This window comes from Chiloscyllium plagiosum, unplaced genomic scaffold, assembly GCF_037043375.1.
Source record: "Chiloscyllium plagiosum isolate Xiang-an unplaced genomic scaffold, Cpla_swu_hap1 HiC_scaffold_50, whole genome shotgun sequence".
Lineage (NCBI taxonomy): Eukaryota > Metazoa > Chordata > Chondrichthyes > Orectolobiformes > Hemiscylliidae > Chiloscyllium > Chiloscyllium plagiosum.
The window spans coordinates 46,711,974-46,855,794 of NW_028270188.1; the positions used below are offsets into that span (position 1 = coordinate 46,711,974).

General features: G+C 56.1%; 1 protein-coding gene across 2 annotated transcripts; it reads left to right on the top strand.

Annotated features, from left to right (window-relative positions):
- Window positions 1–3,371: 3,371 nt before the first annotated feature.
- Window positions 3,372–116,393, top strand: LOC122544730 (pleckstrin homology domain-containing family O member 1-like). 2 transcript variants are annotated; one of them, XM_087985001.1, is made up of 6 exons: window positions 3,372–3,785; window positions 63,777–63,923; window positions 99,250–99,390; window positions 101,617–101,721; window positions 106,851–106,952; window positions 113,599–116,393. In XM_087985001.1, the coding sequence occupies exons 1-6, from the start codon at window positions 3,759–3,761 to the stop codon at window positions 114,322–114,324; spliced, it is 1,248 nt and encodes a 415-aa protein (XP_087841127.1). In that variant the 5' UTR covers window positions 3,372–3,758; the 3' UTR covers window positions 114,325–116,393. The 2 variants fall into 2 exon arrangements, with proteins under 2 accessions (XP_087841127.1, XP_043539967.2); XM_043684032.2 differs by lacking the exons at window positions 3,372–3,785; window positions 63,777–63,923 and adding an exon at window positions 98,709–99,155.
- Window positions 116,394–143,821: the final 27,428 nt, after the last annotated feature.

The following is a 143,821-nucleotide window of genomic DNA, read 5'->3' on the forward strand; positions in this document are numbered from 1 at the left end:
GGAGGGAAGGTCATTGATGAAGCAGCTGAAGATGGTTGGGGCGAGGACACTCCCCTGAGGGACTCCTGCAGAGATGTCCTGGAGCTGAGATGACCAACCTCCAACAACCACAACCATCTTTCTGGGTGCCAGATATGAGTCCAACCAGTGTAGGCTGTGCCGCGATTGCTCGGCTCCTGTCACCTTCAATGGTCTGTGCAGACATACACATGGGTCCTTCTGCTCCTGCACTTGTAATTGTACCTACTGTTTTGTTCAGGTATCCCCTGCTTTTCAAATGTTCACCTTACATAATTCCGCGTTTATGGAAGACCTACTTTAGTACCTGTTTTCATGAATCCGAAGAGGATTTTCGCTTTTATGAAAAATGGTTAAAGTTTTTTCCATATAAATCACGCACCTGCGCTTTACACCATTCTCGACTTCCGAAAGGTTTCCTGGGAATGTTCCACTTTCGGATAGCGAGGGCTACCTATATTGCCTTTCAATGTTCCTCCAATCAAAGTGCATCATCTCACGCTGCTCCACATTGAGCCTGACCTGCCCCCTATCACCCACTTCACCAACTTGTCAATGTCCTTTTGATGTTCCACACTGAGCTCCTCCTCACAGTTTGCAATTTCTCCAAGTTTACTTCCAAGTAAAAATACTGGCCCAGCCAGTAACGACCACATCCCCTGATTGATTAAAAAGAAAGCTCAAGTCCCATCACATCCTCCCAGGGCAAGTACAGCCTGGATACAGAGTAAAGCTCCCTCTATGCTGCCTTGACTATATATCATACAAACAATAACTTTTGTTTACACTGTATCTCTAAGATCTTCACAAATGAAAACAGAAACGGACACAGTGATGGCAGACGAAAATAGGTTTAAGATTGATCTTAAAGGAGGGAGTAGTGGAGAGATTTTGAAATATGAAACAATGATTCTAATAATGTGCCATAGACAGGGCACACACACACACACACAGAGAACAGATCAAGGTCAGTAATCTGTAGAGATTCCAGTAAAACTCCTCAGACTGCACCTTGAAGTAGGAGACAGGAAGTCTATTTCCCACGGCAGATAAAAATGAATTTCTGCTGCATTTTTGGTCTTAGCCAGAGAACCTCTTGAAATGGTTTCAGCTCCATTCCTAGGTTAAAAACAATGACTGCAGATGCTGGACACCAGATTCTGGATTAGAGTGATTCATCCTGATGAAGGGCTTTTGCCCGAAACGTCGATTTTCCTGCTCCTCGGATGCTGCCTGAACTGCTGTGCTTTTCCAGCACCACTCTAATCCAGAATCTCAGCTCCATTCCTGCCCAGTTACCTTTGGTATTCCTCAAGGATTGTTGTATGAATCCCTCTATTTTTCTTTTAGAACCTGCCCCTTAGCGATGTCGTTTTAAAACACCACAGGTTCCACACGTACTCTGATGACAACCAGTGCTACCTCCCCATCAGTATTTCATTGCCCCACTTTCTTTGGACTAAGCACATAAGAAGCAGCAGCAGGTATGAGCCCTTCGGCCCTTCAAGCCAGTCCACCACTCAATACAATCACGGCTTATCTTTGACTATCTCTATAATAGCCAAAGTAGCAGACAAAAATTGATTAACCTTTGATTTGTGCACAATCAATACATCTAGATTGGTGACAAAGACAAAAATTGCTGGAAAAGCTCAGCGGGTCTGGCAGCATCTGTGGAGAGAAATCAGAATTAACGCTTTGGGCCGACTGACCTTTCCTCACTGGACCTGTAACATTAACTCTGATTTCTCTCCACAGATGCTGCCAGACCCGCTGAGCTTTTCCAGCAATTTCTGTTTCTGGTTCACAGCATCCCCAGTTCTTTCAGTTTCACATTGAGATTGGTGTTGGGGAGGAGAGGGCTCACTGATGGTGACAGGCCGCGTACGTCGGGTCTGTATTCTCTGAGGCTTCAAAGAATAAGCAGTGATCGCAATGAAAGCTATCAGGAGACAGCGAGACAGCAAGACCTCAGGGTAGACAGTGTCCCCTATCTGGGGAGTCTAGATTAGATTCCCTCCAGTGTGGAAACCATAGACCCTACCCCAGACCCAGACCAAGACCCAGACCCTATCCCCAGATCCAGACCCTAGCCCCAGACCCAGACCCCAGACCCAGACCCTATCCCCAGACTCCAGACCCCAGACCCAGACCCTAGCCCCAGACCCAGACTCTAGCCCCCAGACCCTAGCCCCAGACCCAGACCCTATCCCCAGACCCAGACCCCAGACCCAGACCCTAGCCCCAGACCCAGACTGTAGCCCCAGACCCAGACCGTAGCCCCAGACCCAGACCCCAGACTCCAGACCCCAGACCCAGACCCTAGCCCCAGACCCAGACTCTAGCCCCCAGACCCCAGACCCAGACCCTAGCCCCAGACCCCAGACCCAGACCCTAGCCCCAGACCCTAGCCCCAGACCCAGACTCTAGCCCCAGACCCAGACCCCCAGACCCTACCCCCGGACCTTAGACCCAGACCCTAGCCCCAGACCCTATCCCCAGACCCAGACTCTAGCCCCAGACCCTAGCCCCAGACCCAGACCGTAGCCCCAGACCCAGACCCTACCCCAGACCCTACCCCCAGACCCAGACCCTCGCCCCAGACTCTAGCCCCAGACCCAGACCCTAGCCCCAGATCCAGACCCCAGACCCAGACCCTATCCCCAGACCCAGACCCCAGACCCAGACCCTATCCCCAGACCCAGACCCTAGCCCCAGATCCAGACCCCAGACCCAGACCCTAGCCCCAGACCCAGACATCCATGACTGTCTGTCTTAGAATCCTGACCCCTATGATTGAAAAACATTGCTCATCCCCAGCTTGAATTGACAGGCACCTTACTCAGAGACTGGGTCTCTGCATTTGCCACGTTGCTTGTCCAACACTGAAGACCAGTGAGCTGAAATTTTATTCAGGTAGGTGCAGGACAGAAGGACCTCTTATCTTTAGTCTCACTGCGCATTCAGTTTCCCAAATACTGACACCAAACCTCTCCCTGGCCACTGTGAGCATCGAAGAGACTGTTCCGAATGATAGTATCCTGTTGGACCCCCTGCTAAGTTTTCAATCCTGTATCCTTTCCATCATCTGGATGGCCTTCTTACAGCTTTGTAGCATTGCGTCTGCCTCAAACTAGCTGCTGCTGAAGCCTATAGCCTGTTATTCCCAGACCCCCTACCCCTTGTTCAGCTGGTCTCCATTCTCTAAGTTTTGCTTAACGTTGGTCATGCAATGGTCAACAAACCAGAAAACAGGTTCAGCCTGAGGCAGGCTCTGACTTCACAGCACTCAATGGGTTAATGTCAACTTCCTCTCTAAGCAACAAAACTCCACCCCCACACACTGGCTTGTACAGGGTGAGTTAGAGACAAGGAACACAGCCGCTCAGCCATTCAGACTGACACCGTGAATGGGACGAAGCAAGAAATGTAATACAACGGGTGTGACCCACTCAGAGCGATAGACACCATCAGTGAGATACAGACAGAATAAAGAGACAGGCAGAGATGGATCGAGAGAAGTAGGATTCAGGAAAGGGACAGCGACTCGGGGAGAGAGAGAGAGAGAGAGAGATAAAGGAGTAAGATCAGCGGAACGCAGTGAGGTGTCTACAGACAGAGAAACACTGACAGACTGAGAAAGCAGCAGAACACCCCCCAACCCCCCCACCCCCGCCGCCCCCAGCCACCCCCAGCCATCTGAGCCGGAGCAGGGAGCCAGCGCTGGGATCTGTTAGAGGATGAAGAAGACACTGCCGAATAAGAGGGTGAGTGGTGCTCAAGGGCCGGGGTCCCTCTCAGAGCTGGACCCAATCTGGAGGGGGGGGGGGGGGAGTGGTGTGGAGGTTGCTGGCTCAGAGTCTGGGTCTGGGAGAATAAGGGGGAAGAGGTGGAGGAGACGCCTGGTTCTGAGAGCCTGGCTTTGGAGCTGGGGATAGGGCTGGGGTCTGGGATCTGGGATCTGGGTCTGGGGTCTGGGATCTGGGGCTGAGGTCTGTGTCTGTGGTCTGGGGTCTGGGTCTGGGTCTGGGGCTGGGATCTGGGACCTGGGGTTTGGGGTCTGGGGGCTGGGATCTGGGGCTGGGTCTGGGGTCTGGGTCTGGGATCTGGGGTCTGGGTCCGGGGTCTGGGATCTGGGGCTGGGTTCTGGGGCTAGGGTCTGGGGTCTGGGTCTGGGGATAGGGTCTGGGGCTGGGATCTGGGGCTGGGTCTGGGTCTGGGGTCTGTGATCTGGGGTCTGGGGTCTGTGTCTGGGGTCTGGGGGCTAGGTTCTGCGGTCTGGGATCTGGGTCTGGGGTCTCGGGACTGGGGTCTGGGGTCTGGGCTAGGGTCTGAGGCTAGGGTCTGGGGCTGGGATCTGGGTCTGGGATCTAGGATATGGGATCTGGGTCTGGGGTCTGGGATCTGGGGTCTTGGGTCTGAGGTCTTGGATCTGGGGTCTGGGATCTGGGGTCTGGGGGCTGTGGTTTGGGATCTGGGTCTAGGCCTGTGATCTGGGGTCTGGGGTCTGGGATCTGGAATCTGGGGTCTGGGATCTGGGTCTGTGGTCTGGGATCTGGGTCTGAGGTCTTGGATCTGGGGTCTGGGGCCTGGGGTCTGGGATCTAGGGTCTGGGATCTGTGTCTGGGGTCTGGGGTCTGGGGCTATGGTCTGGGGCTGAGTCTGGGTCTGGGTCTGGAATCTGGGTCTGGGGTCTGGGCTAGGGTCTGGGGCTAGGGTCTGGGTCTGGGATCTGGGTCTGGGATCTAGGATATGGGATCTGGGTCTGGGGTCTGGGATCTGTGGTCTTGGGTCTGAGGTCTTGGATCTGGGGGCTGGGGTCTGGGATCTGGGGTCTGGGGACTGTGGTTTGGGATCTGGGTCTGGGCGTGTGGTCTGGGGTCTGGGATCTGGGTCTGGGGTCTGGGGGCTGAGGCTGGGGTCTGGGGCCTGGGGTCTGGGATCTAGGGTCTGGGATCTGTGTCTGGGGTCTGGGGCTGAGATCTGGGTCTGGGATCTGGCATCTGGGGTCTGGGGCTGGGTCTGGGTCTGGGTCTGGAATCTGGGTCTGGTGTCTGGGATCTGGGTTCTTGGTCTGGGATCTGGGGTCTGGGATCTGGGTCTGGGGTTTGGGATCTGGGTCTGGGATCTGGGTCTGGGGTCTGGGGTTGGGGATCTGGGTCTGGGATCTGGATGCTGGGGTCTGGGATCTAGGGTCTGGGGTCTGTGATCTCGGGTCTGGGGCTAGGGTCTGGGATCTGGGATCTGATGTATTGGGTCTGGATCTGGGTCTGGGATCCTGGATCTGGGTCTGGATTCTGGGGTCTGGGATCTGGGTCTGGGAATGTGGGTCTGGGGTCTGGGATCTGGGGCTGGGGTCTGGGGTCTGGGATCTGGGGCTGGGGTCTGGGATCTGGGGTTTGAGGTCTGGGATCTGGGTTCTAGGTCTGGGGCTGCGATCTGGGGCTGGGTCTGGGGTCTGGGATCTGGGGTCTTGTGTCTGAGGTCTGGGGTCTGGGGTCTGGGATCTGGGGTTTGGGGGCTGTGGTTTGGGATCTGGGTCTGGGCCTGTGATCTGGGGTCTGGGGTCTGGGATCTGGGGTCTGGGCCTGGGATTTGGGGTCTGGGCCTGGAATCTGGGGTCTGGGATCTGGGATCTGGGTCTGGGATCTGGGGTCTTGGGTCTGAGGTCTTGGATCTGGGGTCTGGGGCCTGGTATCTGGGGTCTGGGGGCTGTGGTTTGGGATCTGGGTCTGGGCCTGTGATCTGGGGTCTGGGGTCTGGGATCTGGAGTCTGGGGTCTGGGATTGGGGTCTGGGGCTGAGGCTGGTATCTGGGGTCTGGGGCCTGGAGTCTGGGATCTAGGGTCTGGGATCTGTGTCTGGGGTCTGGGGCTAGGGTCTGGAGTCTAGAATCTGGGACCTGGGATCTGGGGTCTGGGACCTGGGATCTGGGGTCTGGGATCTGGGGTCTGGGATCTGGGGTCTGGGGTGAGGAACTGGGGTCTGGAGCCTGGGGTCTGGGGTCTGGGTCTGGGATCTGGGGTCTGGGGTTAGGGTCTGGGGTCTGGGTTCTGGGGTTTGGGGTCTGGGGTTTGGGATCTGGGATCTGGGATCTGGGGCCTGGGATCTGGGGCCTGGGATCTGGGATCTGGGTCTGGGATCTGGGTCTGGGATCTGTCTCTGGCGTCTGGGATCTGGGGCTGGGATCTGGGGTCTGGGATCTGGGATCTGGGGCTGGGGTCTGAGATCTGGGATCTGGGGCTGGGGTCAGGGTCTGGGGCCTGGGATCTGGGTCTGGGATCTGAGTCTGGGCCTGGGTTCTGGGTCTGGGATCTGGGGTCTGGGATCTGGGTCTGGGATCTGTGGTCTGGGATCTGGGATCTAGGGTCTGGGATCTGGGGTCTGGGTCGGGGGTTGGGATTTGGGATCTGGGATCTGGGTCTGGTATCTGGGTCTGAGGCTGGCGTCTGGGGCTAGGGTCTGGGGCCTGGGGTCTGGGGTCTGGTGTCTGGGATCTGGGTTCTTGGTCTGGGATCTGGGGTCTGGGATCTGGGATCTGGGTCTGGGGTCTGGGGTTTGGGATCTGGGTCTGGGATCTGGGATCTGGGTCTGGGGTCTGGGGTTTGGGATCTGGGTCTGGGATCTGGATGCTGGGGTCTGGGATCTAGGGTCTGGGGTCTGGGATCTGGGGTCTGGGGCTAGGGTCTGGAGCCTGGGGTCTGGGGTCTGGGTCTGGGATCTGGGATCTGGGGTATTGGGTCTGGATCTGGGTCTGGGATCCTGGATCTGGGTCTGGGTTCTGGGGTCTGGGATCTGGGTCTGGGAATGTGGGTCTGGGGTCTGGGATCTGGGGCTGGGGTCTGGGGTCTGGGATCTGGGGCTGGGGTCTGGGATCTGGGGTTTGAGGTCTGGGATCTGGGGTCTAGGTCTGGGGCTGCGATCTGGGGCTGGGTCTGGGGTCTAGGATCTGGGGTCTTGTGTCTGAGGTCTTGGATCTGGGGTCGGGGGTCTGGGGTCTGGGATCTGGGGTTTGGGGGCTGTGGTTTGGGATCTGGGTCTGGGCCTGTGATCTGGGGTCTGGGGTCTGGGATCTGGGGTCTGGGCCTGGGATTTGGGGTCTGGGCCTGGAATCTGGGGTCTGGGATCTGGGATCTGGGTCTGGGGTCTGGGATCTGGGGTCTTGGGTCTGAGGTCTTGGATCTGGGGTCTGGGGCCTGGGATCTGGGGTCTGGGGGCTGTGGTTTGGGATCTGGGTCTGGGCCTGTGATCTGGGGTCTGGGGTCTGGGATCTGGAGTCTGGGGTCTGTGATTGGGGTCTGGGGCTGAGGCTGGGATCTGGGGTCTGGGGCCTGGAGTCTGGGATCTAGGGTCTGGGATCTGTGTCTGGGGTCTGGGGCTATGGTCTGGGATCTGGGGTCTGGGTCTGGGTTCTGGAGTCTAGGATCTGGGGTCTGGGATCTGGGGTCTGGGACCTGGGGTCTGGGACCTGGGATCTGGGGTCTGGGATCTGGGGTCTGGAGCCTGGGATCTGGGGTCTGGGGCTAGGGTCTGGAGCCTGGGGTCTGGGGTCTGGGTCTGGGATCTGGGATCTGGGGTATTGGGTCTGGATCTGGGTCTGGGATCCTGGATCTGGGTCTGGGTTCTGGGGTCTGGGATCTGGGTCTGGGAATGTGGGTCTGGGGTCTAGGATCTGGGGCTGGGGTCTGGGGTCTGGGATCTGGGGCTGGGGTCTGGGATCTGGGGTTTGAGGTCTGGGATCTGGGGTCTAGGTCTGGGGCTGCGATCTGGGGCTGGGTCTGGGGTCTAGGATCTGGGATCTTGTGTCTGAGGTCTTGGATCTGAGGTCGGGGGTCTGGGGTCTGGGATCTGGGGTTTGGGGGCTGTGGTTTGGGATCTGGGTCTGGGCCTGTGATCTGGGGTCTGGGGTCTGGGGTCTGGGCCTGGGATTTGGGGTCTGGGCCTGGAATCTGGGGTCTGGGATCTGGGATCTGGGTCTGGGGTCTGGGATCTGGGGTCTTGTGTCTGAGGTCTTGGATCTGGGGTCTGGAGTCTGGGGTTTGGGGGCTGTGGTTTGGGATCTGGGTCTGGGCCTGTGATCTGGGGTCTGGGGTCTGGGATCTGGGGTCTGGGCCTGGAATCTGGGGTCTGGGATCTGGGATCTGGGTCTGGGGTCTGGGATCTGGGGTCTTGGGTCTGAGGTCTTGGATCTGGGGTCTGGGGCCTGGGATCTGGGGTCTGGGGGCTGTGGTTTGGGATCTGGGTCTGGGCCTGTGATCTGGGGTCTGGGATCTGGAGTCTGGGGTCTGGGATTGGGGTCTGGGGCTGAGGCTGGGATCTGGGGTCTGGGGCCTGGAGTCTAGGATCTAGGGTCTGGGATCTGTGTCTGGGGTCTGGGGCTATGGTCTGGGATCTGGGGTCTGGGTCTGGGTTCTGGAGTCTAGGATCTGGGGTCTGGGATCTGGGGTCTGGGACCTGGGATCTGGGGTCTGGGATCTGGGGTCTGGGGTGTGGGATCTGGGGTCTGGAGCCTGGGATCTGGGGTCTGGGGCTAGGGTCTGGGGTCTGGGTTCTGGGGTTTGGGATCTGGGGCCTGGGATCTGGGGTCTGGGATCTGGGGTCTGGGATCTGGGGCCTGGGATCTGGGGCCTGGGATCTGGGATCTGGGATCTGGGTCTGGGATCTGGGTCTGGGATCTGTCTCTGGCGTCTGGAGTCTGGGATCTGGGGCTGGGGTCTGGGATCTGGAATCTGGGGCTGGGGTCTGAGATCTGGGATCTGGGATCTGGGGCTGGGATCAGAGTCTGGGGCCTGGGATCTGGGTCTGGGATCTGTGATCTGGGGTCTGGGGTCTGGGATCTGGAGTCTGGGGTCTGGGATTGGGGTCTGGGGCTGAGGCTGGGATCTGGGGTCTGGGGCCTGGAGTCTGGGATCTAGGGTCTGGGATCTGTGTCTGGGGTCTGGGGCTATGGTCTGGGATCTGGGGTCTGGGTCTGGGTTCTGGAGTCTAGGATCTGGGGTCTGGGATCTGGGGTCTGGGACCTGGGATCTGGGGTCTGGGATCTGGGGTCTGGGGTGGGGATCTGGGGTCTGGAGCCTGGGATCTGGGGTCTGGGGCTAGGGTCTGGAGCCTGGGGTCTGGGGTCTGGGTCTGGGATCTGGGATCTGGGGTATTGGGTCTGGATCTGGGTCTGGGATCCTGGATCTGGGTCTGGGTTCTGGGGTCTGGGATCTGGGTCTGGGAATGTGGGTCTGGGGTCTAGGATCTGGGGCTGGGGTCTGGGGTCTGGGATCTGGGGCTGGGGTCTGGGATCTGGGGTTTGAGGTCTGGGATCTGGGGTCTAGGTCTGGGGCTGCGATCTGGGGCTGGGTCTGGGGTCTAGGATCTGGGATCTTGTGTCTGAGGTCTTGGATCTGAGGTCGGGGGTCTGGGGTCTGGGATCTGGGGTTTGGGGGCTGTGGTTTGGGATCTGGGTCTGGGCCTGTGATCTGGGGTCTGGGGTCTGGGGTCTGGGCCTGGGATTTGGGGTCTGGGCCTGGAATCTGGGGTCTGGGATCTGGGATCTGGGTCTGGGGTCTGGGATCTGGGGTCTTGTGTCTGAGGTCTTGGATCTGGGGTCTGGAGTCTGGGGTTTGGGGGCTGTGGTTTGGGATCTGGGTCTGGGCCTGTGATCTGGGGTCTGGGGTCTGGGATCTGGGGTCTGGGCCTGGAATCTGGGGTCTGGGATCTGGGATCTGGGTCTGGGGTCTGGGATCTGGGGTCTTGGGTCTGAGGTCTTGGATCTGGGGTCTGGGGCCTGGGATCTGGGGTCTGGGGGCTGTGGTTTGGGATCTGGGTCTGGGCCTGTGATCTGGGGTCTGGGGTCTGGGATCTGGAGTCTGGGGTCTGGGATTGGGGTCTGGGGCTGAGGCTGGGATCTGGGGTCTGGGGCCTGGAGTCTAGGATCTAGGGTCTGGGATCTGTGTCTGGGGTCTGGGGCTATGGTCTGGGATCTGGGGTCTGGGTCTGGGTTCTGGAGTCTAGGATCTGGGGTCTGGGATCTGGGGTCTGGGACCTGGGATCTGGGGTCTGGGATCTGGGGTCTGGGGTGTGGGATCTGGGGTCTGGAGCCTGGGATCTGGGGTCTGGGGCTAGGGTCTGGGGTCTGGGTTCTGGGGTTTGGGATCTGGGGCCTGGGATCTGGGGTCTGGGATCTGGGGTCTGGGATCTGGGGCCTGGGATCTGGGGCCTGGGATCTGGGATCTGGGATCTGGGTCTGGGATCTGGGTCTGGGATCTGTCTCTGGCGTCTGGAGTCTGGGATCTGGGGCTGGGGTCTGGGATCTGGAATCTGGGGCTGGGGTCTGAGATCTGGGATCTGGGATCTGGGGCTGGGATCAGAGTCTGGGGCCTGGGATCTGGGTCTGGGATCTGGGATCTGGGATCTGGGGTCGGGGGTTGGGATTTGGGATCTGGGATCTGCATCTGGTATCTGGGGCTAGGGTCTGGGGTCTGGGGCCTGGGATCTGGGGCCTGGGGTCTGGGGCTGGGGTCTGGGGTAGGGAGTGGGTCTGGGGTCTGGGATCTGGGGCCTGGGATCCGGGGCCTGGGATCTGGGATCTGGGTCTGGGATCTGGGGTCTGGGGCCTGGGATCTGGGGCCTGGGATCTGGGGCTGGGGTCTGAGTCTGGGATCTGGGATCTGGGGTCTGGGGCTGGGGTCTGGGATCTGGGGTCTGGGATCTGGGGACTGGGTCTGGGGCTGGGGCCTGGGGTCTTGTGTCTGGGGTCTGGGGTCTGGGGCTGGGGTCTGGGGCTAGGGAGTGGGTCTGGGGTCTGGGATCTGGGGCCTGGGATCCGGGGCCTGGGATCTGGGATCTGGGTCTGGGATCTGGGGTCTGGGGTCTGGGATCTGGGGTCTGGGGTCTGGGTCTGGGGTCTGGGGTCTGGGATCTGGGTCTGGGATCTGGGTCAGGGATCTGGGGTCTGGAATCTGGAGTCTGGAATCTGGAATCTGGGATCTGGAGACTGGGATCTGGGTCTGGGGTCTGGGATGTGGGGTCTGGGATCTGGGATCTGAGTCTGGGATCTGGGATCTGGGGTCTGGGATCTGGGATCTGAGTCTGGGATCTGGGATCTGGGGTGTGGGATCTGGGGTGTGGGATCTGGGTCTGGGGCTGGGGTCTGAGTCTGGGATCTGGGATCTGGGGTCTGGGATCTGGGGTCTGGGGTCTGAGATCTGGGTCGGGGGTTGGGATTTGGGATCTGGGTCTGGTATCTGGGGTCTGGGGCTGTAGTCAGGGTCTGGGGCCTGGGATCTGGGTCTGGGATCTGGGTCTGCGCCTGGGATCTGGGTCAGGGATCTGGTGTCTGGATCTGGGGCTTGGATCTGGGATCTAGGGTCGGGGATCTGTGGTCTGGACCTGGGATCTGGTGCCTGAGGTCAGGGGTCTGGGATCTGGGGTCTGGGATCTGGGGCTTGGATCTGGGACCTGGAGTCTGGGATCTGGGGTCTGGGATCTGGGATCTAGGGTCTGGGGTTTGGGGCTGGGGTCTGAGGTCTGGGTCTGGGGTCTGGGATCTGGATCTGGTCTGGGATTATGGGGTCTGGGATCTGGGATCTGGGATCTGGGGTCTGGGATCTGGAATCTGGGATCTGGAGTCTGGGATCTGGGGTCTTGGGTCTGGGATCTGAGGCTGGGGCTGGGGTCTGAGATCTAGGGGCTGGGGCCTGGGATCTGGGTCTGGGCCTGGGTTCTGGGTCTGGGATCTGGGATCTGGGTCAGGGATCTGGGGTCTGGCATCTGGGGTCTAGAGTTGGGTCTGGGGTCTGGAATCTGGAGTCTGGGATCTGGGATCTGGGATCTGGGGTCTGGGATCTGGGGTCTGGGGTCTGGGTCTGGGGTCTGGGATCTGGGATCTGGGTCAGGGATCTGGGGTCTGGCATCTGGGGTCTAGAGTTGGGTCTGGGGTCTGGGTCTGGAGTCTGGAATCTGGAGTCTGGGATCTGGGGTCTGGGATCTGGGTCTGGGGTCTGGGATGTGGGGTCTGGAATCTGGAGTCTGGGATCTGGAGTCTGGGATCTGGAGTCTGGGATCTGGGATCTGGGTCTGGGATGTGGGGTCTGGGGTCTGGGATCTGGGGTCTGGGATCTGGAATCTGAGTCTGGGATCTGGGGTCTGGGATCTGGGGTCGGGGATCTGGGATCTGGGATCTGGGGTCTGGGATCTGGGTCTGGGGTCTGGAATCTGGAGTCTGGGATCTGGAGTCTGGGATCTGGAGTCTGGGATCTGGGATCTGGGTCTGGGATGTGGGGTCTGGGATCTGGGATCTGGGGTCTGGGGTCGGGGATCTGGGGTGTGGGATCTGGGGTCGGGGATCTGGGATCTGGGATCTGGGGTCTGGGATCTGGGATCTGAGTCTGGGATCTGGGATCTGGGGTCTGAGATCTGGGGTCTGGGATCTGGGGCTGTAGTCAGGGTCTGGGGCCTGGGATCTGGGTCTGGGATCTGGGTCTGCACCTGGGATCTGGGTCAGGGATCTGGTGTCTGGATCTGGGATCTAGGATCTGGGATCTAGGGTCGGGGATCTGTGGTCTGGGCCTGGGATCAGGGATTAGGGGTCTGGGATCTGGGATCTGGGTCTGGGGCTTGGATCTGGGACCTGGGGTCTGGGATCTGGGGTCTGGGATCTGGGATCTGGGTCTGGGGTTTGGGGCTGGGGTCTGAGGTCTGGGTCTGGGGTCTGGGATCTGGATCTGGGTCTGGGATATGGGGTCCGGGGTCTGGGATCTAGGATCTGGGGTCTGGGCCTGGAATCTGGGGTCTGGGATCTGGGATCTGGGGTCTGGGGTCTGGGATCTGGGGTCTTGGGTCTGAGGTCTTGGATCTGGGGTCTGGGGCCTGGGATCTGGGGTCTGGGGGCTGTGGTTTGGGATCTGGGTCTGGGCCTGTGATCTGGGGTCTGGGGTCTGGGATCTGGAGTCTGGGGTCTGTGATTGGGGTCTGGGGCTGAGGCTGGGATCTGGGGTCTGGGGCCTGGAGTCTAGGATCTAGGGTCTGGGATCTGTGTCTGGGGTCTGGGGCTATGGTCTGGGATCTGGGGTCTGGGTCTGGGTTCTGGAGTCTAGGATCTGGGGTCTGGGATCTGGGGTCTGGGACCTGGGATCTGGAGCCTGGGATCTGGGGTCTGGGGCTAGGGTCTGGGATCTGGGGCCTGGGATCTGGGGCCTGGGATCTGGGATCTGGGTCTGGGATCTGGGTCTGGGATCTGCCTCTGGCGTCTGGAGTCTGGGATCTGGGGCTGGGGCTGGGGTCTGGGATCTGGGATCTGGGGCTGGGGTCTGAGATCTGGGATCTGGGATCTGGGGCTGGGATCAGGGTCTGGGGCCTGGGATCTGGGTCTGGGATCTGGGATCTGGGATCTGGGGTCGGGGGTTGGGATTTGGGATCTGGGATCTGCATCTGGTATCTGGGGCTAGGGTCTGGGGTCTGGGGCCTGGGATCTGGGGTCTGGGGTCTGGGGCTGGGGTCTGGGGCCTGGGATCTGGGGCTGGGGTCTGAGTCTGGGGTCTGGGATCTGGGATCTGTGGCTGGCGTCTGGGGCTAGGGTCTGGGGCCTGGGGTCTGGGTCTGGGGCTGGGGCCTGGGGTCTTGTGTCTGGGGTCTGGGGTCTGGGGCTGGGGTCTGGGGCTAGGGAGTGGGTCTGGGGTCTGGGATCTGGGGCCTGGGATCCGGGGCCTGGGATCTGGGATCTGGGTCTGGGATCTGGGGTCTGGGGTCTGGGATCTGGGGTCTGGGGTCTGGGTCTGGGCTCTGGGGTCTGGGATCTGGGTCTGGGATCTGGGTCAGGGATCTGGGGTCTGGAATCTGGAGTCTGGAATCTGGAATCTGGGATCTGGAGACTGGGATCTGGGTCTGGGGTCTGGGATGTGGGGTCTGGGGTCTCGGATCTGGGATCTGGGATCTGAGTCTGGGATCTGGGATCTGGGGTCTGGGATCTGGGATCTGAGTCTGGGATCTGGGATCTGGGGTGTGGGATCTGGGGTGTGGGATCTGGGATCTGGGGTCTGAGTCTGGGATCTGGGATCTGGGGTCTGGGATCTGGGGTCTGGGGTCTGAGATCTGGGTCGGGGGTTGGGATTTGGGATCTGGGTCTGGTATCTGGGGTCTGGGGCTGTAGTCAGGGCCTGGGGCCTGGGATCTGGGTCTGGGATCTGGGTCTGCGCCTGGGATCTGGGTCAGGGATCTGGTGTCTGGATCTGGGATCTAGGATCTGGGATCTAGGGTCGGGGATCTGTGGTCTGGGCCTGGGATCTGGTGCCTGAGGTCAGGGATCTGGGGTCTGGGGTCTGGGTCTGGGACCTGGGATCTGGGATCTGGGTCTGGGATCTGGGATCTGGGGTCTGGGATCTGGGGTCTGGGGTCTGGGGTCTGGGTCAGGGATCTGGGGTCTGGCATCTGGGGTCTAGAGTTGGGTCTAGAGTCTGGAATCTGGAGTCTGGAATCTGGAGTCTGGAATCTGGAGTCTGGAATCTGGAGTCTGGGATCTGGGGTCTGGGATCTGGGTCTGGGGTCTGGGATCTGGGGTCTGGAATCTGGAGTCTGGGATCTGGAGTCTTGGATCTGGAGTCTGGGATCTGGAGTCTGGGATCTGGGATCTGGGATGTGGGGTCTGGGGTCTGGGATCTGGGATCTGGGAACTGGGGTCTGGGATCTGGGATCTGAGTCTGGGATCTGGGATCTGGGGTCTGGGGTCGGGGATCTGGGGTGTGGGATCTGGGGTCGGGGATCTGGGATCTGGGATCTGGGGTCTGGGATCTGGGATCTGAGTCTGGGATCTGGGATCTGGGGTCTGAGTCTGGGATCTGGGGTCTGGGGTCTGAGATCTGGGGCTGTAGTCAGGGTCTGGGGCCTGGGTTCTGGGTCTGGGATCTGGGTCTGCGCCTGGGATCTGGGTCAGGGATCTGGTGTCTGGATCTGGGATCTAGGATCTGGGATCTAGGGTCGGGGATCTGTGGTCTGGGCCTGGGATCTGGTGCCTGAGGTCAGGGGTCTGGGGTCTGGGGTCTGGGGTCTGGGTCAGCGATCTGGGGCCTGGCATCTGGGGTCTAGAGTTGGGTCTGGAGTCTGGAATCTGGAGTCTGGAATCTGGAGTCTGGGATCTGGGGTCTGGGGTCTGGGATCTGGGGTCTGGAATCTGGAGTCTGGGATCTGGAGTCTGGGATCTGGAGTCTGGGATCTGGGATCTGGGATGTGGGGTCTGGGGTTTGGGATCTGGGATCTGGGAACTGGGGTCTGGGATCTGGGATCTGAGTCTGGGATCTGGGATCTGGGGTCTGGGGTCGGGGATCTGGGGTGTGGGATCTGGGGTCGGGGATCTGGGATCTGGGGTCTGGGATCTGGGATCTGAGTCTGGGATCTGGGGTCTGAGTCTGGGATCTGGGGTCTGGGGTCTGAGATCTGGGGCTGTAGTCAGGGTCTGGGGCCTGGGATCTGGGTCTGGGATCTGGGTCTGCGCCTGGGATCTGGGTCAGGGATCTGGTGTCTGGATCTGGGATCTAGGATCTGGGATCTAGGGTCGGGGATCTGTGGTCTGGGCCTGGGATCTGGTGCCTGAGGTCAGGGATCTGGGGTCTGGGGTCTGGGTCTGGGATCTGGGGTCTGGGATCTGGGATCTGGGTCTGGGTCTGGGGTCTGGGGCTTGGATCTGGGACTTGGGGTCTGGGATATGGGATCTGGGATCTGGGGTCTGGGATCTGGAATCTGGGATCTGGAGTCTGGGATCTGGGGTCTGGGGTCTGGGATCTGAGGCTGGGGCTGGGGTCTGAGATCTAGGGGCTGGGGCCTGGGATTTGGGTCTGGGCCTGGGTTCTGGGTCTGGGATCTAGGATCTGAGATCTGGGGCCTGGGATCTAGGGTCTGGGATCAGGGGTCTGGGATCTGGGATCTGGGATCTAGGGTCTGGGATCAGGGGTCTGGGATCAGGGGTCTGGGTCCGGGGTCTGGGTCCGAGGTCCGGGGTCTGGTGTCTGGGATCTGGGATCTGGGTCTGGTATCTGGGGTCTGAAGCTGGCGTCTAGGGCTAGGGTCTGGGTCTGGGGTCTGGGGCCTGGGGCCTGGGATCTGGGTCTGGGTCTGGGTCTGGGGCTGGGGCTGGGGTCTGGGGTCAGGGTCTGGGGCTAGGGTCTGGGGTCTGGGGCCTGGGATCTGGGGCCTGGGATCTGGGGTCTAGGTCTGGGATCTGGGGTCTGGGATCTGGGGTCTGGGATCTGGGGTCTATGATCTGGGTCTGGGGTCTGGGATGTGGGGTCTGGGGTCTGAAATCTGGGGTCTGGCTCTGGGGTCTGGGGCCTGGGATCTGGGGCCTGGGATCTGGGATCTGGGTCTGGGAATGTGGGTCTGGGGTCTGGGATCTGGGGCTGGTGTCTGGGGTCTGGGATCTGGGGCTGTAGTCAGGGTCTGGGATCTGGGGTTTGAGGTCTGGGATCTGGGGTCTAGGTCTGGGGCTGGGATCTGGGGCTGGGTCTGGGGTCTGATATCTGGGGTCTTGTATCTGAGGTCTTGGATCTGGGGTCTGGGGTCTGGGGTCTGGGATCTGGGGTTTGGGGGCTGTGGTTTGGGATCTGGGTCTGGGCCTGTGATCTGGGGCCTGGGATCTGGGGTCTGGGATCTGGGTCTGGGGTCTGGGATGTGGGGTCTGGGGTCTGGGGTCTGGGATCTGGGGTCTGGCTCTGGGGTCTGGGGCCTGGGATCTGGGGTCTGGGATCTGGGTCTGGGGTCTGGGATGTGGGGTCTGGGATCTGGGGTCTGGCTCTGGGGTCTGGGGCCTGGGACCTGGGGCCTGGGATCTGGGATCTGGGTCTGGGAATGTGGGTCTGGGGTCTGGGATCTGGGGCTGGGGTCTGGGGTCTGGGATCTGGGGCTGTAGTCAGGGTCTGGGATCTGGGGTTTGAGTTCTGGGATCTGGGGTCTAGGTCTGGGGCTGGGATCTGGGGCTGGGTCTGGGGTCTGGGATCTGGGGTCTTGGGTCTGAGGTCTTGGATCTGGGGTCTGGGATCTGGGGTCTGGGGGCTGTGGTTTGGGATCTGGGTCTGGGCCTGTGATCTGGGGTCTGGGGTCTGGGATCTGGAGTCTGGGGTCTGGGATTGGGGTCTGGGGCTGAGGCTGGGATCTGGGGTCTGGGGCCTGGAGTCTAGGATCTAGGGTCTGGGATCTGTGTCTGGGGTCTGGGGCTATGGTCTGGGATCTGGGGTCTGGGTCTGGGTTCTGGAGTCTAGGATCTGGGGTCTGGGATCTGGGGTCTGGGACCTGGGATCTGGAGCCTGGGATCTGGGGTCTGGGGCTAGGGTCTGGGGTCTGGGTTCTGGGGTTTGGGATCTGGGGCCTGGGATCTGGGGTCTGGGATCTGGGGTCTGGGATCTGGGGCCTGGGATCTGGGGCCTGGGATCTGGGGTCTGGGGTCGGGGATCTGGGATCTGGGATCTGGGGTCTGGGATCTGGGATCTGAGTCTGGGATCTGGGATCTGGGGTCTGAGTCTGGGATCTGGGGTCTGGGGTCTGAGATCTGGGGCTGTAGTCAGGGTCTGGGGCCTGGGATCTGGGTCTGGGATCTGGGTCTGCGCCTGGGATCTGGGTCAGGGATCTGGTGTCTGGATCTGGGATCTAGGATCTGGGATCTAGGGTCGGGGATCTGTGGTCTGGGCCTGGGATCTGGTGCCTGAGGTCAGGGATCTGGGGTCTGGGGTCTGGGTCTGGGATCTGGGGTCTGGGATCTGGGATCTGGGTCTGGGTCTGGGGTCTGGGGCTTGGATCTGGGACTTGGGGTCTGGGATATGGGATCTGGGATCTGGGGTCTGGGATCTGGAATCTGGGATCTGGAGTCTGGGATCTGGGGTCTGGGATCTGAGGCTGGGGCTGGGGTCTGAGATCTAGGGGCTGGGGCCTGGGATTTGGGTCTGGGCCTGGGTTCTGGGTCTGGGATCTAGGATCTGAGATCTAGGGCCTGGGATCTAGGGTCTGGGATCAGGGGTCTGGGTCCGGGGTCTGGGTCCGAGGTCCGGGGTCTGGTGTCTGGGATCTGGGATCTGGGTCTGGTATCTGGGGTCTGAAGCTGGCGTCTAGGGCTAGGGTCTGGGTCTGGGGTCTGGGGCCTGGGGCCTGGGATCTGGGTCTGGGTCTGGGTCTGGGGCTGGGGCTGGGGTCTGGGGTCAGGGTCTGGGGCTAGGGTCTGGGGTCTGGGGCCTGGGATCTGGGGCCTGGGATCTGGGGTCTATGTCTGGGATCTGGGGTCTGGGATCTGGGGTCTGGGATCTGGGGTCTGGGATCTGGGTCTGGGGTCTGGGGTCTGAAATCTGGGGTCTGGCTCTGGGGTCTGGGGCCTGGGATCTGGGATCTGGGATCTGGGTCTGGGAATGTGGGTCTGGGGTCTGGGATCTGGGGCTGGTGTCTGGGGTCTGGGATCTGGGGCTGTAGTCAGGGTCTGGGATCTGGGGTTTGAGGTCTGGGATCTGGGGTCTAGGTCTGGGGCTGGGACCTGGGGCTGGGTCTGGGGTCTGATATCTGGGGTCTTGTGTCTGAGGTCTTGGATCTGGGGTCTGGGGTCTGGGGTCTGGGATCTGGGGTTTGGGGGCTGTGGTTTGGGATCTGGGTCTGGGCCTGTGATCTGGGGCCTGGGATCTGGGGTCTGGGATCTGGGATCTGAGTCTGGGATCTGGGATCTGGGGTCTGGGGTCGGGGATCTGGGGTGTGGGATCTGGGATCTGGGATCTGGGGTCTGGGATCTGGGATCTGGGATCTGAGTCTGGGATCTGGGGTCTGAGTCTGGGATCTGGGGTCTGGGGTCTGAGATCTGGGGCTGTAGTCAGGGTCTGGGGCCTGGGATCTGGGTCTGGGATCTGGGTCTGCGCCTGGGATCTGGGTCAGGGATCTGGTGTCTGGGTCTGGGATCTCGGATCTGGGATCTAGGGTCGGGGATCTGTGGTCTGGGCCTGGGATCTGGTGCCTGAGGTCAGGGATCTGGGGTCTGGGGTCTGGGTCTGGGATCTGGGGTCTGGGATCTGGGATCTGGGTCTGGGTCTGGGGTCTGGGGCTTGGATCTGGGACTTGGGGTCTGGGATATGGGATCTGGGATCTGGGGTCTGGGATCTGGAATCTGGGATCTGGAGTCTGGGATCTGGGGTCTGGGGTCTGGGATCTGAGGCTGGGGCTGGGGTCTGAGATCTAGGGGCTGGGGCCTGGGATTTGGGTCTGGGCCTGGGTTCTGGGTCTGGGATCTAGGATCTGAGATCTGGGGCCTGGGATCTAGGGTCTGTGATCAGGGGTCTGGGATCTGGGATCTGGGATCTAGGGTCTGGGATCAGGGGTCTGGGATCAGGGGTCTGGGTCCGGGGTCTGGGTCCGAGGTCCGGGGTCTGGTGTCTGGGATCTGGGATCTGGGTCTGGTATCTGGGGTCTGAAGCTGGCGTCTAGGGCTAGGGTCTGGGTCTGGGGTCTGGGGCCTGGGGCCTGGGATCTGGGTCTGGGTCTGGGTCTGGGGCTGGGGCTGGGGTCTGGGGTCAGGGTCTGGGGCTAGGGTCTGGGGTCTGGGGCCTGGGATCTGGGGCCTGGGATCTGGGGTCTAGGTCTGGGATCTGGGGTCTGGGATCTGGGGTCTGGGATCTGGGGTCTGGGATCTGGGTCTGGGGTCTGGGATGTGGGGTCTGGGGTCTGAAATCTGGGGTCTGGCTCTGGGGTCTGGGGCCTGGGATCTGGGATCTGGGTCTGGGAATGTGGGTCTGGGGTCTGGGATCTGGGGCTGGTGTCTGGGGTCTGGGATCTGGGGCTGTAGTCAGGGTCTGGGATCTGGGGTTTGAGGTCTGTGATCTGGGGTCTAGGTCTGGGGCTGGGATCTGGGGCTGGGTCTGGGGTCTGATATCTGGGGTCTTGTGTCTGAGGTCTTGGATCTGGGGTCTGGGGTCTGGGGTCTGGGATCTGGGGTTTGGGGGCTGTGGTTTGGGATCTGGGTCTGGGCCTGTGATCTGGGGCCTGGGATCTGGGGTCTGGGATCTGGGTCTGGGGTCTGGGATGTGGGGTCTGGGGTCTGGGATCTGGGGTCTGGCTCTGGGGTCTGGGGCCTGGGATCTGGGGTCTGGGATCTGAGTCTGGGGTCTGGGATGTGGGGTCTGGGATCTGGGGTCTGGCTCTGGGGTCTGGGGCCTGGGACCTGGGGCCTGGGATCTGGGATCTGGGTCTGGGAATGTGGGTCTGGGGTCTGGGATCTGGGGCTGGGGTCTGGGGTCTGGGATCTGGGGCTGTAGTCAGGGTCTGGGATCTGGGGTTTGAGTTCTGGGATCTGGGGTCTAGGTCTGGGGCTGGGATCTGGGGCTGGGTCTGGGGTCTGGGATCTGGGGTCTTGGGTCTGAGGTCTTGGATCTGGGGTCTGGGATCTGGGGTCTGGGGGCTGTGGTTTGGGATCTGGGTCTGGGCCTGTGATCTGGGGTCTGGGGTCTGGGATCTGGAGTCTGGGGTCTGGGATTGGGGTCTGGGGCTGAGGCTGGGATCTGGGGTCTGGGGCCTGGAGTCTAGGATCTAGGGTCTGGGATCTGTGTCTGGGGTCTGGGGCTATGGTCTGGGATCTGGGGTCTGGGTCTGGGTTCTGGAGTCTAGGATCTGGGGTCTGGGATCTGGGGTCTGGGACCTGGGATCTGGAGCCTGGGATCTGGGGTCTGGGGCTAGGGTCTGGGGTCTGGGTTCTGGGGTTTGGGATCTGGGGCCTGGGATCTGGGGTCTGGGATCTGGGGTCTGGGATCTGGGGCCTGGGATCTGGGGCCTGGGATCTGGGGTCTGGGGTCGGAGATCTGGGGTGTGGGATCTGGGGTCGGGGATCTGGGATCTGGGATCTGGGGTCTGGGATCTGGGATCTGAGTCTGGGATCTGGGATCTGGGGTCTGAGTCTGGGATCTGGGGTCTGGGGTCTGAGATCTGGGGCTGTAGTCAGGGTCTGGGGCCTGGGATCTGGGTCTGGGATCTGGGTCTGCGCCTGGGATCTGGGTCAGGGATCTGGTGTCTGGATCTGGGATCTAGGATCTGGGATCTAGGGTCGGGGATCTGTGGTCTGGGCCTGGGATCTGGTGCCTGAGGTCAGGGATCTGGGGTCTGGGGTCTGGGTCTGGGATCTGGGGTCTGGGATCTGGGATCTGGGTCTGGGTCTGGGGTCTGGGGCTTGGATCTGGGACTTGGGGTCTGGGATATGGGATCTGGGATCTGGGGTCTGGGATCTGGAATCTGGGATCTGGAGTCTGGGATCTGGGGTCTGGGATCTGAGGCTGGGGCTGGGGTCTGAGATCTAGGGGCTGGGGCCTGGGATTTGGGTCTGGGCCTGGGTTCTGGGTCTGGGATCTAGGATCTGAGATCTAGGGCCTGGGATCTAGGGTCTGGGATCAGGGGTCTGGGATCTGGGATCTGGGATCTAGGGTCTGGGATCAGGGGTCTGGGATCAGGGGTCTGGGTCCGGGGTCTGGGTCCGAGGTCCGGGGTCTGGTGTCAGGGATCTGGGATCTGGGTCTGGTATCTGGGGTCTGAAGCTGGCGTCTAGGGCTAGGGTCTGGGTCTGGGGTCTGGGGCCTGGGGCCTGGGATCTGGGTCTGGGTCTGGGTCTGGGGCTGGGGCTGGGGTCTGGGGTCAGGGTCTGGGGCTAGGGTCTGGGGTCTGGGGCCTGGGATCTGGGGCCTGGGATCTGGGGTCTATGTCTGGGATCTGGGGTCTGGGATCTGGGGTCTGGGATCTGGGGTCTGGGATCTGGGTCTGGGGTCTGGGATGTGGGGTCTGGGGTCTGAAATCTGGGGTCTGGCTCTGGGGTCTGGGGCCTGGGATCTGGGGCCTGGGATCTGGGATCTGGGATCTGGGTCTGGGAATGTGGGTCTGGGGTCTGGGATCTGGGGCTGGTGTCTGGGGTCTGGGATCTGGGGCTGTAGTCAGGGTCTGGGATCTGGGGTTTGAGGTCTGGGATCTGGGGTCTAGGTCTGGGGCTGGGATCTGGGGCTGGGTCTGGGGTCTGGTATCTGGGATCTTGTGTCTGAGGTCTTGGATCTGGGGTCTGGGGTCTGGGATCTGGGGTTTGGGGGCTGGGATGTGGGGTCTGGGGTCTGGGATCTGGGGTCTGGCTCTGGGGTCTGGGGCCTGGGATCTGGGGTCTGGGATCTGGGTCTGGGGTCTGGGATGTGGGGTCTGGGGTCTGGGATCTGGGGTCTGGCTCTGGGGTCTGGGGCCTGGGATCTGGGGTCTGGGATCTGGGTCTGGGGTCTGGGATGTGGGGTCTGGGATCTGGGGTCTGGCTCTGGGGTCTGGGGCCTGGGACCTGGGGCCTGGGATCTGGGATCTGGGTCTGGGAATGTGGGTCTGGGGTCTGGGATCTGGGGCTGGGGTCTGGGGTCTGGGATCTGGGGCTGTAGTCAGGGTCTGGGATCTGGGGTTTGAGTTCTGGGATCTGGGGTCTAGGTCTGGGGCTGGGATCTGGGGCTGGGTCTGGGGTCTGGGATCTGGGGTCTTGTATCTGAGGTCTTGGATCTGGGGTCTGGGGTCTGGGGTCTGGGATCTGGGGTCTGGTGGCTGTGGTTTGGGATCTGGGTCTGGCCCTGTGGTCCGGGGCCTGGGATCTGGGGTCTGGGCCTGGGATTTGGGGTCTGGGCCTGGAATCTGGGGTCTGGGATCTGGGATCTGCGTCTGGGATCTGGGGTCTTGGGTCTGAGGTCTTGGATCTGGGGTCTGGGGCCTGGTATCTGGGGTCTGGGGGCTGTGGTTTGGGATCTGGGGTCTGGGGCCTGGAGTCTGGGATCTAGGGTCTGGGATCTGTGTCTGGGGTCTGGGGCTAGGGTCTGGGATCTGGGATCAGGGGTCTGGGAATGGGTTCTAGAGTCTAGGATCTGGGGTCTGGGATCTGGGGTCTGGGATCTGGGATCTGGGGTCTGGGATCTGGGATCTGGGGTCTGGGAATGGGTTCTGGAGTCTAGGATCTGGGATCTGGGATCTGGGATCTGGGGTCTGGGATCTGGGGTCTGGGATCTGGGGTCTGGGATGTGGGATCTGGGTCTGGGATCTGGGGTCTGGGGCTAGGGTCTGGGGTCTGGGGTCTGGGGTTTGGGATCTGGGGTCTGGGGTTTGGGATCTGGGATCTGGGGCCTGGGATCTGGGGTCTGGGATCTGGGGTCTGGGATCTGGGGCCTGGAATCTGGTATCTGGATCTGGGATCTGGGTCTGGGATCTGGGTCTGGGATCTGTCTCTGGCGTCTGGAGTCTGGGATCTGGGATCTGGGGCTGGGGTCAGGGTCTGGGGCCTGGGATCTGGGTCTGGGATCTGGGTCTGGGCCTGGGTTCTGGGTCTGGGATCTGGTGTCTGGATCTGGGATCTGAGATCTGGGGTCTGGGATCTGGGGTCTGGGATCTAGGGTCTGGGATCTGGGGTCTGGGTCAGGGGTTGGGATTTGGGATCTGGGATCTGGGTCTGGAATCTGGGGTCTGAGGCTGGCGTCTGGGATCTGTCTCTGGCGTCTGGAGTCTGGGATCTGGGTCTGGGATCTGGGATCTGGGTCTGGGGTCTGAGATCTGGGATCTGGGGCTGGGGTCAGGGTCTGGGGCCTGGGATCTGGGTCTGGGATCTGGGTCTGGGCCTGGGTTCTGGGTCTGGGTCTGGGATCTGGGGTCTGGGTCGGGGGTTGGGATTTGGGATCTGGGATCTGGGATCTGGGTCTGGTATCTGGGGTCTGAGGCTGGCGTCTGGGGCTAGGGTCTGGGGTCTGGGGTCTGGGTCTGGGGCTGGGCCCTGGGGTCTGGGGTCTGGGGTCTGGGGCTGGGGTCTGGGGCTAGGGAGTGGGTCTGGGGTCTGGGATCTGGGGCCTGGGATCCGGGGCCTGGGATCTGGGATCTGGGTCTGTGATCTGGGGTCTGGGGTCTGGGATCTGGAGTCTGGGGTCTGGGATTGGGGTCTGGGGCTGAGGCTGGGATCTGGGGTCTGGGGCCTGGAGTCTAGGATCTAGGGTCTGGGATCTGGGTCTGGGGTCTGGGATGTGGGGTCTGGGATCTGGGGTCTGGCTCTGGGGTCTGGGGCCTGGGACCTGGGGCCTGGGATCTGGGATCTGGGTCTGGGAATGTGGGTCTGGGGTCTGGGATCTGGGGCTGGGGTCTGGGGTCTGGGATCTGGGGCTGTAGTCAGGGTCTGGGATCTGGGGTTTGAGTTCTGGGATCTGGGGTCTAGGTCTGGGGCTGGGATCTGGGGCTGGGTCTGGGGTCTGGGATCTGGGGTCTTGTATCTGAGGTCTTGGATCTGGGGTCTGGGGTCTGGGGTCTGGGATCTGGGGTCTGGTGGCTGTGGTTTGGGATCTGGGTCTGGGCCTGTGATCCGGGGCCTGGGATCTGGGGTCTGGGCCTGGGATTTGGGGTCTGGGCCTGGAATCTGGGGTCTGGGATCTGGGATCTGGGTCTGGGATCTGGGGTCTTGGGTCTGAGGTCTTGGATCTGGGGTCTGGGGCCTGGTATCTGGGGTCTGGGGGCTGTGGTTTGGGATCTGGGGTCTGGGGCCTGGAGTCTGGGATCTAGGGTCTGGGATCTGTGTCTGGGGTCTGGGGCTAGGGTCTGGGATCTGGGATCAGGGGTCTGGGAATGGGTTCTAGAGTCTAGGATCTGGGGTCTGGGATCTGGGGTCTGGGATCTGGGATCTGGGGTCTGGGATCTGGGGTCTGGGATCTGGGATCTGGGGTCTGGGAATGGGTTCTGGAGTCTAGGATCTGGGATCTGGGATCTGGGATCTGGGGTCTGGGATCTGGGGTCTGGGATCTGGGGTCTGGGATGTGGGATCTGGGTCTGGGATCTGGGGTCTGGGGCTAGGGTCTGGGGTCTGGGGTCTGGGGTTTGGGATCTGGGGTCTGGGGCTTGGGATCTGGGATCTGGGGCCTGGGATCTGGGGTCTGGGATCTGGGGTCTGGGATCTGGGGCCTGGAATCTGGTATCTGGATCTGGGATCTGGGTCTGGGATCTGGGTCTGGGATCTGTCTCTGGCGTCTGGAGTCTGGGATCTGGGATCTGGGGCTGGGGTCAGGGTCTGGGGCCTGGGATCTGGGTCTGGGATCTGGGTCTGGGCCTGGGTTCTGGGTCTGGGATCTGGTGTCTGGATCTGGGATCTGAGATCTGGGGTCTGGGATCTGGGGTCTGGGATCTAGGGTCTGGGATCTGGGGTCTGGGTCAGGGGTTGGGATTTGGGATCTGGGATCTGGGTCTGGAATCTGGGGTCTGAGGCTGGCGTCTGGGATCTGTCTCTGGCGTCTGGAGTCTGGGATCTGGGTCTGGGATCTGGGATCTGGGTCTGGGGTCTGAGATCTGGGATCTGGGGCTGGGGTCAGGGTCTGGGGCCTGGGATCTGGGTCTGGGATCTGGGTCTGGGCCTGGGTTCTGGGTCTGGGTCTGGGATCTGGGGTCTGGGTCGGGGGTTGGGATTTGGGATCTGGGATCTGGGATCTGGGTCTGGTATCTGGGGTCTGAGGCTGGCGTCTGGGGCTAGGGTCTGGGGTCTGGGTTCTGGGTCTGGGGCTGGGCCCTGGGGTCTGGGGTCTGGGGCTGGGGTCTGGGGCTAGGGAGTGGGTCTGGGGTCTGGGATCTGGGGCCTGGGATCCGGGGCCTGGGATCTGGGATCTGGGTCTGTGATCTGGGGTCTGGGGTCTGGGATCTGGGGTCTGGGATCTGGGATCTGGGGTCCGGGGTCTGGGTCTGGGATCTGCGGCCTGGGATCTGGGATCTGGGATTTGGGGTCTGGGATCTGGGTCTGGGATCTGGGATGTGGGGTCTGGGATCTGGGGTCTGGCTCTGGGGTCTGGGGCCTGGGACCTGGGGCCTGGGATCTGGGATCTGGGTCTGGGAATGTGGGTCTGGGGTCTGGGATCTGGGGCTGGGGTCTGGGGTCTGGGATCTGGGGCTGTAGTCAGGGTCTGGGATCTGGGGTTTGAGTTCTGGGATCTGGGGTCTAGGTCTGGGGCTGGGATCTGGGGCTGGGTCTGGGGTCTGGGATCTGGGGTCTTGTATCTGAGGTCTTGGATCTGGGGTCTGGCTCTGGGGTCTGGGGCCTGGGATCTGGGGTCTGGGATCTGGGTCTGGGGTCTGGGATGTGGGGTCTGGGATCTGGGGTCTGGCTCTGGGGTCTGGGGCCTGGGACCTGGGGCCTGGGATCTGGGATCTGGGTCTGGGAATGTGGGTCTGGGGTCTGGGATCTGGGGCTGGGGTCTGGGGTCTGGGATCTGGGGCTGTAGTCAGGGTCTGGGATCTGGGGTTTGAGTTCTGGGATCTGGGGTCTAGGTCTGGGGCTGGGATCTGGGGCTGGGTCTGGGGTCTGGGATCTGGGGTCTTGGGTCTGAGGTCTTGGATCTGGGGTCTGGGATCTGGGGTCTGGGGGCTGTGGTTTGGGATCTGGGTCTGGGCCTGTGATCTGGGGTCTGGGGTCTGGGATCTGGAGTCTGGGGTCTGGGATTGGGGTCTGGGGCTGAGGCTGGGATCTGGGGTCTGGGGCCTGGAGTCTAGGATCTAGGGTCTGGGATCTGTGTCTGGGGTCTGGGGCTATGGTCTGGGATCTGGGGTCTGGGTCTGGGTTCTGGAGTCTAGGATCTGGGGTCTGGGATCTGGGGTCTGGGACCTGGGATCTGGAGCCTGGGATCTGGGGTCTGGGGCTAGGGTCTGGGGTCTGGGTTCTGGGGTTTGGGATCTGGGGCCTGGGATCTGGGGTCTGGGATCTGGGGTCTGGGATCTGGGGCCTGGGATCTGGGGCCTGGGATCTGGGGTCTGGGGTCGGGGATCTGGGATCTGGGATCTGGGGTCTGGGATCTGGGATCTGAGTCTGGGATCTGGGATCTGGGGTCTGAGTCTGGGATCTGGGGTCTGGGGTCTGAGATCTGGGGCTGTAGTCAGGGTCTGGGGCCTGGGATCTGGGTCTGGGATCTGGGTCTGCGCCTGGGATCTGGGTCAGGGATCTGGTGTCTGGATCTGGGATCTAGGATCTGGGATCTAGGGTCGGGGATCTGTGGTCTGGGCCTGGGATCTGGTGCCTGAGGTCAGGGATCTGGGGTCTGGGGTCTGGGTCTGGGATCTGGGGTCTGGGATCTGGGATCTGGGTCTGGGTCTGGGGTCTGGGGCTTGGATCTGGGACTTGGGGTCTGGGATATGGGATCTGGGATCTGGGGTCTGGGATCTGGAATCTGGGATCTGGAGTCTGGGATCTGGGGTCTGGGGTCTGGGATCTGAGGCTGGGGCTGGGGTCTGAGATCTAGGGGCTGGGGCCTGGGATTTGGGTCTGGGCCTGGGTTCTGGGTCTGGGATCTAGGATCTGAGATCTAGGGCCTGGGATCTAGGGTCTGGGATCAGGGGTCTGGGTCCGGGGTCTGGGTCCGAGGTCCGGGGTCTGGTGTCTGGGATCTGGGATCTGGGTCTGGTATCTGGGGTCTGAAGCTGGCGTCTAGGGCTAGGGTCTGGGTCTGGGGTCTGGGGCCTGGGGCCTGGGATCTGGGTCTGGGTCTGGGTCTGGGGCTGGGGCTGGGGTCTGGGGTCAGGGTCTGGGGCTAGGGTCTGGGGTCTGGGGCCTGGGATCTGGGGCCTGGGATCTGGGGTCTATGTCTGGGATCTGGGGTCTGGGATCTGGGGTCTGGGATCTGGGGTCTGGGATCTGGGTCTGGGGTCTGGGGTCTGAAATCTGGGGTCTGGCTCTGGGGTCTGGGGCCTGGGATCTGGGATCTGGGATCTGGGTCTGGGAATGTGGGTCTGGGGTCTGGGATCTGGGGCTGGTGTCTGGGGTCTGGGATCTGGGGCTGTAGTCAGGGTCTGGGATCTGGGGTTTGAGGTCTGGGATCTGGGGTCTAGGTCTGGGGCTGGGATCTGGGGCTGGGTCTGGGGTCTGATATCTGGGGTCTTGTGTCTGAGGTCTTGGATCTGGGGTCTGGGGTCTGGGGTCTGGGATCTGGGGTTTGGGGGCTGTGGTTTGGGATCTGGGTCTGGGCCTGTGATCTGGGGCCTGGGATCTGGGGTCTGGGATCTGGGATCTGAGTCTGGGATCTGGGATCTGGGGTCTGGGGTCGGGGATCTGGGGTGTGGGATCTGGGATCTGGGATCTGGGGTCTGGGATCTGGGATCTGGGATCTGAGTCTGGGATCTGGGGTCTGAGTCTGGGATCTGGGGTCTGGGGTCTGAGATCTGGGGCTGTAGTCAGGGTCTGGGGCCTGGGATCTGGGTCTGGGATCTGGGTCTGCGCCTGGGATCTGGGTCAGGGATCTGGTGTCTGGGTCTGGGATCTCGGATCTGGGATCTAGGGTCGGGGATCTGTGGTCTGGGCCTGGGATCTGGTGCCTGAGGTCAGGGATCTGGGGTCTGGGGTCTGGGTCTGGGATCTGGGGTCTGGGATCTGGGATCTGGGTCTGGGTCTGGGGTCTGGGGCTTGGATCTGGGACTTGGGGTCTGGGATATGGGATCTGGGATCTGGGGTCTGGGATCTGGAATCTGGGATCTGGAGTCTGGGATCTGGGGTCTGGGGTCTGGGATCTGAGGCTGGGGCTGGGGTCTGAGATCTAGGGGCTGGGGCCTGGGATTTGGGTCTGGGCCTGGGTTCTGGGTCTGGGATCTAGGATCTGAGATCTGGGGCCTGGGATCTAGGGTCTGTGATCAGGGGTCTGGGATCTGGGATCTGGGATCTAGGGTCTGGGATCAGGGGTCTGGGATCAGGGGTCTGGGTCCGGGGTCTGGGTCCGAGGTCCGGGGTCTGGTGTCTGGGATCTGGGATCTGGGTCTGGTATCTGGGGTCTGAAGCTGGCGTCTAGGGCTAGGGTCTGGGTCTGGGGTCTTGGGCCTGGGGCCTGGGATCTGGGTCTGGGTCTGGGTCTGGGGCTGGGGCTGGGGTCTGGGGTCAGGGTCTGGGGCTAGGGTCTGGGGTCTGGGGCCTGGGATCTGGGGCCTGGGATCTGGGGTCTAGGTCTGGGATCTGGGGTCTGGGATCTGGGGTCTGGGATCTGGGGTCTGGGATCTGGGTCTGGGGTCTGGGATGTGGGGTCTGGGGTCTGAAATCTGGGGTCTGGCTCTGGGGTCTGGGGCCTGGGATCTGGGATCTGGGTCTGGGAATGTGGGTCTGGGGTCTGGGATCTGGGGCTGGTGTCTGGGGTCTGGGATCTGGGGCTGTAGTCAGGGTCTGGGATCTGGGGTTTGAGGTCTGTGATCTGGGGTCTAGGTCTGGGGCTGGGATCTGGGGCTGGGTCTGGGGTCTGATATCTGGGGTCTTGTGTCTGAGGTCTTGGATCTGGGGTCTGGGGTCTGGGGTCTGGGATCTGGGGTTTGGGGGCTGTGGTTTGGGATCTGGGTCTGGGCCTGTGATCTGGGGCCTGGGATCTGGGGTCTGGGATCTGGGTCTGGGGTCTGGGATGTGGGGTCTGGGGTCTGGGATCTGGGGTCTGGCTCTGGGGTCTGGGGCCTGGGATCTGGGGTCTGGGATCTGAGTCTGGGGTCTGGGATGTGGGGTCTGGGATCTGGGGTCTGGCTCTGGGGTCTGGGGCCTGGGACCTGGGGCCTGGGATCTGGGATCTGGGTCTGGGAATGTGGGTCTGGGGTCTGGGATCTGGGGCTGGGGTCTGGGGTCTGGGATCTGGGGCTGTAGTCAGGGTCTGGGATCTGGGGTTTGAGTTCTGGGATCTGGGGTCTAGGTCTGGGGCTGGGATCTGGGGCTGGGTCTGGGGTCTGGGATCTGGGGTCTTGGGTCTGAGGTCTTGGATCTGGGGTCTGGGATCTGGGGTCTGGGGGCTGTGGTTTGGGATCTGGGTCTGGGCCTGTGATCTGGGGTCTGGGGTCTGGGATCTGGAGTCTGGGGTCTGGGATTGGGGTCTGGGGCTGAGGCTGGGATCTGGGGTCTGGGGCCTGGAGTCTAGGATCTAGGGTCTGGGATCTGTGTCTGGGGTCTGGGGCTATGGTCTGGGATCTGGGGTCTGGGTCTGGGTTCTGGAGTCTAGGATCTGGGGTCTGGGATCTGGGGTCTGGGACCTGGGATCTGGAGCCTGGGATCTGGGGTCTGGGGCTAGGGTCTGGGGTCTGGGTTCTGGGGTTTGGGATCTGGGGCCTGGGATCTGGGGTCTGGGATCTGGGGTCTGGGATCTGGGGCCTGGGATCTGGGGCCTGGGATCTGGGGTCTGGGGTCGGAGATCTGGGGTGTGGGATCTGGGGTCGGGGATCTGGGATCTGGGATCTGGGGTCTGGGATCTGGGATCTGAGTCTGGGATCTGGGATCTGGGGTCTGAGTCTGGGATCTGGGGTCTGGGGTCTGAGATCTGGGGCTGTAGTCAGGGTCTGGGGCCTGGGATCTGGGTCTGGGATCTGGGTCTGCGCCTGGGATCTGGGTCAGGGATCTGGTGTCTGGATCTGGGATCTAGGATCTGGGATCTAGGGTCGGGGATCTGTGGTCTGGGCCTGGGATCTGGTGCCTGAGGTCAGGGATCTGGGGTCTGGGGTCTGGGTCTGGGATCTGGGGTCTGGGATCTGGGATCTGGGTCTGGGTCTGGGGTCTGGGGCTTGGATCTGGGACTTGGGGTCTGGGATATGGGATCTGGGATCTGGGGTCTGGGATCTGGAATCTGGGATCTGGAGTCTGGGATCTGGGGTCTGGGATCTGAGGCTGGGGCTGGGGTCTGAGATCTAGGGGCTGGGGCCTGGGATTTGGGTCTGGGCCTGGGTTCTGGGTCTGGGATCTAGGATCTGAGATCTAGGGCCTGGGATCTAGGGTCTGGGATCAGGGGTCTGGGATCTGGGATCTGGGATCTAGGGTCTGGGATCAGGGGTCTGGGATCAGGGGTCTGGGTCCGGGGTCTGGGTCCGAGGTCCGGGGTCTGGTGTCAGGGATCTGGGATCTGGGTCTGGTATCTGGGGTCTGAAGCTGGCGTCTAGGGCTAGGGTCTGGGTCTGGGGTCTGGGGCCTGGGGCCTGGGATCTGGGTCTGGGTCTGGGTCTGGGGCTGGGGCTGGGGTCTGGGGTCAGGGTCTGGGGCTAGGGTCTGGGGTCTGGGGCCTGGGATCTGGGGCCTGGGATCTGGGGTCTATGTCTGGGATCTGGGGTCTGGGATCTGGGGTCTGGGGTCTGGGATCTGGGGTCTGGGATCTGGGTCTGGGGTCTGGGATGTGGGGTCTGGGGTCTGAAATCTGGGGTCTGGCTCTGGGGTCTGGGGCCTGGGATCTGGGGCCTGGGATCTGGGATCTGGGATCTGGGTCTGGGAATGTGGGTCTGGGGTCTGGGATCTGGGGCTGGTGTCTGGGGTCTGGGATCTGGGGCTGTAGTCAGGGTCTGGGATCTGGGGTTTGAGGTCTGGGATCTGGGGTCTAGGTCTGGGGCTGGGATCTGGGGCTGGGTCTGGGGTCTGGTATCTGGGATCTTGTGTCTGAGGTCTTGGATCTGGGGTCTGGGGTCTGGGATCTGGGGTTTGGGGGCTGTGGTTTGGGATCTGGGTCTGGGCCTGTGATCTGGGGCCTGGGATCTGGGGTCTGGGATCTGGGTCTGGGGTCTGGGATGTGGGGTCTGGGGTCTGGGATCTGGGGTCTGGCTCTGGGGTCTGGGGCCTGGGATCTGGGGTCTGGGATCTGGGTCTGGGGTCTGGGATGTGGGGTCTGGGATCTGGGGTCTGGCTCTGGGGTCTGGGGCCTGGGACCTGGGGCCTGGGATCTGGGATCTGGGTCTGGGAATGTGGGTCTGGGGTCTGGGATCTGGGGCTGGGGTCTGGGGTCTGGGATCTGGGGCTGTAGTCAGGGTCTGGGATCTGGGGTTTGAGTTCTGGGATCTGGGGTCTAGGTCTGGGGCTGGGATCTGGGGCTGGGTCTGGGGTCTGGGATCTGGGGTCTTGTATCTGAGGTCTTGGATCTGGGGTCTGGGGTCTGGGGTCTGGGATCTGGGGTCTGGTGGCTGTGGTTTGGGATCTGGGTCTGGGCCTGTGGTCCGGGGCCTGGGATCTGGGGTCTGGGCCTGGGATTTGGGGTCTGGGCCTGGAATCTGGGGTCTGGGATCTGGGATCTGCGTCTGGGATCTGGGGTCTTGGGTCTGAGGTCTTGGATCTGGGGTCTGGGGCCTGGTATCTGGGGTCTGGGGGCTGTGGTTTGGGATCTGGGGTCTGGGGCCTGGAGTCTGGGATCTAGGGTCTGGGATCTGTGTCTGGGGTCTGGGGCTAGGGTCTGGGATCTGGGATCAGGGGTCTGGGAATGGGTTCTAGAGTCTAGGATCTGGGGTCTGGGATCTGGGGTCTGGGATCTGGGATCTGGGGTCTGGGATCTGGGATCTGGGGTCTGGGAATGGGTTCTGGAGTCTAGGATCTGGGATCTGGGATCTGGGATCTGGGGTCTGGGATCTGGGGTCTGGGATCTGGGGTCTGGGATGTGGGATCTGGGTCTGGGATCTGGGGTCTGGGGCTAGGGTCTGGGGTCTGGGGTCTGGGGTTTGGGATCTGGGGTCTGGGGTTTGGGATCTGGGATCTGGGGCCTGGGATCTGGGGTCTGGGATCTGGGGTCTGGGATCTGGGGCCTGGAATCTGGTATCTGGATCTGGGATCTGGGTCTGGGATCTGGGTCTGGGATCTGTCTCTGGCGTCTGGAGTCTGGGATCTGGGATCTGGGGCTGGGGTCAGGGTCTGGGGCCTGGGATCTGGGTCTGGGATCTGGGTCTGGGCCTGGGTTCTGGGTCTGGGATCTGGTGTCTGGATCTGGGATCTGAGATCTGGGGTCTGGGATCTGGGGTCTGGGATCTAGGGTCTGGGATCTGGGGTCTGGGTCAGGGGTTGGGATTTGGGATCTGGGATCTGGGTCTGGAATCTGGGGTCTGAGGCTGGCGTCTGGGATCTGTCTCTGGCGTCTGGAGTCTGGGATCTGGGTCTGGGATCTGGGATCTGGGTCTGGGGTCTGAGATCTGGGATCTGGGGCTGGGGTCAGGGTCTGGGGCCTGGGATCTGGGTCTGGGATCTGGGTCTGGGCCTGGGTTCTGGGTCTGGGTCTGGGATCTGGGGTCTGGGTCGGGGGTTGGGATTTGGGATCTGGGATCTGGGATCTGGGTCTGGTATCTGGGGTCTGAGGCTGGCGTCTGGGGCTAGGGTCTGGGGTCTGGGGTCTGGGTCTGGGGCTGGGCCCTGGGGTCTGGGGTCTGGGGTCTGGGGCTGGGGTCTGGGGCTAGGGAGTGGGTCTGGGGTCTGGGATCTGGGGCCTGGGATCCGGGGCCTGGGATCTGGGATCTGGGTCTGTGATCTGGGGTCTGGGGTCTGGGATCTGGAGTCTGGGGTCTGGGATTGGGGTCTGGGGCTGAGGCTGGGATCTGGGGTCTGGGGCCTGGAGTCTAGGATCTAGGGTCTGGGATCTGGGTCTGGGGTCTGGGATGTGGGGTCTGGGATCTGGGGTCTGGCTCTGGGGTCTGGGGCCTGGGACCTGGGGCCTGGGATCTGGGATCTGGGTCTGGGAATGTGGGTCTGGGGTCTGGGATCTGGGGCTGGGGTCTGGGGTCTGGGATCTGGGGCTGTAGTCAGGGTCTGGGATCTGGGGTTTGAGTTCTGGGATCTGGGGTCTAGGTCTGGGGCTGGGATCTGGGGCTGGGTCTGGGGTCTGGGATCTGGGGTCTTGTATCTGAGGTCTTGGATCTGGGGTCTGGGGTCTGGGGTCTGGGATCTGGGGTCTGGTGGCTGTGGTTTGGGATCTGGGTCTGGGCCTGTGATCCGGGGCCTGGGATCTGGGGTCTGGGCCTGGGATTTGGGGTCTGGGCCTGGAATCTGGGGTCTGGGATCTGGGATCTGGGTCTGGGATCTGGGGTCTTGGGTCTGAGGTCTTGGATCTGGGGTCTGGGGCCTGGTATCTGGGGTCTGGGGGCTGTGGTTTGGGATCTGGGGTCTGGGGCCTGGAGTCTGGGATCTAGGGTCTGGGATCTGTGTCTGGGGTCTGGGGCTAGGGTCTGGGATCTGGGATCAGGGGTCTGGGAATGGGTTCTAGAGTCTAGGATCTGGGGTCTGGGATCTGGGGTCTGGGATCTGGGATCTGGGGTCTGGGATCTGGGGTCTGGGATCTGGGATCTGGGGTCTGGGAATGGGTTCTGGAGTCTAGGATCTGGGATCTGGGATCTGGGATCTGGGGTCTGGGATCTGGGGTCTGGGATCTGGGGTCTGGGATGTGGGATCTGGGTCTGGGATCTGGGGTCTGGGGCTAGGGTCTGGGGTCTGGGGTCTGGGGTTTGGGATCTGGGGTCTGGGGCTTGGGATCTGGGATCTGGGGCCTGGGATCTGGGGTCTGGGATCTGGGGTCTGGGATCTGGGGCCTGGAATCTGGTATCTGGATCTGGGATCTGGGTCTGGGATCTGGGTCTGGGATCTGTCTCTGGCGTCTGGAGTCTGGGATCTGGGATCTGGGGCTGGGGTCAGGGTCTGGGGCCTGGGATCTGGGTCTGGGATCTGGGTCTGGGCCTGGGTTCTGGGTCTGGGATCTGGTGTCTGGATCTGGGATCTGAGATCTGGGGTCTGGGATCTGGGGTCTGGGATCTAGGGTCTGGGATCTGGGGTCTGGGTCAGGGGTTGGGATTTGGGATCTGGGATCTGGGTCTGGAATCTGGGGTCTGAGGCTGGCGTCTGGGATCTGTCTCTGGCGTCTGGAGTCTGGGATCTGGGTCTGGGATCTGGGTCTGGGGTCTGAGATCTGGGATCTGGGGCTGGGGTCAGGGTCTGGGGCCTGGGATCTGGGTCTGGGATCTGGGTCTGGGCCTGGGTTCTGGGTCTGGGTCTGGGATCTGGGGTCTGGGTCGGGGGTTGGGATTTGGGATCTGGGATCTGGGATCTGGGTCTGGTATCTGGGGTCTGAGGCTGGCGTCTGGGGCTAGGGTCTGGGGTCTGGGTTCTGGGTCTGGGGCTGGGCCCTGGGGTCTGGGGTCTGGGGTCTGGGGCTGGGGTCTGGGGCTAGGGAGTGGGTCTGGGGTCTGGGATCTGGGGCCTGGGATCCGGGGCCTGGGATCTGGGATCTGGGTCTGTGATCTGGGGTCTGGGGTCTGGGATCTGGGGTCTGGGATCTGGGATCTGGGGTCCGGGGTCTGGGTCTGGGATCTGCGGCCTGGGATCTGGGATCTGGGATTTGGGGTCTGGGATCTGGGTCTGGGATCTGGGATGTGGGGTCTGGGATCTGGGGTCTGGCTCTGGGGTCTGGGGCCTGGGACCTGGGGCCTGGGATCTGGGATCTGGGTCTGGGAATGTGGGTCTGGGGTCTGGGATCTGGGGCTGGGGTCTGGGGTCTGGGATCTGGGGCTGTAGTCAGGGTCTGGGATCTGGGGTTTGAGTTCTGGGATCTGGGGTCTAGGTCTGGGGCTGGGATCTGGGGCTGGGTCTGGGGTCTGGGATCTGGGGTCTTGTATCTGAGGTCTTGGATCTGGGGTCTGGGGTCTGGGGTCTGGGATCTGGGGTCTGGTGGCTGTGGTTTGGGATCTGGGTCTGGGCCTGTGATCCGGGGCCTGGGATCTGGGGTCTGGGCCTGGGATTTGGGGTCTGGGCCTGGAATCTGGGGTCTGGGATCTGGGATCTGGGTCTGGGATCTGGGGTCTTGGGTCTGAGGTCTTGGATCTGGGGTCTGGGGCCTGGTATCTGGGGTCTGGGGGCTGTGGTTTGGGATCTGGGGTCTGGGGCCTGGAGTCTGGGATCTAGGGTCTGGGATCTGTGTCTGGGGTCTGGGGCTAGGGTCTGGGATCTGGGATCAGGGGTCTGGGAATGGGTTCTAGAGTCTAGGATCTGGGGTCTGGGATCTGGGATCTGGGGTCTGGGATCTGGGATCTGGGGTCTGGGATCTGGGGTCTGGGATCTGGGATCTGGGGTCTGGGAATGGGTTCTGGAGTCTAGGATCTGGGATCTGGGATCTGGGATCTGGGGTCTGGGATCTGGGGTCTGGGATCTGGGGTCTGGGATGTGGGATCTGGGTCTGGGATCTGGGGTCTGGGGCTAGGGTCTGGGGTCTGGGGTCTGGGGTTTGGGATCTGGGGTCTGGGGCTTGGGATCTGGGATCTGGGGCCTGGGATCTGGGGTCTGGGATCTGGGGTCTGGGATCTGGGGCCTGGAATCTGGTATCTGGATCTGGGATCTGGGTCTGGGATCTGGGTCTGGGATCTGTCTCTGGCGTCTGGAGTCTGGGATCTGGGATCTGGGGCTGGGGTCAGGGTCTGGGGCCTGGGATCTGGGTCTGGGATCTGGGTCTGGGCCTGGGTTCTGGGTCTGGGATCTGGTGTCTGGATCTGGGATCTGAGATCTGGGGTCTGGGATCTGGGGTCTGGGATCTAGGGTCTGGGATCTGGGGTCTGGGTCAGGGGTTGGGATTTGGGATCTGGGATCTGGGTCTGGAATCTGGGGTCTGAGGCTGGCGTCTGGGATCTGTCTCTGGCGTCTGGAGTCTGGGATCTGGGTCTGGGATCTGGGATCTGGGTCTGGGGTCTGAGATCTGGGATCTGGGGCTGGGGTCAGGGTCTGGGGCCTGGGATCTGGGTCTGGGATCTGGGTCTGGGCCTGGGTTCTGGGTCTGGGTCTGGGATCTGGGGTCTGGGTCGGGGGTTGGGATTTGGGATCTGGGATCTGGGATCTGGGTCTGGTATCTGGGGTCTGAGGCTGGCGTCTGGGGCTAGGGTCTGGGGTCTGGGTTCTGGGTCTGGGGCTGGGCCCTGGGGTCTGGGGTCTGGGGTCTGGGGCTGGGGTCTGGGGCTAGGGAGTGGGTCTGGGGTCTGGGATCTGGGGCCTGGGATCCGGGGCCTGGGATCTGGGATCTGGGTCTGGGATCTGGGGTCTGGGATCTGGGGTCTGGGGTCTGGGATCTGGGATCTGGGGTCTGGGATCTGGGTCTGGGATCTGCGGCCTGGGATCTGGGATCTGGGATTTGGGGTCTGGGATCTGGGTCTGGGATCTGGGGTCTGGGATCTGTGAACTGGGGTCTGAGATCTGGGATCTGGGGCTGTGGTCAGGGTCTGGGATCTGGGATCTGGGTCGGGGTCTGGGGCCTGGGATCTGAGATCTGGGGTCTGGGATCTAGGGTCTGGGATCTAGGGTCTGGGATCTGGGGTCTGGGTCGGGGGTTGGGATTTGGGATCTGGGATCTGGGATCTGGGTCTGGTATCTGGGGTCTGAGGCTGGCGTCTGGGGCCTGGGGTCTGGGGTCTGGGTCTGGGGCTGGGGCCTGGGGTCTTGTGTCTGGGGCCTGGGGTCTGGGTCTGGGTCTGGGGCTGGGGCCTGGGATCTGGGGTCTGGGGTCTGGGGTCTGGGGTCTGGGGCTGGGGTCTGGGGCTAGGGAGTGGGTCTGGGGTCTGGGGCTAGGGAGTGGGTCTGGGGTCTGGGATCTGGGGCCTGGGATCCGGGGTCTTGGATCTGGGATCTGGTGTCTGGGGTCTGGGGTCTGGGGTCTGGGATCTGGGTCAGGGATCTGGGGTCTGGCATCTGGGGTCTAGAGTTGGGTCTGGGGTCTGGGTCTGGAGTCTGGAATCTGGAGACTGGGATCTGGGATCTGGGATCTGGGGTCTGGGATCTGGGGTCTGGGATCTGGGGTCTGGGGCTGGGGTCTGAGTCTGGGATCTGGGATCTGGGGTCTGGGATCTAGGGCTGTAGTCAGGGTCTGGGGCCTGGGATCTGGGTCTGGGATCTGGTGTCTGGATCTGGGATCTAGGATCTGGGATCTAGGATCTGGGATCTTGGGTCGGGGATCTGTGGTCTGGGCCTGGGATCTGGTGCCTGAGGTCAGGGATCTGGGGTCTGGGGTCTGGGTCTGGGATCTGGGTCTGCGCCTGGGATCTGGGTCAGGGATCTAGTGTCTGGATCTGGGATCTAGGATCTGGGATCTAGGGTCGGGGATCTGTGGTCTGGGCCTGGGATCTGGTGCCTGAGGTCAGGGATCTGGGGTCTGGGGTCTGGGTCTGGGATCTGGGTCTGCGCCTGGGATCTGGGTCAGGGATCTAGTGTCTGGATCTGGGATCTAGGATCTGGGATCTAGGGTCGGGGATCTGTGGTCTGGGCCTGGGATCTGGTGCCTGAGGTCAGGGATCTGGGGTCTGGGGTCTGGGTCTGGGATCTGGGGTCTGGGATCTGGGATCTGGGTCTGGGTCTGGGGTCTGGGGCTTGGATCTGGGATCTGGGGTCTGGGGTCTGGGGTCTGGGATCTGGATCTGGGGTCTGGGATATGGGATATGGGGTCTGGGATCTGGGATCTGGGGTCTGGGATCTGGGATCTGGGTCTGGGGTTTGGGGCTGGTGTCTGAGGTCTGGGTCTGGGGTCTGGGATCTGGATCTGGGGTCTGGGTCTGGGGTCTGGGATCTGGAATCTGGGATCTGGGGTCTGGGATCTGGAATCTGGGATCTGGAGTCTGGGATCTGGGGTCTGGGGTCTGGGATCTGAGGCTGGGGCTGGGGTCTGAGATCTAGGGGCTGGGGCCTGGGGTCTGGGTCTGGGCCTGGGTTCTGGGTCTAGGATCTGGGATCTGAGATCAAGGGTCTGGGATCAGGGGTCTGGGATCTGGGATCTGGGATCTAGGGTCTGGGATCAGGGGTCTGGGATCTGGGATCTGGGATCTAGGGTCTGGGATCAGGAGTCTGGGTCCGGGGTCTGGGTCCGAGGTCTGGGTCCGGGGTCTGGTGTCTGGGATCTGGGTCTAGTATCTGGGGTCTGAGGCTGGCGTCTGGGGCTAGGGTCTGGTATCTGGGGTCTGGTGCCTGGGGCCTGGGGTCTGGGTCTGGGTCTGGGTCTGGGGCTGGGGCCTGGGGCCTGGGGTCTGGGTCTGGGTCTGGGTCTGGGGCTGGGGCCTGGGGCCGGGGTCTGGGGCTAGGGTCTGGGGTCTGGGGTCTGGGGTCTGGGGTCTGGGGCCTGGGATCTTGGGCCTGGGATCTGGGGTCTGGGATCTGGGGTCTAGGTCTGGGGTCTGGGATCTGCGTCTGGGATCTGGGATCTAGGTCTGGGATCTGGGGTCTGGGATCTGGGGTCTGGGGTCTGGGGTCTGGGATCTGGGTCTGGGGTTTGTGATCTGGGGCTGGGGCTGGGGCTGGGGCTGGGGTCGGAGATCTGGGGTCTGGGGTCTGGGGCTGTAGTCAGGGTCTGTGGCCTGGGATGTGGATCTGCACCTGGGATCTGGGTCAGGGATCTAGTGTCTGGGTCTGGGATCTGGGATCTGAGATCTGAGATCTGGGTCTGGGATCTGGGGTCTGGGATCTGGGATCTGGGGTCTAGAGTCTGGGGTCTGGGGTCTGGGATCTGGGGTCTGGGATCTGGGGTCTGGGGTCTGGGGCCTGGGGTCTGGGGCCTGGGATCTGGTGCCTGGGATCTGGGGCCTGGGATCTGGGATCTGGGGTCTGGGGTCTGTGATCTGGGGCTGGGGCTGGGGCTGGGGTCTGAGATCTGGGGTCTGGGGTCTGGGGTCTGGGGCTGTAGTCAGGGTCTGGGTTCTGGGATCTAGGGTCTGGGGTCTGGGATCTGGGATCTGGGGACTGGGGTCTGGGGTCTGGGATCTGGGGTCTAGAGTCTGGGTTTGGGGTCTGGGTCTGGGATCTGGGATCTCGGATCTGGGGTCTGGGGTCTGGGGTCTGTGTTCTGGGGTCTAGAGTCTGGGTTTGGGGTCTGGGTCTGGGATCTGGGATCTCGGATCTGGGGTCTGGGGTCTGGGGTCTGTGTTCTGGGGTCTAGAGTCTGGGTCTGGGGTCTGGGATCTGGAGTCTGGGATCTGGGGTCTGGGATCTGGGGTCTGGGATCTGGGGTCTGGGATCTGGGTCTGGGGTCTGGGATGTGGGGTCTGGGGTCTGGCTCTGGGGTCTGGGGCCTGGGATCTGGTGCCTGGGATCTGGGGTCTGGGGTCTGTGATCTGGGGCTGGGACTGGAGCTGGGGTCTGTGATCTGGGGCTGGGGCTGGAGCTGGGGTCTGTGATCTGGGGTCTGGGGCTGTAGTCAGGGTCTGGATTCTGGGATCTAGGGTCTGGGGTCTGGGATCTGGGATCTGGGGACTGGGGTCTGGGGTCTGGGATCTGGGGTCTAGAGTCTGGGTCTGGGGTCTGGGTCTGGGGTCTGGGATCTGGAGTCTGGGATCTGGGGTCTGGGTTCTGGGATCTGGGTCTCGGGTCTGGGTTCTGGGGTCTAGAGTCTGGGTCTGGGGTCTGGGATCTGGAGTCTGGGATCTGGGGTCTGGGATCTGGTGCCTGGGATCTGGGGCCTGGGGTCTGTGATCTGGGGCTGGGGCTGGGGCTGGGGTCGGAGATCTGGGGTCTGGGGTCTGGGGCTGTAGTCAGGGTCTGGGGCCTGGGATCTGGGCCTGGTATCTGGGATCTGGGGTTTGGGTTCTGGGGTCTAGAGTCTGGGTCTGGGGTCTGGGATCTGGGGTCTGGGATCTGGGGTCTGGGATCTGGGGTCTGAGATGTGGGGTCTGGGGTCTGAGATGTGGGGTCTGGGGTCTGGCTCTGGGGTCTGGGGCCTGGGACCTGGTGCCTGGGATCTGGGGCCTGGGATCTGAGATCTGGGATCTGGGGTCTGGGGTCTGGGATCTGGGGTCTAGAGTCTGGGTCTGGGGTCTGGGATCTGGGGTCTGGGATCTGGAGTCTGGGATCTGGAGTCTGGGATCTGGGTCTGGGGTCTGGGATGTGGGGTCTGGGGTCTGGCTCTGGGGTCTGGGGCCTGGGATCTGGGGCCTGGGATCTAGGTTCTGGGATCTGGGGTCTGGGGTCTGTGATCTGGGGCTGGGGCTGGGGCTGGGGCTGGGGCTGAGGTCTGAGATCTGGGGTCTGGGGTCTGGGGCTGTAGTCAGGGTCTGGGGTCTGGGATGTGGGTCTGCACCTGGGATCTGGGTCAGGGATCTGGTGTCTGGGTCTGGGATCTGAGATCTGGGTCTGGGATCTAGGGTCTGGGATCTGGGGTCTGGGTCCGGTGTCTGGGTCCGAGGTCTGGGTCGGGGGTCTGGGTCTGGTGTCTGGGATCTGGGGTCTGGGGCTGTAGTCAGGGTCTGGATTCTGGAATCTAGGGTCTGGGGTCTGGGATCTGGATCTGGGGTCTGGGTCTGGGGTCTGGGATCTGGAATCTGGGATCTGGGGTCTGGGATCTGGAATCTGGGATCTGGAGTCTGGGATCTGGGGTCTGGGGTCTGGGATCTGAGGCTGGGGCTGGGGTCTGAGATCTAGGGGCTGGGGCCTGGGGTCTGGGTCTGGGCCTGGGTTCTGGGTCTAGGATCTGGGATCTGAGATCTAGGGTCTGGGATCAGGGGTCTGGGATCTGGGATCTGGGATCTAGGGTCTGGGATCAGGGGTCTGGGATCTGGGATCTGGGATCTAGGGTCTGGGATCAGGAGTCTGGGTCCGGGGTCTGGGTCCGAGGTCTGGGTCCGGGGTCTGGTGTCTGGGATCTGGGTCTGGTATCTGGGGTCTGAGGCTGGCGTTTGGGGCTAGGGTCTGGGTCTGGGGTCTGGTGCCTGGGGCCTGGGGTCTGGGTCTGGGTCTGGGTCTGGGGCTGGGGCCTGGGGCCTGGGGTCTGGGTCTGGGTCTGGGTCTGGGGCTGGGGCCTGGGGCCGGGGTCTGGGGCTAGGGTCTGGGGTCTGGGTCTGGGGTCTGGGGTCTGGGGCCTGGGATCTTGGGCCTGGGATCTGGGGTCTGGGATCTGGGGTCTAGGTCTGGGGTCTGGGATCTGCGTCTGGGATCTGGGGTCTGGGATCTGGGGTCTGGGGTCTGGGGTCTGGGATCTGGGTCTGGGGTTTGTGATCTGGGGCTGGGGCTGGGGCTGGGGCTGGGGTCGGAGATCTGGGGTCTGGGGTCTGGGGCTGTAGTCAGGGTCTGTGGCCTGGGATGTGGATCTGCACCTGGGATCTGGGTCAGGGATCTAGTGTCTGGGTCTGGGATCTGGGATCTGAGATCTGGGATCTGGGGTCTAGAGTCTGGGGTCTGGGGTCTGGGGTCTGGGGTCTGGGATCTGGGGTCTGGGATCTGGGGTCTGGGATCTGGGTCTGGGGTCTGGGATGTGGGGTCTGGGGTCTGGCTCTGGGGTCTGGGGCCTGGGATCTGGTGCCTGGGATCTGGGGCCTGGGATCTGGGATCTGGGGTCTGGGGTCTGTGATCTGGGGCTGGGGCTGGGGCTGGGGTCTGAGATCTGGAGTCTGGGGTCTGGGGTCTGGGGCTGTAGTCAGGGTCTGGGTTCTGGGATCTAGGGTCTGGGGTCTGGGATCTGGGATCTGGGGACTGGGGTCTGGGGTCTGGGATCTGGGGTCTAGAGTCTGGGTTTGGGGTCTGGGTCTGGGATCTGGAGTCTGGGATCTGGGGTCTGGGATCTCGGATCTGGGGTCTGGGGTCTGGGGTCTGTGTTCTGGGGTCTAGAGTCTGGGTCTGGGGTCTGGGATCTGGAGTCTGGGATCTGGGGTCTGGGATCTGGGGTCTGGGATCTGGAGTCTGGGATCTGGGGTCTGGGATCTGGAGTCTGGGATCTGGGGTCTGGGATCTGGGTCTGGGGTCTGGGATGTGGGGTCTGGGGTCTGGCTCTGGGGTCTGGGGCCTGGGATCTGGTGCCTGGGATCTGGGGTCTGGGGTCTGTGATCTGGGGCTGGGGCTGGAGCTGGGGTCTGTGATCTGGGGTCTGGGGCTGTAGTCAGGGTCTGGATTCTGGGATCTAGGGTCTGGGGTCTGGGATCTGGGATCTGGGGACTGGGGTCTGGGGTCTGGGATCTGGGGTCTAGAGTCTGGGTCTGGGGTCTGGGTCTGGGGTCTGGGATCTGGAGTCTGGGATCTGGGGTCTGGGATCTGGGATCTGGGTCTGGGGTCTGGGTTCTGGGGTCTAGAGTCTGGGTCTGGGGTCTGGGATCTGGAGTCTGGGATCTGGGGTCTGGGATCTGGTGCCTGGGATCTGGGGCCTGGGATCTGGGGCCTGGGGTCTGTGATCTGGGGCTGGGGCTGGGGCTGGGGTCGGAGATCTGGGGTCTGGGGTCTGGGGCTGTAGTCAGGGTCTGGGGCCTGGGATCTGGGCCTGGTATCTGGGATCTGGGCCTGGTATCTGGGATCTGGGGTTTGGGTTCTGGGGTCTAGAGTCTGGGTCTGGGGTCTGGGATCTGGGGTCTGGGATCTGGAGTCTGGGATCTGGGGTCTGGGATCTGGGTCTGGGGTCTGAGATGTGGGGTCTGGGGTCTGGCTCTGGGGTCTGGGGCCTGGGACCTGGTGCCTGGGATCTGGGGCCTGGGATCTGAGATCTGGGATCTGGGGTCTGGGGTCTGGGATCTGGGGTCTAGAGTCTGGGTCTGGGGTCTGGGATCTGGGGTCTGGGATCTGGAGTCTGGGATCTGGAGTCTGGGATCTGGGTCTGGGGTCTGGGATGTGGGGTCTGGGGTCTGGCTCTGGGGTCTGGGGCCTGGGATCTGGGGCCTGGGATCTAGGTTCTGGGATCTGGGGTCTGGGGTCTGTGATCTGGGGCTGGGGCTGGGGCTGGGGCTGGGGCTGAGGTCTGAGATCTGGGGTCTGGGGTCTGGGGCTGTAGTCAGGGTCTGGGGTCTGGGTTGTGGGTCTGCACCTGGGATCTGGGTCAGGGATCTGGTGTCTGGGTCTGGGATCTGAGATCTGGGTCTGGGATCTAGGGTCTGGGATCTGGGGTCTGGGTCCGGTGTCTGGGTCCGAGGTCTGGGTCGGGGGTCTGGGTCTGGTGTCTGGGATCTGGGGTCTGGGATCTGGGGTCTGGGGTCTGGGTCTGGTGTCTGGGTCCAAGGTCTGGGTCCGAGGTCTGGGTCTGGTGTCTGGGATCTGGGGTCTGGGGCTGGGGTCTGGGGTCTGGGTCTGGGATCTGGGGTCTGGGATCTGGGTCTGGTGTCTGGGTCCAAGGTCTGGGTCCGAGGTCTGGGACCTGGGTCTGGGATCTGGGGTTTGGGGCTGGGGTCTGGGGTCTGGGTCTGGGATCTGGGGTCTGGGATCTGGGTCTGGGATGTGGGGTCTGAGGCTGGCGTCTGCGGCTAGGGTCTGGGTCTGGGGCCTGGGGTCTGGGGTCTGGGTCTGGGTCTGGGGCTGGGGTCTGGGGCTAGGGTCTGGGTTCTGGGGCCTGGGATCTGGGATCTAGGTCTGGGATCTAGGGTCTGGGATCTGGGGCTGGGGGTCAGGGTCTTGGGTCTGGGATCTGGGTCTGGACCTGGGATCTGGGTCTGGGATCTGGTATCTGGGTCTGGGATCTGAGATCTGGGGTCTGGGATCTGGGATCTGGGGTCTGGGATCTGGGGTCTGGGGTCCGGGGTCTGGGTCCGAGGTCTGGGTCCGGGGTCTGGGTCTGGTGTCTGGGATCTGGGATCTGGGCCTGGTATCTGGGATCTGGGGTCTGGGATCTAGGGTCTGGGGTTTGGGATCTGGGAAATGGGATCTGGGATCTGGAATCTAGAGTGTGAGGCTGGGGTCTGGGATCTGGGGTCTGGGGCTGGGGTCTGGGGTCTGGGTCTGGGATCTGGGGTCTGGGATCTGGGTCTGGTGTCTGGGTCCAAGGTCTGGGTCCGAGGTCTGGGACCTGGGTCTGGGATCTGGGGTTTGGGGCTGGGGTCTGGGGTCTGGGTCTGGGATCTGGGGTCTGGGATCTGGGTCTGGGATGTGGGGTCTGAGGCTGGCATCTGGGGCTAGGGTCTGGGTCTGGGGCCTGGGGCCTGGGGTCTGGGTCTGGGTCTGGGGCTGGGGTCTGGGGCTAGGGTCTGGGTTCTGGGGCCTGGGATCTGGGATCTAGGTCTGGGATCTAGGGTCTGGGATCTGGGGCTGGGGGTCAGGGTCTTGGGTCTGGGATCTGGGTCTGGACCTGGGATCTGGGTCTGGGATCTGGTATCTGGGTCTGGGATCTGAGATCTGGGGTCTGGGATCTGGGATCTGGGGTCTGGGATCTGGGGTCTGGGGTCCGGGGTCTGGGTCCGAGGTCTGGGTCCGGGGTCTGGGTCTGGTGTCTGGGATCTGGGATCTGGGGTCTGGGATCTGGGAAATGGGATCTGGGATCTGGAATCTGGAGTCTGAGGCTGGGGTCTGGATCTGGGGTCTGTGATCTGGGTCTAGGCCTGGGATCTGGGGTCTAGGGTCTGGGATCTGGGGTCTGGGATCTGGGTCTGGGTTCTGGGGTCTGGGGCTAGGGACTGGGGCTAGGGACTGGGGTCTGGGTCTAGGGCCTGGGATCTGGGGTCTGGGGTCTGTGGTCTGTGATCTGGGGTCTGGGGTCTGGGATCTGGGATCTGGGGTCTGGGGCTGGGGTCTGGGGCTGGGATCTGGTGTCTGGGATCTGGGATATGAGTCTGGGGTCTGGGGCTGGAGCCTGGGATCTGGTGTCTGGGATCTGGGATATGGGTCTGGGGTCTGGATCTGGGGTCTGAGGTCTGCGATCCGGGATCTGGGGCTGAGGTCTGGAGTCTAGGATCTGGGGCTGGGGTCTGGGGTCTGGGGCCTGGGATCTAGGATCTGGGTCTGGGATCTGGAGTCTGAGGCTGGGGTCTGGAATCTGGGTCAAGGCATTGGATCTGGGGTCTAGGGTCTGGGATCTGGGGTCTGGGATCTTGGTCTGGGGCTAGGGACTGGGGCTAGGGACTGGGGCTAGGGACTGGGGTCTGGGTCTGGGATCTGGGGTCTGGGATCTGATTCTGGGGTGTGGTCCTGGGATCTGGGGTCTGGGCCTGGGACCTGGCATCTGGGATCTGGGGTCTGGGATCTGGGTCTGGGATCCTGGGTCTGGGGCCTGGGTTCTTGGATCTGGTATCTGGGGTCTGGGTCCTGGGATCTGGGATCTGGGGTCTTGTAGCTGGATCTGGGGTCTGGGGCTGGGGCTGTGATCTGGGGTCTGGGTCTGGGGTCTGGGGTCTGGGATCTGGAGTCTGGGATCCTGGGTCTGGGGCCTGGGTTCTTGGATCTGGTATCTGGGGTCTGAGGTCTGGGGCTAGGGTCTGTGGTCTGGATCTGGGGTCTGGGATCTAGGGTCTGGGATCTAGGGTCTGGGATCTGAGTCTGGGGTCTGGGTCTAGAATCTGGGGCTGAGGTCTAGGGCTGGGGTCTGGGGTCTGGGATCTGGGAACTGGGGTCTGGGTCTGGGGTCTGAGGTCTGGGGTCTGGGGTCTGGGATCAGGATCTGGCATCTGGGGTCTGGGATCTGGGGTCTGGGCCTGGGATCTGGGGTCTGGGATCTGGGTCTAGGATCTGGGGTCTGGGATCTGGGTCTGGGATCTGGGGTCTGGGGTCTTGGTACGGGATCTGGGATCTGATTCTGGGGTCTGGGTCTGGGTCTGGGTCTGGGTCTGGGATCTGGGGCCTGGGTTCTGGGATCTGGATCTGGGGTCTGGGATCTGGTATCTGGGGTCTGGGATCTGGAGTCTGGGATCTGGGTCTGGGACCTGGGGTCTGGGGTCTGGGTTTGGGGCTGTGATCTGGGGACTGGGATCTGGAGTCTGGGATCTGGGTTTGTGATCTGGAGGCTGGGGTCTGCGGTCTGGGGTCTGCGGTCTGGGATTTGGAGACTGGGATTTGGGGTCTGGGATTTGGGGTCTGGGATCTGGGGTCTGGGATCTGGTGTCTGGAATTTGGGATATGGATCTGGGGTCTGGGATCTGGTGTCTGGATCTGGGATCTGGGGTCTGGGTCTAGAATCTGGGGCTGTGGTCTAGGGCTGGGGTCTGGGGTCTGGGATCTGGGAACTGGGGTCTGGGGTCTGGGATCTGGGATCTGGGGTCTGGGATCTGGGTCTGGGATCTGGGGTCTGGGATCTGGGTCTGGGATCTGGGGTCTAGGATCTGGGTCTGGGCCTGGGATCTAGGATCTGGGTCTGGGATCTGGTGTCTGGGTCTGTGATCTGGGTCTGGGATCTGGGTCTGGCATCTGGGGTCTTGGATCTGGATCTGGGGTCAGGGATCTGAGGTCTGGGGTCTGGGATCTAGGTCTGGGGTCTGGGGTCTGGGGTCTGAGCCTGGGATCTAGGTCTGGGGTTTGGGATCAGGATCTGGGGTCTGGGCCTGGGATCAGGGGTCTGGGGGCTGGATACGGGATCTGGAATCTGGATCTGGGATCTGGGATCTGGGCCTGGGCTTGGGATCTAGGATCTGGGTCTGGGTCCTGGGATCTGGGGTCTGGGTCCTGGGATCTGGGATCTGGGGTCTGGGGTCTGGGATTTGGGCTCTGGGGATAGGGTCTGGGGTCTGGGTCTGGGGTCTGGGAGTAGGGTCTGGGGTCTGGGTCTGGTGTCTGGGTCTGGGGTCTGCGATCTGGGTCTGGGGTCTGAGACCTGGGGTCTGGGATCCGGGTCTGGGGTCTGAGTCTGGGATCTGGGGCTAGGTTCTGTGGTCTGGGGCTAGGGTCTGGGGCTATGGTCTGGTGTCTGAGGTCTGGGTCGGGGTATGGGGTCTGGGGCTAGGGTCTGGGGTCTGGGTCTGGGGCTCGGGTCTGGGGTCTGGGTCTGGGGTCTGTGGATAGGGTCTGGGTCTGGGGCTGGGTTTGGCTCTGGGGTCTGGGATCTGGGGTCTGGGATCTGGGGTCTGGGATCTGGGGTCTGGGGTCTGGGGCCTGGGGCCTGGGGTCTGGGGCCTGGGGCCTGGTGTCTGGGGTCTGGGTCTGGGATCTGGGTCTGGGATCTGGAGTCTGGGATCTGGGGTCTAGGATCTGGGATCTGGGATCTGGGTCTGTCTGTGTCTGGGGTCTGGGGTCTGGGATCTGGGTCTGGGGTCTGGGATCTGTGTCTGGGGTCTGGCGTCCGGGGCTAGGGTCTGGGATCTTGGGTCTGGGATCTGGGGTCTGGGGTCTGGGACTGGGGTCTGGGATCTGGTGTCTGGGATCTGGGTCTGGTGTCTGGGGCAGGGTCTGGGGTCTGGGTCTGGGATCTGGGATCTGGGTCTGGGTCTGGGGCTAGGATCTGGGATCTGTGGTCTGGGGTCTGGGATCTGGGTCTGAGATCTGTGTCTGAGATCTGGGTCTGAGATCTGGGTCTGGGATCTGGGACCTGGGGTCTGGGGCTGGGTCTGGGGTCTGGGGTCTGGGTTTGGGGCCTAGGATCTGGAGCTGGTGTCTGGGATCTTGGTCTGGGTCTGGGGTCTGGCGTCTGGGTCTGGGTCTGGGGTCTGGGATCTGGGTCTGGGATCTGGGGCTAGGTTCTGAGGTCTGGGGCTAGGGTCTGGGCCTGGGATCTGGGGTCTGGGGTCTGGGGCTAGGGTCTGGGATCTGGGTCTGGGACCTGGGGCTAGGTTCTGAGGTCTGGGGCTAGGGTCTGGGCCTGGGATCTGGGGTCTGGGATCTGGGTCTGGGTTCTGGGATCTGGGGTCTGGGGTCTGGGACTGGGGACTGGGATCTGGTGTCTGGGATCTGGGTCTGGTGTCTGGGGCAGGGTCTGGGGTCTGGGTCTGGGATCTGGGATCTGGGTCTGGGGCTAGGATCTGGGATCTGTGGTCTGGGGTCTGGGATCTGGGTCTGAGATCTGTGTCTGAGATCTGGGTCTGAGATCTGGGTCTGGGACCTGGGGTCTGGGGCTGGGTCTGGGGTCTGGGGTCTGGGTTTGGGGCCTAGGATCTGGAGCTGGTGTCTGGGATCTTGGTCTGGGTCTGGGGTCTGGCGTCTGGGTCTGGGTCTGGGGTCAGGGATCTGGGTCTGGGATCTGGGGCTAGGTTCTGAGGTCTGGGGCTAGGGTCTGGGCCTGGGATCTGGGGTCTGGGGTCTGGGGCTAGGGTCTGGGATCTGGGTCTGGGACCTGGGGCTACGTTCTGAGGTCTGGGGCTAGGGTCTGGGTCTGGGCCTGGGATCTGGGGTCTGGGATCTGGGTCTGGGTTCTGGGATCTGGGGTTTTGGGTCTGAGGTCTGGGGTCTGGGATCTGGGACTGGGGCCTGGATCTGGGGTCTGGGTTCTGGGATCTCGGTCTGGGATCTGGAGTCTGGGTCTGGGGTCTGGGATCTGGGGTCTGGGATCTGGGTTCTGGGTTCTGGGATCTGGGGCTGGGGTCTGGGGTCTGCAATCTGGGATCTGGGGTCTGGGGTCTGCGATCTGGAGTCTGGGATCTGGGTCTGGGATCTGGGGTCTGGGGCTGGGGCTGTGATCTGGGGTCTGGGTATGGAGTCTGGGTCTGGGATCTGGGGTCTGGGATCTGGAGTCTAGGATCTGGGATCTGGGTCTGTCTGTGTCTGGGATCTAGGTCTGGGGTCTGGCGTCTGGGGCTAGGGTCTGGGGTCTGGGATCTGGGTCTGGGGTCTGGGACTGGGGTCTGGAATCTGGGGTCTGGTGTCTGGGGCTGGGGTCTGGTGTCTGCTTCTGGGATCTGGGATCTGGTGTCTGGGCTGGGATCTGGGATCTGCGGTCTCGGGTCTGGAGTCTGGGATCTGGGTCTGATATCTGGGTCTAGGATCTGGGGTCTGGGATCTGGGTCTGGGGTCTGGGTCTGGGGTCAGTGGTCTGGGGTGGGTTTGGGTCCTGGGATCTGGAGCTGGTGTCTGGGATCTTGGTCTGGGGCCCAGGGCTGGGTCTGGGGTCTGGGGCTGGGTCTGGGGTCTCGGGTCTGGGGTCGGGATCTGGGTCTGGATCTGAGGTCTGGGATCTGGGTTTGGGATCTGGGGCTAGGTTCTGTGGTCTGGGGCTAGGGCTGGTTCTGGGGTCAGGGGCTAGGGTCTGGGGTCTGGGGTCTGGGGTCTGGGTCTGGGGTCTGGGGCTAGGGTCTGGGGTTTCGGGCTGGCTCTGGGGTCAGAGGTCTGGGGCTGGGTTTGGGTCTGGTGTCTGGGACTAGGGTCTGGAGTCTGGGGTCTGGGGCTAGGGTCTGGGATCTGGGTCTGGGATCTGGGGCTGGGGTCTGGGATCTGGGGCTGGGGTCTGGGGTCTGGGGTTAGGGTCTTGGGTCTGGGGTCTGGGGCTAGGGTCTGGGATCTGGGTCTGGGATCTGGGGCTAGGTTCTGTGGTCTGGGGCTAGGGTCTGGGTCTGGGGTCTGGGGTTAGGGTCTTGGGTCTGGGGTCTGGTGCTAGGGTCTGGGATCTGGGGCTGGGTTCTGTGGTCTGGGGCTAGGGTCTGGGGTCTGGGGTTAGGGTCTTGGGTCTGGGGTCTGGGGCTAGGGTCTGGAGTCTGGGTCTGGGGTCTGGGGTCTGGAATCTGGGGTCTGGGGCGAGTGTCTGGGGCTGGATCTGGGGTCAGAGGTCTGGGGCTAGGTTTGGGTCTGGGGTCTGGGATCTGGGGTCTGGGACTAGGGTCTGGGGTCTGGGGTCTGGGGCAATGGTCTGGGATCTGGGGCTAGGTTCTGTGGTCTGGAGCTAGGGTCTGAGTCTGGGGTCTGGGGTTAGGGCCTTGGTCTGGGGCTAGGTTCTGTGGTCTGGGTCTGGGGTCTGGGATCTGGGATCTGGGGTCTGGGGTCTGGGTCTGGGATCTGGAGTCTGGGATCTGGGGTCTGGGGTGAGGGTCTGGGGTCTGGGGCTGGGTTTGGGTCTGGGGCAGGGTCTGGGATCTGGGATCTGGGGTCTGGGTCTGGGGCTAGTGTCTGTGGTCTGGGATCTGCGGTCTCGGGTCTGGAGTCTGGGTCTGGGGTCTGGGATCTGGGTCTGAGATCTGGGTCTGGGATCTGGGTCTGGGATCTGGGTCTGGGATCTGGGTCTGGGGTCTGGGGCTGGGTCTGGGATCTGAGGTCTGGGTCTGGGGGTCTGTGGTCTGGGGTCTGGGTTTGGGGTCTGGGATCTGGGGCTGGTGTCTGGGATCTTGGTCTGGGTCTGGGTCTGGGGCCCGGGACTGGGTCTGGGGTCTGGGACTGGGTCTGGAGTCTGGGGTCTGGGTGTGGGGCTAGGGTCTGGGGTCTGGGGCTGGGTCTGGGGTCTGGGATCTGGGGCCTGCGGCTAGGGTCTGGGGCTAGGGTCTGGAGTCTGCGTCTGGGGCTGGATCTGGGGTCTGGAATCTGGGGTCTGGAATCTGGGGTCTGGGGCTGGGTTTGGGTCTGGGATCTGGGGTCTGGGATCTGGGGTCTTGGATCTGGGGTCTGGGGTCTGGGGCTGGGTTTGGGTCTGGGATCTGGGGTCTGGATCTGGGTCTGGGGTCTGGGTCTGGGATCTGGGATCTGGGTCTAGGGTATGGTTCTGGGGTCAGGGGCTAGGGTCTGGGGTCTGGGGTCTGGGGTCTGTGTCTGTGGCTGGGTCTGGGGTCTGGGGCTAGGGTCTGGGATCTGGGTCTGGGGTCTGGGGCTAGGGTCTGGGGTCTGTGTCTGTGGCTGGGTCTGGGGTCAGAGGTCTGGGGCTGGGTTTGGGTCTGGGGTCTGGGACTAGGGTCTGGGGTCTGGGTCTGGGGTCTGGGGCTAGGTTCTGTGGTCTGGGGCTAGGGTCTGGGTCTGGGGTTAGGGTCTTGGGTCTGGGGTCTGGATCTGGGGTCTGGAGTCTGGGTCTGGGTCTGGGGTCTGGGGCTAGGGTCTGGAGTCTGGGTCTAGGGCTGGGTCTGGGGTCTGGTGTCTGGAATCTTGGGTCTGGGGCTGGGTTTGGGTCTGGGGCAGGGTCTGGTGTCTGGGTCTGAGATCTGGGATCTGGAATCTGGGATCTGGGATCTGCGGTGTCAGGTCTGGGGTCTGGATCTGGGGTCTGGGATCTGGGTCTGAGATCTGGGTCAGAGATCTGGGTCTGGGATCTGGGGCTGGGTCTGGGATCTGAGGTCTGGGTTTGGGGTCTGGGATCTGGGGCTGGTGTCTGGGATCTTGGTCTGGGTCTGGGGCCCGGGGCTGCGTCTGGGGTCTGGGGCTGGGTCTGGGGTCTGGGGTCTGAGATTTTGGTCTGGGGTCTGGGATCAGGGGTCTGGGGTCTGGGATCTGGGTCTGGGATCTGGGGCTAGGTTCTGTGGTCTGGGGCTAGGGTCTAGTTCTGGGGTCAGGGGCTAGGGTATGGGGTCTGGGTCTGGGGCTAGGGTCTGGGGTCTGGGTCTGGGGCTAGGGTCTGGGGTCTGGGGTCTGGGTGTGGGGCTAGGGTCTGGCATCTGGGGTCTGGGGTCAGGGGCTGGGTCTGGGGTCTGGGATCTGGGGCCTGCGGCTAGGGTCTGGGGCTAGCGTCTGGAGTCTGGGTCTGGTGCTGGGTCTGGGGTAAGGGTTCTGTGGTCTGGAATCTGGGGTCTGGGGCTAGGGTCTGGGGTCTGGGGTCTGGGGCTGGGTTTGGGTCTGGGGCAGGGTCTGGTGTCTGGGTCTGAGATCTGGGATCTGGAATCTGGGGTCTGGGTCTGGGGCTAGTGTCTGGGATCTGGGATCTGCGGTGTCAGGTCTGGGGTCTGGATCTGGGGTCTGGGATCTGGGGTCTGGGATCTGGGGTCTGGGATCTGGGTCTGAGATCTGGGTCTGAGATCTGGGTCTGGGATCTGGTGCTGGGTCTGGGATCTGAGGTCTGGGGTCTGGGATCTGGGGTCTGGGGTCAGGTGTAGGATCTGGGACTAGGGTCTGGGGTCTGGGGTCTGAGATCTGGGGTCTAGGATCTGGGGTCTGGGGCTAGGGTCTGGGGCTGGGTTTGGATCTGTGGTCTGGGGTCTGGATCTGGGTCTGGGGTCTGGGGTCTGGGATCAGGGTCTGGGATCTGGGGCTAGGTTCCGTGGTCTGGGGCTAGGGTCTGGTTCTGGGGTCAGGGGCTAGGGTCTGGGGTCTGGTTCTGGGGTCTGGGGCTAGGGACTGGGGTCTGGGGCTGGCTCTGGGGTCAGAGGTCTGGGGCTGGGTTTGGGTCTGGGATCTGGGGTCTGGGACTAGGGTCTGGGGTCTGGGACTAGGGTCTGGGATCTGGGTCTGGAATCTGGGGCTAGGTTCTGTGGTCTGGGGATAGGGTCTGGGTCTGGGGTCTGGGGTTAGGGTCTTGGGTCTGGGGTCTGGAGTCTGGGGCTGGGTCTGGGGTCTGGGGTCTGGGGCTAGGGTCTGGGGCTAGTGTCTGGGATCTGGGATCTGCGGTCTCGGGTCTGGGGTTTGGGTGTGGGGTCTAGGATCTGGGTCTGGGGTCTGGGATCTGGGTCTGAGATCTGGGGTCTGAGATTTTGGTCTGGGGTCTGGGATCAGGGGTCTAGGGTCAGGGATCTGGGTCTGGGATCTGGGGCTAGGTTCTGTAGTCTGGGGCTAGGGTCTAGTTCTGTGGTCAGGGGCTAGGGTCTGGGGTCTGGGTCTGGGTCTGGGTCTGGGTCTGGGGCTAGGGTCTGGGGTCTGGGTCTGGGGCTAGGGTCTGGGGTCTGGGGTCTGGGTGTGGGGCTAGGGTCTGGAGTCTGGGGCTGGGTCTGGGGTCTGGGATCTGGGGCCTGCGGCTAGGGTCTGAGGTCTGGGGCTGGGTTTGGGTCTGGGGTCTGGGTCTGGGTCTGGGGCTAGGGTCTGGGGTCTCGGTCTGGGGTCTGGGATCTGGGGTCTGGGGTCAGGTGTAGGATCTGGGGCTAGGGTCTGGGGTCTGGGATCTGGGTCTGTGGTCTGGGGTCTGGGTCTGGGATCTGGGGTCTGGGTTCTGGGATCTGGGTCTGGGGTCTGGGATCTGAGATCCTTGTCTGGGGTCTGGGATCTGGGGTCTGGGATCTGGGTCTGGGATCTGGGGTCTGGGGCTAGGGTCTGGGTCTGGGTCTGGGGTCTGGAGTCAGGGGCTAGTGTCTGAGGTCTGGGTCTGGGGCTAGGGTCTGGGGTATGGGGTCTGGGTGTGGGGCTAGAGTCTGGGGTCTGGGTCTGGGATCTGGTGCCTGGGGCTAGGGTCTGGGGTCTGAGGTTGGGGTCTGGGTCTGGGGTCTGGGATCTGGGGTCTGGGGTCAGGTCTAGGATCTGGGGCTAGGATCTGGGGTCTGTGTCTGGGGACTGGGGTCTGGGATCTGGGGCTAGGTTCTGTGGTCTAGGGCTAGGGTCTGGGGCTAGGGTCTTGGGTGTGGGGTCTGGATCTGGGGTCTGTGGCTGGGTCTGGGGTCTGGGGCTAGGGTCTGGGGTCTGGGATCTGGGGTCTGGGGCTAGGGTCTGGGGTCTGGGATCTGGGGTCTAGGTTCAGGTCTGGGGCTAGGGTCTGGAGTCTGGGGTCTGGGTCTGGGGTCTGGGATCTGGGTCTGTGGTCTGGGATCTGGGTCTGGGGTCTGGGGTCTGGAGTCTGGGATCTGGGTCTGGGGTCTGGGGCTAGGGTCTGGGGTCTCGGTCTGGGGTCTGGGATCTGGGGTCTGGGGTCAGGTGTAGGATCTGGGGCTAGGGTCTGGGGTCTGGGGTCTGAGATCTGGGGTCTGGGATCTGGGTCTGTGGTCTGGGGTCTGGGTCTGGGTCTGGGATCTGGGGTCTGGGGTCTGGGATCTGGGTCTGTCTGTGTCTGGGTCTGGGATCTGGGTCTGGGGTCTGGGATCTGGGGTCTGGGATCTGGGGCTAGCGTCTGTGATCTGGGTTCTGGGTCTGGGATCTGGTGTCTAGGTCTGAGGTCTGGGATCTGGGTCTGAGATCTGGGTCTGGGATCTGGGGCTGGGGTCTGGTATCTGGGCCTAGGGTCTGGGGCTGGGTCTGGGGCTGGGTCTGGGGTCTGGGTCTGGGGTCTGGGTTCTGGGTCTGTGATCTGGTGTCTAGGTCTGAGGTCTGGGTCTGGGATCTGGGGCTGGGGTCTGGTATCTGGGCCTAGGGTCTGGGGCTGGGTCTGGGATCTGGGTCTGGTGTCTGGGATCTGGGTCTGGGGTCTGGGGTCTGGGTTTGGGGTCTGGGGTCTGAGTCTGGGTCTGGAGTCTGGGATCTGAGATCCTTGTCTGGGGTCTGGGATCTGGGGTCTGGGATCTGGGTCTGGGATCTGGGTCTGGGATCTGGGGTCTGGGGTCTGGGATCTGGGTCTGTCTGTGTCTGGGTCTGGGGTCTGGGATCTAGGGTCTGGGATCTGGGTCTGGGGTCTGGGACCTGGGGTCTGGGATCTGGGGCTAGGGTCTGGGATCTGGGTTCTGGGACTGTGATCTGGTGTCTAGGTCTGAGGTCTGGGTCTGGGATCTGGGGCTGGGGTCTGGTATCTGGGCCTAGGGTCTGGGGCTGGGTCTGGGATCTGGGTCTGGGGTCTGGGATCTGGGTCTGGGATCTGGGGTCTGGGGCTAGGGTCTGGGTCTGGGTCTGGGGTCAGGGGCTAGTGTCTGAGGTCTGGGTCTGGGGCTAGGGTCTGGGGTATGGGGTCTGGGTGTGGGGCTAGAGTCTGGGGTCTGGGTCTGGGATCTGGTGCCTGGGGCTAGGGTCTGGGGTCTGAGGTTGGGGTCTGGGTCTGGGGTCTGGGATCTGGGGTCTGGGGTCAGGTCTAGGATCTGGGGCTAGGGTCTGGGGTCTGTGTCCGGGGACTGGGGTCTGGGATCTGGGGCTAGGTTCTGTGGTCTAGGGCTAGGGTCTGGGGCTAGGGTCTTGGGTGTGGGGTCTGGATCTGGGGTCTGTGGCTGGGTCTGGGGTCTGGGGCTAGGGTCTGGGGTCTGGGATCTGGGGTCTGGGGCTAGGGTCTGGGGTCTGGGATCTGGGGTCTAGGGTCAGGTCTGGGGCTAGGGTCTGGAGTCTGGGGTCTGGGTCTGGGGTCTGGGATCTGGGTCTGTGGTCTGGGATCTGGGTCTGGGGTCTGGAGTCTGGGATCTGGGTCTGGGGTCTGGGGCTAGGGTCTGGGGTCTCGGTCTGGGGTCTGGGATCTGGGGTCTGGGGTCAGGTGTAGGATCTGGGGCTAGGGTCTGGGGTCTGGGGTCTGAGATCTGGGGTCTGAGATCTGGGGTCTGGGATCTGGGTCTGTGGTCTGGGGTCTGGGTCTGGGTCTGGGATCTGGGGTCTGGGGTCTGGGGTCTGGGATCTGGGTCTGGGGTCTGGGTCTGGGTCTGGGTCTGGGGTCTGGGATCTGGGTCTGTCTGTGTCTGGGTCTGGGATCTGGGTCTGGGGTCTGGGATCTAGGGTCTGGGATCTGGGTCTGGGGTCTGGGACCTGGGGTCTGGGATCTGGGGCTAGGGTCTGTGATCTGGGTTCTGGGTCTGGGATCTGGTGTCTAGGTCTGAGGTCTGGGATCTGGGTCTGAGATCTGGGTCTGGGATCTGGGGCTGGGGTCTGGTATCTGGGCCTAGGGTCTGGGGCTGGGTCTGGGATCTGGGTCTGAGGTCTGGGATCTGGGTCTGGGGTCTGGGGTCTGGGTTTGGGGTCTGGGGTCTGAGTCTGGGATCTGGGGTCTGGGATCTGGGTCTGGGATCTGGGGTCTGGGGCTAGGGTCTGGGTCTGGGGTCTGGGGTCAGGGGCTAGGGTCTGAGGTCTGGGTCTAGGGCTAGGGTCTGGGGTATGGGGTCTGGGTGTGGGGCTAGGGTCTGGGGTCTGGGTCTGGGATCTGGTGCCTGGGGCTAGGGTCTGGGGTCTGAGGTTGGGGTCTGGGTCTGGGGTCTGGGATCTGGGGTCTGGGGTCAGGTCTAGGATCTGGGGCTAGGGTCCGGGGTCTGTGTCTGGGGACTGGGGTCTGGGATCTGGGGCTAGGTTCTGTGGTCTAGGGCTAGGGTCTTGGGTGTGGGGTCTGGATCTGGGTCTGGGGCTAGGGTCTGGGGTCTCGGTCTGGGGTCTGGGATCTGGGGTCTGGGGTCAGGTGTAGGATCTGGGGCTAGGGTCTGGGGTCTGGGATCTGGGTCTGTGGTCTGGGGTCTGGGTCTGGGATCTGGGGTCTGGGGTCTGGGATCTGGGTCTGGGGTCTGGGATCTGAGATCCTTGTCTGGGGTCTGGGATCTGGGGTCGGGGATCTGGGTCTGGGGTCTGGGATCTGGGGTCTGGGGTCAGGTCTAGGATCTGGGGCTAGGGTCTTGGGTGTGGGGTCTGGATCTGGGGTCTGTGGCTGGGTCTGGGGTCTGGGGCTAGGGTCTGGGGTCTGGGATCTGGGGTCTGGGGCTAGGGTCTGGGGTCTGGGATCTGGGGTCTAGGGTCAGGTCTGGGGCTAGGGTCTGGAGTCTGGGGTCTGGGTCTGGGGTCTGGGATCTGGGTCTGTGGTCTGGGATCTGGGTCTGGGGTCTGGGGTCTGGAGTCTGGGATCTGGGTCTGGGGTCTGGGGCTAGGGTCTGGGGTCTCGGTCTGGGGTCTGGGATCTGGGGTCTGGGGTCAGGTGTAGGATCTGGGGCTAGGGTCTGGGGTCTGGGGTCTGAGATCTGGGGTCTGGGATCTGGGTCTGTGGTCTGGGGTCTGGGTCTGGGTCTGGGATCTGGGGTCTGGGGTCTGGGATCTGGGTCTGTCTGTGTCTGGGTCTGGGATCTGGGTCTGGGGTCTGGGACCTGGGGTCTGGGATCTGGGGCTAGGGTCTGTGATCTGGGTTCTGGGTCTGGGATCTGGTGTCTAGGTCTGAGGTCTGGGATCTGGGTCTGAGATCTGGGTCTGGGATCTGGGGCTGGGGTCTGGTATCTGGGCCTAGGGTCTGGGGCTGGGTCTGGGGCTGGGTCTGGGGTCTGGGTCTGGGGTCTGGGTTCTGGGTCTGTGATCTGGTGTCTAGGTCTGAGGTCTGGGTCTGGGATCTGGGGCTGGGGTCTGGTATCTGGGCCTAGGGTCTGGGGCTGGGTCTGGGATCTGGGTCTGGTGTCTGGGATCTGGGTCTGGGGTCTGGGGTCTGGGTTTGGGGTCTGGGGTCTGAGTCTGGGTCTGGAGTCTGGGATCTGAGATCCTTGTCTGGGGTCTGGGATCTGGGGTCTGGGATCTGGGTCTGGGATCTGGGTCTGGGATCTGGGGTCTGGGGTCTGGGATCTGGGTCTGTCTGTGTCTGGGTCTGGGGTCTGGGATCTAGGGTCTGGGATCTGGGTCTGGGGTCTGGGACCTGGGGTCTGGGATCTGGGGCTAGGGTCTGGGATCTGGGTTCTGGGACTGTGATCTGGTGTCTAGGTCTGAGGTCTGGGTCTGGGATCTGGGGCTGGGGTCTGGTATCTGGGCCTAGGGTCTGGGGCTGGGTCTGGGATCTGGGTCTGGGGTCTGGGATCTGGGTCTGGGATCTGGGGTCTGGGGCTAGGGTCTGGGTCTGGGGTCTGGGGTCAGGGGCTAGTGTCTGAGGTCTGGGTCTGGGGCTAGGGTCTGGGGTATGGGGTCTGGGTGTGGGGCTAGAGTCTGGGGTCTGGGTCTGGGATCTGGTGCCTGTGGCTAGGGTCTGGGGTCTGAGGTTGGGGTCTGGGTCTGGGGTCTGGGATCTGGGGTCTGGGGTCAGGTCTAGGATCTGGGGCTAGGGTCTGGGGTCTGTGTCCGGGGACTGGGGTCTGGGATCTGGGGCTAGGTTCTGTGGTCTAGGGCTAGGGTCTGGGGCTAGGGTCTTGGGTGTGGGGTCTGGATCTGGGGTCTGTGACTGGGTCTGGGGTCTGGGGCTAGGGTCTGGGGTCTGGGATCTGGGGTCTGGGGCTAGGGTCTGGGGTCTGGGATCTGGGGTCTAGGGTCAGGTCTGGGGCTAGGGTCTGGAGTCTGGGGTCTGGGTCTGGGGTCTGGGATCTGGGTCTGTGGTCTGGGATCTGGGTCTGGGGTCTGGAGTCTGGGATCTGGGTCTGGGGTCTGGGGCTAGGGTCTTGGGTCTCGGTCTGGGGTCTGGGATCTGGGGTCTGGGGTCAGGTGTAGGATCTGGGGCTAGGGTCTGGGGTCTGGGGTCTGAGATCTGGGGTCTGAGATCTGGGGTCTGGGATCTGGGTCTGTGGTCTGGGGTCTGGGTCTGGGTCTGGGATCTGGGGTCTGGGGTCTGGGGTCTGGGTCTGGGTCTGGGGTCTGGGTCTGGGTCTGGGTCTGGGGTCTGGGATCTGGGTCTGTCTGTGTCTGGGGTCTGGGATCTAGGGTCTGGGATCTGGGTCTGGGGTCTGGGACCTGGGGTCTGGGATCTGGGGCTAGGGTCTGGGTCTGGGGTCTGGGATCTGGGTCTGTCTGTGTCTGGGTCTGGGATCTGGGTCTGGGATCTGGGTCTGGGGTCTGGGACCTGGGGTCTGGGATCTGGGGCTAGGGTCTGTGATCTGGGTTCTGGGTCTGGGATCTGGTGTCTAGGTCTGAGGTCTGGGATCTGGGTCTGAGATCTGGGTCTGGGATCTGGGGCTGGGGTCTGGTATCTGGGCCTAGGGTCTGGGGCTGGGTCTGGGATCTGGGTCTGAGGTCTGGGATCTGGGTCTGGGGTCTGGGGTCTGGGTTTGGGGTCTGGGGTCTGAGTCTGGGATCTGGGGTCTGGGATCTGGGTCTGGGATCTGGGGTCTGGGGCTAGGGTCTGGGTCTGGTGGCTGGGGTCAGGGGCTAAGGTCTGAGGTCTGGGTCTAGGGCTAGGGTCTGGTGTATGGGGTCTGGGTGTGGGGCTAGGGTCTGGGGTCTGGGTCTGGGATCTGGTGCCTGGGGCTAGGGTCTGGGGTCTGAGGTTGGGGTCTGGGTCTGGGGTCTGGGATCTGGGGTCTGGGGTCAGGTCTAGGATCTGGGGCTAGGGTCCGGGGTCTGTGTCTGGGGACTGGGGTCTGGGATCTGGGGCTAGGTTCTGTGGTCTAGGGCTAGGGTCTTGGGTGTGGGGTCTGGATCTGGGGTCTGTGGCTGGGTCTGGGGTCTGGGTCTGGGGTCTGGGATCTGGGGTCTGGGGCTAGGGTCTGGGATCTGGGTCTGAGATCTGGGTCTGGGATCTGGGGTCTGAGATCTGGGTCTGGGGTCTGGAGTCTGGGATCTGGGTCTGGGGTCTGGGGCTAGGGTCTGGGATCTGGGGTCTAGGGTCAGGTCTGGGGCTAGGGTCTGGAGTCTGGGGTCTGGGTCTGGGGTCTGAGATCTGGGTCTGGGGTCTGGGTCTGGGGTCTGGAGTCTGGAGTCTGGGATCTGGGGTCTGGGGCTAGGGTCTGGGATCTGGGTCTGAGATCTGGGTCTGGGATCTGGGGTCTGAGATCTGGGTCTGGGGTCTGGAGTCTGGGATCTGGGATCTGGGTCTGGGGTCTGGGGCTAGGGTCTGGGATCTGGGTCTGAGATCTGGGTCTGGGATCTGGGGCTGGGGTCTGGGATCTGGGTCTGGGGTCTGGGATCTGGGTCTGGGGTCTGGGATCTGGGTCTGGGATCTGGGGCTAGGGTCTGGGATCTGGGGTCTGGGTCTGGGATCTGGTGTCTAGGTCTGAGGTCTGAGATCTGGGTCTGGGATCTGGGGCTGGGGTCTGGTATCTGGGTCTAGGGTCTGGGGTCTGAGGCCTGGTGCTGGGTTTAGGTCTGGGGTCTGGGGTTTGGGGCTAGGGTCTGGGGTCTGGGATCTGGGGCCAGGTTCTGTGGTCTAGTGCTAGGTTCTTGGGTCTGCGGTCTGGGGATAGGGTCTTGGGTTTGGGGTCTGGGGCAGGGTCTGGGGTCAGGGGCTAGGCTCTGGGGTCTAGGTCTGGGTCTGGGGTCTGCGGCTAGGGTCTGGGGTCTGGGTCTGGGGCTAGGTCTGGGGTCTGGAATCTGGGGTCTAGGGCTAGGGTCTGGGGTCTGGGCCCTGGGGTCCAGGGCTAGGGTCTGGGGTCTGGGACTGGGGTCTGGGGCTAGGGTCTGGGGTCTGGGACTGGGGTCTGGTGCTAGGGTCTGGGTCTGCGCTGGAGCTGGGTCTGGGGTCTGGGATCTGGGGTCTGGGGTCAGGTCGGGGATCTGGGGCTAGGGTTTGGGATCTGGGATCTGGGTCTGAGACCTGGTTCTGGGGTCTGGCATCTGGGGTCTGGCGTCAGGGTCTGGGGTCTGGATTTGGTGTCTGGGATCTGTGGCTGGTGTCTGGGGTCTGGGGTCTGGGGTCTGGGGTCTGGGTTTGGGTCTGGGTCTGGGGTCTAGTGTTTGGGTCTGGGTCTGGTGTCTAGGGTCTGGGTCAAGCTTCATCTTCCTCATTCTGCCGCATCGCAGTGAGAAACTGAACCCGAGGTTTGTGTCTGGAGGTGGGGGAGGGAGCGAATGGAAAGTAGGTCTGGGTCTGGGGTCTGGAATCTGGGGTCTGGGGCTAGGGTCTGGGGTCTGGGATCTGGGGTCTAGGGTCTGGGTCTGGGGTCTGAGATCTGTGGTCTGGGATCTGGGTCTGGGGTCTGGCGTCTGGGATCTGGGGTCTGGAGTCTGGAGTCTGGAGTCTGGGATCTGGGTCTGGGGTCTGGGGCTAGGGTCTGGGATCTGGGTCTGAGATCTGGGTCTGGGAACTGGGGCTGGGTTCTGGGATCTGGGTCTGGGGTCTGGGATCTGGGTCTGGGATCTGGGGCTAGGGTCTGGGATCTGGGATCTAGGTCTGAGGTCTGGGATCTGGGTGTGAGATCTGGGTCTGGGGTCTGGGGCTAGGGTCTGGGATCTGGGTCTGAGATCTGGGTCTGGGATCTGGGGCTGGGGTCTGGGATCTGGGTCTGGGGTCTGGGATCTGGGTCTGGGATCTGGGGCTAGGGTCTGGGATCTGGGGTCTGGGTCTGGGATCTGGTGTCTAGGTCTGAGGTCTGGGATCTGGGTGTGAGATCTGGGTCTGGGGTCTGGGGCTGGGGTCTGGTATCTGGGTCTAGGGTCTAGGGTCTGGGGTCTGAGGCCTGGGGCTGGGTTTGGGTCTGGGGTCTGGGGTTTGGGGCTAGGGTCTGGGATCTGGGGTCTGGGGTCTGGGTCTGGGGTCTGGGATCTGGGGCCAGGTTCTGTGGTCTGGGGCTAGGGTCTTGGGTCTGGGGCAGGGTCTGGGGTCAGGGGCTAGGCTCTGGGGTCTGGGTCTGGGTCTGGGGTCTGCGGCTAGGGTCTGGGGTCTGGGTCTGGGGTCTGGGTCTGGGGCTAGGTCTGGGGTCTGGAATCTGGGGTCTAGGGCTCGGGTCTGGGGTCTGGGCCCTGGGGTCTGGGGCTAGGGTCTGGGGTCAGGGACCTGGGGTCTGCGATCTGGGGTCTGCGATCTGGTGTCTGGGATCTGGGGTCTGGGGTCTGTGTCTGGGATCTGGGGTCTGTGATCTGGGGTCTGAGATCTGGGTCTGGGATCTGGGTTTGGGTCTGGGGTCTGAGGTCTGGTATCTGGGGTCTGGGGCTAGGGTCTGACATCTGGGTCTGGGTCTGGGTCTGGGTCTGGGGTCTGGGGTCAGGTCTGGGGTCTGGGTCTGGGGTCTGGGGTCTGGGGTCTGGGGTCTGGGCTCAGGGTCTGGGATCTGGGTCAGGGGTCCGGGATCTGGGGTCTGGGGTCAGGTCTGGGGTCTGGGATCCGGGATCTGGGGTCTGGGATCTGGGTCTGGGGTCTGGGATCTGGGTCTGGGGTCTGGGTCTGGGGTCTGGGTCTGGGGTCTGGGTCTGGGGTCTGGGTCTGGGGTCTGGGGTCTGGGTCTGAGGTCTGGGTCTGGGGTCTGGGTCTGGGGTCTGGGGTCTGGGTCTAGGTCTGGGATCCGGGATCTGGGTCTGGGATCTGGGTCTGGGATCCGGGATCTGGGTCTAGGGTCTGGGTCTGGGGTCTGGGTCTGGGGTCTGGGGTCTGGGGTCTGGGGTCTGGGTCTGGGATCTGGGTCTGGGGTCCGGGATCTGGGGTCTGGGGTCAGGTCTGGGGTCTGGGATCTGGGTCTAGGGTCTAGGGTCTGGGGTCTGAGGCCTGGGGCTGGGTCTGGGTCTGGGTCTGGGGTCTGGGGTCTGGGGTCAGGTCTGGGGTCTGGGTCTGGGGTCTGGGGTCTGGGTCTGGGGTCTGGGGTCTGGGTCTGGGGTCTGGATCTGGGGTCTGGGGTCTGGGTCTGGGTCTGGGATCCGGGATCTGGGTCTAGGGTCTGGGTCTGTGGTCTGGGTCTGGGGTCTGGGGTCTGGGTCTGGGGTCTGGGTCTGGGGTCTGGGTCTGGGGTCTGGGGTCTGGGTCTAGGTCTGGGATCCGGGATCTGGGTCTGGGATCTGGGTCTGGGATCCGGGATCTGGGTCTAGGGTCTGGGTCTGGGGTCTGGGTCTGGGGTCTGGGTTCTGGGGTCTGGTGTCTGCGTCTGGGTCTTGGGTCTGGGTCTGGGGTCTGGGTCTGGGGTCTGGGGTCTTGGGTCTGGGGTCTGGGTCTGGGGTCTGGGGTCTGGGGTCTGGGTCTGGGTCTGGGTCTGGGGCATGGCGTCTGGGTCTGGGGTCTGGGTCTGGGGTCTGGGTCTGGGTCTGGGGTCAGGGTCTGGGTCTGGGTCTGGGTCTGGGGTCAGGGTCTGGGTCTGGGTCTGGGGTCTGGGGTCTGGGGTCTGGGTCTGGGGTCTGGGGTCTGGGGTCTGGGTCTGGGGTCTGGGGTCCGGGATCTGGGGTCTGGGTTCCGGGATCTGGGTCTGGGATCCGGGATCTGGGGTCTGGGATCCGGGATCTGGGTCTGGGATCTGGGTCTGGGGTCTGGGTCTGGGGTCTGGGTCTGGGTCTGGGGTCTGGGTCTGGGGTCTGGGATCTGGGTCTGGGGTCTGGGTCTGGGGTCTGGGGTCTGGGTCTGGGGTCTGGGGCCTGGGTTTGGGTCTGGGTCTGGGTCTGGGGTCTGGGGCCTGGCGTCTGGGTCTGGGGTCTGGGGTCTGGGGTCTGGGTCTGGGGTCTGGGGCCTGGGGCCTGGCGTCTCGGGTCTGGGTCTGGGGTCTGGGGTCTGGGGTCTGGGGTCAGGGTCTGGGATCTGGGTCTGGGGTCTGGGGTCTGGGGTCTGGGGTCAGGGTCTGGGATCTGGGTCTGGGGTCTGGGGTCTGGGGTCTGGGTCTGGGTCTGGGTCTGGGTCTGGGGTCTGGGGTCTGGGTCTGGGTCTGGGTCTGGGGTCTGGGGTCTGGGTCTGGGTCTGAGTCTGGGTCTGGGTCTGGGGTCTGGGTCTGGGTCTGGGTCTGGGGTCTGGGTCTGGGTCTGGGGTCTGGGTCTGGGGTCTGGGTCTGGGGTCTAGGGCCTGGCGTCTGGGTCTGGGTCAAGCTTCATCCTCCTCATTCTGCCCCATCGCAGTGAGAGACTGAACCCGGGGCTTGTGTCTGGAGGTGGGGGAGGGAGCGAACATGAGTCAGTTGACTGGGGAAGAGCTCAGAGCAGGTAGTGTCCGGGCAGAGATGATGTGGATTCCGTTCACTCCCCAGGGAACCCAGGAAGGCAGTCAGCCACCAAGCCAACCCGAGAAATCCGGCTGGATTCGCAAATACTGCGGGAGAGGAATATTCCGGGAGATCTGGAAAAACCGCTACGTGATATTAAAGACAGATCAATTATATATCTCAGAGAAAGAGGTAGGTGTCGGGAGCCTGAGGGTCCTCAGACAGGGGGAGAGAGGGTCCTGAGACAGGGGGAGAGAGGGCACTGAGACAGGGGGAGAGAGGGCCCTCAGACAGGGGGAGAGAGGGCACTGAGACAGGGGGAGAGAGGGCACTGAGACAGGGGGAGAGAGGGCACTGAGACAGGGGGAGAGAGGGCCCTCAGACAGGGGGAGAGAGGGCACTGAGACAGGGGGAGAGAGGGCACTGAGACAGGGGGAGAGAGGGCACTGAGACAGGGGGAGAGAGGGCCCTCAGACAGGGGGAGAGAGGGCACTGAGACAGGGGGAGAGAGGGCCCTCAGACAGGGGGAGAGAGGGCCCTCAGACAGGGGGAGAGAGGGCCCTCAGACAGGGGGAGAGAGGGCACTGAGACAGGGGGAGAGAGGGCCCTCAGACAGGGGGAGAGAGGGCCCTCAGACAGGGGGAGAGAGGGCCCTCAGACAGGGGGAGAGAGGGCCCTCAGACAGGGGGAGAGAGGGCACTGAGACACGGGGAGAGAGGGTCCTCAGACAGGGGGAGAGAGGGCCCTCAGACAGGGGGAGAGAGGGCACTGAGACAGGGGGAGAGAGGGCACTGAGACACGGGGAGAGAGGGCCCTGAGACACGGGGAGAGAGGGCCCTGAGACACGGGGAGAGAGGGCCCTGAGACACGGAGAGAGAGGGGCCTGAGACACGGGGAGAGAGGGCCCTGAGACACGGGTAGAGAGGGCCCTCAGACAGGGGGAGAGAGGGCACTGAGACAGGGGGAGAGAGGGCACTGAGACAGGGGGAGAGAGGGCCCTCAGACAGGGGGAGAGAGGGCACTGAGACAGGGGGAGAGAGGGCCCTCAGACAGGGGGAGAGAGGGCACTGAGACAGGGGGAGAGAGGGCCCTCAGACAGGGGGAGAGAGGGCCCTCAGACAGGGGGAGAGAGGGCCCTCAGACAGGGGGAGAGAGGGCCCTGAGACAGGGGGAGAGAGGGCCCTCAGACAGGGGGAGAGAGGGCCCTCAGACAGGGGGAGAGAGGGCACTGAGACAGGGGGAGAGAGGGCACTGAGACACGGGGAGAGAGGGCCCTGAGACACGGGGAGAGAGGGCCCTGAGACACGGGGAGAGAGGGCCCTGAGACACGGAGAGAGAGGGGCCTGAGACACGGGGAGAGAGGGCCCTGAGACACGGGTAGAGAGGGCCCTGAGACACGGGGAGAGAGGGCCCTGAGACACGGAGAGAGAGGGGCCTGAGACACGGGGAGAGAGGGCCCTGAGACACGGGGAGAGAGGGCCCTGAGACACGGGGAGAGAGGGCCCTGAGACACGGGGAGAGAGGGCACTGAGACACGGGGAGAGAGGGCCCTGAGACACGGGGAGAGAGGGCCCTGAGACACGGGGAGAGAGGGCCCTGAGACACGGAGAGAGAGGGGCCTGAGACACGGGGAGAGAGGGCCCTGAGACACGGGGAGAGAGGGCCCTGAGACACGGGGAGAGAGGGCCCTGAGACACGGAGAGAGAGGGGCCTGAGACACGGGGAGAGAGGGCCCTGAGACACGGGGAGAGAGGGCCCTGAGACACGGGGAGAGAGGGTCCTCAGACAGGGGGAGAGAGGGCACTGAGACACGGGGAGAGAGGGCCCTGAGACACGGGGAGAGAGGGCACTGAGACAGGGGGAGAGAGGGCCCTCATACACGGGGAGAGAGGGCCCTCAGACAGGGGGAGAGAGGGCACTGAGACAGGGGGAGAGAGGGGCCTGAGACACGGGGAGAGAGGGCCCTGAGATACGGGGAGAGAGGGCACTGAGACAGGGGGAGAGAGGGCCCTCAGACAGGGGGAGAGAGGGTCCTGAGACACGGGGAGAGAGGGCCCTGAGACACGGGGAGAGAGGGCCCTGAGACAGGGGGAGAGAGGGCACTGAGACAGGGGGAGAGAGGGGCCTGAGACACGGGGAGAGAGGGCCCTGAGACACGGGGAGAGAGGGCCCTGAGACACGGGGAGAGAGGGCCCTGAGACACGGAGAGAGAGGGGCCTGAGACACGGGGAGAGAGGGCCCTGAGACACGGGGAGAGAGGGCCCTGAGACACGGGGAGAGAGGGTCCTCAGACAGGGGGAGAGAGGGCCCTCAGACAGGGGGAGAGAGGGCCCTGAGACACGGGGAGAGAGGGTCCTCAGACAGGGGGAGAGAGGGTCCTCAGACAGGGGGAGAGAGGGCACTGAGACACGGGGAGAGAGGGTCCTCAGACAGGGGGAGAGAGGGCACTGAGACACGGAGAGAGAGGGCCCTGAGACACGGGGAGAGAGAGCCCTGACACACGGGAAGAGAGGGCCCTGAGACACGGGGAGAGAGAGCCCTGACACACGGGGAGAGAGGGGCCTGAGACACGGGGAGAGAGGGGCCTGACACATGGGGAGAGAGGGCCCTGACACACGGGGAGAGAGGGCCCTCAGACAGGGGGAGAGAGGGCCCTGAGACACGGGGAGAGAGGGCCCTGAGACACGGGGAGAGACGGCCCTGAGACACGGTGAGAGAGGGCCCTGAGACACGGGGGGAGAGGCTCCTGAGACACGGGGAGAGAGGGCCCTGAGACACGGGGAGAGAGGGCCCTGAGACACGGGGAGAGAGGGCCCTGACGCACGGGGAGAGAGGGCCCTGAGACACGGGGAGAGAGGGCCCTGAGACACGGGGAGAGAGGGCCCTGACGCATGGGGAGAGAGGGCCCTGAGACACGGGGAGAGAGGGCCCTGACGCACGGGGAGGGAGGGCCCTGAGACACGGGGAGAGAGGGCCCTGACACACGGGGAGAGAGGGCCCTGACACACGGGGAGAGAGGGCCCTGACGCACGGGGAGAGAGGGCCCTGACACACGGGGAGAGAGGGCCCTGACGCACGGGGAGAGAGGGCCCTGAGACACGGGGAGAGAGGGCCCTGAGACACGGGGAGAGAGGGCCCTGAGACACGGTGAGAGAGGGCCCTGAGACACGGGGAGAGAGGGTCCTGAGACAGGGGGAGAGAGGGTCCTGAGACATGGGGAGAGAGGGCCCTGAGACACGGGGAGAGAGGGCCCTGAGACACGGGGAGAGAGGGGCCTGAGACACGGGGAGAGAGGGGCCTGAGACACGGGGAGAGAGGGGCCTGACACACGGGGAGAGAGGGCCCTGAGACACGGGGAGAGAGGGCCCTGAGACACGGGGAGAGAGGGTCTGAGACACGGGGAGAGAGGGTCCTGAGACACGGGGAGAGAGGGCCCTGAGACACGGGGAGAGAGGGCCCTGACGCACGGGGAGAGAGGGCCCTGAGACACGGGGAGAGAGGGCCCTGACACACGGGGAGAGGGGCCTAAGACACGGGGAGAGAGGGCCCTGACACACGGGGAGAGAGGGCCCTGACACACAGGGAGAGAGGGCCCTGACGCACGGAGAGAGAGGGCCCTGACACACGGGGAGAGAGTGCCCAGACGCACCGGGAGAGAGGGCCCTGAGACACGGGGAGAGAGGGCCCTGGGACACGGGGAGACAGGGCCCAGACGCACGGGGAGAGAGGGCCCTGACGCACGGGGAGAGAGGGCCGTGACACACGGGGAGAGAGGGTCCTGAGACGGGGGAGAGAGGGCCCTGACACATGGGGAGAGAGGACCCTGAGACATGGGGAGAGAGGGCCCTCAGACACGGGGAGAGAGGGCCCTGACACACGGGGAGAGAGGGCCCTGAGACACGGGGAGAGAGGGCCCTGATGCACGGGGAGAGAGGGCCCTGACACACGGGTAGAGAGGGCCCTCAGACACGGAGAGAGAGGGCCCTGACACACGGGGAGAGAGTGCCCTGAGACACGGGGAGAGAGGACCCTGACGCATGGGGAGAGAGGGCCCTGAGACACGGGGAGAGAGGGCCCTGACGCACGGGGAGAGAGGGCCCTGACACACGGGGAGAGAGGGCCCTGAGACACGGGGAGAGAGGGCCCTCAGACACGGGGAGAGAGGGCCCTGACACACGGGGAGAGAGGGCCCTGAGACACGGGGAGAGAGGGCCCTGACGAACGGGGAGAGAGGGCCCTGCGACACGGGGAGAGAGGGCCCTGACGCACGGGGAGAGAGGGCCCTGAGACACGGGGAGAGAGGGTCCTGAGACACGGGGAGAGAGGGTCCTGACGCATGGGGAGAGAGGGCCCTGACACACGGGGAGAGAGGGCCCAGACGCACGGGGAGAGAGGGCCCTGACGCACAGGGAGAGAGGGCCCAGACGCATGGGGAGAGAGGGCCCTGAGACACGGGGAGAGAGGGCCCTGAGACACGGGGAGAGAGGGCCCTGACACACGGAGAGAGAGGGCCCTGACGCACGGGGAGAGAGGGCCCTGACACACGGGGAGAGAGGGCCCTGAGACACGGGGAGAGAGGGCCCTGACGCACGGGGAGAGAGGGCCCTGACGCACGGGGAGAGAGGGCCCTGACACACGGGGAGAGAGGGCCCTGAGACACGGGGAGAAAGGGTCCTGAGACACGGGGAGAGAGGGCCCTGACACACGGGGAGAGAGGCCCTGACACATGGGGAGAGAGGGCCCTGAGACACGGGGAGAGAGGGTCCTGAGACACGGGGAGAGAGGGCCCTGACGCACGGGGAGAGAGGGCTCTGAGACACGGGGAGAGAGGGCCCTGACACACGGGGAGAGAGGGCCCTGACGCACGGGGAGAGAGGGCCCTGAGACACGGGGAGAGAGGGCCCTGACACACGGGGAGAGAGGGCCCTGAGACACGGGGAGAGAGGGCCCTGACACACGGGGAGAGAGGGCCCTGACACACGGGGAGAGAGGGCCCTGACACACGGGGAGAGAGGGCCCTGAGACACAGGGAGAGAGGGTCCTGAGACACGGGGAGAGACGGTCCTGAGACACGGGGAGAGAGGGTCCTGACGCACGGGGAGAGAGGGCCCTGACGCACGGGGAGAGAGGGCCCTGACGCACGGGGAGAGAGGGTCCTGACGCACGGGGAGAGAGGGCCCTGACGCACGGGGAGGGACGGTCCTGAGACATGGGGAGAGAGGGTCCTGACGCACGGGGAGAGAGGGCCCTGATGCACGGGGAGAGAGGGCCCTGACACACGGGGAGAGAGGGCCCTGACGCACGGGGAGAGAGGGCCCTGAGACACGGGGAGAGAGGGTCCTGAGACACGGGGAGAGAGGGCCCTGAGACACGGGGAGAGAGGGCCCAGACGCACGGGGAGAGAGGGCCCTGACGCAAGGGGAGAGAGGGCCCAGACGCACGGGGAGAGAGGGTCCTGAGACACGGGGAGAGAGGGCCCTGACACACGGTGAGAGAGGGCCCTGACACATGGGGAGAGAGGGCCCTGACGCACGGGGAGAGAGGGCCCTGACACACATTGAGAGAGGGCCCTGAGACACGGGGAGAGAGGGCCCTGACACACGGGGAGAGAGGGCCCTGACGCACGGGGAGAGAGGGCCCTGACGCACGGGGAGAGAGGGCCCTGACACACGGGAAGAGAGGGCCCTGAGACACGGGGAGAGAGAGCCCTGACACACGGGGAGAGAGGGCCCTGACGCACGGGGAGAGAGGGCCCTGACGCACGGGGAGAGAGGGCCCTGACGCACGAGGAGAGAGGGCCCTGACACATGGGGAGAGAGGGCCCTGACACACGGGGAGAGAGGGCCCTGACACATGGGGAGAGAGGGCCCTGAGACACGGGGAGAGAGGGTCTGTGACACGGGGAGAGAGGGCCCTGACGCAAGAGGAGAGAGGGCTCTGACGCACGGGGAGAGAGCGCCCTGACGCACGGGGAGAGAGGGCCCTGACGCACGGGGAGAGAGGGCTCTGAGACACGGGGAGAGAGGGCCCTGAGACACGGGGAGAGAGGGCCCTGAGACACGGGGAGAGAGGGTCCTGAGACACGGGGAGAGAGGGCCCTAAGACACGGGGAGAGAGGGCCCTGACGCACGGGGAGAGAGGGCCCTAAGACACGGGGAGAGAGGGCCCTGAGACACGGGGAGAGAGGGCCCTGAGACACGAGGAGAGAGGGCCCTGAGACACGGGGAGAGAGGGCCCTGAGACACGGGGAGAGAGGCCCTGAGACACGGGGAGAGAGGGCCCTGAGACATGGGGAGAGAGGGCCCTGAGACACGGGGAGAGTGGGCCCTGAGACACGGGGAGAGAGGGCCCTGACACACGGGAAGAGAGGGCCCTGACACATGGGGAGAGAGGGCCCTGAGACACGGGGAGAGAGGGCCCTGACACACGGGGAGAGAGGGCCCTGAGACACGGGGAGAGAGGGCCCTGACACACGGGGAGAGAGGGCCCTGACGCACGGGGAGAGAGGGCCCTGACACACGGGGAGAGAGGGCCCTGAGACACGGGGAGAAAGGGTCCTGAGACACGGGGAGAGAGGGCCCTGACACACGGGGAGAGAGGCCCTGACACATGGGGAGAGAGGGCCCTGAGACACGGGGAGAGAGGGTCCTGAGACACGGGGAGAGAGGGCCCTGACGCACGGGGAGAGAGGGCCCTGACGCACGGGGAGAGAGGGCCCTGACACACGGGGAGAGAGGGCCCTGACACACGGGGAGAGAGGGCCCTGACGCACGGGGAGAGAGGGCCCTGACACACGGGGAGAGAGGGCCCTGACACACGGGGAGAGAGGGCCCTGAGACACGGGGAGAGAGGGCCCTGACACACGGGGAGAGAGGGCCCTGACACACGGGGAGAGAGGGCCCTGACACACGGGGAGAGAGGGCCCTGAGACACGGGGAGAGAGGGTCCTGAGACACGGGGAGAGACGGTCCTGAGACACGGGGAGAGAGGGTCCTGACGCACGGGGAGAGAGGGCCCTGATGCACGGGGAGAGAGGGCCCTGACACACGGGGAGAGAGGGCCCTGACGCACGGGGAGAGAGGGTCCTGACGCACGGGGAGAGAGGGCCCTGACGCACGGGGAGGGACGGTCCTGAGACATGGGGAGAGAGGGTCCTGACGCACGGGGAGAGAGGGCCCTGATGCACGGGGAGAGAGGGCCCTGACACACGGGGAGAGAGGGCCCTGACGCACGGGGAGAGAGGGCCCTGAGACACGGGGAGAGAGGGTCCTGAGACACGGGGAGAGAGGGCCCTGAGACACGGGGAGAGAGGGCCCAGACGCACGGGGAGAGAGGGCCCTGACGCAAGGGGAGAGAGGGCCCAGACGCACGGGGAGAGAGGGTCCTGAGACACGGGGAGAGAGGGCCCTCAGACACGGGAAGAGAGGGCCCTGACACACGGGGAGAGAGGGCCCTGAGACACGGGGAGAGAGGGCCCTGACGAACGGGGAGAGAGGGCCCTGCGACACGGGGAGAGAGGGCCCTGAGGCACGGGGAGAGAGGGCCCTGAGACACGGGGAGAGAGGGTCCTGAGACACGGGGAGAGAGGGTCCTTACGCATGGGGAGAGAGGGCCCTGACACACGGGGAGAGAGGGCCCAGACGCACGGGGAGAGAGGGCCCTGACGCACAGGGAGAGAGGGCCCAGACGCACGGGGAGAGAGGGCCCTGAGACACGGGGAGAGAGGGCCCTGAGACACGGGGAGAGAGGGCCCTGACACACGGAGAGAGAGGGCCCTGACGCACGGGGAGAGAGGGCCCTGACACACGGGGAGAGAGGGCCCTGAGACATGGGGAGAGAGGGCCCTGACACACGGGGAGAGAGGGCCCTGACGCACGGGGAGAGAGGGCCCTGACACACGGGGAGAGAGGGCCCTGAGACACGGGGAGAAAGGGTCCTGAGACACGGGGAGAGAGGGCCCTGACACACGGGGAGAGAGGCCCTGACACATGGGGAGAGAGGGCCCTGAGACACGGGGAGAGAGGGTCCTGAGACACGGGGAGAGAGGGCCCTGACGCACGGGGAGAGAGGGCTCTGAGACACGGGGAGAGAGGGCCCTGACACACGGGGAGAGAGGGCCCTGACGCACGGGGAGAGAGGGCCCTGAGACACGGGGAGAGAGGGCCCTGACACACGGGGAGAGAGGGCCCTGAGACACGGGGAGAGAGGGCCCTGACACACGGGGAGAGAGGGCCCTGAGACACGGGCAGAGTGGGCCCTGAGACACGGGGAGAGAGGGCCCTGACACACGGGGAGAGAGGGTCCTGAGACATGGGGAGAGAGGGCCCTGACACACGGGGAGAGAGGGTCCTGACACACGGGGAGAGAGGGCCCTGGGACACGGGGAGAGAGGGCCCTGACACACGGGGAGAGAGGGCCCTGAGACACGGGGAGAGAGGGCCCTGAGACACGGGGAGAGAGGGCCCTGAGACACAGGGAGAGAGGGCCCTGACATATGGGGAGAGAGGGCCCTGACGCACGGGGAGAGAGGGTCCTGACCACGGGGAGAGAGGGCCCTGAGACACGGGGAGAGAGGGCCCTGACACATGGGGAGAGAGGGTACTGACGCACGGGGAGAGAGGGCCCTGAGACACGGGGAGAGAGGGCCCTGAGACACGGGGAGAGAGGGCCGTGACACACGGGGAGAGAGGGCCCTGAGACACGGGGAGAGAGGGCCCTGACACACGGGGAGAGAGGGCCCTGACGCACGGGGAGAGAGGGTCCTGACACACAGGGAGAGAGGGCCCTCAGACACGGGGAGAGAGGGCCCTGAGACACGGGGAGAGAGGGCCCTGAGACACGGGGAGAGAGGGCCCTGACGCACGGGGAGAGAGTGCCCTGCGACACGGGGAGAGAGGGCCCTGACGCACGGGGAGAGAGGGCCCTGAGACACGGGGAGAGAGGGTCCTGAGACACGGGGAGAGAGGGCCCTGAGACACGGGGAGAGAGGGTCCAGACGCACGGGGAGAGAGGGCCCTGACGCACGGGGAGAGAGGGCCCAGACGCACGGGGAGAGAGGGTCCTGAGACACGGGGAGAGAGATCCCTGACACACGGTGAGAGAGGGCCCTGACACATGGGGAGAGAGGGCCCTGACACACAGGGAGAGAGGGCCCTGAGACACGGGGAGAGAGGGCCCTGACACACAGGGAAAGAGGGCCCTGACACACGGGGAGAGAGGGCCCTGACACACGGGGAGAGAGGGCCCTGACACACGGGGAGAGAGGGCACTGACACACGGGGAGAGAGGGCCCTGACACACGGGGAGAGAGGGCCCTAAGACACGGGGAGAGAGGGCCCTGAGACACGTGGAGAGAGGGCCCTGAGACACGGGGAGAGAGGGCACTGACACACGGGGAGAGAGGGCCCTGACACACGGGGAGAGAGGGCCCTAAGACACGGGGAGAGAGGGCCCTGAGACACGTGGAGAGAGGGCCCTGAGACACGGGGAGAGACGGTCCTGAGACACGGGGAGAGAGGGTCCTGACGCACGGGGAGAGAGGGCCCTGACGCACGGGGAGAGAGGGCCCTGACACACGGGGAGAGAGGGCCCTGACGCACGGGGAGAGAGGGTCCTGACGCACGGGGAGAGAGGGCCCTGACGCACGGGGAGGGACGGCCCTGATGCACGGTGAGAGAGGCCCTGAGACACAGGGAGAGAGGGCCCTGAGACACGGGGAGAGAGGGCCCTGACGCACGAGGAGAGAGGGCCCTGACACACGGGGAGAGAGGGCCCTGAGACACGGGGAGAGAGGGCCCTGAGACACGGGGAGAGAGGGCCCTGAGACACGGGGAGAGTGGGCCCTGAGACACGGGGAGAGAGGGCCCTGACACACGGGGAGAGAGGGTCCTGAGACACGGGGAGAGAGGGCCCTGACACACGGGGAGAGAGGGTCCTGACACACGGGGAGAGAGGGCCCTGAGACACGGGAAGAGAGGGCCCTGACACACGGGGAGAGAGGGCCCTGAGACACGGGGAGAGACGGTCCTGAGACACGGGGAGAGAGGGTCCTGACGCACGGGGAGAGAGGGCCCTGACGCACGGGGAGAGAGGGCCCTGACACACGGGGAGAGAGGGCCCTGACGCACGGGGAGAGAGGGTCCTGACACACGGGGAGAGAGGGCCCTGACGCACGGGGAGGGACGGCCCTGACACACGGTGAGAGAGGCCCTGAGACACGGGGAGAGAGGGCCCTGAGACACGGGGAGAGAGGGCCCTGACACACGGGGAGAGAGGGCCCTGACACACGGGGAGAGAGGGCCCTGACACATGGGGAGAGAAGGGCCCTGACGCACGGGGAGAGAGGGCCCTGACGCACGGGGAGAGAGGGCCCTGACGCACGAGGAGAGAGGGCCCTGACACATGGGGAGAGAGGGCCCTGACACACGGGGAGAGAGGGCCCTGACACACGGGGAGAGAGGGCCCTGACACACGGGGAGAGAGGGCCCTGAGACACGGGGAGAGAGGGCCCTGACGCACGGGGAGAGAGGGCCCTAAGACACGGGGAGAGAGGGCCCTGAGACACGGGGAGAGAGGGCCCTGAGACACGAGGAGAGAGGGCCCTGGGACACGGGGAGAGAGGGCCCTGAGACACGGGGAGAGAGGGCCCTGAGACACGGGGAGAGAGGGCCCTGAGACACGGGGAGAGTGGGCCCTGAGACACGGGGAGAGAGGGCCCTGACACACGGGGAGAGAGGGTCCTGAGACACGGGGAGAGAGGGCCCTGACACACGGGGAGAGAGGGTCCTGACACACGTGGAGAGAGGGCCCTGAGACACGGGAAGAGAGGGCCCTGACACACGGGGAGAGAGGGCCCTGAGACACGGGGAGAGAGGGCCCTGAGACACGGGGAGAGAGGGCCCTGACACACGGGGAGAGAGGGCCCTGAGACACGGGGAGAGAGGTTCCTGAGACACGGGGAGAGAGGGCCCTGAGACACGGGGAGAGAGGGCCCTGACACACGGGGAGAGAAGGTCCTGAGACACGGGGAGAGAGGGCCCTGAGACACGGGGAGAGAGGGCCCTGACACATGGGGAGAGAGGGCCCTGACGCACGGGGAGAGAGGGCCCTGAGTCACGGGGAGAGACGGCCCTGAGACACGGGGAGAGAGGGCCCTGACGCACGGGGAGAGAGGGCCCTGAGAAACGGGGAGAGAGGGCCCTGACGCACGGGGAGAGAGGGCCCTGACGCACGGGGAGAGAGGGTCCTGACACACGGGGAGAGAGGGCCCTGACGCACGGGGAGAGAGGGCCCTGAGACACGGGGAGAGAGGGCCCTGACACAAGGGGAGAGAGGGCCCTGAGACACGGGGAGAGAGGGCCCTGACACACGGGGAGAGAGGGCCCTGAGACACGGGGAGAGCGGGCCCTGACGCACAGGGAGAGAGGGTCCTGAGACACGGGGAGAGAGGGTCCTGAGACACGGGGAGAGAGGGCCCTGACGCACAGGGAGAGAGGGTCCTGAGACACGGGGAGAGAGGGTCTTGACACACGGGGGGAGAGGGCCCTGAGACACGGGGAGAGAGGGCCCTGAGACACGGGGAGAGAGGGCCCTGACACACGGGGAGAGAGGGCCCTGACGCACGGGGAGAGAGGGCCCTGACGCACGGGGAGAGAGGGCCCTGAGACACGGGGAGAGAGGGCCCTGAGACATGGGGAGAAGGTTCTCAGTTGTGGATGGTTCATGGCATCTCACCATTCACTAGAAATAATATTTTATCTCACACTCAGTGCTCGAGTGGTTTACCTGATGTTACATTCAGTACCTTGAGCTCTGCAAGGTGGTTGAGAAGATGGGGAATTCTGTCAGTGTTCATGCTCCTGATCATTGTCCATTAGCCCTTGTGTGCTGACATTACACTGAACGTCAGGTTCCCCTTGCTCAGTGTGGATTGGACATTGTGTACACGGTCAACAGTGGGTCGAAAATGGAACGCAAAATGAAGAAAGACATGTTTGAGACGAGTTTCAGATCTGCAAGGGCTAACTGTTGGATGTGTATCTGTGCACATTCCTGTGATGAGAGCTCACTTCCTGTAACATATTCTTTTCAGAGGTCGTGTCATTTCCACCACTGTCCAACACAGCAGTTTCTGTGTTTATATTCATTTATTCCATCACACTCTCATACACAACATTGTCACTGGCCCCATCTCCCTCCTACATCCCCCATCACTGGCCCCATCTCTCTCCTACATCCTCCATCACTGGCTCCATCTCACTCCTACATCCCCCATCACTGGCCCCATCTCTCTCCTACATCCTCCATCACTGGCCCCATCTCTCTCCTACATCCTCCATCACTGGCTCCATCTCACTCCTACATCCCCCATCACTGGCCCCATCTCTCTCCTACATCCTCCATCACTGGCTCCATCTCACTCCTACATCCCCCATCACTGGCCCCATCTCTCTCCTACATCCTCCATCACTGGCCCCATCTCACTCCAACATCCCCCATCACTGGCCCCATCTCTCTCCTACATCCCCCATCACTGGCCCCATCGCTCTCCAACATCCCCCATCACTGGCTCCATCTCTCTCCTACATCCCCCATCACTGGCCCCATCTCTCTCCTACATCCTCCATCACTGGCCCCATCTCTCTCCTACATCCTCCATCACTGGCTCCATCTCACTCCTACATCCCCCATCACTGGCCCCATCTCTCTCCTACATCCCCCATCACTGGCACCATCTCTCTCCTACATCCCCCATCACTGGCCCCATCTCCCTCCTACATCCTCCATCACTGGCCCCATCTCACTCCAACATCCCCCATCACTGGCCCCATCTCTCTCCTACATCCCCCATCACTGGCCCCATCTCTCTCCTACATCCTCCATCACTGGCCCCATCTCTCTCCTACATCCCCCATCACTGGCCCCATCTCTCTCCTACATCCTCCATCACTGGCCCCATCTCTCTCCTACACCCCCCATCACTGGCCCCATCTCACTCCTACATCCTCCATCACTGGCCCCATCTCTCTCCTACATCCTCCATCACTGGCTCCATCTCTCTCCTACATCCTCCATCACTGGCTCCATCTCTCTCCTACATCCTCCATCACTGGCCCCATCTCTCTCCTACATCCTCCATCACTGGCTCCATCTCACTCCTACATCCCCCATCACTGGCCCCATCTCTCTCCTACATCCCCCATCACTGGCCCCATCTCCCTCCTACATCCTCCATCACTGGCCCCATCGCTCTCCAACATCCCCCATCACTGGCCCCATCTCACTCCAACATCCCCCATCACTGGCCCCATCTCTCTCCTACATCCTCCATCACTGGCCCCATCTCTCTCCTACATCCCCCATCACTGGCCCCATCTCTCTCCTACATCCTCCATCACTGGCCCCATCTCTCTCCTACACCCCCCATCACTGGCCCCATCTCACTCCTACATCCTCCATCACTGGCCCCATCTCTCTCCTACATCCTCCATCACTGGCTCCATCTCTCTCCTACATCCTCCATCACTGGCTCCATCTCTCTCCTACATCCTCCATCACTGGCTCCATCTCACTCCTACATCCCCCATCACTGGCTCCATCTCTCTCCTACATCCCCCATCACTGGCCCCATCTCTCTCCTACATCCCCCATCACTGGCCCCATCTCTCTCCTACATCCCCCATCACTGGCCCCATCTCTCTCCTACATCCCCCATCACTGGCCCCATCTCTCTCCTACATCCTCCATCACTGGCCCCATCTCTCTCCTACATCCCCCATCACTGGCTCCATCTCTCTCCTACATCCTCCATCACTGGCCCCATCTCTCTCCTAAATCCTCCATCACTGGCCCCATCTCTCTCCAACATCCCCCATCACTGGCTCCATCTCTCTCCTACATCCTCCATCACTGGCCCCATCTCTCTCCTACATCCCCCATCACTGGCCCCATCTCTCTCCTACATCCACCATCACTGGCTCCATCTCTCTCCTACATCCCCCATCACTGGCCCCATCTCTCTCCTACATCCCCCATCACTGGCCCAATCTCTCTCCTACATCCCCCATCACTGGCTCCATCTCTCTCCTACATCCCCCATCACTGGCCCCATCTCTCTCCTACATCCCCCATCACTGGCCCCATCTCTCTCCTACATCCCCCATCACTGGCCCCATCTCTCTCCTACATCCCCCATCACTGGCCCCATCTCACTCCTACATCCCCCATCACTGGCCCCATCTCTCTCCTACATCCCCCATCACTGGCCCCATCTCTCTCCTACATCCCCCATCACTGGCTCCATCTCTCTCCTACATCCCCCATCACTGGCCCCATCTCTCTCCTACATCCTCCATCACTGGCCCCATCTCTCTCCTACATCCACCATCACTGGCTCCATCTCTCTCCTACATCCCCCATCACTGGCCCCATCTCACTCCTACATCCCCCATCACTGGCCCCATCTCTCTCCTACATCCCCCATCACTGGCCCCATCTCTCTCCTACATCCCCCATCACTGGCTCCATCTCTCTCCTACATCCCCCATCACTGGCCCCATCTCTCTCCTACATCCCCCATCACTGGCCCCATCTCTCTCCTACATCCACCATCACTGGCCCCATCTCTCTCCTACATCCTCCATCACTGGCCCCATCTCTCTCCTACATCCCCCATCACTGGCCCCATCTCTCTCCTACATCCACCATCATTGGCCCCATCGCTCTCCTACATCCCCCATCACTGGCCCCATCTCTCTCCTACATCCACCATCATTGGCCCCATCGCTCTCCTACATCCACCATCACTGGCCCCATCTCTCTCCTACATCCCCGTCACTGGCCCCATCTCTCTCCTACATCCTCCATCACCGGCCCCATCTCTGTCCTACATCCCCCATCACTGAACCCATCTCTCTCCTTCATCCTCCATCACTGGCCCCATCTCTCTCCTACATCCCCCATCACTGAACCCATCTCTCTCCTTCATCCCCCATCACTGGCCCCATCGCTCTCCAACATCCCCCATCACTGGCCCCATCTCTCTCCTACATCCTCCATCACTGGCCCCATCTCCCTCCAAATACCCCATCACTGGCCCCATCTTTCTCCTACATCCCCCATCACTGGCCCCATCTCTCTCCTACATCCACCATCACTGAACCCATCTCTCTCATACATCCACCATCATTGGCCCCATCTCTCTGCTACATCCCCCATCACTGGCCCCATCTCTCTCCTACATCCTCCATCACTGGGCCCATCTCTCTCCTACATCCACCATCACTGGCCCCATCTCTCTCCTACATCCCCCATCACTGGCCCCATCTCTCTCCTACATCCTCCATCACTCGCCCCATCTCTCTCCTACATCCCCCATCACTCGCCCCATCTCCCTCCAAATACCCCATCACTGGCCCCATCTTTCTCCTACATCCCCCATCACTGGCCCCATCTCTCTCCTACATCCACCATCATTGGCCCCATCTCTCTCCAACATCCCCCATCACTGGCCCCATCTCTCTCCTACATCCTCCATCACTGGCCCCATCTCTCTCCTACATCCACCATCATTGGCCCCATCTCTCTCCAACATCCCCCATCACTGGCTCCATCTCTCTCCTACATCCACCATCACTGGCTCCATCTCTCTCCTACATCCACCATCACTGGCCCCATCTCACTCCTACATCCCCCATCACTGGCCCCATCTCTCTCCTACATCCCCCATCACTGAACCCATCTCTCTCCTACATCCCCCATCACTGGCTCCATCTCACTCCTACATCCCCCATCACTGGCCCCATCTCTCTCCTACATCCCCCATCACTGGCTCCATCTCTCTCCTACATCCCCCATCACTGGCTCCATCTCTCTCCTACATCCCCCATCACTGGCCCCATCGCTCTCCAACATCCCCCATCACTGGCCCCATCTCTCTCCTACATCCTCCATCACTGGCCCCATCTCCCTCCAAATACCCCATCACTGGCCCCATCTTTCTCCTACATCCCCCATCACTGGCCCCATCTCTCTCCTACATCCACCATCACTGAACCCATCTCTCTCCTACATCCACCATCATTGGCCCCATCTCTCTGCTACATCCCCCATCACTGGCCCCATCTCTCTCCTAAATCCCCCATCACTGGCCCCATCTCTCTCCTACATCCCCCATCACTGGCCCCATCTCTCTCCTACATCCCCCATCACTGGCTCCATCTCTCTCCTACATCCTCCATCACTGGCCCCATCTTTCTCCTACATCCCCCATCACTGGCCCCATCTCTCTCCTACATCCACCATCACTGAACCCATCTCTCTCCTACATCCACCATCACTGAACCCATCTCTCTGCTACATCCCCCATCACTGGCCCCATCTCTCTCCTAAATCCCCCATCACTGGCCCCATCTCTCTCCTACATCCTCCATCACTCGCCCCATCTCTCTCCTACATCCCCCATCACTCGCCCCATCTCCCTCCAAATACCCCATCACTGGCCCCATCTTTCTCCTACATCCCCCATCACTGGCCCCATCTCTCTCCTACATCCACCATCATTGGCCCCATCTCTCTCCAACATCCCCCATCACTGGCTCCATCTCTCTCCTACATCCACCATCATTGGCCCCATCTCTCTCCTACATTCCCCATCACTGGCCCCATCTCTCTCCTACATCCACCATCACTGAACCCATCTCTCTGCTACATCCCCCATCACTGGCCCCATCTCTCTCCTACATCCCCCATCACTGGCCCCATCTCTCTCCTACATCCTCCATCACTGGCCCCATCTCTCTCCTACATCCTCCATCACTGGCCCCATCTCTCTCCTACATCCCCCATCACTGGCCCCATCTCTCTCCTACATCCCCCATCACTGGCTTCATCTCTCTCCTACATCCCCCATCACTGGCCCCATCTCTCTCCAACATCCTCCATCACTGGCCCCATCTCTCTCCTACATCCCCCATCACTGGCCCCATCTCTCTCCTACATCCCCCATCACTGGCCCCATCTCTCTCCTACATCCACCATCACTGGCCCCATCTCACTCCTACATCCCCCATCACTGGCCCCATCTCTCTCCTACATCCCCCATCACTGGCACCATCTCTCTCCTACATCCTCCATCACTGGCCCCATCTCTCTCCTACGTCCCCCATCACTGGCTCCATCTCTCTCCAACATCCTCCATCACTGGCTCCATCTCTCTCCTACGTCCCCCATCACTGGCCCCATCTCACTCCTACATCCTCCATCACTGGCCCCATCTCACTCCTACATCCTCCATCACTGGCTCCATCTCTCTCCTACATCCCCCATCACTGGCCCCATCTCTCTCCTACATCCTCCATCACTGGCCCCATCTCTCTCCTACGTCCCCCATCACTGGCTCCATCTCTCTCCTACATCCCCCATCACTGGCCCCATCTCTCTCCTACATCCTCCATCACTGGCCCCATCTCTCTCCTACATCCCCCATCACTGGCCCCATCTCTCTCCTACATCCCCCATCACTGGCTCCATCTCTCTCCTACATCCTCCATCACTGGCCCCATCTCTCTCCAACATCCCCCATCACTGGCCCCATCTCTCTCCTACATCCCCCATCACTGGCCCCATCTCTCTCCTACATCCTCCATCACTGGCTCCATCTCTCTCCTACATCCCCCATCACTGGCTCCATCTCTCTCCTACATCCCCCATCACTGGCCCCATCTCTCTCCAACATCCCCCATCACTGGCCCCATCTCTCTCCTACATCCCACATCACTGGCCCCATCTCTCTCCTACATCCTCCATCACTGGCCCCATCTCTCTCCTACATCCCCCATCACTGGCCCCATCTCTCTCCTACATCCCCCATCACTGGCCCCATCTCTCTCCTACATCCCACATCACTGGCCCCATCTCTCTCCAACATCCCCCATCACTGGCCCCATCTCTCTCCAACATCCCCCATCACTGGCCCCATCTCACTCCAACATCCCCCATCACTGGCCCCATCTCTCTCCTACATCCCCCATCACTGGCCCCATCTCTCTCCTACATCCCCCATCACTGGCCCCATCTCTCTCCTACATCCTCCATCACTGGCCCCATCTCTCTCCTACATCCCCCATCACTGGCTCCATCTCTCTACTACGTCCTTTCTCACTGGTTGACACGGTGGCTCAGTGGTTAGCATTTTGTAACCATAGCCACTCTCCCCTATATCAAAGACAGCTCAGAAATGACTGCCAGACTACTCCTACCCCTTGGCATCATGGTCGCCCACAAACCCACCAACACACTAAAACAGTAGCTAATGAACTTGAAAGACCCTATACAGACAATGAGCAAAACTAATGTCATTTACAAAATACCACGCAAGGATTGTAACAAACACTACATTGGATAAACAGGCAGAAAACTAGCCATCAGGATACATGAACACCAACTAGCCACAAAAAGACATGACCCTCCCTCACTAGTATCCTTACATACGGATGAGGAAGGACACCACTTCGACTGGGACAACACAGCCATCCTCGGACAAGCATAATAGAGACACGCATGAGAATTCCTAGAAGCATGGCACTCCGACCGGAACTCTATCAACAGACACATGACTTGGACCCCATTTATCACCCTCTGAGAAAAAGAATAGGAAATGACATCACCAACCCAAAGAAACCCAAACATAAAAATAGAAAGCAGAAATTATCAGCAGTGCTTTGCCCAGAGGCTCACTGAAGATGTTACCCAGTATGGTGACGAAACATCTGAAAATGAACATTCCAGCTCAGTGAGCAAACCCTACATCCAGAACCTGGATGCCTCTGACTAAGTCTTTTTGTCTGTATACCCTTGCTTTGTCCTGCTCATAAACAAAGCTTTCCACTGTACTTCGGTACACGTGACAATAAATCAATCAATTTTCTGACACTGGGTCTATCTCATTCCTCTCAGTGTCTGGGTCCACCTCTCACCTCGACTCTCTCTGCCATTAGTTTTATTGCCTTCCTGAATTTTCCATCACTTGCTCCACCTTCAGCTACATGCCCCATCACTTGGTCAATCTCTAAAGCCTCTCTTCCTGTGCTCTCAACTACTGATGTGTTTGGAATGGTTTTGAGTTTCCCAGAGTATTATTCATTGTTGACCTTTCCTCACTGGATAAGCAGATTGTGTGTGTGTGTGAGACTGGGGATAGCAAAAATGATGAACACCTTTTCCCTACTAAGACACATGGCTGAATTATGCCCGAAACGTCGATTCTCCTGCTCCCTGGATGCTGCCTGACCTGCTGCGCTTTTCCAGCAACACATTTTCAGCACATAGCTGAAAAGGGCAGGCATTTCATATACCAGTGATGAAATGATGCCAATGTCGTGCCAGCACTGGTTAGCATATGGCAGCTTTGAATGTTAATAGCCCATAGATTGGAAGAGGAAGCTGTGGCCAAAGATTGAGAGATCACTAGCTGCACAGGTTTGAGATAGTCTGCGGTATTCGTAGCTTTGAAGGAATGGGAGGGAAATTTCAGTGAGGGTGTGATAGAATTGATGCAAGGTTACAATGAAAAATGATTGAAAGTTAAGGGTAGTTTACCACTCAGGCAAACAACTGAATAGTATTACTCTGCAAAAACTTTAGATCGCTTTTGATTTAACTTTGTGTCATTACTTTGAGGTTCAGTTGGTAGTTTTACATATTGTTACGTAATGATAGTGTGGTCATTGTTGATCACAAAGAAACCCTTTCCCTGTGAAGGCCATGCCTCATTAGCAACAACGGCTATCTCTGAAATCTTTATGTTAAAGCTGATTATTTCAGCAACTGAGCTGTATAACCATTCGGTCCTTGGGATAAATCCAACAGTGGGATAAAATCATTTTTTCAATTCATTTGTGGGATGTGGGCGTTGCTGGCTGGGCCCGGCATTTATTACCCGTCCCAAGTTGCCCTTGAGATGGTGGGGGGGGGGGAGGTGAGCTGCCTTCTTGAACCGCTGCAGCCCTCCTGCTGGGGGCTAACCCACAACGCTGTTAGGGACAGAATTCCAGGATTTTGACCCAGTGACAGTAAATGAACGATGATATATTTCCAAGTTAGGATGGCGAGTGACTTGGAAGGAGTGCTGTTCCCATGCATCTACTCTCCCTGTTCTTTTAGGTGGAAGTGGTCATGGATTGTGAAGTTGCTGTCTGAGGTAATGACCTTGTCTGATTTTTCCATCTCCCTAGCCCAGGGATTCTGGGAATAACTGTAGAATCCAGCTGCTGGGCTGTATGGCCTGAGTCAGCTCAGGTCAGAATCGGGGTTTAACTTAGCATCTTCTGGTCTTTATGGGTCAGTATCACAACAAGTAGAGCATAGAACATAGAGGATTACAGCCCAGTACAAACCCTTCAGCTCTCAGTGTTACACCGATCTGTAAAACCGATCTGAAGCCCATCTAACCTACACCATTCCATTTTCATCCGTATATTTATCCAACAACCATTTAAATACCTTTAAAGTTGGCCAGGCAAAAGTGAGGACTACAGATGCTGGAGATTAGAGTCGAGATTAGAGTGGTGCTGGAAAAGCACAGCAGGTCAGGCAGCATCCGAGGAGTAGGGAAATCATTCCTGATGAAGGGGTCCTGCCCAAAGCATTGACTCTCCTGCTCCTCGGATGCTGCCTGACCTGCTGTGCTTTTCCAGCACCACTCTAATCTTTAAAGTTAGTGACTCTACTCCTGTTGCAGGCATTCCATACCCTTTCTACTCTCTGAGTAAAGAAACTACCTCTGACATCTGTCCTATATCTACCACCCCTCAATTTAAAGCCATGTCCCCTCATGCTCGCCATCACTATCTGAGGAAAAAGGCTCTCCCTGTCCACCCTATCTAACCCTCTGATTATCTTATACGTCTCTATTAAGTCACCTCTCAACCTTCTTCTCCCTAACGAAAACAGCCTCAAGTCCCTCAGCCTTTCATCGTAAGACCTTCCCTCCATACCAGGCAACATCCTAGTAAATCTCCTCTGACCCCTTTCCAAAGCTTCCACATCCTCCTTATAATGCGGTGACCAAAACTGTACACAATACTCCAAGTGCGGCTGCACCAGAGTTTTGTACAGCTGTAGCATAACCTCATGGTACCGAAACTCGATCCCTCTATTAATAAAAGCTAAAACACTGTATGCCTTCTTAACAACCCTGTCAACCTGGGTGGCAACTTTCAGGGATCTGTGTACATGGACACCGAGATCTCTCTGCTCATCTACACTACCAAGAATCTTACCATTAGCCCAGTACTCTGTATTCCTGTTGCTCCTTTTCCACATTAAACTCCATTTGCCACCTCTCAGCCCAGCTCTGCAGCTTATCTATGTCCCTCTGTAATCTATAACATCCTTCAGTACGATCCACAATCTACTAACCATAGTGTCATCCGCAAATTTACTAACCCATCCTTCTAAGCCTTCAGCCAGATCATTTATAAATATGACAAACAGCAGTGGACCAAAACAGATCCTTGCGGTACACCACTGAACTCCAGGATGAACATTTCCCATCGACCAACATCCCCTGTCTTCTTTCAGCTAGCTAATTTCTGATCCAAACAGCTAAATCACCCTCAGTCCTGTGCCTCCGTATTTTCAGCATACCACAGGGCACCTTATCAAATGCCTTACTGAAATCCATATACACTATATCGACCACTTTACCCTCATCCACCCCATGGTCACCTTCTCAGAGAACTCAATAAGGTTTCTGAGGTACGACCTACCCTTCACAAGGCCATGTTGACTATCCCCTAATCAACTTATTCCTTTACAGATGGTTATAAATCCTATCGCTTATAACCTTTTCCAACACTTTACCAACAACCGAAGTAAGGCTCACTGGTCTATAATTCCCAGGGTTGTCTGTACTCCCCTCCTTGAACAGGGGGACAATGTTTGCTACCCTCCAATCTTCTGGCACTACCCCTGTAGACATTGGTGCATTTACTGTGACATCAAGGGAGTCTCTGGCCATTTGTGCACGGACAGCGTTGGCATCTGGGAATCGATGAGTGGAAAAGCAGGAGTCGAGTGAGAGCAAAACAGTTACATTCTAACCTTACATTTTTACACTCCTGTTTCACTGAGTGAGGACAGAGTAAGGACAATACCGTTGAGGTTTCAATTTACCGTCTGTCTGAACAAGAAAGCCACAAAATGCTGTCCCTATACATGAGTATTAGACTGTGACTGTCAGCTGTCACAGCTTCACTATGTAGCACAGCGAACATGCACAGGTACAGTTTGTGCACAGAAACACAACACACTTACACCAGAAACACAACATGCTTACAGCATCTGCTCAGGAACACAGAACGTACATACAGATTACACACAGTCGGTCACAAATATCATCAGTTCAAATAAAAACAAATAACAGTTATCAAATCTGGAAATGAAAATTAGCTAAAAATACCAAAGTGACTCATTAGTTATTGATAACTGTGTTTAAAAAGTGTTTGTTGGTGACACTGTCTAACTCACACATTTAAAACCGCGATTACCCAGCTAATTATATCTACAATCGAGAGAAATGAGAGCGACGTGGTTGAGCTCCACAGTGTCTCTGTGCTTTCCCTGTCCTTGTATCACTTACCTCACTCCACAATCAGTCCTTAACCTCATGCTCTTGCCCATGGATGGTGGTCAGTCCCCTAAAGAACATGTTTTAATCTGTAACGTGTGCAATTGCAGAAGGTAAGCTAGTTCGTGTTAAATGGAGGAGGGGCAGAGAGCTAACATTGCAAAGGCTTTCCAAAACCTGATGAGACGAGAGGTATTCTACATCCCTTTGACACGGATAGCCAAAACCGGCAAATGTTTGGTTATGAAGGTGAGCTTGGCAAGGGGGACTGCGTACCCCAGACCTGTTGCCAACCTCAGTGTAAATGAATGTTTGCTTTTAAAGCTTCTTAATTTTGTTGTCAGTGTTTCCAAGTTGTTGTTGTTGAAGGAGAAGAGTCATTAAAGACGAGGGCAGTATTCCCTCCAGACGCTTGGAGGGTCCGTGCACTCCAGTCAGTGTGCAGAACCACTGACCTCAGCTTCAGAAAGTCACTGCCACATGCAGACATTGGAGGCCAGTGCAGTGGTAGCAGGAAATGGAGGATGGGGGAACTGTTACTAGCAAGAGAGGGAGCTGTTAGTGCAGAAATATCAACCAATAGCCTTTGCTATCCAGTGCCTTCAGTTAATTCTTGATATCACAAATCCAATCAAATTGGCCAAAGACTGACACCCGGGTTTAGGAGACAAGGGGACTCCCACAGGGTCCCAGAATGGGGGCACGGTGGCTCAGTGGTTAGCACTGCTGCCTCACAGCACCAGAGACCTGGGTTCAATTCCTGCCTCAGGTGACTATCTGTGTGACCCTTTGACAAAGGGTGAGTTAGACTCGAAACGTCAGCTCTTTTCTCTCGTTACAGATGCTGCCAGACCTGCTGAGATTTTCCAGCATTTTCTCTTTTGGTGTCTGTGTGGAGTTTGCACATTCTCCCCGTGTCGGTGCGGGTTTCCTCCCACAGTCCAAAGATGTGTGGGTTAGGTGAATTGGCCATGCTAAATTGCCCGTAGTGTTAGGTGAAGGGGTAAATGTAGGGGAATGGGTCTGGGTGGGCTACTCTTCGGCGGGTCGGTGTGGACTGGTTGGGCCGAAGGGCCTGTTTCTACACTGTAGGGAATCTAATTGATCATCTGTTTGGCACTTCTGTGACAAATGCTTCAACCTTATCTTTTGCACAAATATTCTGGGCTTCCACACTCAGAGGCTCCTCCTCCAAGGAGTTATTTAATTATCCCTCACCATTCCTGACTGGATGTGGTAGGATTGCAGAGCTTAGATCTGATCCATCGCTTATGGACTTGCTTAGTCCTCTCTATATTTGTTTCTTCTGCTGTTTGGCAAGAAAGCAGTCCTGTTTTGTAGCTTTACCAGGTTGGCCTCACTTTTAGGGAGTGCCTGGTGCTGCTCTTGGCATGGTCTCCTGCACATCACGGTGGCTCAGTGGTTAGCACCGCTGCCTCACAGCATCAGGGTCCCAGGTTCGATTCCAGCCTCGGGCGACTGACTGTGTGGAGTTTGCACATTCTCCCCGTATCTGTGGGGGTTTCCTCCGGGTGCTCCGGTTTCCTCCCACAGTCACAAAGATGTGCAGGGTCAGGTGGATTGGCCATGCTAAATTGCCCGTAGTGTTAGGTGCATTAGTCAGAGGGAAATGGGTCTGGTGTGGGTTACTCTTCGGAGGGTCAGTGTGGACTGGTTGGGCCGAAGGGCCTGTTTCCACACTGTAGGGAATCTAATCTAATAATCCTCTCACTGAACCAAGCTGCTCTCCGGCTTTGATGGTAATAGTAGAGTGGTGACTGCAACATTGCAGGTTGTGTTTGAGTATAATTCTGCTGCTACTGATAGCTGCCTAGATCCCCCATCCTTACGTTTCCTTCATTTCTTGCTACCACTGCGCTGGCTTCCAAGGTCCACGTTATCTGAGTCTGTGATGTTTTCTCTGTCCCTTTGGAGATGAAAGCTTTAATTCCATTTCCCTTTTCATTACTCGTTGTTTATCTTTCTCTCACTTTACAATTTAAGCTTTCTTCTCAAATTCAAGCCTTTTTATTCATTTCTAACTGAATTCTAGCTAATTCTCATGGCGATATTTCAATCTGAGGTCTCCGTGTTTATAAGTCTAAATGCTGCGTAATTAAATATCTTATCCTTATAAGATCTTGTGTGCCTTAAATTTATCTGCTAACTCTGAGTAGCCTTAGTCAAAGATTTCAAATAATCTCCTGTGATAATTTCTACTCCCAGAAACGTCTTACCAATAGTCAAAGACATTTTGAAAATACACGCAGTCTAGAAGGAATGTTGGTGTTTGGGTAAGAGGGTGGTGACATCAGGAGAGGGATGGCAGATTGGGAGAGAGATGGGGAGACATAGATAGAGAAGGGAAGCAGTTGTTAGGGAGGGAGTGCTGTCAGAGAGAGGGAGTGGCTGGAAGAGGAGGGAGCTGTTGTTAGAATGAGAGAGAGCTGTCAGTGAGGATGCGGAGCCAGGACAGTGAGGGAGCAGCTGAGGGGAAGAGAGGGAAGGGGACCTGTCAGTTGAGAGAGGGATAGCTATTGGTAGACGGAGAGGGAGATATTGGAAAAGGAAGGAGCAATTGCGAGAGGGCAATCTTTCTGTAAAGAGAGGGAATAGATGAGCTGCTGCAGAGGGAAGGGAAAGCTGTTGGTAGAGAGAAAAAGAATTGTCAGTAGAGAGGGATAGTTGTTGGCCGAGAGAGGGAGTGCTGTCAGTGAAAAGGAAAGAGCGTTTGGTACAGCAGTGTTGAGGGAGTGCTGTCAGTAGAGAGAGGGGCAACAGCCAGGAGAGAAGGGGACAGCTGTTGGTAGAGAGACAATGGTATAGAGGAGACGAGTTTTCATACAGTTGAGGAAGAGCTCTCATTAGGGAGAGTGTCCAGTAGAAAATGGCGCTGTCCAGAGAGAGAGAGAGGGACAGCTGTTTGGCCACAGAGAGAGAGAGAGGGACAGCTGTTTGGCCACAGAGAGAGAGAGAGAGGGACAGCTGTTTGGCCACAGAGAGAGAGAGGGAGAGAGAGAGAGAGACAGCTGTTTGGCCACAGAGAGAGAGGGGGGGGGGACAGCTGTTTGGCCACAGAGAGAGAGAGAGGGACAGCTGTTTGGCCACAGAGAGAGAGAGAGGGACAGCTGTTTGGCCACAGAGAGAGAGAGAGGGACAGCTGTTTGGCCAGAGAGAGGGAGGGACAGCTGTTTGGCCACAGAGAGAGAGAGAGGGACAGCTGTTTGGCCACAGAGAGAGAGAGAGGGACAGCTGTTTGGCCACAGAGCGAGAGAGGGACAGCTGTTTGGCCACAGAGAGAGAGAGAGGGGGACAGCTGTTTGGCCACAGAGCGAGAGAGGGACAGCTGTTTGGCCACAGAGAGAGAGGGACAGCTGTTTGTCCACAGAGAGAGGGAGAGGGGGACAGCTGTTTGGCCACAGAGAGAGAGAGAGAGGGACAGCTGTTTGGCCACAGAGAGAGAGGGACAGCTGTTTGGCCACAGAGAGAGAGAGAGAGGGACAGCTGTTTGGCCACAGAGAGAGAGGGACAGCTGTTTGGCCACAGAGAGAGAGGGACAGCTGTTTGGCCACAGAGAGAGAGAGAGAGGGACAGCTGTTTGGCCACAGAGAGAGAGAGAGAGGGACAGGTGTTTGGCCACAGAGAGAGAGAGAGAGGGACAGCTGTTTGGCCACAGAGAGAGAGGGACAGCTGTTTGGCCACAGAGAGAGAGAGAGAGGGACAGCTGTTTGGCCACAGAGAGAGAGAGAGAGGGACAGCTGTTTGGACACAGAGAGAGAGAGGGACAGCTGTTTGGCCACAGAGAGAGAGAGAGAGGGACAGCTGTTTGTCCACAGAGAGAGAGAGAGAGGTACAGCTGTTTGGCCACAGAGAGAGAGAGAGGGACAGCTGTTTGTCCACAGAGAGAGAGAGGGACAGCTGTTTGGCCACAGAGAGAGAGAGAGAGGGACAGCTGTTTGGCCACAGAGAGAGAGAGGGACAGCTGTTTGGCCACAGAGAGAGAGAGAGAGGGACAGCTGTTTGGCCACAGAGAGAGAGGGACAGCTGTTTGGCCACAGAGAGAGAGAGAGAGGGACAGCTGTTTGGCCACAGAGAGAGAGGGACAGCTGTTTGGCCACAGAGAGAGAGAGAGAGGGACAGCTGTTTGGCCACAGAGAGAGAGGGACAGCTGTTTGGCCACAGAGAGAGAGAGGGACAGCTGTTTGGCCACAGAGAGAGAGAGGGACAGCTGTTTGGCCACAGAGAGAGAGAGCGGGACAGCTGTTTGGCCACAGAGAGAGAGAGGGACAGCTGTTTGGCCACAGAGAGAGAGAGGGACAGGTGTTTGGCCACAGAGAGAGAGAGGGACAGCTGTTTGGCCACAGAGATAGAGAGAGAGGGACAGCTGTTTGGCCACAGAGAGAGAGAGGGACAGCTGTTTGGCCACAGAGAGAGAGAGAGAGAGGGACAGCTGTTTGTCCACAGAGAGAGAGAGAGAGAGGGACAGCTGTTTGGCCACAGAGAGAGAGAGGGACAGCTGTTTGGCCACAGAGAGAGGGAGAGGGGGACAGCTGTTTGTCCACAGAGAGAGAGAGGGACAGCTGTTTGGCCACACAGAGAGAGAGAGAGAGAGGGACAGCTGTTTGGCCACAGAGAGAGAGAGAGGGACAGCTGTTTGGCCACAGAGAGAGAGAGAGAGGGACAGCTGTTTGGCCACAGAGAGAGAGAGAGGGACAGCTGTTTGGCCACAGAGAGAGAGAGAGAGGGACAGCTGTTTGGCCACAGAGAGAGAGAGAGAGGGACAGCTGTTTGGCCACAGAGAGAGAGAGAGGGACAGCTGTTTGGCCACAGAGAGAGAGAGAGAGGGACAGCTGTTTGGCCACAGAGAGAGAGAGGGACAGCTGTTTGGCCACAGAGAGAGAGAGAGAGGGACAGCTGTTTGTCCACAGAGAGAGAGAGAGAGGTACAGCTGTTTGGCCACAGAGAGAGAGAGAGGGACAGCTGTTTGTCCACAGAGAGAGAGAGGGACAGCTGTTTGGCCACAGAGAGAGAGAGAGAGGGACAGCTGTTTGGCCACAGAGAGAGAGAGGGACAGCTGTTTGGCCACAGAGAGAGAGAGAGAGGGACAGCTGTTTGTCCACAGAGAGAGAGAGAGAGGTACAGCTGTTTGGCCACAGAGAGAGAGAGAGGGACAGCTGTTTGTCCACAGAGAGAGAGAGGGACAGCTGTTTGGCCACAGAGAGAGAGAGAGAGGGACAGCTGTTTGGCCACAGAGAGAGAGAGGGACAGCTGTTTGGCCACAGAGAGAGAGAGAGGGGGACAGCTGTTTGGCCACAGAGAGAGAGGGACAGCTGTTTGGCCACAGAGAGAGAGAGAGGGACAGCTGTTTGTCCACAGAGAGAGAGAGAGAGAGGTACAGCTGTTTGGCCACAGAGAGAGAGAGAGAGGGACAGCTGTTTGGCCACAGAGAGAGAGAGGGACAGCTGTTTGTCCACAGAGAGAGAGAGAGAGAGGTACAGCTGTTTGGCCACAGAGAGAGAGAGAGAGGGACAGCTGTTTGTCCACAGAGAGAGAGAGGGACAGCTGTTTGGCCACAGAGAGAGAGAGAGGGACAGCTGTTTGGCCACAGAGAGAGAGAGAGGGACAGCTGTTTGGCCACAGAGAGAGAGAGAGAGAGGGACAGCTGTTTGGCCACAGAGAGAGAGAGGGACAGCTGTTTGGCCACAGAGAGAGAGAGGGACAGCTGTTTGTCCACAGAGAGAGAGGGACAGCTGTTTGGCCACAGAGAGAGAGAGAGAGAGGGACAGCTGTTTGGCCACAGAGAGAGAGAGGGAGAGAGAGAGACAGCTGTTTGGCCACAGAGAGAGAGAGAGAGGGACAGCTATTTGGCCACAGAGAGAGAGAGAGAGAGAGAGCTGTTTGGCCACAGAGAGAGAGAGAGAGAGACAGCTGTTTGGCCACAGAGAGAGAGAGAGGGACAGCTGTTTGGCCACAGAGAGAGAGAGAGAGAGAGACAGCTGTTTGGCCACAGAGAGAGAGAGAGAGAGACAGCTGTTTGGCCACAGAGAGAGAGAGAGAGACAGCTGTTTGGCCACAGAGAGAGAGAGAGGGACAGCTGTTTGGCCACAGAGAGAGAGAGAGAGAGGGACAGCTGTTTGGCCACAGAGAGAGAGAGAGAGAGACAGCTGTTTGGCCACAGAGAGAGAGAGAGAGGTACAGCTGTTTGGCCACAGAGAGAGAGAGGGGGACAGCTGTTTGGCCACAGAGAGAGAGAGAGGTACAGCTGTTTGGCCACAGAGAGAGAGAGAGAGAGAGGGACAGCTGTTTGGCCACAGAGAGAGAGAGAGAGAGAGAGACAGCTGTTTGGCCACAGAGAGAGAGAGGGACAGCTGTTTGGCCACAGAGAGAGAGAGAGAGACAGCTGTTTAGCCACAGAGAGAGAGAGGGACAGCTGTTTGGCCACAGAGAGAGAGAGAGAGACAGCTGTTTAGCCACAGAGCGAGAGAGGGACAGCTGTTTGGCCACAGAGAGAGAGAGCGGGACAGCTGTTTGGCCACAGAGAGAGAGAGGGACAGCTGTTTGGCCACAGAGAGAGAGAGAGAGACAGCTGTTTAGCCACAGAGAGAGAGAGGGACAGCTGTTTGGCCACAGAGAGAGAGAGAGGGACAGCTGTTTGGCCACAGAGAGAGAGAGGGACAGCTGTTTGGCCACAGAGAGAGAGAGAGAGGGACAGCTGTTTGGCCACAGAGAGAGAGAGAGGGACAGGTGTTTGGCCACAGAGAGAGAGAGGGACAGCTGTTTGGCCACAGAGAGAGAGAGGGACAGCTGTTTGGCCACAGAGAGAGAGAGAGAGAGGGACAGCTGTTTGTCCACAGAGAGAGAGAGAGAGAGGGACAGCTGTTTGGCCACACAGAGAGAGAGCGGGACAGCTGTTTGGCCACAGAGAGAGAGAGGGACAGCTGTTTGGCCACAGAGAGAGCGAGAGAGAGGGACAGCTGTTTGTCCACAGAGAGAGAGAGAGGGACAGCTGTTTGGCCACAGAGAGAGAGAGGGACAGCTGTTTGGCCACAGAGCGAGAGAGAGGGACAGCTGTTTGGTCACAGAGAGAGAGGGACAGCTGTTTGTCCACAGAGAGAGAGAGAGGGGGACAGCTGTTTGGTCACAGAGAGAGAGAGAGAGGGACAGCTGTTGTCCACAGAGAGAGAGAGGGACAGCTGTTTGGCCACAGAGCGAGAGAGAGGGGGACAGCTGTTTGTCCACAGAGAGAGAGAGAGGGACAGCTGTTTGGCCACAGAGAGAGAGAGGGACAGCTGTTTGGCCACAGAGCGAGAGAGAGGGGGACAGCTGTTTGTCCACAGAGAGAGAGAGGGACAGCTGTTTGGCCACAGAGAGAGAGAGGGACAGCTGTTTGTCCAGAGAGAGAGAAAGGGACAGCTGTTTGTCCAGAGAGGGAGAGAGGGACAGCTGTTTGTCCAGAGAGAGAGAAAGGGACAGCTGTTTGGCCACAGAGAGAGAGAGAGGGACAGCTGTTTGTCCAGAGAGAGAGGGAGGGACAGCTGTTTGGCCACAGAGAGAGAGAGAGGGGGACAGCTGTTTGGCCACAGAGAAAGAGAGAGGGACAGCTGTTTGGCCACAGAGAGAGAGAGAGGGACAGCTGTTTGGCCACACAGAGAGAGAGAGGGACAGCTGTTTGGCCACAGAGAGAGAGAGAGGGACAGCTGTTTGGCCACAGAGAGAGAGAGAGAGAGGGACAGCTGTTTGGCCACAGAGAGAGAGAGAGGGACAGCTGTTTGGCCACAGAGAGAGAGAGGGACAGCTGTTTGGCCACAGAGAGAGAGAGAGGGACAGCTGTTTGGCCACAGAGAGAGAGAGAGGGACAGCTGTTTGGCCACAGAGAGAGAGAGAGAGAGGGACAGCTGTTTGGCCACAGAGAGAGAGAGAGAGGGACAGCTGTTTGGCCACAGAGAGAGAGAGAGAGGGACAGCTGTTTGGCCACAGAGAGAGAGAGAGAGAGGGACAGCTGTTTGGCCACAGAGAGAGAGAGGGACAGCTGTTTGGCCACAGAGAGAGAGAGAGAGGGACAGCTGTTTGGCCACAGACAGAGAGAGAGAGAGAGGGACAGCTGTTTGGACACAGAGAGAGAGAGGGACAGCTGTTTGGCCACAGAGAGAGAGAGAGAGGGACAGCTGTTTGGCCACAGAGAGAGAGAGAGAGAGAGTGACAGCTGTTTGGACACAGAGAGAGAGAGGGACAGCTGTTTGGCCACAGAGAGAGAGAGAGAGAGGGACAGCTGTTTGGCCACAGAGAGAGGGGGACAGCTGTTTGGCCACAGAGAGAGAGAGAGAGAGGGACAGCTGTTTGGCCACAGAGAGAGAGAGGGACAGCTGTTTGTCCACAGAGACAGAGAGGGAGAGAGAGGGACAGCTGTTTGTCCAGAGAGAGAGAGAGGGACAGCTGTTTGTGCACAGAGAGAGAGAGAGGGAGGGACAGCTGTTTGTCCACAGAGAGAGAGAGAGGGACAGCTGTTTTTCCACAGAGAGAGAGAGAGGGACAACTGTTTGTCCACAGAGAGAGAGAGAGGGAGAGCTGGCTCGAGGGACCAAGAGCAAGGAAGCTGTTGGTCGAGAGTGAGTGAGCTGTCAGTCGGCAGAGGTGGAGAATTGCTGATTGACCGTGAGAGAGCTCTCCGTGGGGAATTGGCCAGGAGGAAAATGAGGAGAGCTGTTGGTAGAGAGGTGGGACTTGTCTGAAAGAGAGGGGGATGCAGAGCAGCAGAAAGAGAAGTGTAGAGCTAGAACATAGAACAGTACAGCACAGTACAGACCCTTCAGCCCTCGATGTTGTGCCAGCCTTCTATCCTACTCTAAGATCAGACTAACCTACATACCCAGCATTGTACTATCTTCCAAGTGCCTATCCAAGAGTGGCTTAAATGTCCCTAACGTATCTGACTTTATTACCCTGCTGGCAGTGCATTCCACACACCCATCACTCTCTGAGTAAAGAACCCACCTCTGACATCTCCCCTAAACCTTCCTCAATTACCTTAAAATTATGCCCCTTTATGATAGACATTTCCGCCATGGGAAAAAAGTCTCTATCTCCTCTATCTTTGCCTCAACATCTTGTACATCTCTATCAAATCACCTCTTAATTATCCTCAGTCCAATGACAAAAGCCCTAGCTCTCTCAATCTTTCTTCATAAGACACACCCTCCAGCCCAGGCAGCATCTTGGTAAATCTTCTCTGTACCCTCTCTAAAGCTTCCACATCCTTCCTATAATGAGGTGACCAGAACTGAACACCGTATTCCGAGTGTGGTCTAACTGTATAGAGCTGCAGCGTTTCTGCCTTTAACCATCTATTCTGCATTCAAATTCGACCTTACAAAGTGAACAACTTCACACTTTTCCAGGTTAAACTCTATCTGCTACTTCTCAGCCCAGCTCTACATCCTGTCAATGTCCCACTGCAACCTACAACAGCCCTCCACACTATCCACCACTCCACCAACCTTCATGTCATCGGCAAACTTACTAGACTACCCCTCCATTTTCTCATACAAGTCATTTACAAAAATCACAAAGTGCAGAGCTCCCGGAGCCGATCCCAATGCTGAACACCATTGGTCACCAAGCTCCAGATTGAATACTTTCCAACTACCACCACCCTCTGTCTTCTATGGGTCAGGCAATTCTGTATCCAGACAGAGAGATTTCCCTGTATCCCATGCCTCGTTACCTTCTGAATGAGACTACTGTGGGGAACCTTATCAAATGCCTTACTAAAATCCATGTACACCACTGCTCTACCTTCATCAACATCCTCAAAGAATCCAATAAGGTTTGTGAGGCATGGCCTGCTCCTCATGAAGCCATGCTGACCATCTTGAATCAAACTGTGGTTTTCCAAGTAATCATAAATCCTGTCTCTCAGAGTCCTCTCCAATACTTTGCACACCACTGAGTGGTCTGTAACTCTCAGGATTATCCCTATTCCCTTTCTTGAACAAGGGTATAACATTTGCCACTCTCCAATCATCTGGCACTACTCCATTGGACAATGAGGGCACAAAAATCACTGTTAAAGGTGCAGCAACCTCTTCCCTCACTTCCTGCAGAAACCGAGGGTATATCCTGTCTGGCCCAGGGGATTTATCCATCCTTATCTTTTTCAACATTTTTCAGCACCTTCCTAACATCAGCCTGTTTGAGCATATCAGCCTGTCTCATGCTGTCCTCACAAACACGGTCCCTCTCACCAGTGAGTACTGAAGCAAAGTATTCATTAAGGACCTCCCCTACTTCCTCTCACTCCGGGGCAAGTTCGATCGGCCCTACCCCCACGTGTTCCTCACCCAGGGTAAGGGTTTCCCTTGACCCTCCCATTAAAGCTTTCTCATGCCCCCTTCTGGCCCTCCTAAGTTGACGGGTGTGGGGGAGGGGTTCTCTTCACTCGGGCTCCAGTTCTAGCCTAATTAAACCCCTCATGCTCAGTGATTGACTGTGGAGAGTGACCAGGGACATGGACTCTGACATGGGCACTTCACTGTTCTCAGATGGTCAATGTTAATATTGTTTCAAGGTCATTGATGATGTTGCCTGGAGATTGGTTACTTGATTTCCCCGAATGCACTCTATTTCCGTGCCATGTAACATTTATTTAGAGTCACAGCTTGTTTGACCCAGGGGGCTGACAGATATAAGCACTTTGTTAATGAGCGGGACATGGGAATGTGGCAGTGACCAGCTGGCAGAATGCATCAACTTTTAAAAACATATTTCATTCCCTGTGTTTTTTTTTTACTTAATTCAAAATAAAGCTGGATTTCACTTTAACCAGGTAGAGAGTTGATTACTTGGAAAACCATAGTTTGATTCGAGGTAGTCAGCGTGGCTTTGTGAGGGATAGGCCATACCTCACAGACCGCACTGAATTCTTGGGGGAATGTGACAAAATACTTTGATGAAGGTAGAGCGGTGGATGTGGTGTACATGGATTTTAGCAAGGCATTTGATAAGGTTCCCCACAGTAGTCTCATTCAGAAGGTAAGGAGCCAAGGGATACAGGGTGTCTGGATACAGAATTGCCTGACCCATAGAAGACAGAGGGTGGTAGTAGATGAAAGGTACTCAATCCGGAGCTTGGTGACCAGTGGTGTTCAGCAGGGATCAGCTCTGGGAGCTCTGCTCTTTGTGATTTTTATGGATGAGGAAGTGGAAGGGTGGGATAGCAAGTTTGTCGATGACACAAAGTTTGGTGGAGTTGTGGCTCGTGTGGAGGTTGTAATGGGACACTGACAGGATGCAGAGCTGGGCTGAGCAGTGGCAGATGGAGTTCAACCTGGAAAAGTGTGAAGTGATTCAGGTTGGAAGGTAAATTTGAATGCAGATTACAGGGTGAAAGGCTGTTTACATACAGACTAGTGGAATGCACTGCCAGCGGTGGCAGTAGAGTCAGACACTTTAGGAACAATTAAGTGACTCTTGGATAGACACATGGAAGATAGTAAAATGAAGGATATGTAGGTTAGTTTGATCTTAGAGAAGGATAAAAGGTGGGCACAACATTGAGGGCCGAAGGGCCTGTACTGTGCTGTACTGTTTTATGTTCTAGAATCCCAGAATGTCTCCTCATTTCCCTTCATTTTCCCAATTATTAACTTCCGGAACAGGCTTGAGTTTTCAAAGTGAGTAATTCCCCAAGATGTTGTGGTGTTCTGGAAAAAAGAACGGTTTTATCTCCTGAGGCAGACTCTGTGATAATGAGTGGATTGGGGGGTTCGAACTAATGTTCACAACTAGGCTGGCGGTGTGAGCCTTTGACCTTATTAATTCCGATAATTGAATTTTGGTGCGAGACAGAATTAATGAATGCTTGATTTATTTATTTATTTATTTATTGTCTCTTGTATTTAACAGTGAATAATACGGTAAAATACAGTGAAAAGCTCCAACAGTCACCACAATCTGGTGCCATTTCTGAGAGGTCGGGTGGCTGTCCGCAGTGTGTCATAAACGTAGGTCTTCAGTCAGACCACGTGGCATTCTTAAGTTAGCTTAGTTCTGACTACAGGCTGGCAGCATTCAACCAGGACCAGTCATCAAGTTTCCATTCCTGATCACCATCCTGTAAAGATTTTGGACTCTGTGTGTCTGTCTGTGTGTGTGGGGGGGGGTGTGTATGTGTGTCTGTGTGTGTGTGTGGGGTGTGTGTCTGTGTGTGTGTGTGTGTCTGTGTGTGTGTGTGTCTGTCTGTCTGTGTGTGTCTGTCTGCCTGTGTGTGTGTGTCTATGTGTCTGAGTCTGTGTGTCTGTATGTGTCTGTGTGTGTGTGCGTGTCTGTGTGTGTGTGTGTGTGTGTCTGTGTCTGTGTCTGTGTCTGTGTGTGTGTGTATGTGGTTTTGCTTTGACTACCCTTTAAGTCAAATAGTCTGTCTTGAGGCCAGGGATGATCACTCGAGATACACAGATGGTCCCCAGTGAGGCAGGATAATGGAAGAGAATGCCTGAGAGTGAATGTTTGACGATATAGTGTGAGCAGCATGAAGGATCTGACCCTTTTTGTGGGTCTAATTTTCAGAATACGTTCCAGTGCTGTGCGGTTGTTCAGCCTTTGCAGGTTTTGAGGGTCAGAACCAGGTGACAATGGCCTATGGTTGTTGTACTGCTTTCGGTCTTTACACCCTTGTCTTCTTATGCTGTCTCCAAATATTAACCTCGCACCGATTGGCAAGCCTTACAGTCAGTGTCCGGGACCAAGGCTGAGGAGAGACAGCAACTTCTGAGCACCTTTGTATCTTTGGTTTCAGGCTGATGGTGAGAAAGTGCTGAGGGATGGGTGAAACAGGGGATATCCCTGGTTTAGTTCTCAGCAGGCCCTTCAATACATCCTGGCTGTTACACTTCACAGGTTAAAGATGAGAAGGTGGTGATAGACAAGTTTGACTTGACGGACTACGAGAAATGTGAAGAATTGCGCAAACCTAAAAGCCGAAGCAAGAAGAATCACAGCAAATTCATGTTGCTGCGGAGTGAACAGCCTGGTAACACGGTGAGCCTCTCTTTGTCTACACACTGCTGTCTGATGTTTGCGATCTGCTCCCCTCGAAACCACTCAGCATACTGCTTTCCCGGCAGCCCCTGCACTGAGGCTATGGAGAGCGAGATGTTCTTTCTGTCTGTAAAGAGCCCTGTCCTGTTAATTAATCCGCAGAGCTCCCCATACATGCCACTGCACCGCACTGTTAGCCCGACTGGCATTCTGAAGCTGGTTGTCTGTGTAATTCTTTGCACACCCAGGATTATTTCAACTCAACAAGATAGGTGGCAGTTATTTATGGCTCATTAATACTCTTACCTGCCTGGTTTAAGATTTAAATAAAGCCTGGATTTAACTGTCACTCATCATTAAATGGTGCATTCCTCATGGCAACATCTCTGCTGCCCGATCCAGTTTCTAACCAACCTGTACTCTCATGCAGAATAAATGTTGTTGAGCCCCTGAATTGGTAAACTTGCAAATTATCCTGCGAGAGAACTGTCTTTAAAATGTGTCTTTTTTTCAGCAACACGCAATGTATTGTTCGGTGGCTGTATTTCAGATCTTGTTGTGCACAAATTACAAAATATTACAGCAGTGACTGCATTTTAAATTTACTTCACATCGGCTGTATATTTTGTTGGAATATCCTGAAATTATGGAAGATTCTATATAAATTCTTCTTGTCCCAAAGTACTGCATTTACATTTCAGTTTACATGTATCATGAATAAATAACTATGGAATATTATGGAGTTATATTTGGTATCAATTTCATATCCCTCCAAACCTTTCCCAAACATGTATCTATCCAAGTGTCTTTTAAACATTGTTATTGTACCCGCACCCACCACTTCCTCAGGAAGTTCTTCCACACACGAACCACCCTCTGTGTAAAACGTTTGCCCCTCATGGCTTTTTTAAAACCTCCCTCCTCTTACCTTAAAATGTGCCCCCCAGCCTTGAAATCCCCCATCCGAGGGAAACGACAACTACCATTAACATTATCTATACCTTTCATTATTTTATAAACTTCTATCAGGTCGCCCCTCAATCTCCTTCGCTCCAATGGAAAACGGTCCCAGTCTATCCAGCCTTCCATGCCCGGCAACATCCTGGTAAATCTCCTCTGAGCCCTCTCCAGCTTAGTAACATCCTTCCTGTAACAGGGTGACCAGAACTGGACACAGTATTCCAGAAGAGGCCTCACCAATGACCTGTACAACCACAACATGACCTCCCAACTCAAAGGACTGAACAATTAAGGCAAGCGTGCCCAATGCCTTTTTAACCACCCTCTCTATATGTGACGTAAACCTCAAAGAATGATGTACTGCACCCCAGGTCCCTCTGTTCGACAACACTACCCATTAGTTTTACAAGCCTGACCTTGTTTGTTTAACCAAAATTCAATACCTCACAATAATCCAGATTGAACTCCATTTGCCATTTTCCAGCCCATTGACCCACTTGATCAAGATTCCTTTGTAATCTTAGAAAAGTCTTCACTGTATACCAAACCATCAATTTTGGTGTCATACTAACCATGCCTCTAAAGTCTCATCCAAATCATTTATATAAATGACAAACAGAGGACCCAGAACCGATCCCTGTGGACCACCAGTGGTCATCGGCCTCCAGGCCGAAAAGCAACCCTCCACTATTAGTCGATGTCTCTGGCCATTAAGCCAATGGTGTGTCCAATTGCCAAGCTCACCCTGAATCCCATGTGACCTAACGTCACTAATTAGTCAACCGTGCAGAGGCTTGTTAAAGGCGTCACTAAAACCCAAATGAGCAACATCTACTGCAGTGCCATCATCAATACCTTGGGTTCCTTCCACAAAAGAAAACTCAATCAAGTTTGTGAGACACGATTTTCCTACCTTACTGACTATCCCTAACCAATTTTTGCCTCTCTAAATTTCCATAAATCCTTTCTTTTAATAATTACCTCCAATAATGTACCCACAACCAGAGCCCAGGCTTACCCGTCTATAGATCCCTGGTTTCTCCTTACAGCCTCTCTTAAAACAAAGGTACAATACTCGCCACCCTCCCATCATCAGGCACCTCACCCATTCTTATAGATGATGCAAATATTTCTGCTTGCAAGGGGTTTCAAAATGTCCGGCCTTATTTCCCACAATGTTCTGGGATACATTAGAACAGATGCCAGAGATTTGTCCACCTTTATATTCTTTACCAGTCAACCATGTCCATATGTATCTGCTTCCAGGTCCCAAACCTGGTGTTCCTAGCTGTGAGCCCTGAGGAGAAAGAATCCTGGATTAATGTTCTGAGCAGTGCGCTCAGTCAAGCAAAGAATCATGTCCTTGATGAGGTAATGACACACATCATTGCTTTAGGAACAAGATACAGCAGACAATGAATTCAAGTGTCAGAGCACAGATGTTGTAGAGAGAGCTTGATTCTATATCCCTGTGCTGTCCCCGTCCTGGGAGGGTTTAATGGGGAGACAGTGTAGAGGGAGCTTTACTCTGTATCTAACCCCATGGTGTCCCCGTCCTGGGAGGGTTTGATGGGGGACAGTGTAGAGGGAGCTTTACTCTGTATCTAACCCCGTGCTGTCCCCGTCCTGGGAGGGTTTGATGGGGGACAGTGTAGAGGGAGCTTTACTCTGTATCTAACCCCATGGTGTCCCCGTCCTGGGAGTGTTTGATGGGGGACAGTGTAGAGGGAGCTTTACTCTGTATCTAACCCCATGGTGTCCCTGTCCTGGGAGTGTTTGATGGGGGGACAGTGTAGAGGGAGCTTTACTCTGTATCTAATCCCATGCTGTCCCTGTCCTGGGAGGGTTTAATGGGGAGACAGTGTAGAGGGAGCTTTACTCTGTACCTAACCCCGTGCTGTCCCTGGTCTGGGAGTGTTTGATGGGGACAGTGTAAAGGGAGCTTTACTCTGTATCTAACCCCGTGCTGCCCCTGTCCCTGAGAGTGTTTGATGGGGACAGTGTAGAGGGAGCTTTATTCTGTATCTAACCCCATGCTGTCCCTGTCCCTGGGAGTGTTTGATGAGGTCAGTGTAGAGGGAGCTTTACTCTGTATCTAACCCCATGCTGTCCCTGTCCCTGGGAGTGTTTGATGAGGGGGACAGTGTAGAGGGAGCTTTACTCTGTATCTAACCCTGTGCTGTCCATGTCCCTGGGAGTGTTTGATGGGGACAGTGTAGAGAGAGCTTTACTCTGTATCTAACCCCGTGCTGTCTATGTCCTGGGAATGTTTGATGGGGGGGACAGTGTAGAGGGAGCTTTACTCTGTATCTCACCCCGTGCTGTCCCTGTCCCTGGGAGTGTTTGATGGGGGGACAGTGTAGAGGGAGCTTTACTCTGTATCTAACCCCGTGCTGTCCCTGGTCTGGGAGTGTTTGATGGGGGACAGTGTAGAGGGAGCTTTACTCTGTATCTAACCCCGTGCTGTCCCTGTCCTGGGAGTGTTTGATGGGGGGACAGTGTAGAGGGAGCTTTACTCTGTATCTAACCCCGTGCTGTCCCTGTCCTGGGAGTGTTTGATGGGGGGGGACAGTGTAGAGGGAGCTTTACTCTGTAACTAATCCCGTGCTGTCCCTGTCCTGGGAGTGTTTAATGGGGGACAGTGTAGAGGGAGCTTTACTCTGTATCTAACCCCGTGCTGTCCCTGTCCTGGGAGTGTTTGATGGGGGACAGTGTAGGGGGAGCTTTACTCTATATCTAACCCCGTGCTGTCCATGTCCCTGGGAGTGTTTGATGGGGGACAGTGTAGAGGGAGCTTTACTCTGTATCTAACCCCGTGCTGTCCCTGTCCTGGGAGTGTTTGATGGGGGACAGTGTAGAGGGAGCTTTACTCTGTATGTAGCCCCGTGCTGTCCCTGTCCCTGGGAGTGTTTGATGGGGGGGACAGTGTAGAGGAAGCTTTACTCTGTATCTAACCCCGTGCTGTCCCTGTCCCTGGGAGTGTTTGATGGGGGGACAGTGTAGAGGGAGCTTTACTCTGTATCTAACCCCGTGCTGTCCCTGTCCCTGGGAGTGTTTGATGGGGGGGGACAGTGTAGAGGGAGCTTTACTCTGTAACTAATCCCGTGCTGTCCCTGGTCTGGGAGTGTTTGATGGGGGACAGTGTAGAGGGAGCTTTACTCTGTATCTAACCCCGTGCTGTCCCTGTCCTGGGAGTGTTTGATGGGGGGACAGTGTAGAGGGAGCTTTACTCTGTATCTAACCCTGTGCTGTCCCTGTCCTGGGAGTGTTTGATGGGGGGGGACAGTGTAGAGGGAGCTTTACTCTGTAACTAATCCCGTGCTGTCCCTGTCCTGGGAATGTTTAATGGGGGACAGTGTAGAGGGAGCTTTACTCTGTATCTAACCCCGTGCTGTCCCTGTCCCTGGGAGTATTTGATGGGGGACAGTGTATAGGGAGCTTTACTCTGTATCTAACCCCGTGCTGTCCCTGTCCCTGGGAGTGTTGTGATGGGGGACAGTGTAGAGGGAGCTTTACTCTGTATCTAACCCCGTGCTGTCCCTGTCCTGGGAGTGTTTGATGGGGGGACAGTGTAGAGGGAGCTTTACTCTGTATCTAACCCTGTGCTGTCCCTGTCCTGGAGTGTTTGATGGGGGGGGACAGTGTAGAGGGAGCTTTACTCTGTAACTAATCCCGTGCTGTCCCTGTCCTGGGAATGTTTAATGGGGGACAGTGTAGAGGGAGCTTTACTCTGTATCTAACCCCGTGCTGTCCCTGTCCCTGGGAGTATTTGATGGGGGACAGTGTATAGGGAGCTTTACTCTGTATCTAACCCCGTGCTGTCCCTGTCCCTGGGAGTGTGTGATGGGGGACAGTGTAGAGGGAGCTTTACTCTGTATCTAACCCCGTGCTGTCCCTGTCCTGGGAGGGTTTGATGGGGGGACAGTGTAGAGGGAGCTTTACTCTGTATCTAACCCTGTGCTGTCCCTGTCCTGGGAGTGTTTGATGGGGGGGGACAGTGTAGAGGGAGCTTTACTCTGTAACTAATCCCGTGCTGTCCCTGTCCTGGGAGTGTGTGATGGGGGACAGTGTAGAGGGAGCTTTACTCTGTATCTAACCCCGTGCTGTCCCTGTCCCTGGGAGTGTGTGATGGGGGTCAGTGTAGAGGGAGCTTTACTCTGTATCTAACCCCGTGCTGTCCCTGTCCTGGGAGGGTTTGATGGGAGACAGGGTATATATGAGCTTAGTACACTTGTATTAATTTGGCGGGGTGGTGGGGGGTGGGGGGGAGGGAGTGGTGGTGGTGGGGGGAGGGGGGAGGGAGTCGTGGTGGGGGGGAGGGGGGAGGGAGTGGTGGTGGGGGGGGGGGAGGGAGGGAGTGGTGGGGGGAAGGGGGGAGGGAGTGGTGGTGGGGGGGAGGGAGGGAGTGGTGGTGGGGGGAGGGGGGAGGGAGTGGTGGTGGGGGGGAGGGGGGAGGGAGTCGTGGTGGGGGGGAGGGGGGAGGGAGTGGTGGGGGGGAGGGAGGGAGTGGTGGGGGGGAGGGGGGAGGGAGTGGTGGTGGGGGGAGGGGGGAGGGAGTCGTGGTGGGGGGGAGGGGGGAGGGAGTGGTGGTGGTGGGGGGGAGGGAGGGAGTGGTGGGGGGAAGGGGGGAGGGAGGGAGTGGTGGGGGGAAGGGGGGGAGGGAGTGGTGGTGGGGGGAGGGGGGAGGGAGTGGTGGTGGGGGGGAGGGAGGGAGTGGTGGTGGGGGGGGGAGGGAGTGGTGGTGGGGGGAGGGGGGAGGGAGTGGTGGTGGGGGGAGGGGGGAGGGAGTGGTGGTGGGGGGAGGGGGGAGGGAGTGGTGGTGGGGGGAGGGGGGAGGGAGTGGTGGTGGGGGGAGGGAGGGAGTGGTGGTGGGGGGAGGGGGGAGGGAGTGGTGGGGGGGGGGAGGGAGGGAGTGGTGGTGGGGGGAGGGGGGAGGGAGTGGTGGGGGGGGGGAGGGAGGGAGTGGTGGTGGGGGGAGGGGGGAGGGAGTGGTGGTGGGGGGAGGGGGGAGGGAGTGGTGGTGGGGGGAGGGGGGAGGGAGTGGTGGTGGGGGGAGGGAGGGAGTGGTGGTGGGGGGAGGGGGGAGGGAGTGGTGGGGGGGGGGAGGGAGGGAGTGGTGGTGGGGGGAGGGGGGAGGGAGTGGTGGTGGGGGGGAGGGGGGAGGGAGTCGTGGTGGGGGGGAGTGGGGAGGGAGTGGTGGTGGGGGGAGGGGGGAGGGAGTCGTGGTGGGGGGGAGGGGGGAGGGAGTGGTGGTGGTGGGGGGGAGGGAGGGAGTGGTGGGGGGAAGGGGGGAGGGAGTGGTGGTGGGGGGAGGGGGGAGGGAGTGGTGGTGGGGGGGGGAGGGAGTGGTGGGGGGAGGGGGGAGGGAGTGGTGGTGGGGGGGAGGGAGGGAGTGGTGGTGGGGGGGGGAGGGAGTGGTGGTGGGGGGAGGGGGGAGGGAGTGGTGGTGGGGGGAGGGAGGGAGTGGTGGTGGGGGGGGGAGGGAGTGGTGGTGGGGGAGGGGGGAGGGAGTGGTGGTGGGGGGAGGGGGGAGGGAGTGGTGGGGGGAAGGGGGGAGGGAGTGGTGGTGGTGGGGGGGAGGGAGGGAGTGGTGGGGGGGAGGGGGGAGGGAGTGGTGGTGGTGGGGGGGGTGGTGGTGGTGGTGGGGGGAGGGGGGAGGGAGTGGTGGTGGGGGGGAGGGAGGGAGTGGTGGTGGGGGGTGGGGGAGGGTGGAGTGGTGGTGGTGGTGGTGGTGGGGGGGTGTGGTGGGTGTGGTGGTGGGGGGTGGGGGAGGGAGTGGTGGTGGTGGGGGGGGGGTGGTGGTGGTGTGGGGGGGGGGAGGGTATGGTGGTGGGGGGGTGTGGTGGGGGGAGGGGTGAGGGAGTGGTGGTGGTGGGGGGGGGAGGGAGTGGTGGGGGGGGGGAGGGAGGGAGTGGTGGTGGTGGTGGGGGGGGGTGGTGGTGGGGGGTGGGGGAGGGTGTGGTGGTGGTGGGGGGGGGTGGTGGGTGTGGTGGTGGGGGGTGGGGGAGGGTGTGGTGGTGGGGGGGGGAGGGAGTGGTGGTGGTGGTGGGGGGGGGGTGGTGTGGGTGGTGGGGGTGGGGGAGGGTGTGGGTGGTGGGGGGGTGGTGGTGGTGGTGGGGGGTGGGGGAGGGTGTGGTGGTGGGGGGTGGTGGTGGTGGTGGGGGGTGGGGGAGGGGTGTGGTGGTGGTGGGGGGGGGGGGGTGGTGGGGGGGGGAGGGAGTGGTGGTGGGGGGGTGGGGGAGGGTGTGGTGGTGGGGGGTGGTGGTGGTGGTGGGGGGTGGGGGAGGGTGTGGTGGTGGGGGGTGGTGGTGGTGGTGGGGGGTGGGGGAGGGTGTGGTGGTGGGGGGTGGTGGTGGTGGTGGGGGGGGGAGGGAGTGGTGGTGGGGGGGTGGGTGGTGGAATGTGGTTGAGTTGAGGGGGTGGGTCTTTACTCCTGCACGTCCGGCCCATGTGCCTCTGACCGAGCGCAGTTCCCAACCCTGTCACCTGTTTGATTCCAGGTCACTGTTGACGAGGAAAGCTTTCTCGCTCACCCAACTCGAGACCGCGTGAAGATCCAGCACGCTCGCCGACCGCCCACTCGTGGTCACTTGATGGCAGTGGTGAGTGGGTTCCTCCTTATTCACAAACGTGCTGGTTCGGAGCAGGAGTCAGGTATCCTTGGGCCTGCTCTATCATTCATTAGGTCCATGGCTGATGTGATCATAACCCCAACTCCTCGACCCCAGCTGTACCCGCGTTAGTCAGAATCTGCCGATTTCCGCTTTAAAAATATCCAATGACCCTGCCTCATGGAGAATGAAAGATCCAAAAAATCATGATGTTCAGAGAAACATTCCCCTCATCTCTGTCTTAAATGGAGCACCCCTTATTTTTAAACTGTATCCCCTCGTTCCCTTCTCTCCGTAAGGAGAACATATCTCTCCTGCAGACACTTTGTTAAGTGCCCTCAGAATGTCATCGTTTTCAATAAGATCGACTCTCACTCTCCTCAGCTCCCAACAGATAAAGGTGCAGCCAGCCCAGACATTCCTCAGCGGCGAACCAGCGTTTCAAGTATCAGTTTGTGGAACCCCCTCTGAACTGTTTCTAATGGCGTTGTATTCTTTACTAAATAAGGCTGGAGAATTGGGTTGAGAAACATATCAGGCAAATATTCAAATGGAACAGCAGTCTCGGTTGGCCAAGTGGCCTAATCCTGCTCTTTGATCCTATGGTCCTATGGAGACCATCAGTGTACACGGCACAGCAGATGTGGTTTCACCAATGTCCTGTACAACTGAAACAAGATATTTATATTCTATTCCACTTGCAATAAACTACAATTTCCTTCTCAATCACTTGTTGTACCTGAAAACTAACTTTGTGATTCATGTACTAGAACACCTAGATCCCTCATCTACCTTTAAATTTAAATAACTGCTGATTTCCTGTTCTTTTTCTCAAAATGGACATGTTCACTTTTCCCCACATTATACTCTGCTTGTCAATTTCTTTGCCCCCTCAACCTGTCTATAGCTCTTAGCAGATTCCTTACGTCCTCCTTACAACTTGTTTTCCTAACTGATATTACATCATCAGCAAATGTCAGAGTACTGAGTACAGGAGTTGGGAGGTCATGTTGCGGCTGTACAGGACATTGGTTAGGCCACTGTTAGAATATTGTGTGTAATTCTGGTCTCCCTCCTATCGGAAAGATATTGTGAAACTTGAAAGGGTTCAGAAAAGATTTACAAGGATGTTGTCAGAGTTGGAGGATCTGAGCTACAGGGAGAGGCTGAACAGGCTGGGGCTGTTTTCCCTGGAGCGTCGGAGGCTGAGGGGTGTCCTTATAGACGTTTATAAATTTGTGAGGGGCATGGATAGGGTAAATAGGCAAAGTCTTTTCCCTGGGGTCGGGGAGTCCAGAACTAAAGGGCATAGGTTTAGGGTGAGAGGGGAAAGATATAAAAGAGACCTAAGGGGCAACTTTTTCACGCAGAGGGTGGTACGTGTATGGAATGAGCAGCCAGAGGATGTGGTGGAGGCTGGTACAATTGCAACATTTAAGAGGTATCTGGATGGGTATATGAATAGGAAGGGTTTGGAGAGATATGGGCCGGGTGCTGGCAGGTGGGACTAGATTGGGTTGGGATATCTGGACGGGTTGGACAGGTTGGACCGAAGGGTCTGTTTCCGTGCTGTACATCTCGATGACTCTGAGTAACTGATATCAGTTGTAAATAATTGAGGTCCCAGAACCAATTTCTGAAGCACACCATTTGATACTTATTGCCCAACTGAAAGTGACCCATATTCCTGTTACTTATTCTATTCTGTTACTCTATTTCCCGTTAATTAGTTCAGTTGGCTAGATGGCTGGTTTGTGATACAGAGTGATGCCAACATCATGGGTTCAATATCTGCACCAGCTGAGGTTACTTCTCTACCTTTCGCCTTGCCTGAGGTGCGATGACCCTCAGGTTAAACCACCACTCTCTAATGAGAGAGCAGTCCTATGGTCTGGTAAGACTCTGGTGACTTTTTATCCATACTATTACATTACCCTGTGTGTCATCAACCTTTATCTCGAGTTCTGATTTTTGTTCTGGCACCTTCCAATCCCTCCTGGAAATCTAAGTACAGCACATCCACACGTGATCCTTAAATCACGTTGCTCATTGCTTCCTCAAAGAGCTTGAACATATTAGTCAGCACAATTCCCTTTCACAAAGCCATGCTGACCTTTACAATTGTATTCATATTTTCTAAGCTCTCTGCTATATCTTCTTTAATAATAATCTACCCAACAGTGTGGAAAATTGTCCTGATTATGTCCTGTGCATAAAAATCAGGACAAATCCATCTCAGCCAATTAACACCCTATTGGTCCACACTTGGACATCAGTAAAAGTGAATGGAAGGTGTCATCAGTAGTGCTGTTAAGTAGCACTTGTTGGGCGACAACCTGCTCAATGACGCTCAGTTTAGGTCCTGCTGGGGCCACTCAGCTCCTGATCTCGGTTCAAACATGAGCAATTAAAATACATACAAAGGACATGTCTGGGACCACAGTGTCCAATAGGGAGGAGGAACTGAAAGCAGTCAGCCGTGAAATGTTATTGTGGAAACTAATGGGAAGGAGAAGCTGTGCTTGACAAATCTTCTGGAATTTTCTGAGCTAACCAGTAGACTGGATAAGGGGGAGCCAGTAGATGTCATTCACTTGGATTTTAAGAAGGCTTTCGATAAGGTCCCACGTAAGAAATTTGCAAGGTAAAAACGAGGAGTGCAGACGCTGGAAACCCGAGTCTGGATTAGAGTGGTACTGGTCAGGCAGCATCCAAGGAGCAGGAAAATCGACGTTTCGGGCAAAAGCCCTTCATCAGGGATACAGCCTGGTTGGCAAACAGGAAAATAGGGATTAGGAATAAACATGCTCTTTTCCGGTTTGCAGGGAGTGATTACTGGGGTACTGCAGGGCTCAGTACCTTGACCCCAGATGTTCACAATAGATATTAATGATTTAGATGAGGGAACTAAATGTAATATCTCCCAATTTGCAGACGGCACAAAGCTGGGGGGAAGGGTATGTTGTGGTAAGGATGCAGAGAAATGTCAGTGCGGTTTGGACATGTTAAGTCAGTGAGGAAATAGGTGGAAGATGCAGTATAATGTGGAGAAATGTAAGGTTATCTATTTTGATGACAAAAAACAGGCAGACAGATTATTATCTGAATGGGGGTGAATCGGGGAAGAGGGTGGTCGAACACGTTCTGAATGTCCTTGTGCATCAGTTGCTGAGAATAAGCACTGAGGTACAGCAGGCAGTGAAGAGGCAAATGGTATACTGACCGTCATAGCAAAAGGATTAGGGGGTGAAGGAGCTGGAATGTCTTGCTCCAACTGTATACAGTATTGATAAAACCAACAACACCCAGAGAATTGTGTGTCGTTTTGGTCTTCTTATATGAGGGAGATGTTTTGGTGATTGTGGCAGTACAAAAAAAGATTTACTAAACTGATTGCTGGAATGGCAAGACTGACATGTGGGGAGACACTGGATCTATTAGACCCATATTCACTAAAGCTTAGAAAAATGTCGGGGGACCTCCTAGATATCTATAAAATTCTCACGGATTAGACAGGGTAGATGCAGGAAGGACGTTTTCAATGACCAGGGAGTCCCAAACAAAAGGGGCATAAACTAAGGATAAGAGCTAGGCCTTTTAGGATAAATTCCTTCAGGCAGAGACTGGTGGAATTCTCTGCTACAGGAAACTATTCCGGCCAAGAAAGGTGTAGGTATAGCTCTTAGGACTGAAAGGACCAAGGATAAGTGGAGAAGTTGGGAGCAGGGAACTGAATTGAATGATTACCCATGAGTATAATGAAGGGTGGGGAGCAGGCTCAAAGGGCTGAGTGGCCTCCTGCTACTCCAAATTCTGCAATTCTGTTTGCTATTGGTAGAACCAGAGCAGAGAAGGAATGCTGTATTATGATACTCCTGACAAGAGGCAAGTAACGTCTGTGTCATACAAGCGTTAGACACTAACCATCTCCAACTGAAAATCTAGTCATGGCCCCTAGACATGTAACTGCATTATCATCACTGAGAGGCCCTCCTCCCACACCCAGCTGTGAACATCCTGGGGTTACCACTGAAAAGAAACTGAAGTGGACCAGCCTCACAAATACAATGGCTATAAAAGCAGGATGTAGCTGGGAACCTTGTAGTGAGAACTCACCAGCCACTGTCTATAAAACACCAATGGAGGGTGTGATGCTGGGATGGCTGCAGCTCTGACAGTACTCTTCGGGACCAAGCAAACATGTACCATGTACGAAACACACTGCATAACTTCACCAAAGGTTCTGTGACAGCGCCTTACAAACTCCACAATCACCTCCCTTCAGTCAGAGGTCACAGGGCACCTGGTTATAGTCCCAACAGGTTTGTTTGAAAGCACAAGCTTTTGGAACACTCTGCCTTCGCCAAATGAAGTCACTCCAGCTGACAAAGGAGCAGTGCTCCCAAAGCTTGTGTCTTCAAATAAACCTGTTGGACTACAATCTGGTGTCACGTGACTTCTGACTTTGTCCATCCCAGTGCGACATTGGCGCCTCCATGTCACAACTTCCAATCAGGACAAAGCCTAATCCTCTTGATTATATCCTCCAGTCCCTCCTCCACTGATGCTCAGTAGCAGCGGTGAGTACACGTTACACGTTACACGTTACACGTTACAATTCACCAGTGCTCCTTAGACGGTGCTTCCCTTTTGAAGAAAAGGGCAGCCTGTAAGTTCCCCTCCAAGCCACTCACCATCCTGACTTGACGTTCCTGCAGTATTGCTGGGTCAAAATCCTGGAATCACCTCCGTAAGGGCATTGGAGGTTTACCTCCAGTAAATTGACTGCAGCTGTTCCAGAAGGCACCTCACCACTTTCTGAAGAGTAATTATGAACAGGAAGTAAATGCTGACCCAGCCAGTGGCACCCATACCCATGAGTAAAACAAATCCAGCATTGGATGTGAAATTACCTGGCACATACTTTCCTGTGTCCTGTCTTTTTGTCTTTCTTGAAGGGAGAAGTCACATTCCATTGTTTTCCTATTTGATGGGATCTCAACTTCACTTAGCTGTCAGAGCGCAGTTACAGAACTATTGGGCAGGTCAATGTTGGTCTACAGCTGGAACAATATTGGAGATTTCTACCCTAGAAAGCCTTGAGTCGAGCGGGCTCCAACATGGTTTGAGGTCTAGGGAGGTTTCATAGCTAAAGGAATTAGGTCAGGACTTCAATCCTAGAATTTCAGTGAGTTGTGGCCAATGCTCCCTTTAAGCTCTGTTGCTGTGGAGAAATATGAAAGACCCACGCAGTTTCTTCATAAACTGGCCCCTTTCAGTTGCCACATGTATGGACAAACAAGTACACCGAAACAAATGATCTGTCCAATCCTCGAAGAAGTTAGAGGTTGGAACACTTGTCTAGGGTGGCAGTCAGTCTGTAATATTGCCGGAATTTCATCTCAGGTACGGATGGTTCCTGATGGTAAGCCGATCTTAGCACAAGAGGAAGATCTGTTCACCCCGAGGCAGCAAATGAAATAGTGACCATCTCAAGAGGCCACATCAGCTCCCGCTTTAAAGCCTCCACAGCCTGTGGGAGGGACTGGAATTGATTGGTTGGGCACAGAATAGAACAGTAAATTTGGGAACTATCCCACGTTCAGTGGGTTTAGGAATGGAGCAGCTGCTTCCACCAACAGTCCGATGGCTGAAGCATTAAAACGTTTCTTTATTTTTTTATATGGAAAGACAGCAAGGCCATCATTGTTGGCCATTCCGACATGTCCTTGAACGGAGCGGCTTGCTGGGACTGTTTCACAGGGCAGTTGTAAGCCAGCCACATTGCAGTGGTTCTGAAATTACGTGTAGTGCATACCAGGTAAGGTCAGCGGTTTACCTTCCTTAAAGGATATGAGAGAAGCAGATGGGTTTTAACAATGGTACTTTCATGGTCACCATCACTGGGGTCAGTCCTCAATCCCAGCATTTACTAACTGAATTTAAATTCCATCATTCACTGTGGTGGGATTCAAACCTACATCCCCACAGCATGAGCCTGGGCCTCTGGATTACCAGGCCAGTGACATTGCTACCAGCTCTCTGATTTAATTAGCCTGGAGACCTCTGGAATGATCAGCTGTGGTTCCTTCACATGATCATTAACTTGGTGGAAATCAACCACATCTAAGAAGAGTGGAAAGGACAAGGAAAGGTAAATAGGTACAGGTGGGATTCGGATACTGCGTTTGCAAAGGATAAACACTAAAATTGACTGACTGGCCGCACGGCCTGTATCCATTTTCGAATTAGTGTGTTTGCATGTTGGCAATGCCAGGATCAAGCAGCAATGCCCTCTGTGGTCGCAAATATTCACGATCCGGGCACTTAGGGTGAGCTTCTGGGGAATCTCATCCCAACAAGAACAATTTCACTGACAAAGTTAAAAATCACACAACCCCAGGTTATAGTCCAACAGGTTTAATTGGAAGCACTAGCTTTCGGAACGACAATCACCTGATGAAGGAGCGTCGCTCTGAAAGCTAGTGTGCTTCCAATTAAACCTGTTGGACTATAACCTGGTGTTGTGTGATTTTTAACAATTTCACTGACAGTTTGAGAGATTGAGAGAATATTCAAAAATTATGTTGTGTTTGACCTAAACAAGATTTGTGAAGTGTTTGTCTGGTATCCACAGGCTTCTACCTCCACATCTGATGGCATGTTGACTCTCGATCTGATCCAGGAGGAGGATATAGCCCTGGATCACCGCGGGACTTGTGCAGATGGTTCCTGTACCAACCACCTTGGTACCAGCCAGCACAAACTGAACTATGAAAGCTCCACTAAAACCTCAGAGAAGGGAAACACGGTGACAGAGAAGGATTGTTCCTCCAGGGTGGGCAGACTGCAGAAGAGAGGAGACAGCTGGCAGAGGGAATCCGCCACCTCTCTAGATCGGGAGGGGAGCTCCTCACCAGACATTCCAAAAAAACTACCCTTTGCAGAGTTAAACAAGTGTGCATCAGAGGAAATTCTGTCACGAGCCGGATCTACGAACAAGTCTGCATTACGGAAAGGCTTTGCCACTCAGTCGAGCAATATAGAATGGGAGAAACTAGGGCGGGTCAGGGAACTCATTATACTGAAACTGGAGGGAACTCAGCAGCTGTTACTGGAGGCTGGCGGCCATGGGAGCCGGAAAAGGCAGAACAGAGACTCCCCAGGGGTATCAGAGGGGCAGGTCGCTCCGAATGACGCTGAGTGGCTACTCACTGAGGCTCTGTCCAACTGGAACCAAGCCAAGCAGGTTCTGCAGGAGGTTAAGGAACTGAGGGACCTCTGCAAGAAATCAGCTCGAATGTACGCAGAACCAGCACTGGGGTCAGCCAGCCAACCTCCTTACAGGGGAAGTCTGATGTGAACTTCCCAGGTCTACAATGTGTGTCTTGGTAATCCTCCTTCTCTTGTCCAAATGGAAGACTTTGAGCATGCTGGCAAAGGGTCGCTTGGTTTCGCCGTGACCTTAACTTGGATTTAGTCCTGCAGGAACAGATGGGTCTTATGGCCTGAACTTGTGCCATCCTATCTGGAAGGGAAGAGCTATGAATTCACCTCATTCCACCAAGGACGCGGTTGTCTGTGATGAGGATTGGAAATTTTTCAATGCAAAGCCTATGTAACAAAGTGGAGGGAATGGCATCTGAAACAAATTTGGCCGAGTGTTTTGGGGTTGGTTGAGGGTGAGGGATGGAAACCCCAAAAGCTTGTCGGGGTGAGACTGCCCTGAGAACTGGGAAAAGTAGAAGGACCCTTTCCTTTCTTGTTGGTTATCAGTATTTCCACCTTGAAACAACATCGGGATAAGGTTTTACACAAAAACAAAGTACGGCAGATCCTGGAGATTTGGAAATAAAAACTAAAAGTGCAGGAAATACACAGCAGGTTACACTGCATCTGTGGACAGAAAAACACAGATAAGATTTCAGATCACCAGAAGGCTGATGAAAGGTCACAATCTGAAATGTTACCTCCATTTCGATCTCCATGGATGCTGTCAAACTTATTGCCCACTTCCAGCATTTTCTGTTTTTAATTTCAGGATCGTCTACTCAGTACCAGAGATCCCATGATCCAGACCTTTTAAAGGAGCTGTCCTGGATATGTCAAAATTTGAAAACTGGCTATCAGTCCCTGACATGGAGATTTATTTTCCAACAATATTAAATGTCAGTGAATAACCTCAGAACTCAAACAAGCCACCCCACAATCCCACTTATGCCTTTGTTTCTTCTTTCCTAACCAACCAAACAGCATTATTACTGCCCTCCCCTCCTCACCCATGCTCCGAGCTTTAGCACATCGATAACTCAGTGGTTTGCACTGCTGCCTCACAGCTCCAGGGACTCAGGTTCGATTCCACCCTCGGGCGACTGTCTGTGTGGAGTTTGCACGTTCTCCCCGTGTCTGCGTGGGTTTCCTCCGGGTGCTCCGGTTTCCTCCCACAGTCCAAAGGTGTGCAGGTCAGGTGGATCAGCCCCTAGTGGCTAGGGATATGAAGGTTAGCCCTCAGAAATGTGGGGCTACAGTGTGGCTGGGTGGGACGCTTTGCGGAGGTTCAGGGTGGACTTGATGGACCAAGTTGCCTGCTTCCTATCTGTAGGGATTCTGTGATATCCTGCCCATCTTTTCTTCATCCCCGCCCCTAACAACTCCTCACCTTCCGCGCCCCCCCCCCCCCTCACAACCCCACTCCAGTTCCTAGCCTGTCTCACCTATCTTCCCTTCAGCTGTATCCTGCCCCGGTGAGGATTGTCCTTGTGAGGATCAAATACGGGTGCCACATCTCCTCCTGGGCAGCAACCTTAGTGGGAGGTGAATAAACTTGACCATTGGGTGCCAACTAGCTCACAGGATCTAGTTGTCCAAACTCCATGGGGAAGGGAGGGTTACAAAGAACTTGTAACATTCTGATCTTTGTAAAGTGGTGGGGGTAAGAAATTGACTAACTGACCATGTAGCAATGCAAGGTGGGCCTCCTGTCCTTCTTGCAAGAGGGGCACACACTTATCTAATCAAGCTCAGAAATATCAGTACCTTAGCGGAGGGGTTTACGTGGTCCAAACATTTTACGATGCTTCTAATTGCTCTGTGTTCTTAAGGTGCTATGAGTCCTGTCAGATCCGTTACTGTCCAACTATTTATTCAAGCACAGTCTTACATCAGCCGAAAGGAATAGACTATAACCTCAGTCACAATCACCATCTTCCTGTTGATTTCAAGGGTGCCCTGATGTTCTGAGTCTTGCAGAACAATTCAGAGTAAGCAATATCAGAGAAGTGATAGGCTAAGGATGTTTCATTTTTCCAAGATTAACCTCTGGGTCTTCCCTTCCCCCCCCCCCCCCCCCGAGCACTGTCAGATCCTGATCTATCTTTATGCCTTTTGAATTTTTTTGAAGCTGTGATTTTAATACAATTAAATTAAGCTCAGTAAAACTAACTGCATCCTGTCTCTGTTTTGTGTATAATGCCCGGACCATATTAAATAGAGAAGCAAATTACAGCAGATGTTCTGATGAAGAGTCAAATTGACCCGAAATGGTAGCTTGCTCTGTCCATCAATGCTGCTCAATCGGCTGTGATTTCCAACGTTTTCTTTTCGGTATAATACATTATACAGCTTCGGGAGTGTGGTGCTGGAAAAGCACAGCAGGTCAGGCAGCATCTGAAGAGCAGGAGAATCGATGTTTTGGGCTTAAGTCCTTTTTTAGGAAGGGCTGTCTTGAACACTTCCTCTCGACTTTCCTATTTGAATATCTCCACAACTGCCTTTGTAAAATAATCGTGCTGTAAACACACCCTCCTACCAGTGGAGGGGGTGGGCATGGTGTTTGCTGAAGTACTATCACTGGCATAAACATATTATTGTGTCACAAGTTTACATAGTCATACAGCATGGAAACATAGTCATACAGCACAGAAACATAGTCACGCAGCACGGAAACATAGTCATACAGCACGGAAACATAGTCATACAGCACGGAAACATAGTCATACAGCACGGAAACATAGTCATACAGCACGGAAACATAGTCACGCAGCACGGAAACATAGTCATACAGCACGGAAACATAGTCATACAGCACGGAAACATAGTCATGCAGCATGGAAACATAGTCATACAGCATGGAAACATAGTCATACAGCACGGAAACATAGTCACGCAGCATGGAAACATAGTCATACAGCACGGAAACATAGTCATACAGCACGGAAACATAGTCACGCAGCATGGAAACATAGTCATACAGCATGGAAACATAGTCATACAGCATGGAAACATAGTCATGCAGCACGGAAACATAGTCATACAGCACGGAAACATAGTCATACAGCACGGAAACATAGTCATACAGCATGGAAACATAGTCATACAGCACGGAAACGTAGTCATACAGCACGGAAACATAGTCACACAGCACGGAAACATAGTCATACAGCATGGAAACATAGTCATACAGCACGGAAACATAGTCATACAGCATGGAAACATAGTCATACAGCACGGAAACATAGTCATACAGCACGGAAACATAGTCACACAGCATGGAAACATAGTCATACAGCACGGAAACATAGTCATACAGCACGGAAACATAGTCATACAGCACGGAAACATAGTCATACAGCAGGGAAACATAGTCATACAGCATGGAAACATAGTCATACAGCACGGAAACATAGTCATACAGCACGGAAACATAGTCACACAGCACGGAAACATAGTCATACAGCAGGGAAACATAGTCATACAGCATGGAAACATAGTCATACAGCACGGAAACATAGTCATACAGCACGGAAACATAGTCATACAGCATGGAAACATAGTCATACAGCACGGAAACGTAGTCATACAGCACGGAAACATAGTCACACAGCACGGAAACATAGTCATACAGCATGGAAACATAGTCACACAGCACGGAAACATAGTCATACAGCATGGACACATAGTCATACAGCACGGAAACATAGTCATACAGCATGGAAACATAGTCATACAGCAGGGAAACATAGTCATACAGCATGGAAACATAGTCATACAGCACGGAAACATAGTCATACAGCACGGAAACATAGTCATACAGCATGGAAACATAGTCATACAGCACGGAAACATAGTCATACAGCATGGAAACATAGTCATACAGCACGGAAACATAGTCATACAGCACGGAAACATAGTCATGCAGCACGGAAACATAGTCATACAGCACGGAAACATAGTCATGCAGCACGGAAACATAGTCATACAGCACGGAAACATAGTCATACAGCATGGAAACATAGTCATGCAGCACGGAAACATAGTCATACAGCATGGAAACATAGTCATACAGCATGGAAACATAGTCATACAGCACGGAAACATAGTCATACAGCACGGAAACATAGTCATGCAGCACGGAAACATAGTCATACAGCACGGAAACATAGTCATGCAGCACGGAAACATAGTCATACAGCACGGAAACATAGTCATACAGCATGGAAACATAGTCATACAGCACGGAAACATAGTCATACAGCACGGAAACATAGTCATGCAGCACGGAAACATAGTCATACAGCACGGAAACATAGTCATGCAGCACGGAAACATAGTCATACAGCACGGAAACATAGTCATACAGCATGGAAACATAGTCATGCAGCACGGAAACATAGTCATACAGCATGGAAACATAGTCATACAGCATGGAAACATAGTCATACAGCACGGAAACATAGTCACACAGCACGGAAACATAGTCATACAGCACGGAAACATAGTCATACAGCATGGAAACATAGTCATACAGCACGGAAACATAGTCACACAGCACGGAAACATAGTCATACAGCACGGAAACATAGTCACACAGCACGGAAACATAGTCATACAGCACGGAAACATAGTCATACAGCACGGAAACATAGTCACACAGCACGGAAACATAGTCATACAGCACGGAAACATAGTCACACAGCAGGGAAACATAGTCATACAGCATGGAAACATAGTCATACAGCACGGAAACATAGTCACACAGCATGGAAACATAGTCATACAGCACGGAAACATAGTCATACAGCATGGAAACATAGACATACAGCACGGAAACATAGTCATACAGCACGGAAACATAGTCATACAGCACGGAGACATAGTCATGCAGCACGGAAACATAGTCATACAGCACGGAAACATAGTCATACAGCATGGAAACATAGTCATACAGCATGGAAACATAGTCACACAGCACGGAGACATAGTCATGCAGCACGGAAACATAGTCATACAGCACGGAAACATAGTCATACAGCATGGAAACATAGTCATACAGCATGGAAACATAGTCACACAGCACGGAAACATAGTCATACAGCACGGAAACATAGTCACACAGCACGGAAACATAGTCATACAGCATGGAAACATAGTCATACAGCATGGAAACATAGTCACACAGCACGGAAACATAGTCATACAGCACGGAAACATAGTCATGCAGCACGGAAACATAGTCATACAGCACGGAAACATAGTCATACAGCATGGAAACATAGTCATACAGCATGGAAACATAGTCATACAGCATGGAAACATAGTCACACAGCACGGAAACATAGTCATACAGCACGGAAACATAGTCACACAGCATGGAAACATAGTCATACAGCAGGGAAACATAGTCATACAGCATGGAAACATAGTCATACAGCACGGAAACATAGTCATACAGCATGGAAACATAGTCATACAGCACGGAGACATAGTCATGCAGCACGGAAACATAGTCATACAGCACGGAAACATAGTCATACAGCATGGAAACATAGTCATACAGCATGGAAACATAGTCACACAGCACGGAAACATAGTCATACAGCACGGAAACATAGTCACACAGCATGGAAACATAGTCATACAGCAGGGAAACATAGTCATACAGCATGGAAACATAGTCATACAGCACGGAAACATAGTCATACAGCATGGAAACATAGTCATACAGCACGGAAGCATAGTCATACAGCATGGAAACATAGTCATACAGCATGGAAACATAGTCATACAGCACGGAAACATAGTCACACAGCACGGAAACATAGTCATACAGCACGGAAACATAGTCACACAGCATGGAAACATAGTCATACAGCAGGGAAACATAGTCATACAGCACGGAAACATAGTCATACAGCATGGAAACATAGTCATACAGCACGGAAACATAGTCATACAGCATGGAAACATAGTCATACAGCACGGAAACATAGTCACACAGCACGGAAACATAGTCATACAGCACGGAAACATAGTCATACAGCACGGAAACATAGTCATGCAGCACGGAAACATAGTCATACAGCACGGAAACATAGTCATACAGCACGGAAACATAGTCATGCAGCACGGAAACATAGTCATGCAGCACGGAAACATAGTCATACAGCACGGAAACATAGTCATGCAGCACGGAAACATAGTCATACAGCACGGAAACATAGTCATACAGCATGGAAACATAGTCACACAGCACGGAAACATAGTCACACAGCACGGAAACATAGTCACACAGCACGGAAACATAGTCACACAGCACGGAAACATAGTCATACAGCATGGAAACATAGTCATACAGCATGGAAACATAGTCATACAGCACGGAAACATAGTCATACAGCATGGAAACATAGTCACACAGCACGGAAACATAGTCACACAGCACGGAAACATAGTCACACAGCACGGAAACATAGTCACACAGCACGGAAACATAGTCACACAGCACGGAAACATAGTCACACAGCATGGAAACATAGTCATACAGCATGGAAACATAGTCATACAGCACGGAAACATAGTCATACAGCACGGAAACATAGTCATACAGCATGGAAACATAGTCACACAGCACGGAAACATAGTCATACAGCATGGAAACATAGTCATACAGCACGGAAACATAGTCACACAGCACGGAAACATAGTCATACAGCATGGAAACATAGTCACACAGCACGGAAACATAGTCATACAGCATGGAAACATAGTCACACAGCACGGAAACATAGTCACACAGCACGGAAACATAGTCATACAGCACGGAAACATAGTCATACAGCACGGAAACATAGTCATACAGCATGGAAACATAGTCATACAGCACGGAAACATAGTCATACAGCATGGAAACATAGTCACACAGCACGGAAACATAGTCATGCAGCACGGAAACATAGTCATACAGCATGGAAACATAGTCATACAGCACGGAAACATAGTCATAAAGCACGGAAACATAGTCATACAGCATGGAAACATAGTCATACAGCACGGAAACATAGTCATACAGCATGGAAACATAGTCATACAGCACGGAAACATAGTCATACAGCATGGAAACATAGTCATACAGCATGGAAACATAGTCATACAGCACGGAAACATAGTCATACAGCATGGAAACATAGTCATACAGCATGGAAACATAGTCATACAGCACGGAAACATAGTCATACAGCACGGAAACATAGTCATACAGCATGGAAACATAGTCATACAGCACGGAAACATAGTCATACAGCATGGAAACATAGTCATACAGCACGGAAACATAGTCATACAGCATGGAAACATAGTCATACAGCACGGAAACATAGTCATACAGCACGGAAACATAGTCATACAGCACGGAAACATAGTCATACAGCATGGAAACATAGTCATACAGCACGGAAACATAGTCACACAGCACGGAAACATAGTCATACAGCATGGAAACATAGTCATACAGCACGGAAACATAGTCATACAGCATGGAAACATAGTCATACAGCACGGAAACATAGTCATACAGCATGGAAACATAGTCATACAGCACGGAAACATAGTCACACAGCACGGAAACATAGTCATACAGCACGGAAACATAGTCACGCAGCACAGAAACATAGTCATACAGCACGGAAACATAGTCATACAGCACGGAAACATAGTCATGCAGCACGGAAACATAGTCATACAGCACGGAAACATAGTCATACAGCGTGGAAACATAGTCATACAGCACGGAAACATAGTCATACAGCACGGAAACATAGTCTTACAGCACGGAAACATAGTCATGCAGCATGGAAACATAGTCATGCAGCACGGAAACATAGTCATACAGCACGGAAACATAGTCATACAGCACGGAAACATAGTCATACAGCACGGAAACATAGTCATGCAGCACGGAAACATAGTCATACAGCACGGAAACATAGTCATACAGCACGGAAACATAGTCATACAGCATGGAAACATAGTCATGCAGCACGGAAACAGTCATACAGCACGGAAACATAGTCATACAGCATGGAAACATAGTCACGCAGCACGGAAACATAGTCATACAGCACGGAAACATAGTCATACAGCACGGAAACATAGTCATACAGCATGGAAACATAGTCATACAGCATGGAAACATAGTCATACAGCATGGAAACATAGTCATACAGCATGGAAACATAGTCATACAGCACGGAAACATAGTCATACAGCATGGAAACATAGTCATACAGCACGGAAACATAGTCATACAGCATGGAAACATAGTCATACAGCACGGAAACATAGTCACACAGCACGGAAACATAGTCATACAGCATGGAAACATAGTCATGCAGCACGGAAACATAGTCATACAGCATGGAAACATAGTCATACAGCATGGAAACATAGTCATACAGCACGGAAACATAGTCACGCAGCACAGAAACATAGTCATACAGCACGGAAACATAGTCACACAGCACGGAAACATAGTCATACAGCACGGAAACATAGTCATGCAGCATGGAAACATAGTCATACAACACGGAAACATAGTCACACAGCATGGAAACATAGTCATACAGCACGGAAACATAGTCACACAGCACGGAAACATAGTCATACAGCACGGAAACATAGTCATACAGCACGGAAACATAGTCATACAGCACGGAAACATAGTCATGCAGCATGGAAACATAGTCATACAGCATGGAAACATAGTCACACAGCACGGAAACATAGTCATACAGCACGGAAACATAGTCATGCAGCACGGAAACATAGTCATACAGCATGGAAACATAGTCATACAGCACGGAAACATAGTCATACAGCACGGAAACATAGTCATACAGCACGGAAACATAGTCATACAGCACGGAAACATAGTCATGCAGCACGGAAACATAGTCATACAGCACGGAAACATAGTCACACAGCATGGAAACATAGTCATACAGCACGGAAACATAGTCATGCAGCACGGAAACATAGTCATACAGCACGGAAACATAGTCACACAGCATGGAAACATAGTCACACAGCATGGAAACATAGTCATACAGCATGGAAACATAGTCATGCAGCACGGAAACATAGTCATACAGCACGGAAACATAGTCACACAGCATGGAAACATAGTCACACAGCACGGAAACATAGTCATACAGCACGGAAACATAGTCATGCAGCACGGAAACATAGTCATACAGCATGGAAACATAGTCATACAGCACGGAAACATAGTCATACAGCACGGAAACATAGTCATACAGCACGGAAACATAGTCATACAGCACGGAAACATAGTCATGCAGCACGGAAACATAGTCATACAGCACGGAAACATAGTCATACAGCACGGAAACATAGTCATACAGCACGGAAACATAGTCATGCAGCACGGAAACATAGTCATACAGCACGGAAACATAGTCACACAGCATGGAAACATAGTCACACAGCATGGAAACATAGTCATACAGCATGGAAACATAGTCATACAGCACGGAAACATAGTCATACAGCACGGAAACATAGTCATACAGCATGGAAACATAGTCACACAGCACGGAAACATAGTCATACAGCACGGAAACATAGTCATACAGCACGGAAACATAGTCATACAGCACGGAAACATAGTCATACAGCACGGAAACATAGTCATACAGCACGGAAACATAGTCATACAGCATGGAAACATAGTCATACAGCACGGAAACATAGTCATACAGCACGGAAACATAGTCATACAGCACGGAAACATAGTCATACAGCACGGAAACATAGTCATGCAGCACGGAAACATAGTCATACAGCACGGAAACATAGTCATACAGCACGGAAACATAGTCATGCAGCATGGAAACATAGTCATACAGCATGGAAACATAGTCATACAGCACGGAAACATAGTCATACAGCATGGAAACATAGTCATACAGCACGGAAACATAGTCATACAGCACGGAAACATAGTCATACAGCACGGAAACATAGTCATACAGCATGGAAACATAGTCATACAGCACGGAAACATAGTCATACAGCACGGAAACATAGTCATACAGCACGGAAACATAGTCATACAGCACGGAAACATAGTCATGCAGCACGGAAACATAGTCATACAGCACGGAAACATAGTCACACAGCACGGAAACATAGTCATACAGCACGGAAACATAGTCATACAGCATGGAAACATAGTCATACAGCACGGAAACATAGTCATACAGCACGGAAACATAGTCATACAGCACGGAAACATAGTCATACAGCATGGAAACATAGTCATACAGCACGGAAACATAGTCATACAGCACGGAAACATAGTCATACAGCACGGAAACATAGTCATGCAGCACGGAAACATAGTCATACAGCACGGAAACATAGTCATACAGCACGGAAACATAGTCATGCAGCATGGAAACATAGTCATACAGCATGGAAACATAGTCATACAGCACGGAAACATAGTCATACAGCACGGAAACATAGACATACAGCATGGAAACATAGTCATACAGCATGGAAACATAGTCATACAGCATGGAAACATAGTCATACAGCACGGAAACATAGTCATACAGCACGGAAACATAGTCATACAGCATGGAAACATAGTCATGCAGCATGGAAACATAGTCATACAGCACGGAAACATAGTCATACAGCATGGAAACATAGTCACACAGCACGGAAACATAGTCATACAGCATGGAAACATAGTCACGCAGCATGGAAACATAGTCATACAGCACGGAAACATAGTCATACAGCATGGAAACATAGTCATACAGCACGGAAACATAGTCATACAGCATGGAAACATAGTCATACAGCACGGAAACATAGTCATACAGCATGGAAACATAGTCATGCAGCATGGAAACATAGTCATACAGCACGGAAACATAGTCATACAGCATGGAAACATAGTCACGCAGCATGGAAACATAGTCATACAGCACGGAAACATAGTCATACAGCATGGAAACATAGACATACAGCATGGAAACATAGTCATACAGCATGGAAACATAGTCATACAGCACGGAAACATAGTCATACAGCATGGAAACATAGTCATACAGCACGGAAACATAGTCATGCAGCACGGAAACATAGTCATACAGCATGGAAACATAGTCATGCAGCACGGAAACATAGTCATACAGCACGGAAACATAGTCATACAGCATGGAAACATAGTCATACAGCACGGAAACATAGTCATGCAGCACGGAAACATAGTCATACAGCACGGAAACATAGTCATACAGCACGGAAACATAGTCATACAGCACGGAAACATAGTCATACAGCATGGAAACATAGTCATACAGCACGGAAACATAGTCATACAGCATGGAAACATAGTCATGCAGCACGGAAACATAGTCATACAGCATGGAAACATAGTCATACAGCACGGAAACATAGTCATACAGCATGGAAACATAGTCACACAGCACGGAAACATAGTCATACAGCATGGAAACATAGTCATACAGCACGGAAACATAGTCATACAGCATGGAAACATAGTCATACAGCACGGAAACATAGTCATACAGCACGGAAACATAGTCATGCAGCACGGAAACATAGTCATGCAGCACGGAAACATAGTCATACAGCACGGAAACATAGTCATACAGCATGGAAACATAGTCATACAGCATGGAAACATAGTCATGCAGCACGGAAACATAGTCATACAGCATGGAAACATAGTCACACAGCATGGAAACATAGTCATACAGCACGGAAACATAGTCATGCAGCACGGAAACATAGTCATACAGCACGGAAACATAGTCATACAGCATGGAAACATAGTCATACAGCACGGAAACATAGTCATACATCACGGAAACATAGTCACGCAGCACGGAAACATAGTCATGCAGCATGGAAACATAGTCATACAGCATGGAAACATAGTCATACAGCACGGAAACATAGTCATACATCACGGAAACATAGTCATGCAGCACGGAAACATAGTCATACAGCATGGAAACATATTCATACAGCATGGAAACATAGTCACGCAGCACGGAAACATAGTCATACAGCATGGAAACATAGTCATACAGCACGGAAACATAGTCATACAGCGTGGAAACATAGTCATACAGCACGGAAACATAGTCATACAGCACGGAAACATAGTCATACAGCATGGAAACATAGTCATACAGCATGGAAACATAGTCACGCAGCACGGAAACATAGTCATACAGCATGGAAACATAGTCACGCAGCACGGAAACATAGTCATACAGCATGGAAACATAGTCATACAGCACGGAAACATAGTCATACAGCATGGAAACATAGTCATACAGCATGGAAACATAGTCACGCAGCACGGAAACATAGTCATACAGCATGGAAACATAGTCATACAGCATGGAAACATAGTCATACAGCATGGAAACATAGTCATACAGCACGGAAACATAGTCATACAGCATGGAAACATAGTCATACAGCACGGAAACATAGTCATGCAGCACGGAAACATAGTCATACAGCACGGAAACATAGTCATGCAGCACGGAAACACAGTCATGCAGCACGGAAACATAGTCATACAGCATGGAAACATAGTCATACAGCATGGAAACATAGTCACACAGCATGGAAACATAGTCATGCAGCATGGAAACATAGTCACGCAGCACGGAAACATAGTCATACAGCATGGAAACATAGTCACACAGCACGGAAACATAGTCATACAGCATGGAAACATAGTCATACAGCATGGAAACATAGTCATACAGCATGGAAACATAGTCATACAGCACGGAAACATAGTCATGCAGCACGGAAACATAGTCATGCAGCACGGAAACATAGTCATACAGCATGGAAACATAGTCATACAGCACGGAAACATAGTCATACAGCATGGAAACATAGTCATGCAGCATGGAAACATAGTCATACAGCATGGAAACATAGTCATGCAGCATGGAAACATAGTCACGCAGCACGGAAACATAGTCATACAGCACGGAAACATAGTCATACAGCACGGAAACATAGTCATGCAGCACGGAAACATAGTCATACAGCATGGAAACATAGTCATACAGCACGGAAACATAGTCATACAGCACGGAAACATAGTCACACAGCACGGAAACATAGTCATACAGCATGGAAACATAGTCATGCAGCACGGAAACATAGTCATGCAGCACGGAAACATAGTCATACAGCACGGAAACATAGTCATACAGCACGGAAACATAGTCATACAGCATGGAAACATAGTCATACAGCATGGAAACATAGTCATACAGCACGGAAACATAGTCATACAGCACGGAAACATAGTCATACAGCATGGAAACATAGTCATACAGCACGGAAACATAGTCATACAGCACGGAAACATAGTCACACAGCACGGAAACATAGTCACACAGCACGGAAACATAGTCATACAGCATGGAAACATAGTCATGCAGCACGGAAACATAGTCATACAGCACGGAAACATAGTCATACAGCATGGAAACATAGTCATACAGCACGGAAACATAGTCACACAGCACGGAAACATAGTCATACAGCATGGAAACATAGTCATACAGCATGGAAACATAGTCATGCAGCACGGAAACATAGTCATACAGCACGGAAACATAGTCATACAGCACGGAAACATAGTCATATAGCACGGAAACATAGTCATACAGCATGGAAACATAGTCATACAGCACGGAAACATAGTCATACAGCACGGAAACATAGTCATACAGCATGGAAACATAGTCACACAGCACAGAAACATAGTCATGCAGCATGGAAACATAGTCATACAGCACGGAAACATAGTCATACAGCATGGAAACATAGTCATACAGCACGGAAACATAGCCATACAGCACGGAAACATAGTCATACAGCACAGAAACATAGTCACACAGCACGGAAACATAGTCATACAGCATGGAAACATAGTCATGCAGCACGGAAACATAGTCACACAGCATGGAAACATAGTCATACAGCATGGAAACATAGTCATGCAGCACGGAAACATAGTCATACAGCACGGAAACATAGTCATACAGCACGGAAACATAGTCACACAGCATGGAAACATAGTCATACAGCATGGAAACATAGTCATGCAGCACGGAAACATAGTCACGCAGCACAGAAACATAGTCATACAGCACGGAAACATAGTCACACAGCACGGAAACATAGTCATACAGCACGGAAACATAGTCATGCAGCACGGAAACATAGTCATACAGCATGGAAACATAGTCATGCAGCACGGAAACATAGTCACGCAGCACGGAAACATAGTCATACAGCACGGAAACATAGTCATACAGCACGGAAACATAGTCACGCAGCACGGAAACATAGTCATACAGCATGGAAACATAGTCATACAGCATGGAAACATAGTCATACAGCATGGAAACATAGTCATACAGCACGGAAACATAGTCATACAGCATGGAAACATAGTCATACAGCATGGAAACATAGTCATACAGCACGGAAACATAGTCATACAGCATGGAAACATAGTCATGCAGCACGGAAACATAGTCATGCAGCACGGAAACATAGTCACACAGCACGGAAACATAGTCATACAGCACGGAAACATAGTCATGCAGCATGGAAACATAGTCACACAGCATGGAAACATAGTCATGCAGCATGGAAACATAGTCATACAGCATGGAAACATAGTCATGCAGCACGGAAACATAGTCATGCAGCACGGAAACATAGTCACACAGCATGGAAACATAGTCATACAGCATGGAAACATAGTCATGCAGCACGGAAACATAGTCACACAGCATGGAAACATAGTCATGCAGCATGGAAACATAGTCATACAGCATGGAAACATAGTCATGCAGCACGGAAACATAGTCACGCAGCATGGAAACATAGTCATACAGCATGGAAACATAGTCATGCAGCACGGAAACATAGTCATGCAGCACGGAAACATAGTCATACAGCATGGAAACATAGTCATGCAGCACGGAAACATAGTCACGCAGCATGGAAACATAGTCATACAGCATGGAAACATAGTCATGCAGCACGGAAACATAGTCATACAGCATGGAAACATAGTCATACAGCACGGAAACATAGTCATGCAGCACGGAAACATAGTCATACAGCACGGAAACATAGTCATGCAGCACGGAAACATAGTCATACAGCATGGAAACATAGACACACAGCACGGAAACATAGTCATACAGCACAGAGACATAGTCACACAGCACGGAAACATAGTCATACAGCATGGAAACATAGTCATGCAGCATGGAAACATAGTCATACAGCATGGAAACATAGTCATACAGCATGGAAACATAGTCATACAGCACGGAAACATAGTCATGCAGCACGGAAACATAGTCATGCAGCATGGAAACATAGTCATACAGCATGGAAACATAGTCATGCAGCACGGAAACATAGTCATGCAGCACGGAAACATAGTCATACAGCATGGAAACATAGTCATGCAGCACGGAAACATAGTCATGCAGCACGGAAACATAGTCATGCAGCACGGAAACATAGTCATACAGCATGGAAACATAGTCATGCAGCACGGAAACATAGTCATGCAGCACGGAAACATAGTCATACAGCATGGAAACATAGTCATGCAGCACGGAAACATAGTCATGCAGCACGGAAACATAGTCATGCAGCATGGAAACATAGTCATACAGCACGGAAACATAGTCATGCAGCATGGAAACATAGTCATACAGCATGGAAACATAGTCATACAGCATGGAAACATAGTCACACAGCACGGAAACATAGTCATACAGCACGGAAACATAGTCATACAGCATGGAAACATAGTCATACAGCACGGAAACATAGTCATACAGCACAGAAACATAGTCATACAGCATGGAAACATAGTCATACAGCACGGAAACATAGTCATGCAGCACGGAAACATAGTCATACAGCACGGAAACATAGTCATACAGCACGGAAACATAGTCACACAGCATGGAAACATAGTCATGCAGCACGGAAACATAGTCATGCAGCACGGAAACATAGTCATGCAGCATGGAAACATAGTCATACAGCACGGAAACATAGTCATGCAGCATGGAAACATAGTCATACAGCATGGAAACATAGTCATACAGCATGGAAACATAGTCACACAGCACGGAAACATAGTCATACAGCACGGAAACATAGTCATACAGCATGGAAACATAGTCACACAGCATGGAAACATAGTCATACAGCATGGAAACATAGTCACACAGCACGGAAACATAGTCACGCAGCATGGAAACATAGTCATACAGCACGGAAACATAGTCATACAGCATGGAAACATAGTCATGCAGCACGGAAACATAGTCACGCAGCATGGAAACATAGTCATACAGCACGGAAACATAGTCATACAGCATGGAAACATAGTCATACAGCATGGAAACATAGTCACACAGCACGGAAACATAGTCATACAGCACGGAAACATAGTCATACAGCATGGAAACATAGTCACACAGCATGGAAACATAGTCATACAGCATGGAAACATAGTCACACAGCACGGAAACATAGTCACGCAGCATGGAAACATAGTCATACAGCACGGAAACATAGTCATACAGCATGGAAACATAGTCATGCAGCACGGAAACATAGTCACGCAGCATGGAAACATAGTCATACAGCACGGAAACATAGTCATACAGCATGGAAACATAGTCATGCAGCACGGAAACATAGTCATACAGCATGGAAACATAGTCATACAGCATGGAAACATAGTCATACAGCATGGAAACATAGTCGTACAGCACGGAAACATAGTCATACAGCATGGAAACATAGTCATACAGCATGGAAACATAGTCATACAGCATGGAAACATAGTCATACAGCATGGAAACATAGTCATACAGCATGGAAACATAGTCATACAGCATGGAAACATAGTCATACAGCATGGAAACATAGTCATACAGCACGGAAACATAGTCAGACAGCATGGAAACATAGTCGTACAGCACGGAAACATAGTCATACAGCATGGAAACATAGTCATACAGCATGGAAACATAGTCATACAGCATGGAAACATAGTCACACAGCATGGAAACATAGTCATACAGCACGGAAACATAGTCATACAGCACGGAAACATAGTCACACAACACGGAAACATAGTCATGCAGCATGGAAACATAGTCATACAGCATGGAAACATAGTCATACAGCACGGAAACATAGTCACGCAGCATGGAAACATAGTCATACAGCATGGAAACATAGTCATACAGCATGGAAACATAGTCACACAGCATGGAAACATAGTCACGCAGCATGGAAACATAGTCATACAGCATGGAAACATAGTCATACAGCATGGAAACATAGTCATACAGCATGGAAACATAGTCATACAGCACGGAAACATAGTCATACAGCACGGAAACATAGTCACACAGCATGGAAACATAGTCATACAGCACGGAAACATAGTCATACAGCATGGAAACATAGTCATACAGCATGGAAACATAGTCATACAGCACGGAAACATAGTCATACAGCATGGAAACATAGTCATACAGCATGGAAACATAGTCATACAGCACGGAAACATAGTCATACAGCACGGAAACATAGTCATACAGCACAGAAACATAGTCATACAGCACGGAAACATAGTCATACAGCATGGAAACATAGTCATACAGCACGGAAACATAGTCATACAGCACGGAAACATAGTCATGCAGCATGGAAACATAGTCATACAGCACAGAAACATAGTCATGCAGCACGGAAACATAGTCATACAGCACGGAAACATAGTCATACAGCACGGAAACATAGTCACACAGCATGGAAACATAGTCATGCAGCACGGAAACATAGTCATGCAGCACGGAAACATAGTCATGCAGCATGGAAACATAGTCATACAGCACGGAAACATAGTCATGCAGCATGGAAACATAGTCATACAGCATGGAAACATAGTCATACAGCATGGAAACATAGTCACACAGCACGGAAACATAGTCATACAGCACGGAAACATAGTCATACAGCATGGAAACATAGTCACACAGCATGGAAACATAGTCATACAGCATGGAAACATAGTCACACAGCACGGAAACATAGTCACGCAGCATGGAAACATAGTCATACAGCACGGAAACATAGTCATACAGCATGGAAACATAGTCATGCAGCACGGAAACATAGTCACGCAGCATGGAAACATAGTCATACAGCACGGAAACATAGTCATACAGCATGGAAACATAGTCATACAGCACGGAAACATAGTCATACAGCACGGAAACATAGTCACACAGCACGGAAACATAGTCATGCAGCACGGAAACATAGTCATACAGCATGGAAACATAGTCATACAGCATGGAAACATAGTCATACAGCATGGAAACATAGTCGTACAGCACGGAAACATAGTCATACAGCATGGAAACATAGTCATACAGCATGGAAACATAGTCATACAGCATGGAAACATAGTCATACAGCATGGAAACATAGTCATACAGCATGGAAACATAGTCATACAGCATGGAAACATAGTCATACAGCATGGAAACATAGTCATACAGCATGGAAACATAGTCATACAGCACGGAAACATAGTCAGACAGCATGGAAACATAGTCGTACAGCACGGAAACATAGTCATACAGCATGGAAACATAGTCATACAGCATGGAAACATAGTCATACAGCATGGAAACATAGTCACACAGCATGGAAACATAGTCATACAGCACGGAAACATAGTCATACAGCACGGAAACATAGTCACACAACACGGAAACATAGTCATGCAGCATGGAAACATAGTCATACAGCATGGAAACATAGTCATACAGCACGGAAACATAGTCACGCAGCATGGAAACATAGTCATACAGCATGGAAACATAGTCATACAGCATGGAAACATAGTCACACAGCATGGAAACATAGTCACGCAGCATGGAAACATAGTCATACAGCATGGAAACATAGTCATACAGCATGGAAACATAGTCATACAGCATGGAAACATAGTCATACAGCACGGAAACATAGTCATACAGCACGGAAACATAGTCACACAGCATGGAAACATAGTCATACAGCACGGAAACATAGTCATACAGCATGGAAACATAGTCATACAGCATGGAAACATAGTCATACAGCACGGAAACATAGTCATACAGCATGGAAACATAGTCATACAGCATGGAAACATAGTCATACAGCACGGAAACATAGTCATACAGCACGGAAACATAGTCATACAGCACAGAAACATAGTCATACAGCACGGAAACATAGTCATACAGCATGGAAACATAGTCATACAGCACGGAAACATAGTCATACAGCACGGAAACATAGTCATGCAGCATGGAAACATAGTCATACAGCACAGAAACATAGTCATACAGCACAGAAACATAGTCATACAGCACGGAAACATAGTCATGCAGCATGGAAACATAGTCATACAGCACGGAAACATAGTCATACAGCATGGAAACATAGTCATACAGCACGGAAACATAGTCATACAGCATGGAAACATAGTCATACAGCATGGAAACATAGTCATACAGCACGGAAACATAGTCATACAGCACGGAAACATAGTCATACAGCACGGAAACATAGTCATACAGCATGGAAACATAGTCATACAGCACGGAAACATAGTCACACAGCATGGAAACATAGTCATACAGCACGGAAACATAGTCATACAGCACGGAAACATAGTCATACAGCACGGAAACATAGTCACACAGCACAGAAACATAGTCATGCAGCACGGAAACATAGTCATACAGCAGGGAAACATAGTCATGCAGCACGGAAACATAGTCATACAGCAAGGAAACATAGTCATACAGCACGGAAACATAGTCATGCAGCACGGAAACATAGTCATGCAGCACGGAAACATAGTCACACAGCACGGAAACATAGTCATACAGCATGGAAACATAGTCATACAGCACGGAAACATAGTCACACAGCACGGAAACATAGTCATACAGCACGGAAACATAGTCATGCAGCACGGAAACATAGTCATACAGCATGGAAACATAGTCATACAGCACGGAAACATAGTCATGCAGCACGGAAACATAGTCATGCAGCACGGAAACATAGTCACACAGCATGGAAACATAGTCATACAGCATGGAAACATAGTCACACAGCACGGAAACATAGTCACGCAGCATGGAAACATAGTCATACAGCATGGAAACATAGTCATGCAGCACGGAAACATACTCACGCAGCATGGAAACATAGTCATGCAGCATGGAAACATAGTCATACAGCATGGAAACATAGTCATGCAGCACGGAAACATAGTCACGCAGCACGGAAACATAGTCATACAGCATGGAAACATAGTCATGCAGCACGGAAACATAGTCATGCAGCATGGAAACATAGTCATGCAGCATGGAAACATAGTCATGCAGCACGGAAACATAGTCACGCAGCATGGAAACATAGTCATACAGCATGGAAACATAGTCATGCAGCATGGAAACATAGTCATACAGCATGGAAACATAGTCATGCAGCACGGAAACATAGTCATACAGCATGGAAACATAGTCATACAGCATGGAAACATAGTCATGCAGCATGGAAACATAGTCATACAGCATGGAAACATAGTCATACAGCACGGAAACATAGTCATGCAGCACGGAAACATAGTCATACAGCATGGAAACATAGTCATACAGCATGGAAACATAGTCATGCAGCACGGAAACATAGTCACGCAGCATGGAAACATAGTCATACAGCACGGAAACATAGTCATACAGCATGGAAACATAGTCATACAGCACGGAAACATAGTCATACAGCACGGAAACATAGTCATGCAGCATGGAAACATAGTCATACAGCACGGAAACATAGTCATGCAGCACGGAAACATAGTCATACAGCATGGAAACATAGTCATACAGCATGGAAACATAGTCATGCAGCACGGAAACATAGTCATACAGCATGGAAACATAGTCATGCAGCATGGAAACATAGTCATACAGCATGGAAACATAGTCACACAGCATGGAAACATAGTCACACAGCACGGAAACTTAGTCATACAGCATGGAAACATAGTCATACAGCATGGAAACATAGTCATACAGCATGGAAACATAGTCATACAGCATGGAAACATAGTCACACAGCACGGAAACATAGTCATGCAGCACGGAAACATAGTCATGCAGCACGGAAACATAGTCATACAGCATGGAAACATAGTCATACAGCATGGAAACATAGTCATACAGCACGGAAACATAGTCATGCAGCACGGAAACATAGTCATACAGCATGGAAACATAGTCATACAGCATGGAAACATAGTCATACAGCACGGAAACATAGTCATACAGCATGGAAACATAGTCATACAGCATGGAAACATAGTCATACAGCATGGAAACATAGTCATACAGCATGGAAACATAGTCATACAGCACGGAAACATAGTCATACAGCATGGAAACATAGTCATACAGCATGGAAACATAGTCATACAGCACGGAAACATAGTCATACAGCATGGAAACATAGTCATACAGCATGGAAACATAGTCATACAGCATGGAAACATAGTCATACAGCACGGAAACATAGTCATACAGCATGGAAACATAGTCATACAGCATGGAAACATAGTCATACAGCATGGAAACATAGTCACACAGCACGGAAACATAGTCATGCAGCACGGAAACATAGTCATGCAGCATGGAAACATAGTCACACAGCACGGAAACATAGTCATACAGCACGGAAACATAGTCATACAGCACGGAAACATAGTCACACAGCACGGAAACATAGTCATGCAGCACGGAAACATAGTCACACAGCACGGAAACATAGTCACACAGCACGGAAACATAGTCATACAGCATGGAAACATAGTCATACAGCACGGAAACATAGTCACACAGCACGGAAACATAGTCATGCAGCACGGAAACATAGTCATACAGCACGGAAACATAGTCACGCAGCACGGAAACATAGTCATACAGCATGGAAACATAGTCATACAGCACGGAAACATAGTCACACAGCACGGAAACATAGTCATGCAGCACGGAAACATAGTCATACAGCATGGAAACATAGTCATACAGCACGGAAACATAGTCACACAGCATGGAAACATAGTCATACAGCATGGAAACATAGTCATACAGCATGGAAACATAGTCATACAGCACGGAAACATAGTCATACAACATGGAAACATTGTCATACAGCATGGAAACATAGTCATACAGCATGGAAACATAGTCATACAGCACGGAAACATAGTCATACAGCATGGAAACATAGTCATACAGCATGGAAACATAGTCATACAGCACGGAAACATAGTCATACAGCATGGAAACATAGTCATGCAGCACGGAAACATAGTCACACAGCACGGAAACATAGTCATACAGCACGGAAACATAGTCATACAGCACGGAAACATAGTCATACAGCACGGAAACATAGTCACACAGCACGGAAACATAGTCACACAGCACGGAAACATAGTCACACAGCACGGAAACATAGTCATACAGCACGGAAACATAGTCATACAGCACGGAAACATAGTCATACAGCACGGAAACATAGTCATACAGCACGGAAACATAGTCATGCAGCACGGAAACATAGTCATACAGCACGGAAACATAGTCACACAGCCCGGAAACATAGTCATACAGCACGGAAACATCGTCATACAGCATGGAAACATAGTCATACAGCATGGAAACATAGTCATACAGCAAGGAAACATAGTCATACAGCACGGAAACATAGTCATACAGCATGGAAACATAGTCATGCAGCACGGAAACATAGTCATACAGCACGGAAACATAGTCATACAGCACGGAAACATAGTCATACAGCATGGAAACATAGTCACACAGCACGGAAACATAGTCATACAGCATGGAAACATAGTCATACAGCATGGAAACATAGTCACACAGCACGGAAACATAGTCATACAGCACGGAAACATAGTCATACAGCACGGAAACATAGTCACACAGCACGGAAACATAGTCACACAGCATGGAAACATAGTCATACAGCACGGAAACATAGTCATGCAGCACGGAAACATAGTCATACAGCACGGAAACATAGTCACTCAGCATGGAAACATAGTCACACAGCACGGAAACATAGTCATACAGCACGGAAACATAGTCACACAGCACGGAAACATAGTCATACAGCAAGGAAACATAGTCATACAGCATGGAAACATAGTCATGCAGCACGGAAACATAGTCATACAGCATGGAAACATAGTCATGCAGCACGGAAACATAGTCATACAGCACGGAAACATAGTCATACAGCATGGAAACATAGTCATGCAGCACGGAAACATAGTCATACAGCACGGAAACATAGTCATACAGCACGGAAACATAGTCATACAGCACGAAAACATAGTCATACAGCATGGAAACATAGTCATGCAGCACGGAAACATAGTCATACAGCACGGAAACATAGTCATACAGCATGGAAACATAGTCATACAGCACGGAAACATAGTCATACAGCACGGAAACATAGTCACACAGCACGGAAACATAGTCACACAGCAGGGAAACATAGTCATACAGCACGGAAACATAGTCATACAGCACGGAAACATAGTCACACAGCACGGAAACATAGTCACACAGCAGGGAAACATAGTCATACAGCACGGAAACATAGTCATACAGCACGGAAACATAGTCACACAGCACGGAAACATAGTCATACAGCACGGAAACATAGTCATACAGCATGGAAACATAGTCATACAGCACGGAAACATAGTCACACAGCACGGAAACATAGTCATACAGCACGGAAACATAGTCATACAGCACGGAAACATAGTCACACAGCATGGAAACATAGTCACACAGCACGGAAACATAGTCATACAGCACGGAAACATAGTCACACAGCACGGAAACATAGTCACACAGCAGGGAAACATAGTCATACAGCACGGAAACATAGTCATACAGCATGGAAACATAGTCATGCAGCATGGAAACATAGTCATACAGCATGGAAACATAGTCATACAGCACGGAAACATAGTCACACAGCAGGGAAACATAGTCATACAGCACGGAAACATAGTCATACAGCATGGAAACATAGTCATGCAGCACGGAAACATAGTCATACAGCATGGAAACATAGTCATACAGCATGGAAACATAGTCACACAGCATGGAAACATAGTCATGCAGCACGGAAACATAGTCATACAGCATGGAAACATAGTCATACAGCACGGAAACATAGTCACACAGCACGGAAACATAGTCATACAGCACGGAAACATAGTCATACAGCACGGAAACATAGTCACACAGCATGGAAACATAGTCACACAGCACGGAAACATAGTCATACAGCACGGAAACATAGTCACACAGCACGGAAACATAGTCACACAGCAGGGAAACATAGTCATACAGCACGGAAACATAGTCATACAGCACGGAAACATAGTCACACAGCACGGAAACATAGTCACACAGCAGGGAAACATAGTCATACAGCACGGAAACATAGTCATACAGCATGGAAACATAGTCACGCAGCACGGAAACATAGTCACACAGCACGGAAACATAGTCATACAGCACGGAAACATAGTCATACAGCATGGAAACATAGTCACACAGCACGGAAACATAGTCATACAGCACGGAAACATAGTCATACAGCATGGAAACATAGTCATGCAGCATGGAAACATAGTCATACAGCATGGAAACATAGTCACACAGCATGGAAACATAGTCATACAGCATGGAAACATAGTCATACAGCATGGAAACATAGTCATACAGCATGGAAACATAGTCACACAGCACGGAAACATAGTCATACAGCACGGAAACATAGTCATACAGCATGGAAACATAGTCATACAGCATGGAAACATAGTCATACAGCACGGAAACATAGTCATACAGCATGGAAACATAGTCATACAGCATGGAAACATAGTCATACAGCACGGAAACATAGTCACACAGCACGGAAACATAGTCACACAGCAGGGAAACATAGTCATACAGCACGGAAACATAGTCATACAGCACGGAAACATAGTCATACAGCATGGAAACATAGTCATACAGCATGGAAACATAGTCATACAGCATGGAAACATAGTCACACAGCATGGAAACATAGTCACACAGCACGGAAACATAGTCATACAGCACGGAAACATAGTCATACAGCATGGAAACATAGTCATACAGCACGGAAACATAGTCATACAGCACGGAAACATAGTCATACAGCACGGAAACATAGTCATACAGCATGGAAACATAGTCATACAGCATGGAAACATAGTCACACAGCACGGAAACATAGCCATACAGCATGGAAACATAGTCACACAGCACGGAAACATAGTCATACAGCATGGAAACATAGTCATACAGCACGGAAACATAGTCACACATCACGGAAACATAGTCATACAGCACGGAAACATAGTCATACAGCACGGAAACATAGTCATACAGCATGGAAACATAGTCATACAGCACGGAAACATAGTCACACATCACGGAAACATAGTCATACAGCACGGAAACATAGTCATACAGCACGGAAACATAGTCATACAGCACGGAAACATAGTCATACAGCACGGAAACATAGTCACACATCACGGAAACATAGTCATACAGCACGGAAACATAGTCATACAGCATGGAAACATAGTCATACATCACGGAAACATAGTCATACAGCATGGAAACATAGTCATACAGCATGGAAACATAGTCATACAGCATGGAAACATAGTCATACAGCACGGAAACATAGTCATACAGCACGGAAACATAGTCATACAGCACGGAAACATAGTCATACAGCACGGAAACATAGTCATACAGAATGGAAACATAGTCACACAGCATGGAAACATAGTCATACAGCATGGAAACATAGTCATACAGCATGGAAACATAGTCATACAGCACGGAAACATAGTCATACAGCATGGAAACATAGTCACACAGCACGGAAACATAGTCATACAGCACGGAAACATAGTCATACAGCATGGAAACATAGTCATACAGCACGGAAACATAGTCATACAGCATGGAAACATAGTCATACAGCACGGAAACATAGTCATACAGCATGGAAACATAGTCATACAGCATGGAAACATAGTCATACAGCATGGAAACATAGTCATACAGCATGGAAACATAGTCATACAGCACGGAAACATAGTCATACAGCACGGAAACATAGTCACACAGCACGGAAACATAGTCACACAGCAGGGAAACATAGTCATACAGCACGGAAACATAGTCATGCAGCACGGAAACATAGTCATACAGCATGGAAACATAGTCATGCAGCATGGAAACATAGTCACACAGCACGGAAACATAGTCATACAGCACGGAAACATAGTCATACAGCACGGAAACATAGTCACACAGCACGGAAACATAGTCACACGGCAGGGAAACATAGTCATACAGCACGGAAACATAGTCATGCAGCACGGAAACATAGTCAAACAGCATGGAAACATAGTCATGCAGCACGGAAACATAGTCATACAGCATGGAAACATAGTCATACAGCATGGAAACATAGTCACACAGCATGGAAACATAGTCATGCAGCACGGAAACATAGTCATACAGCACGGAAACATAGTCACACAGCATGGAAACATAGTCATACAGCACGGAAACATAGTCATACAGCACGGAAACATAGTCATACAGCACGGAAACATAGTCACACAGCATGGAAACATAGTCATACAGCATGGAAACATAGTCATACAGCACGGAAACATAGTCATACAGCACGGAAACATAGTCATACAGCACGGAAACATAGTCATACAGCACGGAAACATAGTCACACAGCACGGAAACATAGTCATACAGCATGGAAACATAGTCACACAGCACGGAAACATAGTCATACAGCACGGAAACATAGTCATACAGCACGGAAACATAGTCATACAGCACGGAGACATAGTCATACAGCATGGAAACATAGTCATACAGCACGGAAACATAGTCATGCAGCATGGAAACATAGTCATACAGCACGGAAACATAGTCACACAGCACGGAAACATAGTCATACAGCACGGAAACATAGTCACACAGCACGGAAACATAGTCATACAGCACGGAGACATAGTCATACAGCATGGAAACATAGTCATACAGCACGGAAACATAGTCATGCAGCATGGAAACATAGTCATACAGCACGGAAACATAGTCATACAGCACGGAAACATAGTCATACAGCACGGAGACATAGTCATACAGCATGGAAACATAGTCATACAGCACGGAAACATAGTCATGCAGCATGGAAACATAGTCATACAGCACGGAAACATAGTCACACAGCACGGAAACATAGTCATGCAGCATGGAAACATAGTCATACAGCACGGAGACATAGTCATACAGCATGGAAACATAGTCACACAGCACGGAAACATAGTCATACAGCACGGAAACATAGTCACACAGCACGGAAACATAGTCATACAGCATGGAAACATAGTCATACAGCATGGAAACATAGTCATACAGCATGGAAACATAGTCATACAGCACGGAAACATAGTCACACAGCACGGAAACATAGTCATACAGCACGGAAACATAGTCACACAGCACGGAAACATAGTCATACAGCACGGAAACATAGTCATGCAGCACGGAAACATAGTCATACAGCATGGAAACATAGTCACACAGCATGGAAACATAGTCACACAGCATGGAAACATAGTCATACAGCATGGAAACATAGTCATACAGCATGGAAACATAGTCATACAGCATGGAAACATAGTCATACAGCACGGAAACATAGTCATACAGCATGGAAACATAGTCATACAGCATGGAAACATAGTCATACAGCACGGAAACATAGTCATGCAGCATGGAAACATAGTCATACAGCATGGAAACATAGTCATGCAGCATGGAAACATAGTCACACAGCATGGAAACATAGTCATACAGCACGGAAACATAGTCACACAGCACGGAAACATAGTCACACAGCATGGAAACATAGTCATGCAGCACGGAAACATAGTCATACAGCACGGAAACATTGTCATACAGCACGGAAACATAGTCATACAGCACGGAAACATAGTCATACAGCATGGAAACATAGTCATACAGCATGGAAACATAGTCATACAGCACGGAAACATAGTCATACAGCACGGAAACATAGTCATACAGCATGGAAACATAGTCATACAGCACGGAAACATAGTCATACAGCATGGAAACATAGTCATACAGCACGGAAACATAGTCATACAGCACGGAAACATAGTCACACAGCATGGAAACATAGTCATACAGCACGGAAACATAGTCATACAGCATGGAAACATAGTCATACAGCATGGAAACATAGTCATACAGCACGGAAACATAGTCACACAGCACGGAAACATAGTCATACAGCATGGAAACATAGTCACACAGCACGGAAACATAGTCACACAGCATGGAAACATAGTCATACAGCACGGAAACATAGTCATACAGCACGGAAACATAGTCACACAGCATGGAAACATAGTCATACAGCACGGAAACATAGTCACACAGCACGGAAACATAGTCATGCAGCACGTAAACATAGTCATGCAGCACGGAAACATAGTCATGCAGCACGGAAACATAGTCATACAGCACGGAAACATAGTCACACAGCACGGAAACATAGTCACACAGCATGGAAACATAGTCATACAGCACGGAAACATAGTCACACAGCACGGAAACATAGTCATGCAGCACGGAAACATAGTCATACAGCACGGAAACATAGTCATACAGCATGGAAACATAGTCATGCAGCATGGAAACATAGTCATGCAGCATGGAAACATAGTCATGCAGCACGGAAACATAGTCATACAGCACGGAAACATAGTCATACAGCATGGAAACATAGTCATACAGCATGGAAACATAGTCATACAGCATGGAAACATAGTCACACAGCATGGAAACATAGTCATACAGCATGGAAACATAGTCATGCAGCATGGAAACATAGTCATGCAGCATGGAAACATAGTCATACAGCATGGAAACATAGTCATGCAGCATGGAAACATAGTCATGCAGCATGGAAACATAGTCATGCAGCACGGAAACATAGTCATACAGCACGGAAACATAGTCATACAGCATGGAAACATAGTCATGCAGCATGGAAACATAGTCATACAGCATGGAAACATAGTCACACAGCATGGAAACATAGTCATACAGCACGGAAACATAGTCATGCAGCAT

Coding starts and splice junctions, on each gene's coding strand:
- LOC122544730 (XM_087985001.1), top strand. CDS start 3,759: ATGAAGAAGACACTGCCGAATAAGAGG. Junction 3,786..63,776: donor AGACACTGCCGAATAAGAGG/GTGAGTGGTGCT, acceptor TTCACTCCCCAG/GGAACCCAGGAAGGCAGTCA. Junction 106,953..113,598: donor GTGGTCACTTGATGGCAGTG/GTGAGTGGGTTC, acceptor TGGTATCCACAG/GCTTCTACCTCCACATCTGA.